At 39.0% G+C, this 144179-nt stretch overlaps 5 protein-coding genes and 1 pseudogene across 9 annotated transcripts; 2 read left to right on the top strand and 4 right to left on the bottom strand.

Moving 5' to 3' along the window:
• Positions 1–14899: 14899 nt before the first annotated feature.
• On the bottom strand, positions 14900–18994 carry scrt1a (scratch family zinc finger 1a). Its single transcript, XM_066715810.1, has 2 exons — positions 18244–18994; positions 14900–17194 (listed from the first exon to the last, which is right to left on the bottom strand). The coding sequence occupies exons 1-2, from the start codon at positions 18356–18358 to the stop codon at positions 16470–16472; spliced, it is 840 nt and encodes a 279-aa protein (XP_066571907.1). The 5' UTR covers positions 18359–18994; the 3' UTR covers positions 14900–16469.
• A 56886-nt stretch (positions 18995–75880) lies between these two features.
• On the top strand, positions 75881–85632 carry slc39a4 (solute carrier family 39 member 4). Its single transcript, XM_066715809.1, has 12 exons — positions 75881–76290; positions 77759–78031; positions 79458–79668; positions 79854–79975; positions 80089–80263; positions 80651–80823; positions 81301–81456; positions 81630–81725; positions 81999–82053; positions 82239–82391; positions 83567–83754; positions 84448–85632. The coding sequence occupies exons 1-12, from the start codon at positions 76072–76074 to the stop codon at positions 84574–84576; spliced, it is 1950 nt and encodes a 649-aa protein (XP_066571906.1). The 5' UTR covers positions 75881–76071; the 3' UTR covers positions 84577–85632.
• A 185-nt stretch (positions 85633–85817) lies between these two features.
• Positions 85818–113879, bottom strand: mroh1 (maestro heat-like repeat family member 1). 3 transcript variants are annotated; one of them, XM_066715806.1, is made up of 43 exons: positions 113625–113879; positions 112603–112707; positions 111182–111327; positions 109916–110047; positions 109267–109429; positions 109050–109148; positions 108285–108436; positions 107776–107916; positions 107363–107455; positions 107194–107272; positions 105019–105132; positions 104745–104821; positions 103881–104003; positions 103422–103529; positions 103152–103296; positions 102476–102516; positions 102242–102383; positions 102041–102093; positions 101562–101669; positions 101167–101286; positions 100551–100673; positions 100082–100228; positions 98827–98853; positions 97423–97545; positions 96986–97065; positions 96274–96409; positions 95839–95934; positions 95454–95558; positions 95032–95167; positions 94782–94894; positions 94522–94674; positions 93408–93562; positions 92998–93163; positions 92677–92879; positions 92226–92363; positions 91673–91787; positions 91138–91284; positions 90780–90968; positions 90382–90531; positions 90096–90230; positions 89894–89996; positions 89357–89422; positions 85818–89120 (listed from the first exon to the last, which is right to left on the bottom strand). In XM_066715806.1, the coding sequence occupies exons 2-43, from the start codon at positions 112622–112624 to the stop codon at positions 88999–89001; spliced, it is 4986 nt and encodes a 1661-aa protein (XP_066571903.1). In that variant the 5' UTR covers positions 112625–112707; positions 113625–113879; the 3' UTR covers positions 85818–88998. The 3 variants fall into 3 exon arrangements, with proteins under 3 accessions (XP_066571903.1, XP_066571905.1, XP_066571904.1); XM_066715808.1 differs by having other exon boundaries at positions 104745–104818; XM_066715807.1 differs by having other exon boundaries at positions 112603–112641.
• Positions 113880–114987: 1108 nt separating this feature from the next.
• On the bottom strand, positions 114988–130032 carry recql4 (RecQ helicase-like 4). 2 transcript variants are annotated; one of them, XM_066715804.1, is made up of 24 exons: positions 129508–130032; positions 129202–129235; positions 128798–128922; positions 128431–128577; positions 126674–127791; positions 126105–126204; positions 125736–125901; positions 125448–125567; positions 125008–125157; positions 124426–124518; positions 124178–124314; positions 123705–123788; positions 123232–123420; positions 122908–123090; positions 122513–122711; positions 122085–122362; positions 121520–121657; positions 120891–121143; positions 120414–120543; positions 119859–120025; positions 119505–119700; positions 117802–117973; positions 115853–115961; positions 114988–115599 (listed from the first exon to the last, which is right to left on the bottom strand). In XM_066715804.1, the coding sequence occupies exons 1-24, from the start codon at positions 129589–129591 to the stop codon at positions 115478–115480; spliced, it is 4494 nt and encodes a 1497-aa protein (XP_066571901.1). In that variant the 5' UTR covers positions 129592–130032; the 3' UTR covers positions 114988–115477. The 2 variants fall into 2 exon arrangements, with proteins under 2 accessions (XP_066571901.1, XP_066571902.1); XM_066715805.1 differs by having other exon boundaries at positions 120891–121137.
• Positions 130033–130516: 484 nt separating this feature from the next.
• Positions 130517–136004, top strand: hgh1 (HGH1 cochaperone). Of its 2 annotated transcripts, none has more exons than XM_066715802.1 (7): positions 130517–130610; positions 131850–132476; positions 132999–133099; positions 133433–133531; positions 134171–134262; positions 134364–134486; positions 135508–136004. In XM_066715802.1, the coding sequence occupies exons 2-7, from the start codon at positions 131935–131937 to the stop codon at positions 135706–135708; spliced, it is 1158 nt and encodes a 385-aa protein (XP_066571899.1). In that variant the 5' UTR covers positions 130517–130610; positions 131850–131934; the 3' UTR covers positions 135709–136004. The 2 variants fall into 2 exon arrangements, with proteins under 2 accessions (XP_066571899.1, XP_066571900.1); XM_066715803.1 differs by lacking the exon at positions 130517–130610 and adding an exon at positions 130651–130733.
• Positions 136005–136278: 274 nt separating this feature from the next.
• Positions 136279–140394, bottom strand: LOC136759562 (testis-specific serine/threonine-protein kinase 5-like; annotated as a pseudogene).
• Between the last annotated feature and the right edge of the window lie 3785 nt (positions 140395–144179).

Genomic DNA, 144179 nt, shown 5'->3' with positions numbered 1-144179 from the left:
TCTGTAAAAAGTAAAAATGATAGCTAGCAATGTTGGCAATAATTTCAGTCAATATATGGTCAGGTCAGTGCTATCTCACCCTGGGAAAAGGCAGCTGCTAATAAATATGTTTTAAAAATAATACTTCTTTTGTTTTCCCAAAGCAACTATTTCCACCTTTTCAGTGAATAGCTCATACAATGTAATTTCCTCAAGAACCATACTGATTAATTAGCCACTGCTGAATTTTCCATTGAAACTCCAATTTTATTTTTACCAAAATAACCACAAACGTTTGTTTGCCATATTTAAGCTCTGTGCCCAAATGAATCGTTTACTTCTGATTATGTGCTTGTTCTTTCATACATGTCTAAGACAAAGCTTGTTGTATGTGGATTGGATGGTGTAGTCATTTCTGTTAGTAAGTACATAGGAACATCAGAAAGTTTACAAACGAGAGGAGGCCATTCGACCCATCGTGCTCATTTGGAGTCCATTAATAACAAGTGATCCAAGGATCCTATCCAGCCTATTTTCCAGCCTTCAACCACATCGCTGGGGAGTTTGTTCCAGATTGTGACGACTCTCTGTGTGAAGAAGTGTCTCCTGTTTTCCATCTTGAATGCCTTGAAGCCCAATTTTCATTTGTGTCCCCTTGTGCGTGTGTCCCTGCTGATCTGGAAAAGCTCCTCTGGTTTGATGTGGTCGATGCCATTCATGATTTGAAGACTTGGATCAAGTCCCCACATAGTCTCCTCTGTTCCAGGGTGAAAAGGTTCAGTCCCTCAGTCTCTCAGTAGGACTTTCCCTTCAGACCTGGAATAAGTCTGGTTGCTCTCCTCTGAACTGCCTCTAGAGCAGCGATATTTTTCTTGAAGTGTGGAGCCCAGAACTGTACACAGTATCCAGATGAGGTCTAACTAGTGCATTGTACAGTCTGAACATCACTGCCCTTGTTCTCAGTTCTACACATTTGACAATATACCCTAACAAAAGTGTAGAATTTAGATCAAGGGAAGTAATGTAAGTACAAGTAGACAATGATTTGTGTTGTGGTAGTGAATAAAAGTCATTTACCATGTAGGTAAAATATAAATAGATCAATAGCCTTGCTTCTGTCATATAACTCCTTTACTTCAGACTGTTGTTCACACTACTTATCCTTGTCTACTGCTCTCATTATTAGCTTTAGCTCCTGTAACTTGTCTCTCCCCGTACCCTGTCTTGTCCTGTCCTGTGTTCTTGTTTTTTGCTTTACCTGATTTGATGTACCTTCCCCTCACTCTCTCATTTATATCATTTATAGCAATGCACCATTGCTGATAAGCATCTGACACTCCCCTCAAAACTCACTAATTCAGTCTGTGATCTGTCTATGATCCAACTCTCTGCTTTGCAATCCATGAACTGTTATCACCAGCACTGCACCACTTGACACCAACAAGGAAGATCAAATCGCAAGTGTCTTTTGCTATGATATTCTCACTATTCACTTGCATATTATTATCCTTCACCTCATTTACTGTATTTGCTAACTATTTCATTATTCTTATATTTACACAATTATTTTATTTGTGCACTATGTATCTTTTTTTGTTTTCTGTGATTTTATAATGCAATTGTTGTTGTGAATGTGAGTTCTCTTCCATAAAGGCATCAACCAAATAATTATATAGATAGTAGATGCAGTATGTGTATGTATGTATGCATGTATGTATGTATGTATGTATGTATGTATGTATATTTATATGTTTATTTATTTATTAAAAGAGTGAAAGCATTTGTGTGCTTGTTTTATACATTATTTTGTGAGTGAGCAATGTCCTTGATTCTGCAGCTTATCTTTCCTGTTGACATATCAAAGATTGACAGATAGGTAATAGCATCCCCTGCATGAAGAGGCTTGTATTGATATAATATCCCCAGCAAAAGGAAATTGCTGATGAGAATATAAAGTAGAATGATGAAGTTAATCACAGTGAGGCAAATCAGACACTATAATTAAAGTAGCTGTTTGTTATTCTGTTAAATTGTGCATTCCATGCATTGTTAAAACCGCTAATTCAATTAACAATTCACATAATAAAAAACAAAAAACAACAAACACAGGCAAAGAAGCATTCAGAAAAACAAACCGAATGCATGATCTGGCTCAACACAGTTTGTAAGGCACTCGGGCTGTTTTCTAAAGCTGAAAAGGTCAATTTTTATTAGATAAAATAACAAAAATGATACAAACAGATAGCCATACACTAGCTGATATATTTCCCCACACAATATCTTCTTTAAACAATTGATGGTGCACTCAGTGGTGAATTTTCACACTGGGAGCTTTACCCTCTCATCATTTTTCTCTGTGTGTCTGTTGGATAATTTCCTGTGCTTAAAAGCCAAAACAATTAGAGAAAATGCCTCTGTCTTATAAGGCAGCAAAATGAGTCAGAACTAAGTGTACTGGGCAAGGTTTATGAGAGCTTCGACCAACTATTTAGCATCAAACCCAGGCATGTAGCAGGATTTCATTTAACTCAGACAAAGATTCCTAAAGTGATCTTTACCACCGTATTAGACAAAACACTGCAGCAGAATTGTTTTCTTCTCCACAGATTTAAGATGTAATGAATGAGTAATGACTGGGACATTGGGCATGGGAAATAACTGTTCTGCTATACACATATGATTTGTACAAGTTTGCTTATATGAAACCTTTTAAGCAGCTGTCCTCCCGATATGCTAATTAGTAGACCACAGAGAAGGACAGCTGCTTGTACACTTTATTATAATTATTTATTGTGTGCAGTTTTCGAGTGTGGTAGAGATGTGTCTTTGAGGCTGTGAAATTTGGGATCATGCATTTGCTTGCTTGCTTTTTCTTGGAGTATTTAACTGTCATTTTAGGTCTGTAGCACATTTATATAAGGCCGACTCCTGTACCACCATTATATTTAAAGGCAAAAGTTTAGGTATATAATATAATGGTTAATAACATGTTAATTGATTGTTTATAGTTGTTTATAACATATACCTAAACTAATAGGTGTTACCTATTTAAAATGTGTATTGACTTAGAAAGTAGACAGAATTGTTCAACAATGCTTACATTACTCATATCATTCTGCTTGTGTGAAAAATAAAACAAATATTTATAGCGCTAACATAAGGTTCAGACTCCTACATAGAAATTGTCCATATTTTAAAATATCTACTCTACCATTCTCCCTTTGATCCATTCAGGAAGAGTTAAGATATAAATCACACTACACATTTAAACAGGACTGCATTACAAGAAAGCCAACTCAATTGTGAAAACAATACAACTAATTGAGACTGATTTTTACACCCAGAATCTTATTATTAGTGGTATTTTAATCTGTGTAGTAATTACAAACAGTATTTTTGAGTCCTTCCTATGAGAACTGATATTTGTTTTGTTTAACAGATGATGCATAAATAGTGTGTAGTAAACATCATGTGGCCTGAAACGAAATATTAAATCATAGGTTGACTTCAGAGAAAGATCACTCAGATGAGCCCTGAGCAATATCAACAGAACACCAGCTAAGAAAACAGTGTTTTACAAACAACACAAGAAAAAGGAAATCATTGAATCTGTGCATAAAAATAGAGACGGCTCCCAAGCAGCATGTCAACACAGAACAGCACCTAACCTGGGAAAAGAAGAAAAATCAGACCATATGATTTCTCACACTGCCTCATTTAAAAACTCAGCAAAGCCCTTTCCTTAACAGCAAACAATAGATTCTGATGAAACGGTACCACCAAATGCCAGACAAGCTGCAACAGCGAGACAATGTTATTCTTGCAGTGACAATTACTTTGAAATAGAAAACAAAATAAGCAAAGCAGCCCAAGAAAAACAGCTCAAAACAGCCTTTTAATTTCTTGTAACACCTCTTTTTTGTATTTTGAAAGGGACTCTTCACCATCCTGTACTTGACCATGCCCTCATTCATGCAGGGAGTTGAGATCATGCCATCCACTTTCACCAATGCATTCTGCACTGGCGCTATCTGTTCACATGCTGGTGAGGAGATCAACCTTGTCTTGATGTTCAGGTTGTCACAGCTGCAGGAGGTGTATCTGAAGTGATTTAGTGCAAAATCACTTTCTGCATCGTAATGAACAGTAAAGAACAGTTGACAGAGGAACACCCTCAAAGTTCTCAGCCTCCGCCAAAGATGCATGCTAATATGTCCTCCGGGCTGCTCTCTGGCACTGCATTGCAATATGTGCAACAGGAGTCATGTTGTGATTGACGTCACCCTGCAGCCCAGTACTTGGCAAGAATTGACTATTAACATCACTCTACTTTCTTGCAATTGGGCGGCAATGAATCAGTCTTCTAGTGGCACCCCCTGCCACTACATAGCTCTTGTGAAGGAAGCCAAGGACTGTACTCTGAATTTCGCGCACTCTCTTGCTTCTAATGCATGAGGATGTAAAACCAGGATTGGTATCTGGGAGGTCTTCAGATTAATTCACAAGTATTTTAGTTTAAAATTAAATTAACAAGGTTGGGGTCGATAGGTAAATGCCATCCTCAAGTGCGTAGTCCACTGTTTTGACTCTCAACTGTGTCGTCAGCGTTCCCAAAGACAACAATTTGCTAAGTGCGGCCAAGGTTGAGTTTCATTTGGCTATTGGTGTCTTTGGCTAGTCATGCAACAGCACCCCCTACAGCGGGCCACTGTCCTGGCAGCCTGCGTTGGCATCAGTGAAAGCTGATTGTTTTTTCTCAAATAGTGCTGGTGAGTGGAGTTCATTAACAAATCATTGATTGCCATATTGTGGGGTATCATAATAAATGCTTGTTCTGAATTGTGAAAAAAATGATGAAATCACAAAGGATCATGCTTTCCAAAGAAAAAATAAATCTTCTTCCAAATGCAAAACATAAATGCTCATATACTCCCTATTGAAACTGTGGATGAAACACACCTCAGTAATCTGTGTAATCCTGCAAAAAAAGGTTGCAATATCTTCTCAATGAATAACCATGATACCTACTGCCTTGAACCCATTGAAGCGCAAACCCACCAAATGATGAACACTTAATGATACCTATTTCCTCTGCAATGTTTACACTTTAAACATGTATTTAATTCAACACTGGCTGACTTTGTGTTGTGAATATGCATTTTCACACTTGCTGGCACTGTATTGCGGACATGCATTCATACAATTTATCATTTGGTGTATCCCAATTAGGCGAACCAAAAGCACCATTAAAATTAATTTGAACATTTTCAAGCTGAATAGGAAAGGGGGGAACATAAACATCCCTCAGTTGGGAATGTTTTCCTATCAGCCTGAGGTTAAAATAATAATAAAAGATATATCATATGTACTTGTATAATAAATGTACAGTCATTAGGAAATGTCTGTTTACATATTAGAAGGCAATGGCTGGTTTTCATTGCAGTATTGTGCAACATAATACATTCTTACCATGAGAAAAATAATGCTGAGCACTGAGACAGCTTCCAATTCCATGACAATTGTATATGAGCACAACCAAGGCAACACAATTTGATTTTCTAAGGGCTGCAACCCATGTTAGTTTGGCAATGATGAGCTATGCCACTTATACTGTTTATTAAATCTGTCCTAGGTAGGGTTTAATATATATAAAGTAATTGATAATTAAAATACTATATATATATATATATATATATATATATATATATATATATATATATATATAGTATTTTAATTATCAATTACTTTCCAAGTCATATTGCTACTACTGGTACTACCAGTACTACGTTTACTGTTAATAATAATAATAATAATAATAATAATTGCTAGCTACTTAACCGTGCATTTCATAATTAAAACTGTCATTCAAATTATTCACAAAATATATCTATATCAAGCAAATGCAAATTAAAACCAAATACGACCTGAACTCTGATTCATATGTGTACGTATTTCTATCACTGTTGAAATAGCATTTTTCCACTGATACTGCAGTGCAACTGTTTGCACTTAAGTTTAAGGTCATCTATACAGATTGTGTGTGGCAACTCCAGGCACAGAGATGCTCCCTTAAAGATTTTTGTAGTGCAAAAAAGCATACGGATTATGCAAACTCTGGGCTCCCGTTTGGCTGCTTGTGTCTTCTCTGTGAAAGGATAAATATAGTGTGTTAATTTTAGAAGCTGATAACTTTCCTGTGAGGCACCCTTTTGAGACCTTAAAATAAACATTTCATACAATTACCATTCTTGATTCTCTTCTTTCCCAACACAGCACAAATTGCACCTTGTTAAAGGTGTTTGATTAAACTGTGGCCTTGATGTCACCTACAGGGTTTGCTTATGACCTGTGGCATCTGGCCATTGGTTTGAGCTTCCCTTTTTGTCCAGATCCACTGCTCCACAATGCAGTCTTTCCGCAACAGTGGTTGCTCCAGAAGCACCCTGTAGATGTGAAGCCTTTGACAAAAGCTGTTGAGTCATCGTACTTCAGCTTTCGTCTGTAAAATCCTGACGTATCTGTATATCCAAAGGTCAGACCCTCACAATCTGTTTCTTCCAAAGTCCAGCTTTTAAAAGCGCTGGCAGATTTTGTAGCACAATTGACTTCCCAGGCATGACAAATGAAAATATTTGAATATGTGTGCTTTTATCCTTTTTTATCACCTCAAAGTGTGGCTAAGGACATCCTTAAAGTCAAGCACACAGCGTTCACCAGCTATATTTGAGGCAGCCCGTGTGTGAGTGTGTGTGTGTGTGTGTGTGTGTGTGTGTGTTTCTGTGTGTGTATCTCTGTAAAGTACATGATGTGCCTGATTTCCCCTTCAGGGATTGTTGAATCGATTGGAGTAGAAAGTGCTGAAATAGCATCACAGGATCTCCGACGCAGGCCTGTGAGTCACTGGAGCTGAAAACATGAACAAGAGTGCTGACTTCTGAAACAAGGCAAACACTTAGAGCGTTACTTGAGAACGCCAATTGTGAGATCAGACCCATTCTAGACTTTCCCGCATGCTGCATTCCTACTGTGCTGCTCAGCAACGTAGAGCCGTATCCCCTTCAGATTGGTCAGCCTTGTATAAAATTAATTGTTTTCAATAAATAGCATGTGCACACAGTCCAGCACTATTACTGAGAATAAATTCATCAAACAAAACATGTAGTGCTTGCATTTGGATTATATCCCGAGAGATTCCGCTGCTTAAAACATGCTTACAACATAGCATAGCTGAGAACAGTCAAATAAATATAACAGTGTAAGAAAATGTCAGGCAGTACCCAATATTATCGATAAAAGCTGAGGACTTGCAGTTTGTTCAGGGATTATACATTTCATGTATTTCTCTGCTGTGGACTGTGTTTATGACCTTGGGCAAGTCACATTGTTTCCCTGTGCCTCAGGTGGAAGCTATTTCCAAGAAATATGACATGCCATCTCTTCCAACTTCAATCCCCTAGAATTATTCCTGCATTTATATGGATGTATTCATAAAACATTGAAATTAGCTTAGCAATGCAATTAAATTGTTGGAAGCATTTTTGAATTAATAAACATTGCGCCAGTATGTGTAAACAGAGGAAATGAACAACATAATTAGAAAAGTCTCTAATAGTTCTGATATGTCATGTGAACCCACTGTGCCTTTGATCTGAAGCTAATTCAGTCATTCTAATCATTTACAATTGAAAGGTGAAAAAACAATGTCAGGTGTGCTTTCAATATTCAGTCTTCATGAAGAATGCTAAAAAGCCTGACACTAAGCTGATATATTTTTCACTGTAAACAATTTGACCGCACAGGGTTAACCTGCATAAATAGTTTATAAACCAATCCACAAACATCCTGAGGAAACACTGCTTCTCTCACTCCCATTTGGGGCTTAGCAGAGCTCAAATGCAGTTATAGTCGGACAGGGTGGGGTGCTGCATCAGTGAGGAGGCTGCAAAAAAACAGGGGAGAGTTATCTCTGTAGAGGAAATCTGGAGCACCTTCAAGAGAAGCCTGCAATAGAAACTGCAGAGTTAGCTTGATGAAGCCATTCCTCCACTTTTCTCTTAACCCTTTTGAATAACTGATTGCATAATGTATTTTTTATAAAGACTTAATTAAAAACAGAGGCAGGTATTCCACTGAGAAGAGATTCCAAGACACGTGCAATATAACCATTTCAGCAAAGCACAATAATTTACTCTGTCTGTCTCTCTGCCTCTGCCTTGTGCTATATAACAGGTGTCATCTTTCTGTATTGTGTTTCTATATTTCATTAAGTTGTGCTGCAAAGTAGCAAACGCTGACACAGGACAGTACAAGTTTGTGACTCTGCAGTTCTTCATGAAAATAATAACTGGGATTTGTTTTCTCCCTTCTGGTCATTTCAATATTATAAAATATTACCCCAGAATGAGTAAACCATACATCTAGCAAGAACTTAATATATTATTTATATTGACCTTTTGAATTTTTGTGTCTTTAGTTTGGGGAACAGCTCATGCACATTGCTTGACCATGAATTGAACTGGTTTATTTCTATCACACACGTTAGTACTTTGCTCTCCAACCTTGAACTCGTCACAGCCCTGGAGGACATGGACGTACGTCTATAACTGGACCTCTGGAGGACGCTAGCCTTCTGTCTGCAGGGTAGGTAAATTACTGTAGTTTGTTATATAACTGATTGTCAAGAGGATGTGAATTAGACTCTCAGCCCCAAATCCCTTTGCTGCAAGGGAGACAGGCGCAGTAAGTCCCACTGAGACAAAACGTGCGGTGCAACACAGTAGCAAACAGCAGAGGGAAATAACGACTGGAATCCCATTTTAAATACCGTTCAGAAGCTTCATCTCATTGAGGTATGAAGACAGTCACACTTCCCCAGAAACAAAGGAATACTTATCTCACTGGATCAATTAAGGAGTCAAGTAAAAAAGTGGTTTTGTTATTTGATGCAGCACAACAACATCAAAGAGTGTGATGATTTTGGGCTGATTTGTGGGACTCTGTGAAGTTTGATCTGAGAAGCCTTGATGTCCTGGTATAACCCACTTTACTAGAAACTGTGAAACCTAATTGATGAACATATTTTATTCCAAAACCTATGCTTTACACTTTCAAAATTAAACAGATATTAAGATTATGAGGTTTATATTAATAGTACATGTTCCTCATTCATTCAAATGCCTTAAATGACAAAGTACATTGCAACAGATGGCAGACATGGCATGGTGTACAGTTTTATCTGGTATATTTCATCCTCTTCTGAAAACAGAAACATCAGAATCAAGTATTTGTTTCTGTGGTGTCATCTAGCGCAAAAACATATCTTTCTACATACAAATATATCTGTTTTGGACTTTCCTTGAACTGACGTCAAAGCATGTCTGCAAATTTCACCGGCACTTCCATCAGCTCACATTGTGGACGAGGATTTTGTAATATCACTCTTATTTTCCTGTCTGCTTATGCTATTCATGTTTGTGCTGTGACAAGAGTGAGTAAACTCTGCTTTAAAAAGTCATTAGAACTTGTCTGGTACTGTCACTCCAGTCAGTTTCAGCTGCAAATCTGGTTTGCACTGACTCAGTTAGATCAAAGCCCATTGTACCAGCTTTCTGCTTTTTATTCTCATTGAATATGCATGATATTTTCATTCCCGGCGCATGGAAATCAGGATGGATGAAACAAAAGCACCAGCTATGCTCTAAACCTGAAACTGTAAGACAGGGGGCCTACCACTTATGACCTGCTGGTTAAAGGTTAAAAGCCCCATTCCTTCCCAGTGTCAACTAATTTGCAACATCTCAATATCTCAAAAAAAGTAAACAAATAAATATAAAAAGCACAGCAACAGGCTGAGGAGATGCATCTCTAAAGTATTGTGATTGTGCAGAGAGGCAGCCGAGAAGCCAACTCTGAAGAACCCCAAACAAATGGAAATGGTTTCAATTGTTTAAGTTCTGGTTCGTAATTTAGCAATGAAGGTTTGCCAGAGCAACAGGAATTCTACTTCCTGTTATGTGCAAACGTGCAAGAGACTGCTATTAAAAATGCACTCAGTGTGCTGCTTCACGAGCTGCTTCAGCTGCATGTCAACCAAACTGGGTCAGCAACCCCCCCCCCAACACACACACACACACACACACACACACACACCCCTGAAACATTTTTCGTTCGTTGGAAAATATTTGCCTAGCTACAGCACTTGCTGGAGGATACTTGCTGCTCCCTTCAAAAATTACCCAAAGACTAGATTGAAAAAAAGGACTGAAAGGGTTCCTGTATGTTTTTAGTCTGTTGCTGCTGCTGAGACCACAAGGTTACCACCCTCTCTCTTGTTTGATGATATATTCTGCAAATTCATAATTTCTTTCAAATAAAAACACTGGGAGATTTTCCTTCGCAGAAACACTTATTACACATGAATTATTATTATTATTATTAGTAGTAGTAGTAGTAGTAGTAGAAGCAGTAGTAATAGTACTAGATATAGTATTTATGTATTAATTGGGACCGTATGCATGCCTAGGCTGTGAAGAAAGTGCTTTTTAGGTCCCAGGTGTTAGAACTAATGGCTGGGATAACTTGATCCTAAACTGCTATGACTAGGTTGTAAAAGCAAACACATCAAGTAGTGTGCAAGCCCCCTTATATCTGCCTCCGACTAAGTAATGGATTCTGCTGATACAGTTTGTGCTACCGCAATTATCGAGAGCTCAAGAGACTGAACTAGCAGCCTTTTTTATATAATAGATAATGATTTTCAGCAAATTGTTGACTGTGGGATCAAGTCTGCATGGGGAACAGAAACCTTTCCCAAGCTTGAGTTTAAAGCCTATGGAGCAGATGACTCAGACATGGCATAAAGGTTGTACGTACCAGACACAGGTGACACCGTTAACCATCTCTTATTTTCTAGGTGGACTTCCTGCATAAGAGCTTGCCTTGTGATTCTACAAAATAATCAGTTCTATCTCATGCTTATAAAAAGTGACAACCCAAAAATTTCTGTTGGATCAATAATTTTAGTCTTCTAGAGATCTGTAGAAATATTGTGTGTACAAAAATGACTTTTATATGTCATAATATGAGAAATAAGATCCTTTAAGATTAAATAAGATTTTTTGAAACTTGAAAGCAAGGAACTGTACATTTTAAGAGCAACATGTATGCCAAATAATATGAAATTTGTTTTGTTCTGTTTCACCAAGAAATAAAACACATACCTGTATATCTTATTTTAACAGCTTTTACATTTCATTATTCCAAGTAAATGTTTTTTTTTTCATTCACTCTCTGGGTTACTTTTCTCATCATGGTGGGGAAATGTGCTTAAATATAGGGTAAACTGATTTCATCTCTTTCAAAAAAAATGTTTTCAAAGTAACGGATGGATTACAGTAGCATACATTGCAATCGTGAATACACGCTGCTCAGCATTTTCTAGGGATCAAGATTTTCAGAAAATATGATTCCCAAACTGTGGCAGGTATTGAATGGCGCATTGTGCTAATGACCAGTCGAAAAATATGCATACCACGCAGTACTGTCCCAACACTGTTAAAAAAGAATGAATGCATTTATTAACATCTCAGCGATCCTTGTCTGTGCACATTTAATCATATACATCTGGACACAATGAGATGTTGACCCTAATATTGCATTAGTAAATGTGGATCATGTTATTACGAGGTCATGGATCCATTCTTGCATAAAAGCATCCTGGAGCCATCTCCTTTGTACTGAGCATTGGGAGTAACAGACAACTTTTGATGACCTTCCCCTTCCTTATTCTACCCAATTGAGACGTAAGGGGGTTAGAAATTGGACACGGACTTTCCAGACATCCTCACGAGGTAGATTTGAAGACCAGAAGCATCTCAATCTTATGGAATCCTGGTACATGCTGAAAGAATCAGATGAGCTAGGGATTCCAGCAGAAAGAACAACAGAGAAATCAGGCCACCCTTTTGCAATAGCAAGTTCCAGATCTGCAGACAACCTGCTGAGAGTTTTCATGCTGCATCAAGTTGCTCAATACCATTGATCTAGATAGAGAGTTTTTGAGTTTTTGTCTATCTGATAGTGACAACCTTTATTAGTGCAGTCAGCTAAACATGATTTTGGTGATTGCTGTGCCCACCATCACAGAGCAAGGAATACGACTGCTTGTTTCAGACAGGAAGCAGCGAAATGCAGGATAATCTCCAGGAAAAGTCGATAGGCATGTTCACAGGTTGACTCCAAAGTTACCTCACATTGCTAATACTCAGCTGCTATGCTGGCACTGCTGCATTCAGTGAATCATCTGCATAATCATATAAAGCTTCATTCCCTGCTGCAGATGTGTTAGGGTGCTATTTTTACTGTATTGCCCATCCCAGTTAGCTTCCACATGATTCTAAAACACATAGCACTGTTTATTTATTTAAAAATACCAATGCCAAGTCGAAATTAAATTATCAATTTTCAATGAGGGTGTTTCTCAGCATCATTTTATCATTTTGTGCGCACTCAACTGACTTGTTGGAACTGTTGTGTACTTGAAGGACCTGTTGTCTTGAGTCAGGTCTTTTTTCCTGCAGTGCTTTAACTCTGCGAATGACAGTCCACCAATGATCTATCTGAAAGCAACAAAACTGATTTGCTGGAGCCACAATCCAGTTGGGGAATAGGACCTCTCAAGGTTAAAGTCATAGACTTCAAACCACTAAACCCTGCAGCCTTTAAAGCAGTCAATTAAATTTTAAGGGTATTCCATTAAGTAATAAAGAGCTCTTGACCCATTCACTGAGCTACAACGTCTTTTGTACCATATGCTTTGTGTTCTGCACCAAAGGCTTACTCTGCAGTGCCACAGCAATGGTTGACAAAAAAAACCTCATATTTTACATCACCCCCCCCCCCCCCCGAAAAAACCATACGCTACCATAACACCATACCCCTGTTTACTTTTCATAAAACATTTACAAAGGCACTCCGATGTTTTATTAATCTTCGAGCTGCCTTTAAATGTGTTTTTTTGGAGAACAATAACGGATTTTTACTGGAAATAAAATATTTACAAGAAGATAAAACGTCAAATGCTCGGTTGCCGGAGCTGATATTCAACAGGGCTCTTCTGCCCTATGCTGTAAGTAAAAAATAATACAATTTCTTAAATTTTTCAACATACTTGTCAAATTGTGTAATAATTAATTTAGTTTGTTTGTATGTATATTGAGAATTGTGAAAATCAGAAAATCATGAATATCACCAAATGTGTGTGTAATTCAGTATAATTAACTCATAAACATACAATTCAAATATTGTATAATAATAATTATAATAAAGTACAAACTAAAGTACTGTAAAACTAAGTAAACTATATGCCAAATTGTTCTTTGTATCAATACACATTTTGTCTAGTCTTAAATTGTTAACACCGCTAGCTAACACAAATTCAGCCCATGACCTATAACATGAATATTACAAGTCAGCTATAACATGCATGATATAAGTCAGCTACTTTTAGTCCCTTGGGCAATTCAGCAGTTGAGTACTTCTTGAAGGTTGCTTTATGCAGTTTAAAGACGTATGCCATGTAGTGATGATGCTATCTTTCTCACCGCAGTTCCTCTCTGAATGTGGAAGCAGGCTGGTATTTGTGCAGGAGTCGCATTTTAGCGGACGCCATCTGGGATAATGACAATTCCCAAAAGCCATGAATAAAAATCGTCATCTAGGATGTAAAATAAGGGGTAATAGAAAACCTTTCCAAAGATAAGGGACGTCGTGTTGTAGCTATATGCTATTAAATGTGATACAGTATTCAAATGCAGAATCACTAGAGGCTTTGTAAACGTCCTGTATTCGAAAAGACCATTATAAATAGACTGCAGGTGTTATTATATTTTAAATCAGTGGCCATACATTATTTATAACTTATCATTTTCTTTCCACCCATTTTGTACTAGCCATACTACTGCTACTACTAGGCTGCTACTACTACTATTAATAATTATGATATTGATAATAACTATCAATAAAAGTATCATGGTGAACTATTAAATCTGCAATTGTACCACTAATGTTTAGAGTTGCTGTAGGTGCTGAATTACTGGAAAGAGGGTCTCTTTGTTCTGGATGGGTATTTAATCATAGCTGGATGTGTCATAAGGATATTGGTAGGATTGGAAATGCATGCAAAAGCTGACAAAGTGAGAGAATTTGGGAATACTCTCCCCTCTGTGTGATCACAATGCAGATCAAGTCAGCAGCTTCCATACAATCCAGTGAATCAAAACCCAGATTCATCCTCCCATGTTACATTCATGATTTCTCCGAAACACGTGTTCCCATATGAACTCGTGGCACCTTGCACTCAATACCATATCGCCAAGGAATATCACTGCTTGTTTTAGATGGGAAGCAGCTAAAAGCATGGGGGTTTTCCATGTGATCTCATGAACTGCTCTCTATACTAAGCATACAATAAAGGATGATGGCAGGTCATCTAATGCAACCCATGACTCTTTAGAAACTTCTGGACCTAAATCATATATGGGAATGCTATTGTCATGCATTTTCAAAAGTGAAACATTGTGTAACAAAGAAATTCAGATATTGGTAATCTGTTCAAATCTGCCATGTCAGGATAATCCCAAGGAGCAATTCATAGGCATGTTCACAGGCTACCTACGAGTTAACGAAATCATGACAGAAACATTCAGCAGTGAGTCACTTGCAGCAGGCTAAATATTTTTCTTTCTTTCTTTCAAGGTATAAACTACTCTCCTGTTGCATTAACATCTAGTAATATTGACAGCTTTAACCATATTATTTGCATATACTCTAAGTCATGCAAATAAAGAACTTTAACTCCTGTTTGTACAGAAGATGACTTAAATTGTCAATTGCGAAGAACAGATAAAACACACATTGCTGATTATGTTGATTCTTTATTATGAAGTGCGACCAAATGCCTGGTGTCATTGTGCTTACATCATTCAAATACTGGCTGAAAAATTCCCAGGAAAAAAAAATATCCAGAAATAACGATAATTCGATTCTTTACAGTTTGTAAAAATCTTAAATTTCAAAGGATTATTTACAAGGCTTCTTGCAATAAACAGTTTTGTTCATTTTTATAGTACAAAAAACAGAGGTCTAGCTAATACAAGTTCCTTCTACCTGAATCTATAAGATTTTTGTGCTACTTATCTTTTTTTAAGTTGAAAATGTCTAAAATGAAGTGCTTTAAAGACAAATCTGTGGGACTTCCACGTGGCTAAAAATAAGGCGTTTCTTTTTCCTCTCAAGCAAGTTGAGTCTGAATACAGTGCAAATAGTCTTGAGTCGAGTTTGCATGGTGGAGGTCTCCTATAATGCATTGTCCCCCCTAAGTGAAATGGTGATGGTGCCAGTATCTTTTACCCCAGTGGTGTCCCCCAGATTTGAAGAAATGGTCTGAACTGCTTGGAGCTGATCATTCAGCACCTCAAGCCTACATCCTAAACTACATTAAATCAGAGGCAGGCAGTGCATAACCATATAAGAAAGAAAGATTTTTTTTTCTTTTTTTTTTTTTTTTTAATTAACCATTTATCCTCTAACACTACATTGGCATTTTCCCTGATATTGTTTTTTTTTTTTTCTGTATGACTAATAAGAATACTGGATTAAACCATACCTGATTTTTTTTCTTTAAAACTGTTATACTATTTCTTTATTTAAAAAATACCATGCATTACGTCATTATTGCTCTATAGTTCATTATGAGACTCCCAAGAAATATTGCCCTCGGATACTATCTAGATTTTGGCAAAAAAATGAAAAGCTTCTTAAAATTGGCATAGATTTCATATTTTTTTGCATGCAATCACTTTAAAAAGGTAGCAACAGAAAGATTAAAAAATATATAATTAAGAAAGTGGCAAATGCTTTGGCATATTAATGAAGAGGGATAGGCAAATCAAGAGTAAATTATAAAGTGCAAATTAAGACTACACGGTTTAAGGTCAAAATTAACAGTTGCAAATGGATGAATAAATAAATACATAAATAAATACATAAATACACACATACATACATAAATACATACATTAATTAATAAATAAATAGATAAATAAATAAGTAGTTTTACCTCGAAGGTGAACACTTTTGTGGTCACTGGCAGCAGTACAAGTTTATCCAATCATAGAAAGGTTTGACCTTTGAGACAAATAAAGAGACATTTTTAATGTCTTCACTGAGTTCCAGCAAAACAACGCGATATTTTAGCTTGATCGTTTTGATTTCGGGGAAGAAGATAAAACGAAACAAAAAAGAAACAAAAAAATAAAATAAAACGTTCTTTCTAAGGTACATGCGAAAATCCCAATGAGTTTTTTTTTTCTCTTCATTCCATTATTGAAGAAAATTGAGAAAAGTGTGCTATTATCAGGTCCCAGGAAGAAAAAGAGAACAAAAATAGGAAGATTTTTTTTTCATTTTTCAATGTCCTTTGAAAGCGGAAGTCATGCTTCAAGTGGACTCAGCGGGGAGAACGCGCCTTTAAAGCAGGCGGACTCGTAGTGCTTGTTCAGGTAGGACTTCAGGGCGAAGGTCTTGTTGCATCGTTTGCATTTGAAGTGCTTGAAAGCGGAGTGAGTCTGCATGTGTGCACGGAGATTGGAGCGATCCGCGAAGGCCTTTCCGCAGTGGGCACATCCAAAGGGCTTTTCGCCTGTGTGTGACCTCATGTGCCCCTGCAGTAGCCAAGGTCTGCTGAACGCTTTGCCACAGATGTCACACTTGTGCTTGAGGTCGTGGGTCAGCAAGTGCATGGCCATAGCCGGCATGGAGACGTAGACCTTCCCACAGGTCGGGCATTTCTTGGCCATCTTGCTGTCCAGACTCCTGTGGGTTTGCTTGTGCCTGCTTAAGTTGGAAGACGTGGCGTAGGTTTTTCCACACTCATTGCAAGTGTGGCGTTGTATGGTCCTGGGGCTGCTGATGACTTTCCTTCTTGACCTTCCGTCCGTGATGAAGAAGGCATCTACTGTGTAACCTTCACTCACGGCATTATCTCCATTGATGTAACCAGATGTGATCTCCGACTGGGGGCTGTCTGGCTGGTCTGAATCCGGTGCTCCGTAGTCCCCGTGCATGCCATCGTAGATGGGTTCAGGAGAGGGCACTTTAATGGCACTGTCGCTCTCACCATCGTACACAGACGGGGTGATGTAGTCTCTAATGTATCCTAGCGTTGAAAAGAACAATATATTTATTCAATTATTGATATGCACATGGGAATTACAGTGAGAACTATCAAATTATTAGATGCAACAAGCTATCTCTGGCAGTTTTCCACTTAATTTCCCAACTACAGCACAGAGCCTCTCATTATTTCAGTTATTTACAGAAAAATGGTGGGTGAAAATACATCTTTTAATTACGTTTGAAGCTGCTATTTTCGACAGAATCAATACTACTACATATCAATAAGCATGGTAACCCATTTCAGGATAAAAAGCATGTATAGCAATATTGACTCCATTAAATATCGTTCTTGCATTTCATGAAAACATTTCGCACAATGGAATTAGAGTTAATTAAAAAATTATAATAATATACCAAATTATTGTAGACGTTTGAAATAAATAAAAAAGATGATATAAATACATTTCCGGAAATAAATTAGTTATGCAAGTGTATGAAATGCTTGCATTATATAGAGCGTAAATAATAGTTAGATCAATTACTTAATAAATAAAACAATCAACTGTCTTATCTGTGTATGTAACTGGTATTTTTGTTTTACTTCTGGAATGTACGTATTTTGTAATAATAAATCACCGATCGTACTCGCATTTTGTATATATATATATATATATATATATATATATATATATATATATATATATATATATACACGTTGCACACTTGTAGGCTTCAAGAAATCTATATGTTGTAAGAACGTTTTAGTGCCCTTAATGTATTGTTGTTGTTTTGCTAATATTTAAGTTATGTATATGCATTCTTTAATAATAAAATAAATTAATAAAGTCCTGCGTGAAGAAATCTGCAGAGTCAACAAATATATGGCTCTGTTGAACACAACATGACCATGCGTCAATGATGCTTACCATGAAAAATACTTGTTATATATATAACTCACACCAACCTACAACCAGAAACAAGTGTAAAAGGGGCACAAAACGTGCATGTCCTAGTTTATGCAAGTATAACTATTATTGTATCAAATGCATCAAACTAACACGAGTGCAACAAAGTATTCGCTGCATTTACCTTTGTCGTGAAGCCGCACACTGAGGTCGGTCCTGGATGTGCCATAGGAGCTTTCGAGATCAGAGGATGAGAAATCGTCAAGCTTGACCTTTTTTACCAGGAAGGACCTTGGCATGTTTTTGAATACGGTACGAAAACAGTCGTTCAGCACCGAATGTCCTTCTGTCTTTTTGGCAGCGTCGATGCAGACTATCTCACAGCGGTATGGCCTGGCTGTGCAGTAATTCAAACACCAGTACAGGGCAAACACAAATCCCCTCTCTGGTGTTGCCTGGATGCTACTGCTGTTTCCGCTGTGCAGAAATGCAACTTCAGCACTGGACAGCTCCCTGTCTGTGACACACGCCTGCAATTCAGCACCGGACAGCGTCCCGCATCATGGGTCCCGTTTGCTTTCTTGTGTTGCTGCTGCAATACTGCAACTCAACTGAATAAATAAATAAATAAATAAATAAATAAATAAACCAAAAGAAAAAAAAAAGAAAACAGAAAATTAAAAAAAAAAGAATAGTGATGTATATATTGTAGTTGCCCACTTGTAAATAACTGGAAGCCCTCCACCTTTTGGCACCTTCACTGTGTTGTATTGCGGAAGATCGCAGTCCTGTTGATTGCTGAGGAATAAAAAAAAAAAAAGAATAGTACAAAAATATATCCTTGAACGAAACAGCTAGACAGCTCCCAGTCTCCCTCGCAACCTCTCCGTTTCAAGGTCTTGGATTTCTGAAGTCTGTTGCTCAGCTGTTGGGATTTATAGGGGCTGCGATCAGGTGGTGGATGGAAATGGAAGTGCTTAATTTAATCCATCACAAAAAATCTCCCGGGAACAACATTGGGCCGGAATGATTTATTGATGCTGTTCCTCGTCTCCCCCACTCTCATTTTTTTCATGCAATAAACCGCCATCTTCTTGTAAAATAAAGAAATATACATCTAGAGAAGTAAAACAGAGCGCATAGTTTCGATTGATACCGATTGATCATCGGGAGCTTTCCTGATAATGATAATAATCATAATTATAATATATGTATATGCATTTTGTATAAGATTTAATATTTAATTCGCATTACTCACTTCTCTTTTAATCAGCCATTAAATGAAAAATGCAGGTTCATGTTTGTGGGATAATAAAAAAATGCGATTGATTGAGCTGTAAGGTTTAACATGGGAGCTGAAATGGTTAAATATGTATTCAGTTATAGTCAGGAGGCACCAATTTGAACTTTGTTTTGCGTTGTTTAATTCCAAAATATATTTATAAATCATAAAGCTTAGATACATATTTATAAATGTATGCATGTTTAAATTTAAAATACATGTATATCAGTCATCAGCAGAGGATTACTTCACCTCTATCAACGGCATATGCTTATATGAAACTTTTCTATTATCCGCCCTCCCTCTTCACGGTTTTCAGGCACAATCGCACCGCAAACCACTAAACCAAGGATTGGATGTGGCCTAAAGTTTGCAGGTCACCCATCTACATCACACCCTGTAAACCAATGGTGTTCTCCATGTGCACATGATGGGAGCTGGGTACTAGAAGGTCCTTTTCCTCAATGATGCCTTTAGGAGCCATATGCCCGTAATTAACAGAGATCTAGGAGCAATAGGGTACTCTGTTGTCGGACATCAAGTACTTTTTTGTTCATTTCTACTTCCGAAATAAACCCAAGTGCCGCATCAGACCGTTCAAATGACCCCCCGCGTTGATCTTAAAGAAATTGTTGATATTTTTGTTGTTGCTACATTATTATTATTATTATTATTATTATTATTATTATTATTATTATTATTATTATTATTATTATTATTGCTAAATAGATTTTCAAAATCTGAAACAGTAAACGTCTTCAGGTCGTTGTGGTTCTTAAATAATTGGTCATAACAAATAAAATACTCATTCCATTAATCTTCGCAGACTCTGCAGAATCGACCCAAAGCCAAAGACATATTAACGTGATTAATTGACAGTGCTTATGACATTGTAATTTAAAGTAAAATGATTATTATTTAAGTACAATCAAGACGTGGTCAAGTATTAATCTGCTATTTCCATGAATGCTTTAGATTATTATTATTATTATTATTATTATTATTATTATTATTAGTAGTAGTAGTAGTAGTAGTAGTAGTAGTAGTAGTAGTATTACTAATAATAATAACGTTTATTTTTATTGTTAATTAATTGCACATTTCAGCTAATAAATAACATTATTCTTAAGACAGTCTTTTATATATTGTAGTAATGAGAGTTGTTAATGAATGTAATGTGAAACACTATCTTCAGCATTTTGACAGTGTCATCAGCAAAACTAAATATCGCCTTTAGTCCAACTTGCTCAGAGAATTGAAACTTGCTCATAATATATTTTGAAATATTTATATACTTCATTTTATATAATCTTATAATCTTATCATCCTTATTCTCAGGCCGTTGAAGCTATCTTTCCTATAATGGTGATGTTGATGAAAACTGCCTAACTTTGCAACACATGTAATTCATTTCAAACCATTTCAACAAATTGCATTTTTTTTTTTAGATGCATGTTTCTTGGCTCAACAGAAAATGTGGTTTCATTCCATACACACTTTCCATCTAAGCTTTTCATCACAGAAACAGTGTGTTCCTGTGCTGTTAAGAGCGTTGTTGTTGTACCATACGTCTCTTGCTGAGGTGACCTGATGTGTTTATTAAAGAGAAGTAAGAACGGCTCATTCATTGAATACCGAATATTTGCCCAGAACTGCTGAGTTCAGCTGAAAAGAGGGGAAAAAAAGAAGCTGTCCTAATTTGCATAATAATAGTCTGAGATATGCTGCAACACTGAAACGTCTTGTCAGACTTGAAATCAAAAAGGTTCATTAGCATTTAATTCTCACATTTGATTTTACATTAGTAACATCCCAAACCATGTTATACTATTACAAAAACAGAATAGTTCCCAGGAATATGAAATGACCCTTGGAAGGAGTGGTGTTTCATACAAAATAAATAAATAAATACATTTAAAATGAATTAAATAAGAAAAAAATACATATAAAAGCAGTATGTCTGTCATTTTGAACAGTTTGTAGATAGAGGCCAGTGGAGACATTATTGAATGTTTCCTGAATCTTTTTGCATTTCTGTTTACACTAACTCTTTGTTTAGTAAACAGTGAACTTGTTTTTTTTGTCCTTTCTATATTTCTTTCCTTTTTTCTTTCTCTCTCTCTTTCCTCCAATTATTTCAGTTCCTAATTGCTGAAAGTGCCTTCCCTGTTTAAATAATGGCTTGCCTTAACTGTAATTATTCATAAAATTAATAAAAAACACATTAAAATACCTTATGTCTGCATTCATAAAACTATGTCTACCTGTTGTCTAAATTATCAACAAGTTGTGAAATGTGTGATTCTCTCTTAGAATTCGACATTCCATGCAACATTGGATTTGTTTGACATTTATTGTTTGGAAATATACTGATTTGTGATTATGTAACACAGCATTCATGTAACTCTTACCACATGGATCTTATTGCCAAAATGCCTATAAGAAAATACATATCATGTTATAGAGAACAACACTTCCCGAAATCTAAGGCCTGGATCCATTACATATAATTGGTCTTATACAGTACTTACCTAGATTAAAAAACTAATCCTCTTATCTGTATACTCAGGACCTAAAGTAGATAAAGTACTTAAAAATGATTTGAGTAAACATTCACATGTGTAGGAAATATGCTCATAGTAATTAGGGAAGGCACAAACCTAACTGCAAAACATTGCCTCAAAACACATCTTTCAGAAAAAGATCAAATCTGCAGTACTATTACCCAACATTATATGTTTCATAGGTGCTGAAAGGAAAAGGAATTGCAGTGAATTCTCCTAGCACAGCAATAAAAGGATTTAATCACTCTACAGCGATTAACAAGAGCAAGCTTTGCCTCACATTTAACCTGTGTACATATAAGCAGTGTGCAGTTCTCGTTGAGTTAAACGAAATGGGTTAAAAATGAACTTGAAGCTGGATGCTTTACTGTAATCTAATAATCAGATTTTATTCTAATTGCTATTCCTGTTTGTATTACATTGTATGGTTAGTCATACTGTTAACCTCTGTTTCCTTATCAGTGTTGAAGTTTTTTTATTTTTTTGCTGCAATATTAATATTTTCAACATACAAATACACAATTAAAGAATTACCCGTGTAACTCTAACATACCTCATTGTTTTCAGTGTGATCAACAACTCGTATCTGTATTTACAGCTTGTGCAGACCGTAGGAAGCAGTCCTGTTAGATAGCTTTTGAAGAGCTGTTGTAGGGAGACTGTGGACAGCTGGCATTTACAGGGAAACTGAAGCATGTTTTCATCGACACAGATTTTAGGGTGGGAAGGGTTACAAAAATAAGGTGGACAGGCAGTCCAGAGATTCATCTCACAGTATTATACATTTAAAAATGAAAAATAACTACTGCACTCTTGTAGATGTATAAAGAAATGAGTTGCAGGTGGTACAGAATACATGCAAATATATGGAACAAATGAGAGACTGGTCAGGGAAGGAGTGTGTGTAGGTTAGATATTGTTCCTAACACTATTGTTGCAATAACAGAAAATACTGCTGAGTCCTTTTTCCATCAAGCATTTTAGCATATACAGACAGACAGATATGCTGGAGTAGTAATGCATAAACTCACACAAACCCATTTTTTGTTTCTGATGACTGCAAATAAAACACAAATCAGACCCGCGTACCAAACCACAGTGTCATAAGTGTGGCAGGTTTAGGGAGAGCCACACTGTGTCAGTGCAGTCTGTGAGGAATGTGCCTCAAGTATTCTTTAAAAATGTAGTCTGGGGCCATCTGTTTCTCTCTGTTGTCATAAAATCTATTAAGATCCCATAGAGTTTATGGGGTAGTACCAAATGTGTTTTTAGCTTGGATCAGACTAATGAATGGATTAAAATACATAAAATACCATCACCATCAGCCTTTGCTGGATGCACCCACTGCTGGATGAAGACCTCCCCAAGATATTTCCATGTGTTTTTGATGTGTATTATTTATTTACATTTACATCTGCAAAAAAATGTTATATGTACATTGTAATATGTAAAATTGTATATATCGGAAAGGTAATATGTGTAATAAATATATATAATAGAAATAAAGAAACAAGGGGTCTTGGTGGTAGAGGAAACCATTCTACTGAATATTACACAAACGAGAGTAAAGGAAGAGCATTATTTACTTGTGTTCGATGGTAACATTGTTATCTGCTTTGTTCTGCAGTTCTGAGGAGTTAGCATAGATGAGCACTGGGCTTCCAAAAATCATTAGCTCAGCCCTTTAATAGTATTGAGGCGATACTGGCTTCTCAGATCTAGGAGGCCAAATTGCACAGGCTGACCTTGGCAACTTTCCAGGGAACTGCAAACCTGGCCAGTGTCCATTACATCCTACTCTTTTCCGTACATGAGGTGCTGGCATGAATTCTTTGTTACATTATTGCGGTGGGTATACTACTAAACTCCCCACTCGGAGTTGTAATCATTTTTAAATTGGCAGGCAATTTGAGAGCTCAACAAAGCATTGATGTGAGAGCATCTGGTTTGGAAGAGAGGAGTGGAGAAGGCCGGGCGGTGTCAGGAAATGGCAGGGCAGGCCCCTTTCATCACAGATCTTCAGCCTCTTCCCTCCTCTACCTTGCAACAGGAGGTATCAATTCCTCTCTTTTGTGCTGAGTACCGTCTCATATCCTCGAAGACCTGGAATTGATTTCTCAGAATCAGTCTTTAACCATAGGTGCCATAACTAGCCATAGCATTGTATTCAGTTATTTTCTGTTAACTTTCTGAAACAAAGGTAAACACTATTCAATTTAGGTTCAACTCAGGTATGACAGCAACTGTCCCATCAATGCTACTGGATATTATTGTTGTTGTTTGTTTTGTTTGTTGTTGTTGCTGTTGTGCGTAGTGTGGTGCACTGTGGCAAGTGTACCATTGGGTACTGTTGTAAAAGAAAAGTGTAGTGTAGTGTATATAATTATATAACAGTCATATGATGTACATGATTGGGATATAGAGAAAGGGAGACATGAAAGATATAGAGACATGAAAGTGACAGAGAGCTATATGGCACTTGAAAGCTCTGTGTCTCTACTTTCTAATGAGCTATGAACCAGTAACTTGCAATTTCAAATGAATGCAGGTTTAAATCCAGCCCCGGGATCAATAGAGTTAATGGCTGATAGGTTAGTGCCACTGTCTGTGCCACTATGTAAATGTACATACATCGGTGACGTTACAGTGTGTAGTTTAGAATAGCAGTGTATGTAATCTACAATGTATTAGTGTATCAGTCACTAGTGTATATCTTTCATTAAAGTGTTGTAGAGTGTGTGGTAGAGAACAGAAGGCATTTGTAGAGGATGGGGGGGTGTTCGTAGGGCACAGAGTTCATGTTCAATGGGATGGGGGGATTGTCATATGGGACAAGAGTGCAGCCATTGGGACATATGATCTGTGTGTATACTATACAATATTTTACACCACACGACACTATTATATTGTACCATGTTTTAATCATGGTGTACTGTACTTTACCATGATTTTACCATGTTTCTTCAATGATTTTAATTTTGTTTACCTTTACCATGATTTTACCAAGTTTTTCCAATCATTTTACAGTGTTTTTACCATGCCTTTACCGTGTGTTTAGCATGGTACACTATATTTTACCATAATTTCACCATGATTTTTCAATCATTTTAGTGTTTTTACCATGCCTTTTACAGTGTTTTTAGCATAGTACACTGTACTTTACCATGATTTTACCATGTTTTTTCAGTGATTTTACAACATTTTAACCATGACTTTACCACATTTTTAACAGGGTTTTACAACATTTTACCATGATTTAACTATGTTTATACCAATACTTTACCACATTTGTACCATGATTTTACCATGTTATTCACATTTGACTATGATTGTACCACATTTAACATAAAAGGAGGCATGTCGTAGGGGCAAGAGCACAGTTTTTTGTCCCATATACTATACCTGCTTATTATGTAACAACCCCACCACTGCTGTGTGTGTATGTGATTGTGTGTATACTAATATGTACCATATTATACATGTCATACCATCAATAACACACTTCTAAGAACTAAGTATAGTATCCATGACTTTGTTGTCAAACACAATTACTACTGTAAATTCCATTCATTAACTAAGGCATCCATACATGGTATAATTTGTTTCAAATTTAATGCATCTTTTATCATAAATCAAATTATATTTAATCTTTACCAGTATAGTGGAAGGAAGATGAGTGTGTCTCTTCTGTATCACTAACACTGGGCCATAACTTAAAATCCTGCTCATACTTTATTTTTCAAGTACTTATTCTGTGGTGTTAACCATTCCTGAAATAACTGGTATTTATGACTCCAGCCATGATTTGTGATGTAAAGACCTAAAGACTGTAATGCACTTGCATCAGTATCTGTCAAAGGAAAGCTCTATCCAGTGCTAAACTAAATTGTGGTGAGACTCCAGAAGTGGAAAAATAATATACTGTGCCGGAGCTGCACACCGGTAGGCCAACATTAATCTCATCCCAAAAGGCACCTGAAGATTTTGAAGTCTAAATGCAGTTTCTGCCTGGCTCGGGCTCTTGGAATAATATCCGTGTCTATTGGTTTGTTTATTAGATTATTAAAACCAGAAGATTTGCAAAGTGCATGAGCAGTAGAGGGTAAATTGTAACACAGGGTGGTTTGAGTTTATAAAATTTGATAAGGTTTCAGTGACCTAGATGTCTTTGTGTAACTTTCATATTTTATGATAAATTTGTACATAATGGTATATAATGGGAAATACTTATCATCACATTTGTACAAACAAAGAGGAATTGTTTAGGTGGCACTATTGTTCTATTGTGGATTTACACAAACAAACCAACATTTGACTAATTTAACCCAGAATACAGTGAAAGTGAGCTGATACTGTGGAACTCATTGGTAAATCTGCAGTTTAACCTCCCATTCAGACATTTTTAATTATCCATCTATTGTGATCAAAAGGTTTATTAACTCACTAATGGAGTTAATTGAAAACAGTGATAAGAATCTCTGGCTACATGTGCTATCCGGGGAAACAGTGTAATTATACCATGTTCGCATGCGTTCTATATTGGTTTGTGTGCATATATTGGTTTTGGTCTCAAAGTTACATTAAAATTAATTTGAACTAATATGAAATCGTCAAATACTGGTACCTTGCACATTCACATATGGCCTCTTTACTCAATTCCCACAAATTCTGTATAAGCAACATTTTTCATTAAGGCCCGACATTCCCCAAATTAAGTCCAATTAATGAATAATCAATTAAACACAACGCATGTGATGTATAACATGTATACACAGTGAGCAATTACATTCTACCTTTCTTTCATATAGCAGAAAGAAAGAGTAAAACACGAGGTCTCAACTGTAGGTCACCTGAAGCAGGTTCTACAGTGGAAACAGTGTAATCCTACTGCTTTGTGGTGAGGAATCAACCCCAGTCTACTTGTTCCGTTGCAGCTCACACGCTGACGCAGCTTCCTATTACTAAACAGTGCAAGCTGCTATATTAATATCTACTATTGATCAAAGCATATATTAATTACGGAAATGTTTTAAGTTATACATTAATTAATAAAATACACCTGTAATGAACACTAAATTGTGTTTAATTGGTTTTAGTTGGCCCACGTACGCAATTAAAAGCATTGTACATTGTTTTTAATTAAGAAGGGGCAATGCAGGTTTAAGTGTATATATGGTAGTTAGGAGTTTAATTATTTTTTTCTTATGTGAAAAATGTAATTAAACTCAGCTGTTTACAACACAGTCAGGGATACAGAGCTATTAACATGTTAGTTTATGGATGTCATTCTCTGTAGTGTAGTTGTCTGCAGTTCATTGTTCTGAGATTAATTAAAAAACAGAGTTGACACAAAGCTTATTCATAAATTACTACCAAAATCACAGAACCTGTGTGATATAATATAATTATTAAATAACTACCTGTTTATCTAATTGTCTAAGTTCAGAATATCTACTAAGACACGTTATATGTTATTCATTACCATGTACTGCAATTCATGTAAATGCTTAGTATTTAATACACTACAAATGTAAGCAAACAGTATTTTCAACATTCTCTTATTATATAGTGTACAATATGCAAAAATACAATCGCCATAGAAATCTTGTGTACGTCTCTTCCCATTTTAAAATCCGAACAAAAGTCAGATAAAAATAACGTGTAAAAAGTCTGAGAACATGAATGGAGAACATGAATCTCCAGTTTTGACTCTGAGTGTAACAGATCAGCGTTGAGTGAAAAGCTTCCAGTTTAAAAAAAATGAAACGTAAGTTCATTATGCTCTGTATTATTAGAACAAAATGTCAGGGGTTTCAATTATAATTTACTTGCTTAGCCACAGCATACATAAAAGATCTGAAGCAGGCTTTGATTGTTGGAACAGTTAATGTGGTTATCCTTGTCAGGTCAGAGGCATGAATATTTCTGGTTGTTTTATTTTTCCTGCACTACAAGCCCTTTCTATGGGGCAAAAGCATGCATCTCGAAACAAGTGCAGTATTTAAACAGAGCTATACTAGTCAGCATGTTACCAATAATTCTTTTAACGTCTGCTGTCGCTACACTGGTCTTAATTTGGTGTCGTGCATTCAGTCCTGCTTGCGGCTTAGTATTCCTCAAGACATGCGGTTTGCAGAAACCTCCCACTGAGGCCAAGTAACCCCTGGCCTATTGGCCTTCAATGGTTGAGCGGCTCTGACCACTTTAACACAGGAGAATGAGCAAAAACCCATGTGTGCACCAGTGTGTGCGTGCACGCTGGGCTTCTCTTGTGAAAATCACCTATCAGTCTGATCTGTGAGAATCTGGGGACCGTGACTACATTAATCTTATTTGTCATAACCGGTCCCAGGGGAGTGCCTGGCCAGTCTGGGCCCTCAATTGGAGGATTTGCTGGACCCCCTTTATCTCATCCCTGCAGTCTGTGAACCTAATTAGATGTGAAAGTTAAAGAGGCTGAAATGGGGACAAAAGCGACATTATGCAAATTCTTTTTTGATTTTTGTCCATTCCCTTTTCTCTATCCTCTCCATTGCATTCTGCGTTGATCTAAAAAAAAAAAAAAAAAAAAAGAAAAGAACACAACAAAAAAACTAAGAGGAAAAGCTGTGAGCTGCCCCCCTACATACATCTTTGAGATGAATCAGCTGCTACGATGGAGATAATTGGACATTTTATGTAAAACCTTTTATAATTGAGTTTTTGTTGTTGTTGTGGTTGTTGCTGCTGCTTTTCTCTCCAAGACAAAAGCCAGTCAAACCAGACCTCAGTGCAAGGACGGGAGTATTGGCCACAGGTTATCAGGCAAGACAGCAAAAAAATGCAAATTAAGAAATTTCCAGAAAGTGGAGATTTCGAGCACAATTTCCACACAATTCATTCAGCGCAGCAGTACTATTGAAAACTGTTTATAAAATGAATGGCAAAGTTTTCTTAGATGATGTATTACTTAATAAAAGGCTTACTTACAAAATAATAAGAGGCCATAAGATTTACTTGTGTAGGAATACAGCCTAATTATATAATAATAATAATAATAATAATAATAATAATAATAATAATAATAATAATAATAATAATAATAATTGCATTAGTATTTATTTCCCATTTTCTTAACCATTTACTAGGATGTGCTATAGATAAATTAATTGATCATGTCTTCTCATGTTAGTTATTACTTTTACAATCCAATCACTGACCTGATATAATTATCTTCTAATGAAACATTTACACAAGAAGAACATTAAATATTGCCCACATTAACCAGCATAATGGCTTACTTCGTCCTTTTTTTAAATATAGATAGATTTGATAGATAGATAGATGGAAAGTGATACACATATAAACACACAGAGAGACACATGCAACATAACCTACATGTATACTCTTCCAGCTAGTACAGCAAATTGATACAGGAACAATGAAAAGTGGGTAAAGTGGTCATTAGAGGCAGACAGCCCCCTATTAAGGAGGAAGCTTTTAATCTCTGAAATCTTCTGACCTTTAATTATAATAATACAACAACACTTTCTTCAACACCAGAGCCAAATAAGGAGGGGGAAAGAAAGAAAGAACGAAAGAACGAACGAAAGAAAGCCATTGTCATTAGCGAAAAGAGGTGTAAAAACATCCCGGGCAGGATGTTTAATGAAGAATACATAAAGAGATTAAAATAAAAAAGGTTGCTGGTAAATTGAGAGTACACATGTGGAGCAGGGAACTCTAACCTGTTTTACATAGCCTGAGCTGCCTGGGGAATTGGGCAGATTAGCATTTTTATTGCAGAGCAGAGCCGCAGTATCCCAGCCTGTTCCAGAAGGCTGAGCTCGGCCCGGGCCCCACAATCACATCACCTGTGTTCCTCCGCACTGGTTTTTGGCTCAAAGTCATCTACATTGTGCGTGGAGCTCCAGGTTCTTTCAGAAGGAGCCAGGTACTGAGCCAGCAAATCCCCTCGAAACAAACGAAACAACAACCAGCACAACGGCAGCAAAACAAATAAAGACCGAAATCAAAAGACAAGAACAAATGCAGACATGGGTGAAAGATAGGAGGGTGGGGATGGCCACTTAAGAAAAGAGGGTTACAATAGATTTTTGGCAGTTTGTGTCTGTGACCCGGCACCTCAGCGTAATCTTGCCTACCGATGACTTTGGAAATGCAAACATCGCCCATCGGCTACAGTGAAATAGAAGTACAGCCATATCAGTGACTGCTCTGCTGGGCTTTTTTCAATTAGTCAGCTCTTTCCCGCAGCCTTATTGCATCTTTTACCACCTGAGGAAGACAGTATGTGGAATTCTATTAGAGCAGATCCTTCCCTACATCAGATATTCTCTCCTCGCCCACGTTGCCTTCACCCACATTTTTAATTTTAAATTCTTTGTGGGCAAATCATTTTGATGGGCTGCTATTTAGTTCAGTGCAAGAGAGCTGCAGCTAAGAATAAATAAATTAAAAAGCCTGTATTCCCTCTTTCTTTCTGTCTCACTCTTTCCCTCTCTCTCTCTCTCTCTCTCTCTCTCTCTCTCTCTCTCTCTCTCTCTCTCTCTGTGCCTCTCTCCTGAGAGTGCGGAGAGGCTGTGTGGGAAAACAATCTCATTATCCTATAAATGGGAGATACAGAGTCTATCAGTGTCAAGACCGAGACATCAGATACAGAAGAATGAGGTGTTTGTGGTCTGTTATAAAGATAACCCCTGTGAAAGATTGGTAAAGGGAGCGTTTCATAGTTTATCAGTGTAGTCTGCCCTACAGGTTTCCTTATGAGAGTATGTCAGCATATTATTGATAATGAGATGAACATCTTATGGGTCATAAGACAAGCAGATGACACGGTTAAGAGCAACCCTCTCTCTGTTTACTGTTAAGTTGTTATTTACTGCAATCTAAATGGGGCAAATCTCCCAGTCGACTTCAACCAAGGTTTTCCAGTTGCATTTTGCTTTACCATAAAGTGGACTTATATTGCTTTTTCAGGAACTCTGTTTGGTTTCAGAACTGCTGCTTTTAAGAAAGAGCGGAGAGATGTCTTAGTGTGATGAGGCACTATAGAAATCCAGCTTGCATTGTTTTGACTAGTATTGTGTGTTTGCATTGTGTTGTTTCACTGTCCCTGTAGAGTCATTAATCTGTGGTTTGGATTTCAAGACAAATCTTGAGGTATTCATGCCCCAAAAGAGCAGGCTTATTTGGTGGAATCCACTGACACCAGGACAGGTTGTACAACGATATGAGGAACTGTGTGGGGAATTTAAAAAAATCTCTTTATGGTATAACTGGAGTATATGATGAAAAGTTCAGGAAGCGTTCCTTTTTTACAAGACCTTGCGAGTATCTGAGCATTTAATCATACAGGAGATGTTAAAAGTAACACTGCATCCATTTAAGGTATGGTTTCTGGGACTCTGATTTTCAATGATGCTCAAACACTTCAGTTTGCATCTCACCCCATTTCCAGATGGTGTGGGTGACTCAGCCTGTCGTTTTGATTCCGAGCATGAAAGCAGAAAACATGTAGTGTTACAGACATATGTATGAAAATGTAAATATCTGCAGTAATATGACAGCCTTTGATTAATTACCCAAGACTGAGATGCGTAGACTGTCTCAATTTACTTGTGGTTTATTAAACACTCCTACCTTTAAAGATATCTCCCGACTCCCCCTCATCAGTTTTACTTGCATACTGCATTCATTAAATTCAACAGAACGGCTGCGCTTTTTGGTAGGTTTTTGTCTGTATCAGGACATGTCAGGGGAAATGTACAAAACAATTTACTTCACAATATCATTAGCATTTAATTTAAAAATGAGTCAAATCCTCGAGGTTACAAAACTCAAAATGAAAAACTGCGTAACTGAATTTAACCACCGTCAGGTACTTCTAATTTGCTTTAATTTGTTCTTTCTTTCCTTATATCTGTAACACTGGTATTGTGCTGTTGTGGAAGAAACACTCCTAGCATCATTTTAAAGTAACTGCTTTTAATATCCCCCCCTGTGAATAAAAGCGCAAATGACTAATTCTTCCCTATTTTACAATTCTTCTTGATATCTCTAATGTGTCTGTAATGTCTTGTGATTGTTTAGCAATAATTATACTTGTAATACATATATGTATGTATATCTATTTGTGGATCTATGCTAAAATATGAGGTTTAGAGAATGACCCCATTATTAGACCACAAAATAAAGTCACCAGCTTCACCACGTACTCGCACTTTTTCTGAAACCTCCGCCATCCTCTCTGCAGCTCTTTTACACCCTCACTTGGTTGACATGTTTGCTTATGTTTTGACTCTCTCTGCTGTCAGGAACAATAAAAGGTACATCACGCTGTTGCTCTCTGCTGCTGTCTCAGCTTCTCAGCTCCCCAAAGCATCTTAACCGAGCTTACTTCATTACTATGTTTATTAGTATTATGTTCACAGTAAAACATTTACAAGTTTAGTTGTTTTTTGTTTTTGGAGGGGAAGGGCGTGGGAATTCTGAATGGTTGCTTTATTTTTTGCATTAGTGTTGTGTAACTATCGACTGGTTTATGGAAAATATACGATTTGTTTAATATTTTGATTGGATTCCAATGGAGTCTCACCATTACATGTTACTGGTGACATAGGGTAGCATTTCTGTTTGGTTATACATGGATGTGAGTGTGGTTCAGTGTGTGTGTGTGTGTGTGTGTGTGTAGTAGATGGTTAAGCTCCTAATGCTAAAGCTAAATCGTATACATATGTGCTTTAATTTATGTGTGCCTTGCTCGCGTCATGTAATAATCATCATCATAAATTGAATTATTAAAAAAAAATACATATAATAAATCGCTCTGAGGTGAGAGCTGGATTTTTTTTTTCTCTTTTCTTTTTTTTTTAGCACTCTCACTTAAGTTCTGGTACAGTAAATCCTGAAAAAAAGGTCTGTATTTAAAGGCATACAATTCTTTACAAGAACTGTTTAAATCATGTGTAAACTCCTCTGTTCACACACTCTCTGTGATTCGGAGAGAAAATGAGAGGAACAGAACAAATGGTCTAATTTGTAGTAGTAGCTTTGCGGAGGCCAAGGTAAAACTATCAGAGCAACATATTTAACTGCATTGCCTTGAATGCTGATCGATATTTCCAGCCTTAACTCTCTCCCTCCGTGAGCCTGTGCTTTGTAGAGCCATGTTAGAAGAGGGTTTACTCCATTTTTCAGATGAATAGCCACCTTTCCGGCTGAATGGCTGCATTGTGCTTCGAGAAGTTGTGGAGACTTTTCTGAAAGCGGCTGCTGTAACTTCGCCATGCGTACCTGCCTTTCCAACCCAGTGACTGAATTGTGCTGAGAGGAGAGCTGAAGGCCTGTCAGGGAAGTTTACTCTTACACTCACAGGTAATCCCCTCTGTGCCGTTCAGTGACTGCTGAGCACACAGCGCCAGACTGGCAGAACCTGACAACCTCTTTATGCATCTCGTCTGCAAAGTAGGGACCTCCCAAGGAAGTGTGAGATTCCTTTCAGTCACTGGTATGTAGAATATCATTGAGGAAGCCAGTTGCATTTGTTAATATGGATGGGAAGGCTGTTTGAAGTATAAGCCAGAGCAGATTTAGCTTTAGATAGTATTAGGGTTCTGGATCCTTATACTTTAGTTTACCAAGTAGAAACACAAATGGAAATTCAAGATTTCTAGCCTAGCTAACCCTATAAACCTAGCCCAGTACAAACAAATCTTGGGCTTTCTAAATGTAGTCTATTCTGCTATCTGGTAAATTTGGAAACGTCACATCCTGAAACACTGAAGAGCTCTCTTTGGGATATTTTCAGCACTGTATATTTACTGATTGTGATGAAGGTTACACTTTTAAGTTTTTAAATTTACTGAAATTATAAAATGGAACAGAAAAATCATGGAAACTTGAGAAATACACGTGAGTACGTATAAACCAATTATTTTAGGAATTACAAGAGCTCCCCTTTAATTCTAATGTACAATTTTGCTGGGATTAGGGTTACAGAAATCTTGGACTTCAGTATTTATTAGGGTTGCATTTTTATTGGCCAAACTAAAATGGGATTACTGGTGGATTGGACATAACTTTACATATTGGTTATATTTTTACTTACTGCAGAATTGGATATAACCAGACAGAACTATGACTTGCACACATGGAACTGCTTATAACATTAAACTCTTTTAATTTAAAGTATGTGGAGATTTGTAATTGTATAATGTTACAATGTGATGTTAATTATATTTTAATGTTATACATATATTCTCCTGAGAAATACACAATTTACCACATTAGCTGATTTCATGTTTGTGTATAATAGTTCTTCTTGCTTTACAAATAATTGAAAATGAAACCTTAACGGCAGCCATACATGTAAATATACTTTTATTTGGAAGAATTTGGAAATCCTGCTTTTGTACACAGTTCAAAAAACCATTTTTTTTACTGCCCAAGGGCAGATGGGCATCAGCTGGAAGTGGTTTGTTAGTTCAAACTTGGTCCAATTTTTATCTAAAGCTGCCTTTGACACACAGCAACTTGATGGCAACCAAAGCCAGCCAAATCAGTCCGATGGGTATATATTTATATGTCCAACTTAGAGATCTATAAGACATCTACAGATCAAAGCCTTGCTTGTTTGTTTTCTGTGTCTGGGTGTATGTCAACACAGACATCCAGCGAAGGGACACTCCATCTTTCCAAAGGCTGCCAAAGGGCTAATTACAGAATAATAAACAGCGGAGACACATGTGGCAGACTACTGTGCTGTTTTATATACCCCATTCCCTTGTTAATTTCACACTCGTCCAGTCTATGCTGGGGGAATTTCTTCACCACAAATGATCCCCATAGCTTAGCCCGCCTCCTTGTCCCCCAGCCCCTCTGCACAGGTGCTGCCCAGGCAGGGAGACAATTTTCTGCAGATGATCCACCATCAAAAAGCCTGAGGTCCCCGCTGATCAATTGGGTGAGACTCATAATTGAGAAAGGGCCCCTGCCATCTATCACTTTTCACACAGGGTGGCGTGGAGCAGATGTGCGTGTGTGGACACCATCAGACCTTGACAGCGGTGAGCAAGGGTCCCACATGCGTGCACCCCCCTTTCCAATTTGCACTAATTAGCCCCTGGATGGAGCAGCCCCACTAATCCTAGGACCCAAGGCTGGGGTGGTTCGCTTCTGGTCCGGATCAGCTGTGTTAACCCTCCTGTGACATCTAAACTCCTAATTCATTGCTACATTAACAGTATTGATTAACATATGCGCCACTGGCTGTCTGCTGGGGAATCCCCCTGTGATCTCTAAACAGGCACCTTGATGAAACCAGTCAAAATGCTTGTAACAGACACTTCCCTCTTTCATTACAAGGCTCATTTATAATTTGGGAAGTGTCAGACTTTTTCAGGAAATGTTCCTCGATCTGCAGCCTGATGAATAGGAGAACCCAGCTGCATTCGAACGGAGTCTTGACTTGGTTCTTAATGCATTTCCTCTGAATTTCAATTCCTTCATTGCAATGGCAGTTTTTGCTAATCTAGAGATCAGCTTAAATACTAAAGGCTTGGGGACTTACCTCGACAGACACAACAGAGATCTTTTCAGGTCCTTTGTCAACATAAAGTGAACACATAGAGAAACTATAACAATTGGGAAACTGACGGCATCGGTTTTAATTCCAAAGCAATATTTATATCACTCTCATGATGTCTTCATGTCTCATTGTGAGCATTAGTGTTCATAATCTTATTTAATTTGACTTTAAGTGAGACGATGGCACCTGTACAGCTTTAAATGTGTATTAATGTGTATAATTGACTTCTGGTGTAACTTCGCTGGTATAATGTAAAGGAAAACAAAGGAAACCATTATGCCTGTAGTGGGATTCAGATTAAAAAAAAATCCTAAATTATTCTGTTTCCCGTTCAGGGTTCCCATAGGGTTTGCCCCATAGATCCATGTATTTCTCTCCACTTCTCTGGTTGAAGTACAGAGATGATATTTGGAATGTAACAGCAGATCCCTTTGTCTGCCATTTCAGACCAACAATTACCTACCATGGCTATAATACAGTTCATCTCTTCAAGTTCACCCTCTGTAACCTTTTGAAAGACTGATGAGAAGTGTGTCTCATAAAAAAAAGTCTAGGTAATTATATACAGACCCTCATCAGTCATTATTATCTGTTGAGAGGATGGAAGGATCAAATTAACCATTTCACATTTTCACAATCGTGCAGGTCTTAGCCTTCCAAGAAAACACAAACTCAACCACAGGTGTGTTGATCACACACCACTAGCAATGTGATGTGACATGTTTAACGCTCTGATATAAAAACACAACTATTATACCTCTTTGATTGAAAATTAAACATTCTCAAAATGGCAACAATGAGATTTCAGATTAATGATGCCTGATAATTTAGCCCACATGCTGTCCCTGCAGAGCATTGATGTAATGTGTCAATGCCAACTGGACAATAACAGTCCTAAATTATTGTACACCTTAAAGATTCAGTGATTTTTCTCTCTCTGTTTGTTCTACCAGACTAAAGACACAAGCAATTTTTTCCAGCTCAACTAAAAATCAAATTGCAGCCAATTTGCAGAGCAACAGGACATCCCGTCCCCAAAACACAAAGCACATCCCCACCGCAGCAGACATCTACGGACGTCCACAGATCTGATACTTTTGTCTGGGCTGAATCTTTCCCCCTGACTAGCACACAGACACCCAAGCCTGAGCATATAATGACACAACTTACGAGGGGCCTGTAACAGATGCTTAACTGCCTCATTCTGCTGTTATTGAGTTCATTGCCCGCTGTGCAGAGCCAGGTGCTGCTGGAAGAGGAAGGATGGAGGGAGGCAACGCAAGAGGGGGGATGGGGAGGGCCAAAAAAAAGAAGAAATCCCTTTCAATAGGCAGCTGATTTGAGATAAGTGATCCTCTTGTAAGAGGAAATGTGTTCCTTTTGCTAGTGCTGCATGAAAGGAATATCCACCTGCTCTGGGGCTCAATTGGCCCTTGTGTGGCTTTTCACTGCTGCCTTTTCTCCCTTTCAGTTCCCCTCCATTTTTTTTAAAGTTATTTCGCTGTGTATTATGAATGTGACTCCTGCATGGTGTATTAAGGTTGGTTTGGGGAAATCAGAGTTGTTAGCATCATTACAAATGAATGATGGGTACACTTCAAGAGGTTCGTGTTTATTTGGCCTGGATTTAGCAGCATCCTGTTTTTTGTTTTTGTTTCTTTTTTCCCCCCAAAAGCTGCTGCTTAAAGGAGAATTTCATGTAAGGCAGTTTTGCTCTTTGTCCCGTGCATAATTATTGGCCTCTTCCTTTATTTTTATTATTCTAAATCTAACAATTAGTACGGCTGGGAGTCTTCTATGTTATTGCTATTTTGCATACATGACTTTTCACAACTGCAGATTTTTTTCCCCAGTGTGGCCCAGGAAAAACCTCCTTTTCTTCTTGTTTGATTCCCAAAATCGAACAAAAATAGAAATCTTTTTAATATATTTGATATTACAACTTTCTAGCCTGTACATTTGGCAGGGTGGTCCCTCTAATGTCTAATGTCCCTCTACACTGAAATTACTGGAAGGATGAAATCATATTTAATAGATCTCCCATCTTGCAAGCGGCCAATAACACATCTTGTAACTTCTTGTAATCTAAGCAACAGGTAATTCCAGTCCAAACAAGAAGTAAGGCTACTGAGCAAGACTAAGGCTGCAGTTTCATACCACTTTTGCAATCATACAAAGGGCATCATGGATTATACTAATGGATTCAAACACCCACTGAATGTTGGGTCACCTTGCACAGATTTGCATTAAAGCTTTCAACTGTTGAGACTCAAGTCACCAGAGCTTTTATTATAAGCATTCACGGTTCACTGATAAGCCATTAGTATGCATAATAAGAGGAGGGCGTGACACACAAGAACACAAGCATCACACTATTATTGCAGTGGGTGGAAAGAACAAGGTAAAGTCTATGCTTCTCAGCTAATATACACTAATATGACACTTGTGTACATTACTTAAGTTCAGGTGCTTTCGCCCAACCCTAATAAGACTTTGATGGATGGAGTGTAATAAAGCATTTAGATTAGATTTGAACTTGCTTGGCTGAGGGAACGATGGCCTGGCCATGTGGACAAACCCCCACCCAACAGTGTGGAATAGCCAGAGTTTGCTGCAAAGGCAGAGTTTGAGGAGGATGGAGGGATGTGAAGCAACAAATGGTGGGAGAGAAGTGTTTGAATTTGTATATGTGCTGTGGGTGGGATTAGGGTCCGAGCCCTCTGCTGAAATTCATTTTACAACTTCAGTGGGGTGCAGTAGAATCATAGTGTTCATATGAAAGTAGAATAGCTGAAGAAAAACCTTCTCCTAATCAGCTGATAAGATGTAAGTGTAGTGTACTGGTAAAAGTTCAGTTCCATGCATCATTGTAGAATGAACTATGGTCCTCCTCCTCAGTCTATAAATATCCCTAAAATACTTGGCCCTGAACTACACAACCAAACTTGATGGCTGCTTGCTAGTTGAGCTCTTGATGGCCAGATGCTGTTTGAGTGTATAACTGAACAGCTTACTCCACCCCCCTTTCTTTTGTGTGTTTTTGTTTTCAGGTTTTGTTTTGCCTACGTCCTCAATGGTTGCTTCACGCTCAGGTGTTTCCGCTCAGTCCACACCGGATGGGAAGCAAATGCAAAAATCTCCCAGCCCCAATGATTGAGATCTGCGCCTGGCTGAGGACGTACTCACTTTTCGGGGAAGCGATTTTTGATAGTTAGCCCCCTCATGACATCATGATATAGTTTGGTTCACGTTCCTTCTAGTATGGGCCGGGGTGGGAGGAGAATTCAACAAGAGGGTAAGGAGCTGTTAGTAAGGAGGAGTGTTGTTGTCGCCCATTGGGTGCTATTTTATTTTTACAATTGTTTCTTTTCTGCTTCTGAACGTTGACATCCTGGAATTTGTGGGGCCCAAGCAACATTTTCTCATGGCAAACATGGTATTGATATTTATGATACTGATTATCATGTTTTTTATTTAATTTTTAATATTAAAAGCATCTGTTACAGGCCCCTCGCAAGTTGCGTCATTATATTTTAATTTAATATAGCTACATTTGGAGGAATCCACTCTTTAACCTGAGTATTATACTGGTAACATTCATTGCAATTGGTACTAAATTGATTTGGTTCTGTTTGTACAAATCCTGGGATCATCTGCATTATAATTTATTCTTAGTATACTGTTGACATTATGTTTGGGCAATGCTATCTTAGTGGTTAGATGATTTGGGGATTACAGTGCAAGGGCAAAAAATGATATAATTATATATATATAAACACTAAATATATATGTATGTATGAATTATTCATAAACTTTATTTCATTCAGGGTATAAAATAGTAGATAAAAATGGTGGAAGACGATAAAAAACATACCACAGTGAATCTGCAGCACTTAAATCCCCCTGGATTTAAATTTCTTCCCATCATTAAAGCTAATTGACTGTACTTCACAATAGTAACTTGAAGCAGGCATTACACCGCAGCTGTAATATTTGAAAATATGGTATTCAGTGCCAAAACGTCAACCCTTCACTAACAACTGAGCCAAAACAATTCTGTATGTCTTGCTACAAATATGTCCCAATTTAAACTAAGTGGTCAAGAGAGCAATTTACACCTGCTTATTACAACTTTGGCCAACTCTCTCAATACCTGCCTAGAGCAGGTATAGTAATGAGCATTGACCAGTGTGCTCACAGAGTAAAAAGACCTATGGGAATCTGAAAATGCATTTTTGATGCTTTCCTCATTTTGCTGAAGCAATACAACAGAGCTTATTGAACTTTGAATGGTATATGATAGCTTTTTTGCTCTGCTGTGAGTTGCAAAATTGGGTTGATTCTTCATTTATTTATCCTTTTCTGCTGATGACACTGTATTGTCTGTTTAAATCTCTTGGCACCTCTGGCAGCTTTAAATGCTGATGAATCTGGTAGTCGTTCAAGGTGCCAGATTGACAGTAAAAGACGCGGTAGGTTTTCTTTTTAAGGGAGGAGGAAGCATGTCTAGTTAAAGAAAATTCATTCCAGCCAGCCAAACTATTGAACAAATGAAAAAGCCCTTAAACATCTTCTTTGACTGTTGCATATTTCCTAAGTAGTATTATCAACTGCATTCTAAATGAGTTACAAAATAAGTAACACATGGACTGAATTAGAAATCTTCTTTCTCTAAATTTAAGATAGGTAGGTGGATACAAGATAAAGAAAAGACTGAAATACTTCCTACAGCTGTCTTTCACCCTATTTTGTAATAATGACTACCTTTTTGGGAACCTCTGGCTACAAGCTGTCACACCTCCAGTATGATTGTTTTCTGTAACAACAGAAGACGACTCATAATGCCCTTTACATGCCATGATCATGTCCTTATAAGGCTGTCTGAACCTGACAAATCACGTTGTAACTGACACGTAGGTTTCTGCCAAATGGCAACCAAGCCTCCTCATAATTGTTCCATTGGCATGCACCTTTTCCTCAATGCCAGGGTTGTTATCTGTGTGTCTTCCTGCAATTTGGGTCCATTCTTTCATTTTATTCAAGATGGGTTGAAAATCATTGTAATCCAAAGCAATTTCACCACATGTTGGGAGCTGGGCATCGTGTTCTACTAAGTCAACTGTCGTTTCTTTGCCATTGTATGAAGATTGAACCTTATTGTCTTCCTTGTTCGATCTTTTCCAAGTTGCCTTACAAACTGCCAAGATGAAGTAGAAATGTAATAAAGTTAAAAGAGAAAAAAATGAATGAGAACAGGTATCTTTTTCAAAACCTTGGGTGTTTGAATAATCAGAACTGATCCTGAACTGCCCCTTTACCACAGCCCTTTCCCATGGTGAAGTACGCCGATTGTATAACATCAAAGAAAAGCTTTGGCTGATTTTAAGATTGTGATGTTCACAGTTGTGATATACGAAAGAAGAGAGAATTGCCTGTGAAAGATTCCCTGTTTGCCCTATACATTTATTTTAACATTTTACACCAATTTGGAGTTAGCCTAGCCAATTAATGTAATTACTATAACATTTAATTAGGTTGTGTTTTGATGCCAAATCTCTGCAGGAATGTTTACTTTAATCCTGACATGAATGCATCCAGCAACCCAAGATACATAATACAAACGAAAATTATGAATAAAGTCAAAAGTAAAGCTATGTTTTCCCACTTGAATTACACTGTCTAATTGACTCACACCTTCATGTGAGTAATCTGCAGCTGCAACAGTCCTGTATATCACACTTTTCAGGAATCCCTGGTTAAGCTGGAAACAGCTATATTAGCCCAGCGGGAAAATGTAGTTCTCTATAAACATGACCCCATGCCGCACAATTCCTTGTATGTTCATTCTCTACATATGAAACCTTGCTGTTGAACTCTTTGGAGTACCATTCACAATTGATTTACAGTTCAGAGTTTGTCTACAGGACATAGGGTTGGCCATCCATCCTGATTGTGACATTTTCTTCATCATTAGAAACTGCTTTAAATGTCTTAAATGCTGTTGCTTGTAGTTTATCTCCTTTGCTTAGCATGTCTATTCTGAACCTCAAGCCACCAATGAAAAAGAGCTTGCCTTCTTACTATTAGGGAAAACCCATCAAGGAAGCTGGAATGTCTTGGTTCACCTGACCCACATTTCTTGAATAAGATTGTACACATGTAACAGGTGTTAGTGAAAATGGTCTCATTGTCTTGACATGTTACGATTTGTTACTATAGTAAATGCATCACGCGTGGACCTGTGACCTTGACACAACTGTTCAAAGCCTATGAGTAGATTACAGATATTGAAAGGTAAAGCTGCAGTAAAACAACAGAAAAGGCTTGTGATGGATAACTGGTATTATACAATTCAGTTTCTGATATCGGGCTTATACAGATTATTGTTTTCTTAGTTTTTTGTTTTGTTTAATTTTTTTGCTTGTCAAAAGCATCTACACCTTTTGTACTTTTTCTTACTCTTTACCTATGTCCTTATGTTTCATTCTTCTATGAGTGAAGTTAAAGTCAGGCAACGAAAATGAACTGACCATCAATTTGGAAATGTTATTTCTGATTTAAAATGAACAGTGTATTGTCAGGCAGTTTGTTAAGTGTAATTATCTTGCTAAAGACCAAACCCCGCACTGACAAGTTGGCCTCCTAAGGGTGTCACATGAGGTGTCTTTCCTATGTGTTCTGTTCTTTACAACAGCAAAACAACTGCAGACCTTCACATTTGTCCGCACAGACTGCACGTCATTTTGACAAACTCTCGCGTGTTTCTCTTCTCAAACAGCTTTTCCCCGTGTAGTGTGTGTCTGTAACTCTTTTCCAGTACTCACATGACATATGTTTCCTGTGCATTCAATCTCACAAGGTGCTGCTTGTAACTCCCTCTTGCTATGCTTCTGCTTTAGGATGTGCCCTTTTCGCAGGTGCGTAGAAATGCCGATTTTTCCATAGGCACAATGCTGCTAGCCTTTCTGGCCAGTAGGGGTCTCTGTTACAATTTCCAACATTGCAACAAAGTGCATTCCTGAGCTGCACTACTGAACCTGTTGGAATTCCTTTCATCTCAGTTTTAATAAGGAGTTATACTGCACTGATTTACACACCAAGTTAGCTAATATATATATCAGAGCTAAGACAAGATATAGATTGGGTGCCAATATGAAAATGAATTATGGGTTAAGGGCTCAATCTCACAATCTCCTCTTATGGTTCTCCATAATTGCTCATAAGCAGACTTGCAGACCTTGTTTACTCCTGGTTGTGGAACAAAAGAAGACTGTAACTTCTTGACCAAAACAAACAGCACAACCGGTTGAGCCTAAAATGTCTCCTCTCTTCTTTGCAACCTATTAACTGTTGTCACCAATACACTGTTGCTTCACACTACAGTTGATATGACCACAAGCAGCTCGGTTTAATTTAAACTTCTACATGCTTTGCTATTTAAGTCTAATAGATGTGCCCCTGCAGCTAATTTTCTACATGCAGTATCTTATGCATTTTTGTTCCACTGCATAATTTGAATTAATTTGCACTTATTGAATTTCTATAATGTTTTTCTCATAGAACTCTATAATATGCAAGATTTTGCATTATGTGCCAATTCTAATAAGAAGAAGATACTGTTTCTACCAGAAATATTGTAATCTTAGGGCTTATAATGAACTTTTGTTTTCACACTTCCCTTAAAAATACTGCAGATAAAAAAGTGTTAAAGATGGGTAAGAGGTAAGGTTAAATTTCTATTTCAGAATAACACAAAGAAAGGGTCTTTAGGTTTTCAATTGCTAAGTAACTAATGGGATGAAGTCTGGATTTGCAGCTTTCTGATTCTTAAGCGGGTAAGAGGAGCAACAGCTAAAAAACAAAAATCACATCTGAGTGTTGCATGTAAATGTTCTTTAATCATTTCCTGCTTATTTATCCTTCTATTCATTCCCCATACACTGCGTTCGGTTCTTTATCCCGGCGTTCCACTACTACTTATATTCAAGTGCTCTCAGCTTAAATTGCACTGAAGCACTCATTCACCGTCTCAATGGGTGTCTACCATACCTACACAAAGACAAACCCTGCACATGTAAAATCACAATGAGGCAGCATTCAGTTTAGAGGGAGGACAGCCTTATATCAACAAATAGGCAGTTTATCACTTTATAGACAAGAGTCTCTTTTCCTTTTTCTTCCTCTCGCCTTGTTGCTTTCTGTTTTTTTTTTTTTTTTTTTAATTTTTGAGTTAAAGGCAAATATAAATAAAACCTCTATCTGACAGAAGATGAGTTTTAATGAGCTTTTCGTGAGGTCGAGTCTGGTCTTGATAATGTGTCTCTAGTTTGAGATCTTTTATTTCCAAGCCTTAACAGGGGGGCAATTATTCTCGCCATAAGGGGAACATTTTGTTTGGAATCTAGATTTAATTTAGTTGCTGAGGTCCCTATCAGTCCTAAACAAGCTGGCAGCCCCCGAGGCCTGCAACTCCTAGATAAGGCCTCTGCTCCCAGCTAAGCCTGATTAGTAGCCCCCTAAAAAGCTTTGTTATGAGGAGTAAATAGACTCTGGAATAGCTGCCTGGGACAAAGCTGATATCAGAAATCACAGACTCCACTGCCTTTTGTGTGCTGTTGTCAGAGGAAGAGCCCATATGTGTTTTTTTTTTAATTATTATTCGTGGGGAGGGAGTTGAAAGGGGGTAGGTTGGAGAAGGAGTAGGAGTAGGAAGCCCCCATAAACCATAAAAAAAAGGAAAACTCCGGACATGTTACTATGGGCAACATGTACACCTTTTATGATGTCCTTTATTTCTCCTGTTAACAATGATATGAGAGAGAGGGAGAGAAATCTGGAGTCTATTCCTAATTATCCCAGTCTGTGAATTATAATGTATTCTGAAAGCCATTTTGAGCCACCCAGTACTTAGTGCGCTCCACAGGTTCCCATTGTCCCTGGAGACAGTGATGAATGAGTACCCCCTATACATAAAGGCCCGGGTGTCAGTAAAAATAATTGTGCGCCTTGCCTATTATAGGTGCCATTCCAAAGAGCTTTGATTAAATGGCTTCAAAACTGATACTCACAAAGATAAAAGGAAGATGCTAAGAAAAAACAACTACTACAAAAAAAATCTCCAGCTTCCCTTTTGCAGTTGGATTCAAACTTAAGGTGGAGTTTCCTGTGTGGGGTGCATGGCTCAGGAGGCACTGCATTTATCTTGATGTTTGAAGTTAACAGGTTTACGTTCTACATGGGTGAAGGAGAATACCGGAGCTAGGGAATGCAAATGCATGTGTATTACACTTCATAGCCTTTCGTTCTGCAAAATTTACATAATGGCTTTTCCTCATACCTACCTGTATTCCTCTGCGTTTACTTTTTCTATTAGAGAAGCTAGTGTTATGTTTTATTCTATTTTAAAGGTCCCTATTTAATTAACTGAAATGTATGTCTTGTTGCCTCTATCTAAATATACACTCTTTGCATCAATAATACATAGATCCCTTATTTTTTCTTGTTTTTTTAAATAAAACACTTATCTGAAGATCTTGATAACATCGTCCTTCTACACCCGTTGACAACATTACTATGACCTTTAGTTAGGGACAAAATATATTGTATTTTAATAGATTTCAGTAATGAAATGTAGTATTGATGTTAGAACTTGAATGCACTTGGTCCCTGCAGATAATCCAGTGTGGCAATGTCTTTAGTGTGTGTTAACAAAACCTACTATCATAACACCAGTTCAAATGCAGCAGCAAGATATTTTTAACAACCCATTTTTATGAACACTGTTGCACAAATACCTACAGGGAATATAAAGAGGAAGCTCTATCATTTAAAATGTGCTCCTGTGTATTAATGGGCTTCTCAAGGTAGGAAGTATTGCCTTTGTTCAGTGGTACACACCAGAGAAAGCAAAAGGTAAAGTCAAGACAGTACTGGGAAGATTGGACACAAGCACAGCTTACAAATACAAACATAACGCAATTAGCCACAGCTTTACACTTTAACTCTGGTACCCTCAAAATCTCAATGGGAAAAGCTATTTGTCCCAATTTATGTTTTCACTGAATCTTTTCTTTGGATGTTTTGCATTAAGATGAACAATCAAGCGCAATCTCTAATATCCCAGGTGCCATATGCTGAAGAATAGCATAATCTGGACCACCAAATTACTTAACAGTGCGGAAAGATTTGAACTTTTGTTTTGTCAAAATTATGTATTTTTTACCGCGTGTCAGCACGGGCTGTCAGACCTCGTTGGTGAGCTGCCGGGCTACCGACCACAATAACAGCTATCATTTTAATTAGCTTCTGTGCTACAGTAGTGCAATTAGTGGTGGTGTTTGTCTGCCGGAGGTATCTGAACAGATACACAGGTTTGCCAGCAGGGGTTCCTGGGGCCCAACATCTGGCTCTAGGCTCATCCGTTTCACAGACTTCACCTGTTCAAGCTGTCGCTGAATCTCCACATTATTTCTTAAATGTGTTTGTTTATGAGAAATGCTCCTTATATTTTTTCTACACCTACTGTGATCCCAGCCTCGTTCTCCTCTGTCGTTCAGCAGAGCATTTCTTCCCATGGTAGGATGCTGTTGCCTTTTGTGGTTGTCGGAGGTGATGTTGATTTATATCTCTCTGGACAATGCAGAGCGAGTCTGGTGTCTGTGTATGCTTGTGCAGAAACAGGCACACTCTACAGCCAGGAAGAAAAAATGAATTGCAGAATAACATTTGTAGTGAATGAATATATTTTACAACTTCTCTGCATTAGCAATGAGCACTGTACCTTGTCCATAAGAACCACAGCAAGTGATAAAGAAATATATATATATATATATATATATATATATATATATATATATATATATATATATATATATATATGTATATACACACACATGTAGACTAGAATGACCAGGTTATATACAGGCCTAACTTACTATTGTTCTCAGTTATCTTGTTTGTTTGTTGCTTTGTTTAGTTAACCATGTGCAGTGAATACACATCAAAGAGAAATAAAATGATTGTGAAGTCTTTAGGAGATGATGTAGTCTCTTAAACTCTCCCCAATACTTGACACATATGTGCTGAATGAAGAAGGAAGAGTTACAATGGAGAACCAGGCAGCACAGCAGGAAGACAGAAATGGCCGAGGAACTTGTAAATTCTTAATAATCCTGACAAACTCCCCATTCTCAGGATTTCTTTTCATCCTCGTTTCAGAACTGTGTGAGTTATGGCTGCTTTGCCGGAATTTGCATCTTTTCCTCCGCCTGCAGGCTGTCTCCCGAGATGAGGCTTGTGCACTGCACTCGTCAAATCTTTTCACCACCACACTGACTCATTAAAAAAAAAAAACTGGTGCATATCAAGTATAAAGGGAAAAGGCAATGCAAAAGTTGCTTATACGGGGAAAAAGGGATAACATATTGCCAAGTCACAAATCCTACTGGCTGTCTGCCACAGAGCTCTGATCACTTTAAGGTCACTAGTTTAAGTTCTGCCAAGAACTTAACACAGAATCTGCAAGCATATTCAGTTTCAAAGATGTTTTTTTTGTTTTTGTTTTTATGGACTAGTCGTCATTCTGAGCACTGTTTTCCTTTTTTTCCCCTCCCCTGTTCTTCAATCCATTTTGTATTTGAAGTGTTCACTTGCAAAGTCTATTTGAAAAGATTACAGAGCCAGAGATTTGGGTCACAGCTTGTTTTCTCTCAGCTCTGTAGATATGGTAAGATGGTACAAGTGCATACACCATTTCTAAAATCTTTGTAATGGCCTTTTATTGTCTGCATCGGGGTGACTCCCCAAGGCCTGATAAAGTTATTCATTTCCATCAATTTAGTTGACAACTAGTTCAATTATGTAACAAAAAGCTCAGCTGGAAAGTCAAGTTGAACACCCTGTAGTCATGATTTGAAGTACTCTGGTATAAATAGTCTTTTCAGTAGATACCTAGAGTGCAAATTCTGAAAAGATATCTAACGATCCGAAATGAGTGAAAATATCCTGAATAGTATGAGGATTGTACTTGCAAAGTTTCTCACAGTATCTACTTAGCTTGTTGTATTATTATAAACCTCCATTTGCCTGTTTGATCCCTTAATTAGTAATATCATTGGTTAATTCTGTCCTTTAATACTCAAACATTTCAGTGGCCACACAATGTTTGTTTCCAAAGCATAAATGGCGGTTAATCCCTTTGATCCAGAGAGAGCTGCTGTCTGTGCCCTCAGGAAAATGAAGACATTGAAAACTTTCATTCCTTTCTTTCCTTTCAAGCCCATTCCATATGAAACTACTTTTGGATGTTTTTTTTTTTTTTTTTTTTTGGCTATCGGCAAATTTTAAGTTCACCTTACAGTGGGTGATATATTTCTTTGATTGCTCTTCATCTTTTAATGCTTTTATTTATTTATTTTTCTTTAGGCATGAAACATGAAGTGTACACCTTTGAAAGAATCACTGGTGAATACTTTCCTGTCATCTCAGGGGTATTCCTGAATCCCAAAGTACTGTATTAAATCTCATGCTAACATAATAAAGACAATTACTTGTGTGTGTGTGTGTGTGTGCGTGTGTGTGGTTGAGGGTGGGGGGGTTAAGGATTCTGTACAGGTTGCATTAGGAACTTTTATCTTCTGTTTTCCAGCAGAGCAAATATAACTCAAGCAACAGGAATGAGATGTATCTTGTTCCAAATTATCTGTTTTAAAACTATTTTTCAGACACTTGTTCAGTCTTCAATCTTGTGAGGTTTGTCTGCAGCTTTTGAGGCAGCGGACCATCGAATGTCGTTAGATCTCCAATCCTTTGTTTTTGGCATGACTTTCAACTAATTTTGGTACTATCTTTTCTTTCCTATTAATACATTTCAAATTGCCAATTATCTTTTCCTTTATACCTTCACAATGAGGAATGATAATTGTTACCACTATGGCTGTGGTGTTAGGGCAGAAAACATGTAGGCAGATTACACGTATCCTCCGAAATATGCACTGTTAAGCTGTCCATTTCTTTTCACACCATGAGTCCACGGTGAGAACAGCAGAGTTATAGCATCGTAGGGGTGACTAATGCATTTCTCTGTGATAGCACTGCAGACTCACAGGTGCTCAAGAAGACACAGCAGTTGCTGTTGCATGACAAGCTGAGAAAACCATGGCATGCCTCAAGCTTATCCAACCCCAGCAGCAATCGTCCAATTGCACGCCACCCCATGAGAAATCCCTGTCAGAGTCTGCATTGCCATGGCTAAGATACAAAACCAGGGATAGTTTGACTATAGGGTTCAACCTACGCTCCAAATATGAAGTTTTACAGCCTAACCCATCGAGGGACCCTCAATCTTACTGCCCATGGCATTAATGTTTAAATCTGTTGTTGTCTGGTATTGCTAATCTCATTCTGGAATGCAAGTATTTTAGGTCCTGTCACTTTTACACACAAACACATGTCTATATATACATATGTATTCCCACTTGAGGAATTTAATACAGAATACATTGTTTAGCTGTCATATGTATGCTGACAACAGCCAACTCTACAGTTCTATAATATCTTGTATATCTGGAGCAGTCTCAGTAATGTAACTCTTTAATGGATATCATGTGTATCAAAATCCTTAATATCTCTAACAACACTGTGACACTGGGCTGATACTGTCCCTTTGTTATGCTGACACAGACCTACTTACTGTACCTCCTTCTCACAGGCGACCTGTGCTGCCTCTTATTAGTGTTTATTGACTTCACAATTCTCTTTAGAGACATCCAAAGTATTTCCACTTTGCCTACATTTAAACCATGAATCAATACTTTAGTTTTTGCCAAGGCCTATAAGGTTTTAGTTTATTTATATATTTCAGATTGATTGAATGAGAGTGTGAGTTTCACTACACTCTATTCACAAAATATTTCAGAGTAGATGGTTAGGACCTCAATACTCCTCCATCTTTGCTCTTCAAGTGGCATTGTTGACTGCTTTTGTTTCTGTTTTGATTTTTAATGCATCATTGACATTAATGCATTTTATCACCTTGAATCAAGCCTCTTCCATATCATTCCTTTGGTGCTTGAAATTATAATTTATAATACTGTTTTTATGCATACCTGTTACATTTATTCCTTGAAATAAACGTGCTAGTGATTCTTCACTTACTCAGTGAATGTTAACCCATTCTCGACTAAACTGAAGCCATCCCCCTAACAAAATGGCATGAGTCATTTTACTGCATCACAACCCAGACCACCAAGCAAATCATGGGATTAACTCCAACAACATTATCAATGCTGAACAGTGAAAAATAATTTTTAAGTTTATTTCCAATTTTTCACTTGGGTGATCTAATATGTAAAAGAAAAAATAACCAACCAATAAAACGAGGTTATTATGGATTTCTTTTAATGCAAATTTAAATCACACTTCTCATCAGCATTCTGACCATAGCCAGGCTTAAAAGTTTCCCATCGTTAAGATTCAAATTCCACTCAAATAAATAATTAGCACTCAGCTGAAGATGTTCAGTCTATTCAAATCATCCAAACAGCTGCACATACATTTAAAAGCAGGTTCTTATTTGCATCTTTTAAATGGTTTTGTGCTTCTGTCACTTTTTACATTATTTTAAAAGGAGTCTAGGAAAACAGTACAGCATTCTTCCCCCGGCTTCCTTTAGTTCTATAAGGAATATAAATGTGACAGAGCCAGGGACCAGTTTGACTTTCAAGATCATAAAACTGCTGAGGCCTGTTTGAACCTCGCTGTCGACCTTTCCAATATCCCAGGTATCTGGTAATTAACTAGCAGTCGTTTATATTTATTAGAAGTTGAAACATCTGTGAACAGCTTCTCGAAGATCACAGTCAAGCGTGGAGCACATGATGCATGCTGTTAATACTCTACTAAATACCACTGATTTGCTAAGCATCAGACACAATTCTGCATGCCGGGAATGGCAGGAAAATTCACCTTTTAATGATCCTGCTCTATGAGTAACTATATTTTAGTTTAAAGGGAAAACAATATATTATGTGTAACCACCTGTTTAGTTTGTTAAACTATATCAATTAATGCGTTGAAAATGGGTGACCGAGGGGTCTATCTAGACACCGCATTGGCCCTCAGTGTGAGCTGTGTGTATTGCTGTGACTTATAACCATCTTGTGGTATTGCCCCAATAACCCAAAGGCAGTGCTCATTTGTCTGGGCAAATTCAGCTAGAGGTATTTTCATGTCACTACACAGCATTGCAGACTGTGTTGTACACTCTATTAAATAAAGCATTGATTTTCCTTGCAATTCCCACCACTTTTGTATGAGAGCAGGAATTATGGATCTCCTTCTTTGGATCCACTGTAACTCACCATATAAGCAACAACCACTTCCTGGAAGTAACTGATGTAAAATGGCAATACAATGAATGTACATTCTCTTCAAATTAATCATGTTTATTTCTTATGTATATTTATCTTTCTTTATATTCTAGTGACTCTATAATTCTCTCTGTCAGTATATTTATATATACATTTCCAAACAGGATAAGACAGGTACTATAGACTTTAGCATCCTGTGTTGTGCAGACATAGCCTGGCTCTATGTTGGTCAGTCATGCAAAAATGTAAAAAGTGCTTGGGGTTGTTATGTTCCTGGAACGCTAATCCTGCACCAATTAGTTTCAGCCCAGGAGGGCTTGCATAATGGTACAATATGGAATGATTATTCTTTCTCTTTCTGACTTTCGTCTTTCATAAAATTAAATAAGAGGACCCATGAACGATGTCTTATTAAAATGAACATTTGATCTTGGGGGGAAAAAGAACCTCAATATGCACTGCTATTTCCACTCTGTTCATTAAAATATGTTTGATTCAGACATGATCATAGCAACATTGTTTCAGATTAATGTTTAACTGATATGTTATTTTGAAGATTCATGTAAATGATTTAATCATGAATATGAAATGCTTTTTTTAAATATTCTCAGTAATGTCCACAGTTACACTTTAAATTAAAGCAATCATCTTGATCTTAAAGGTATTGCTAATATGTCTCGGGTCCTTTGATATGTTTCTATGATTCATTTTAATTAGTGTGCTTGATCATCTTCTGCATTCCTGTAGCTCAGCAGGGTCTTCTATCCCAAATGGTTCCTCCAAGCTCGTTCACTTTGGATATGGTCTCAGCACATAGCAGGGTGGGGTGATAAAAATCTCACCCATCCATCTAGGAATTAGAAAGTCAAACTCGTATTGAGTTAATGCATGATGTCAGAAGTTTGTTTAAGGTGAATGTTATTGGATTGAACACAGAATTATTTTTAATTAAACTGTAATTTGGGGACAAGAAAGTGTTTGTAATTTTTGTTTGTTTGTTTGTTTAGTTTAGCAGCCATTTAAAATAAATAACCTACTGTAAAAGACAGACCACTAGACCAGTAAAGTAAAATATACCTGGCGAGGGGCAGAAGGGTAGAACCCAGGTGCGGAGAGACACAGAGTAGTCGTAGAGGCATGGGTCGAGGGCCAGCAAAAGGAATCCACAGGGCAAGGCAAGAAGAAAGGTTAAGGGGGCAGGCAGGAAGTCAGGTGATCGGGCAAACAAGGCAGTAAAAGGCAATCAGAGAGGTGATGGTCAAAAGGAGGCAAAAGAGATCACAAAACAGTAGTAATACAAAGAGATGGGGAATACTTAGAAATGACTCTAGGGAGAGATCAAGACTTAGCACTGAGTGCTGGGAACAGGGGGTTTAAATACTGAACAGAGGGAAGCTGGGGACAGGGATGTGTAGTGTTGGGCCAATGGGAGCAGAGTGCTAATGGTGAAAGTGCACATGGTGCTGAGGAATGTTAATGGCATGATTGCTCGTTGTGCTGGGGTAATGTGAGTGTCAGGGTCAGTATTCTGGAGATGATGACCTCTGGTGGCAAACAGGGGAAGTGTGGCACACAGATGTAACAGAAACCACTCTCCACTGGCAGCTCCTGACACCACTGGGGGTCAGCGGCATGTACGTCTGCGAGGATGAGGAGCAGGAGCAGCCGGGTGGTCCTTCTGGGAGTGCGACCGAAGGGAAGGGTCGAGAATGTCAGATGGAACCCAGGATCTCTCCTCCTCCACAAGGTACTGGAGATGACCCCGCAGACGCCGGGACTGCAGGAGAAACCAAACTGCATAGGCAGGACCATCTTCAAGTCCAATGGGAGGAGGACGAAGAGAATCCACAGGATCGATGTCTGGATGGCAGGGGTCAGTAACTGCAGGCTTGAGAAGAGAGACATGGAACGTGGGAGAGATGCGCATATGAAGAGGGAGTTGAAGCCGGTAAGACACAGGATTGATCTGTCAGAGGACCTTATAGCGTCCAATAAAGCGGGAACTCAATTTCTTGGAGGGCCGGCGAAACCGAATGACCCATGTTGAAAGCCATACCTCCTTGCCAGGTTGAAACTGGGGGGCCGGTCTGCGGTGACAATCAGCCTGTATCTTCTGGCGCCAAACTACACATTGAAGATGAACGTGGGCAGCTTGCCAAACCTCCTCACTGTGATGATACCATTTGTCAACCGCTGGAACATCCGTACAATCGTCCATGCCAGGAAACAAGGGGCGTTGATGACCAACCACACATTGGAAGGGTGTGAGACCTGTAGAAGAGTGAATGAGAGAGTTTTGTGCATACTCCGCCCAGGGAAGAAACCTGCTCCATTCAATTTGGTGATGGCTGCAGTAGGTGTGGAGGAAATGTCCGATCTCCTAGTTGAGGTGCTCCGTTTGTCCATTGGTCTGTGGGTGGTAACCTGATGAGAGACTGACATTGACATTCAGTAATCGGAAGAAAGCACAGCACACCCGAGAAATGAACTGGTGACCAACGGTCCGAGACAGTGTCTTCAGGCAACCCATAAAACCGAAAGACCTGGGAGAAAAGACATTCAGCAGTAGCAAGAGCAGTGGGGAGTCCCTTAAGGGGGGTGAGTCCACAGCCATGAGGATGGTGGTGTAGTCACTAGAGTTGGGGAGATCAGTGAGGAAATTGATTGCTATGTGGGACCTGGGTCTGTGTGGAATGGGGAGAGGTACCAGAAGGCCGGCAACTTGGCTTGGGCACATGAGGGGCATGCAGCAACAAAACGTGTGACATCCTGAGGTAAGGAAGGCCACCAGAACTTTTGTTGAACTAGGGTGAGAGTGCGGCGTACACTGGGATGTCCCGAGGCGGTGGAGGAATGGAGCCAGTGAAGAATGTGGTGAATGTGGTACAGAAGAGGGGACATTGATGGGAAGCAGGACACGTGGATGGAGCGGGTTCCATAACGAGGGCTTGCTGTATGTAGTCCAATATGTCCCATCGAATGGGTGCTACAATGCACAATGGAGGTAAAATAGGATCTGTGGAGCCAGGGATGTAGTGCAAATCATATAGTCAGGAAAGAGCATCCGCCTTGATATTCTTTGAGCCTGGAAGATAGGTGAGTGTGAAAAACAAAGCCCAGCGTGCCTGACAGGGGTTTAATTGCTTTGCGGAACGAATGTACTCGAGGTTGAAGTGGTCAGTGAGAACCAGGAAACGATGCTGGGAACCCTCCAACCAATGCCTCCAAGTTTAATGGCAAGAAGCTCCTGGTGCCAATGTCATAGATATGTTCTGCAGAAGAGAGTTTCCTAGAGAAGGCGCAGGGGTGGAGTTTAGGTGGAGAGCCATGACATTGAGATAACAAGGCCCCTATGCCGCTTTCAGATGCATCAACTTCCACTGCAAAGGGGATAGTGGGATCTGGATGCTTTAAGATGCGGTAGTAAAGAGTGCTTTGAGTCGGACAAAGGCATCAGTAGCCGCTGCTGTCCAGGTCAGAGTGTGAGTGGATCCCTTGAGCAACGTTGTTAAGGGAGAAGCCATGGAACTGAAGTCTCGGATAAATCGCCTGTAGAAATTGGCAAATCACAGGAATCTTTGTAATTCCTTGACGGTCGGTGGTTGTGGCCAATTCGCGAAAGCTCCCACTTTATCCTTGTTCATATGGACACCATCAGCGTCGAGGATGTATTTCACAGTGTTTGGATTCAGTCCACAGTAATCAATACAAGGCCCCCATCCTTCTTGGCCTGCGGGTGACGTGGAGGTGCAGATGATCCCCTGTTCTAATGCCTCCTTGATATAATCCTCCATGGTGTGAGATTCTGGGAGGGACAGTGGAAAAATGCGCCTTCTGGGTGGAGAGGTGCCTGGAAGGAGGTCTATGGCACAATCCCATGAACAATGAGGAGGCAGCTTGGTGGCTTGTGTCTTGTTCAAAACGGGAGCCAGGTCCTGATATTCTGTTGGAATGTCTGTTGGTGTGAAAAGCAGGGGACTTTCAATGTGAGTGACACGGCAAGGTAAAGACAGGCAGTGAGAGAAACACTTATGTCCCCAGAACAGTACGTCTTCCTTAGGCCAGGAAATTACTGGGTCATGGAAGGAAAGCCATGGAAGTCCCAGAATAATGTCAGTCCCAGGGGAGTCAATGGCAAGCACAGAGAGTGTTTCCAAATGCATGCAGCCGATCTGGAGGGTGACGGGAATGGTCATCTGGTTTACCATGCCAGCTCCAATAGGTTGGTTGTTAATAGCCTTGATCGGAAGTGACAGCACACAGGAGAGCAGGGGAATTTCCAGTTTAATCACCGTCATCCAGTGAATGAAGTTGCCGGCAGACCAGAATCAAGAAACACAGATACAAGGGCATCAGAATCTTCCCACATGATACTGAGAAGAGACATTGCTTGCGAGTAAAGAATGGACACCGTCCAGAGCTCATGTGTGCTTCGGGAAGAGGTCTAGGACGCACGGAAGTGTCCAGCCTGGCCGCAGTATAGGCATAGGTGCTACTGCATCCTCCTCTGTCTTTCTTTGGCTGGAAGACAGGTGTGCCCTAACTGTATGGGTTCTGGGTTAGGACTGGAATGCTGTGGTTGAGGGACTTTGGCTGGCTGATGTGGGAAGTTGATTATGGGGCATCGTCTTCTGGCCCTGAGGAGATTGTCCAAGCGAACCACCAGTTTTATGATCTACTCTAATCCCAGATCCTCGTCTTGACATCAACAGTTCAGATTGCAGATCAGCATGTAATCCTTATCTGAATACAGTCAACAGAGCTAGTTCGTCCCATCCACTGCATGCCACCAAAACACAGTGCATAATCAGCTGTGGAGGAAGTGCCCTGACGAAGAGTGAGAAGCTGCTCCCCAGCCCCCCTTCCCTCTGCAGGGTGGTAAAACACGTCCTTGAAGTGTGCCCAGACAACCCTGAAGCAACTTGTGATAGGACCTCATTGAGACCAAACCGCCGCAGCCCACTGCAAGGCTTTCCCTGTCAGAAGGATGATCATGAAGGCGATTCTGGCAGCGTCATCAGGGAAGGTGGTGGGTTGGTTGGTGAAGTACAGGGAACACTGACACAAAAATCCTTTGCATCTTTCCAGAGTGCCATCAAATTTATCCAGGACTGTGAGATTGACTTCCCGCGTATCAGCTGTGGTCACTGCGAGATTAAGGGTGTCTGCAATCTGCTGGAGGTCTGAGTCGTGCTCATCTAGTTTGGCATCCTGGGCAGCCATAGCTGAACTAAGTTGAGTACTCTCCACTGGGTCCATAGTTTGACTGTCTTCTGTAATACCTGGCGAGGGGCAGAAGGGTAGAACCCAGGTGCAGAGAGACACAGAGTAGTCGTACAGGCATGGGTCGAGGGCCAGCAAACAGAATCCACAGGGCAAGACAGGAAGTCAGGCTATCGGGCAAACAAGTCAGTAGAGGGCAATCTGTGAGGCGATGGTCAAAAGGAGGCAAAAGAGCCAGTAGCAATACAAAGCGATGGGGAATACTTAGAAATGACAATAGGGAGAGATCAAGACTTAGCATTGAGTGCTGGGAACAGGGGGTTTAAATACTGAACAGAGGGAAGCTGGGGACAGGGATGTGTAGTGTTGGGCCAATGGGAGCGGAGTGCTAATGGTGAAAGTGCACATGGTGCTGAGGAATGTTAATGGCATGATTGCTCGTTGTGCTGGGGTAATGTGAGTGTCAGGGTCAGTATTCTGGAGATGATGACCTCTGGTGGCAAACAGGGGAAGTGTGAGGAGCAGGAGCAGCCGGGTGGTCCCTGTTTCCAGCCATTATCACTACAGTCTATACATGAAAGTTGGCAAAATGTGATCTCTTGTTATCTGTAAGATAAATGTTTTGCAAGTATCATTTCCAGCCAATCTGTATAACAGTCTAACAGTCTAACTGATCCTCATATTATCATCTCAATAAGATTCCCTTCTGAGGGAAGACATGGTCAAGTCACAGGTGTGCAATAATCATTTATTTGTGACAGAATTAATGTGAAACTAATATCATTTGATTGAGTTACAGAAAAGAAACAGAAAATATTGATTTCTCTCACTGTTCCTCGTGGTCAGACTCTGTCAGCAGTCAACAGCCTGGTGGGTCATCTCCCTCTCTTCTTCTTCTTCTTCTTCTTCTTTATTTGAATATTCAAGCACTTCTATACCATGAGCTCCATATACAGTGAGATCATGTGTTGCCATGACTAGTTGAATGGTAGAGAAATATGTTGAACCATAGCAGATCTTACAAAAATGTGCTGTTGAGTATTAAGAACCTGTTAGAGTTATGTAATTACCCTAGGTTGTCATATGTGGGTTTTACACAGTTTGTTTGTTGCTTTGTTGGGCTGTGCAGAATGGGTCAGGAAAGACCAGTTCATACTAAGCAAATTGCGAAACAATCACAGATATCAATTTCACCACAAACAGTCTGTGTTCTGTATACTTTGTATACGCTGTCACAAATCAGCCTCTTTCCTTTCCTCTCAAATCTAAAGCTCCCATTCAAAGTGACATAAGATAACATACAGTGTGTTAAACCACCTGAGGATTGCACGGCAAATTCCTTTTGACAGAGGGAATAACAGAGAGGCTTCAGTTGACTGAGATATATGCAATCAATGCAGTGAAAAGGTGTAATGAGATAATACTGCCCATGTAGGGACTCTGTCAGATGTGTTTAACACTGTAATTAGGATCTCCTGGTACCCCTTTAGTACTGTTTTGCCCATTTCCTCCTTTGGAATATGACATTTATAAAGTAAATCAACTCCTCTTTTCTTTCTTTTAAGTTGTTATTTGCAGAACATTCTGGAAGTCATTCTTAGACTTGCTGCATGTGTGAGTTAATATTTTTATTTGCTAGCTCAAATCAAACTCTTGATGACACCTGACAGCTAATGTGTAACCTTTCTACTGGATGCATGACAGGTGATTGTCAGAACCCTTTGGAGAGACACAAAATCGGGCAGAATAACACCTTACTGCTTTCTGATCAGGCTCAGCCTTGTCTAAGGTCATATACCATTTCATTATTTTTAATATCAATACAGATTTAAACAGGGAGGCGAAGCTCTTGTTTCGTCATGGATCTCCACCTTGTTAAGAGTCACAAATCATGCCATCTTTTGTGTAGGCTCCTTTTTGCTTTTGACTTCATCTGCAGAGTGTTTTGAATATCACCAGAGTATACTGTTGCAGTATGAAAGGTTGATCAGGGTGTACCAAGTCTCCCCTTAGAGAGGACTCTGGGGTGAACTGTTCCAGAAGCACATATGTCTCTCCCTCTCACTGGGATAGAGGCCTTGGGGCCTGACAGGAACCTGGGCTTTGAAAATGAGACACAACAGCAGTGCTGCAGAGACCCGGGGGCTGTCAAGCTTCCCTGACTGTACAGCTGCATTTGGCTCTGTCGATCTCTGGGAATTAAACTTTCTAAACAGCAGTGAAAGCTGTAAACAGAATCCACAGAGGGCCAAGCACCCTGGTCTCACTTCATTGCCATGACGGCTCCAGAGCACCTGGACAATATAACATTCCACAGGGGATTTAGCCCAATTTCACCTTAGCAAGACTGAGATTTGGGAAGGAAAGTGAACTCCACTCTAGTGGCTCTGTCACTCATCTGGGAATCTCTGGGAAAGAAAGCAAACCCTTTTCTTACTGAGCCGTGGAGGGCTGTGTGATAGGTGGTCATGGTGGGGGTGGCAGTTGATTTTTGCAACCATAGTGTGGCAACTTAGACAATTTCATTCATGCTGACAAACCCTGAGCAGAGGGTGTTATGGGATCTGCCAGTTCCCAGGCAGAAGGGCTGCGATGGGACCCCGCGCCAAACTGCTCCACACACAGTATGGGGTCACTGTTGTTTATCAGAGTCACAAAGGACTTACTCTACCCTACAGATGTTTTCAGAGGGTGAATAATAACTGTTTGCTTTTCAGTTCCCAGGAATTTGTTAGTGTGCTGTTCAAATAATGCAACAGCAGGAGAAAACAAAGGAGAATAACAAGTCGTCACTTCTGCTTTTAAATATAATTCACTGACTCAGAAAATGGCTAAATGTTTTCTGCAGAGAGTCATGTATAGTATGATATGCTCAGTGTAATGATGGGTATGGTCGGCTCCTCTTAAAGGAAATTCTCCCAGACGTTACTTTTCCTACCTGTCGCATATCCTGTGATGCTTATTTGTTGTTGTGTTGTGCATGAATAGATTCTTCTATGGCTTGTGAAATGATTCAATCACATTCCAGTTGAAATTAACTATGCAAATGAGTCATTAATAGATCACATTGGATGGGTCCAATATATTGCCCAACAAGCATTGCTTGTATCTCAGCATGCATTGAACTGCGAAGTACGTGTTGCAAAAGACAAGACTTTTACTTTCTCGAAACTGTCAGCTGAACAAATGACTATTCCAACAATCTATTGATTAACTCCTGTAGTCATGGCCGTGCATTGAAACATTATTCTTGATGAGGAGAAATTGGCTCTATATGTTACACACAGACATACAGCTCTTAATTTTTTCCAGAGCTGTAAGAAGGTAGTGGGGTTATATACTGATGCAGAGTGACATTACTGAATACCCAGGTGAAATCACAACCACATCCAGAACAGCTTTTTCCTGTCATAGGAAAGTTTTGTTGCAACCTGACTGTATTGTTTCATTTTTTTCCCCTCTCAGAGTTCATCCTGCCTCAGGATTTTCTCCAATTCCTTTTTTCCAGCAGCAAGTAATTATTTTAATTAGTGTGGGGGTGAAATGATAAGACATATGTAGCCATCGCTGAAGGAAGTTTTTGCCAGGTGGTCCCTTCTTCAATTCAGCTAGTTTTGGGGACAAGAGCTACAGTTTCAGAAATGCCTTTTGTCAGTTTCCATCTTTCAGTTCCAGGGAAAAGCAGATGCTTCCACAAGTAATTATTTCCTGCACTGCAACCGCAAGCTGACAAGTTTAATGTACATCACCCTGAATTGCCTCACTTCATCCTCTGGACAATCACAGATACCGGCAAACACAGAGGTGCTGGTAAAGTCTTGACAAACTAACAAGCGGTCATGAACTTGACTAGCTGCCAGTGAACTAATTCAAACTTCTTTGCCAGGTGAAACATCGAGTAGGAGAAGAAGGGCTAAATGAAAGGGTCTCCTGATGCAGGTTGCGGTGAGGAGAAGTCCTAAGACAATATGATCGTGTTTGTTAAGGGTCAAGGTTTTTATACTGTTCACTTATTGCTCATAGGAGATAGGAGGGCAAAAGGTCACGTAACAATGGAAAAAGTGCTATAGGATTACTGGATTTGCAAAGATTAAACTAACTATTTGGGACAACTGCTGAAGTAAAAAAATAATAGGACAGAAATGTTAACAAGGAGTCATTTTAACTTTATACACGCCTACTAACACATGAGTATATATTAACCAATCCATTACAATAGTTCCCATTTAATTCTCACTACAATTTAACACAGGTGGAGGCCACTTAACTTTTTGTGTGATTTTGAAGGGGATTGCTTACACCTGAGCTAATATTGGCTTGCTATTACAAGGGTGGTGGACACTTATCCAACCAAGCAAATTCAGTTTTATTTTTAATACATTCTCTACACATTTCTAGAATATTGTTTTCACTTGGAAGTTGTGGGGTAAGATGTGTAGATAAATGAAAGACAAAAATATATATTTTATTGCATTTTATGTCTAGGCTGTAAAATGAATTAATATGTAAATTAGCTCTACGTGCGTACGCTGTTTTAGCAGGAACATCACAGAACAGGTTTACATGTGCGAGAACAGTACTCAAGACACTGGCTGTATTCAAAACCGCATAATACACATACTACATAGGAGCATTTCAACATTACTGAAGTGTTGTTATGTAGTACGTATAGTATGCAGTTTCAAATAAAGAATATAGGTGTAAATTGTGAAAGGGGATGTAGACTTTCTATAGGCACTGTATTTATATATATATATATATATATATATATATATTTTTTTTTTTATTATTATTATTTTCTACTGTCCTTGGAACAATGCAGCAGCAGAAGACTAATATCATAAAAAGGAACACATGGAGTCAAAAGATATATGCCAGTCCTTGACCTAGTGACATTTCCAAATATGCCTTGTAATGTAATTATACTTCCTGAGACATTGGAAAGATGTGCCAGCGATATGTGCACGCTCATCTCTGCATGTTGATTGTTAATGGAGTTTTTCCCCAGGCAGGATTTGTTGGTCTTCAAACAGAAGCAGTGGGGCTGTTCCGCCCGATCATTTGAATTTCATTTAAGAAATCATGTCTGGGCCATCAGTAATGGGAAGCCTGTATCATGCCTGCCTTAATTAACATGCAAGATCATCAAAAGCAAAACATGATTATTATGCATGCATGAATGTACAAAGCAAGGTTTTAAAAAAAGTTAAAAACCTGTCTAGTATATTGTAAATATCCAGTATTTTCATAGAAACATCTTACAATACTCAGTATTCGTTCTGTGAAAACCTTATTTCTAACCTCAGCATTAACCTGCTGCCTGATCTTGTAGGACTCACTTCAGAAAAAAAAGTATTCCTGAATGTGGGATAAATATTAATTTTGTCCCTAAAATGTAAAAAAATGAAGCCTGGAAATTCTTTACAGTCTTACTTGGTTACTTTCCCAGTCCTGGCTCATTTACTTTGCAGAAGAAGAAGAATTAGAAAATAGCTTCTCTTTAAGAATAATTAATTTTGATTTCCACTTTTGTGTATGTATATATTTCTTTACCCTCTGTTCCACATTGTAATTTGTCTGTCCCAGAGGGATGTTTCTAGGCTTACTCCACTAAAAACAATTTGAGAACACACCCGATTAAATGGTTCAAGTAGCGTTTAATTATATATAAGAAGGGGGCGATTTCAAGTTAATTAAAAGTCCATTAACGCTTGGTGAATCCCAATTAACATTGAATACATATTTAACAGATAAGATGCTATGTAAATCTTTCAAACATATTTTTTTTATCTAATACTTATGAAGTGGTTATTACCTATCATAACAGCTATAATTAACTTAGCTGACCTATCTGAAGGCACATAAGGCAGATGCTCATATTTATTTAGCAATTAATGTAGGTTGATCTGTGTTCCATAGAGGTTTCAATCAGATGGCCTTTTATCACTGTTATACTTTGTACACAGTATGATATTAGATTAAGATATATGTTGTGTACAGTACAGTTAGAAGGGCTTAGTTGTGAATTATGGTGTATGTACAGTCAAATTCCTCTATATCGACTTATCTCTTGGTGCATTAGTTGTCTTAAAATATTTTGGCATTGAGCCACAACAATTTAAAAGATACTTTGGAAACTAATTTTCCAACTTATTAACCTATTTTAAAAAGTAATTAATGTGTTTACGAATACAAATCTATTAGCTTCCTTATACAAGTCAGATGTATCCAATTTACACATTAGCTGACCAATTAACCTGTTATCTAAGCAAACAGCTCAGTTCAATTAGCCGTAAGATCGTCTGGCTCCTCAGTTACATGGGAAATAAAATTAGAGACAAAAACATTTGTGCTTTCCACACCGAAATTCAAGTGGACCTTTCTTTCAGATTCAATTACAGGTGGTGGCGACCTCATTATTTTACACTTTCCCTGTACTCTCTGAATGTGGAGCTTGTTTGATTTAATCTGTGCTTTGAGAGAAGCGTAATATATCAGTTCAGGGTTTCAACACCTTCTGCTTTATAGATTACAGTTCGTCATAGCCTTTCTGTTTCCATCACAAATGTTAAGGAAGGCATTAGAAGCAGAAAAACTGCCGGGTTTATTTAATCAATTTAATTCACTGTTAAAGGAAAATCCTGAAATGTATATATTCCATATTTATCTGCCACTGTATCTACACTGTTATTATTATTAGTGGTAGTTGAAAACATAGTAATGTATTATTGGGAGTGATAAAACATTGAACACAATTAAAAATACATTGATGGAACTAATCCCAGGAATTAGCAGTCTGAAAAGTATGCAAAATACAGTGTTATGTCTGAGTTTTGTCTCTTCAAACACATGAAGATACTGTAATTGAGATTTCAGAGTCTTCTCTAAGGCGATGGGTGAAGCTGACATCAGTATAGGGGCCTGGAAGACTGACAGGACGGCAGACTGGGTATGGCGCAGACCAGCCTGTTTTGCATAGAGGGACAGGCAACCATACAAACCCGGACACCCTCAAACACAGTCACACACCCACTGGCGCATACGGGCACACACACACACGTGCAATCACTGAGCAGGCATCACCTCCCATCTGGGTGACAGACCCGAGGTGGGAAGGAGTGAGTCGGGTGGGCGGACAGGGTCATTGAGAGGAATTTGGTTCACTTTGCGCAGAGAGGGTAAGCGGCAACCCTGCAGTCTCATTACCCCGATTCCAGCCGAGGCGGGGGGGAGAGGAGATTTCCTCCGCCTGGCTGTCCTCCCAGCTGGAGGTGCGTTGTTCCAATTGTGTCAACCCCCACACCGCCCCAACCCTCTTCATTCAGCACCACCTCTTCTTTCGCCACTGACATGACAGACAGTGCCGCTGTTAATTAACTTAATTATCTTCTCTTGCTACTTTCTCCCTGTCCCATATGCACAACCAACAGCTGATTAGCTCTTAAAACAAAGACAAAATGAAAAAAAAAAAAAAATCGAATCAAATAATAAGAGGAGCGGCCCACTGATTGATACAATCTCAACTTACTTTTCTGCCGCCTTTAATTCCCTCTCCCCTTTTATACATTGTCTGGAAGGAAACTCATTGAGAGTCATCAGCAGAGATTATTAATATGTTGTATTATTATTTCTGGAGGTAGCGGTGGCATGTGAAAGCACAGCAGGGAGCCTTGCCTCAATCAGCACACTTGCAGAATAGGGAACGTGCTTTCATTTTGGCCTTTCTAAAAAAAGAATGAATGGATTCAGGTTTATGCTTTATTTTGGTAAGATGTGACTCAGGAAATAAAAAGAGTAAGAGGCATTTACAGGTAGCTGCCACTGCCCTGTAGACACTGCTGGGAACCAGGACCCCAGTTTGTGTTGAAATTGATTAATTTGGTTTCTTTTCAATTCGTTTTTTGCCCATGAACAAGCAACAATGCTTTCCGATGTAATATAGAAGCTGTATACCAATATATAATCTGTGTACCAATATGACATTTGCTTGTAATATGGGTCCACTTTGGATGGCCAGATATGTAGTGTCCACTGAATGGCTTCCAGGGGCCACAGGTTTATGGCACACAAGAGGAACGGGGAGGAAACAAGGTCACCCAGCAGCATGGGGTCCTGTGTCTCTGTAATAATGGGGGTGCCCGGCTCCCAATGAGGACACGTGTGCAGATGTCAAGGATCTCACAGCACCCAAGAGACGTGAAGACACAGCCCCGGCCAGCCATCAGCAGGGAGGCCGTGTCTCTGAGGCAACAAGCAAGTTATCTTATCAACTTAGAGTAGGACGTCCTGTTAGAGGGGTCCTCTAGGGAGAGCAATAATATATTTCAAAGACCAAAGTATAAAGTGCCAGCTCAATCAATAAAAGTATGGTTTGGACTGTTATTGAGGTTTTGTTGAAAGTATTCCTGCAATTAATGAACAATAGGTGGTGCAACCTGCCCCAGACATTTACACAGAAAGGCTGAAATACAATTTGTCTTGACTAAAATACAACCTGTAAAATCTTAATCTTCAAACGTGAAATAACATGTCAAACATGAAAGAAAAACAGATTGGGAGCTGGAAAAGAAGAAAAAAAAAACTTTGGGGCAGCTTTATGTTTGTAGTTTCAGATATATATAGCCCAAGATATCTAATATTACTGGGACACTCACCAGCAGTATCACAACAACAACAAAAGTCCACACCCCCTTTAAAAAACAAACAAACAAACCAAAAAAATCTCTTGTTGCCTTATAATTTGGAATTCAAATGCAGTAAAATAGTCTTAAAATAGTCCTGAAATGAAGATTATTTTTGTTTGTAGATTGTTCTCAAATTCTAGAACCAAAATTCGGATGCGTCACTTCATAAAAAAGGAAAACTACAATTGGAAATGTAAAGGGTGTAATTGTAGCTGGGTGAGAAAAGAGAATAATACAAGCCTCTTAAATGAAAAGCGTACATGTTGAGGATGGTGGTAGGGAAGAATACAGCACAGGTAATTAAGGTGAGGAATAACAAGGAAGTTCACGAAACAGATTCAAGAAGACACCCTTTCCCAAACTAATAATGATGATGCACTCAGCTGTGTCTGACACATTAAACTAGTATAAAAAAGAGGTAGCTGCATTATTCACTATGCCGTGGCTTCTTGAATAGTTGTTAAAACTAAAATGTTTCATAAGAAAGAATATGTTCGAGAAAGATATATATTTTTTTCAGGGCTTTTTCAAAAGAAGGATTATTACCTCCCAATCTCCATTCCAGATTGTTGCACAATCTACAAATATTACAATTACTCTATCAATATCATTTGGGAATTGGGGTATGCATCTATACCATACATGTGTATCTGTCTCTCTCTCTGTGTGTACTGGACTTTAGCTTTAGACCCCTGCTGTACTCTATTGTAGCTCTACAGGCCCTGGGCTATATGGTTATCATTCTGAATATGTTTAAATGAAGAAGCATTCAATATATCGATGTTTATTCATGCATGTATTAATTTATTCATTTCATTTTTAGATTCTTAAAATATTCCCTCACTGAGATGGGGCTCAGATTCACAACTGCATGATGAAAAGTCTGGCTATCTACAGACTGGGCTAGCCAGCCACTTCGACATGTAAATGAGTTTGGGCTGGCCCCTTGTACATCTGCCATCCTATAATACCGTGTCTAAATATGTGGAAATGCGCTGTTACAATAGGGTAGTTACAGTCTGAATTTTATTTTGCTGTTTTAGTTTTGTTAACAGATGGACAGGAAAGGAATTTGAACTTGCCCTGCACTGAAATAAATCATTAATTAAATAATGAATGATTAATTCAGACATTGATTTATTTCAGGTCAATGCGACTTCTAAAAAAGCATTGCTAATCAATACAATTGCAAAATGAAGCTGCAGATACTTGCATTAAGCTTTCATTAAGAATGCCTTTTCGAGAACTTTCATTTATTTCAACGGGTGTTTAAATTTTGTTGATAACAAGATTGAACACACAATACAGTCTATATTATGATATGATCATCATTACACTTCATCCCAACACTTGCTGGTTTGTGTGTGTATATGATATATATACACAGAGAGAGACCGCTGAAATTTGAAAGTGTCTTGTTATTTGAAAAGGTTCAGTTAGGTGTATGTGGTTGGTCTCTATTTATGTCATCTAAAGACCTCGAACTTAATAACATTGGTGCTGTGAGATAGAATCACATCCTAATGATTGAGATACTATATATCCTCCTTGAACACTTTTTCTCTCCCTCGCGAAGGACTTCCAACAGCTCTACAGCTATGAGACAACTTGTTGTGAGCCGTACAAACGGGCTGCTGTAGTCAGACTGGCAGTCAGTCAGTCACACCCTACAGGAAGAGTCAGCCACTGGGCATCCCTGGTGATGTTCTCAATTTCAACATGATATTCAAATTGGGAACACAAATATTTCCCAACTCTCGATTGGTTAATTCACCCTGAGCGGGTAACCAAGGAAATAGTGAAGAAGTTGACCTGCTCAATGTGAGCTGCTACACAATATGTTTTAGTTGACTTGAAAGTAAAGTAATAACATGTATTTCCTAATTCTGTCGAAAAGAAGGGGAACTGTAACTGCCTCATAGGGAATAATCCTATATGTCACCGAATCTCCAGTCCCCACTATAGTCATTGACGGCTGAGCATTAATCTTTATGAGACGGTGTAATCGTCAGCCTCGCAGTCGTCATGAGACACACTGCTTTCACAGCCGAGATATCCATCATCTATTGAAATGATTAGGACGACAATCCTTGTCATCCTATAACATTTTCCACGGTAAAGTTACAAATCATAAATCTCATTTTGGGGAGATGGAGCACCAAGGAGGAGGAAATCATCTTTTCTTTTTAATTATTGGAATGAAAAAAAAAAAAAGAATCCGCATCAGGGTATGATTTTTATTTTGTTGTAAAAGCATGTACACATCATTTTTCCTACAGAGCAATGTTCCTTCTCACAGTGATTTAAATTACATACAGACGGGAAATTGTACTTTGTTTAATATCTCTTCTCTGATTCGTATGTAATATTTTAGGAAGCTGTGCAGAATGAGTGAAAACTATCTAAGAAAAGTACTATCCATTCTTCTTCTTCTTCTTCTTCTTCTTCTTCTTCTTCTTCTTCTTCTTCTTCTTCTTCTTCTTATTGTTATTATTATTATTATTATTATTATTATTATTATTATTATTGATATTATTATTGATTTTATCCCTAACAAATCACAATGTAGTATTAATCTGTTTCAGCTCACCCAGACATACTGACACCCATGCCTGGTCAGAGTATGGTTTCAGATAAGGTTTGAAGCTGTTTGTCAGTCTGGCTGACAAAAACGTATCTCACCCAGCCAACTGAAACTGAAACATATTGTCGGTCGCAGGAATCTGTTTACTTGTCGGTGGAATAATTAGCTGACAGTTCATTCTACAGTAATAATCAGCATAGGGATATTTGGAAAGGGAACGTTATGTTTCTGTAAAGTCTCCTTAAATCAAAATCATTTCCAGGCCGCAGTAGGTGAGGAAAGTTTGATTGGTCATTTGCCTCTTAAAGGCCAGGGAGAGGTATTGCATTGTTTCCTGGGTACCAACCTGCTGGATACTGCATAACGTGTTTTCAGACTCCTTCCACTTTCAATATCCTACTAGATTACTCTCTCCCCTTTCTGTACCTTTTAACTTCTCATTAAAAACAAAACAAAGGAATCCACCACTGGCCTTAATGGTGTGAATCTTTTTTTTTTTCTTCTTCTTATCCCAGAGAAGGTGACAGTGTATGTTTTTGTATGTGTGTGCTATCCACACCTGGTTTTGAGGCAGCCCAGCACCAAGGTGTTGAGGCAGATTAGGCAGGCCCCGTCCTCGCCTCGCCTCGCCCCTTTGATGGATCATTGCTGTGAGGAGTGTAACCCTCTAATTGCCTTATGAAGTGGGGAGGTAGAAACTGACTCTTTCTGAAGCTAATGATTCCCTTTGCCACAGCCGCTCTGTCCCTTTGTGTGGGAATCCCCCTGAGAGACTACGCTATCTGTTTCTTAATTTAACGCTTCATTTGTGATCGCTGTCGAATAAACGGAGTGGGGAGGGGTGGTGGGGGGGTTGGGGGTGTGAGGGACTCCAGCCTGTATCATCTCTACCCAGACACAAAGAATGTTCCCATGTGGAACACAGCCTCGCCACTGCAGGGTCCTAGAAGCCACTTAATTTGAAGATCAATATTGAGGGAGCTACCTATATATTCCTGTTCAAAAGTGATAGCCATCATCCCTTAATCAGAAGTCTTGTTAAATGTTTATAAAATTGGCACTATGTCAACGGAAAACAGAGTGCTGGAGATTGTTCACTAAAATTGTCCCTTTGAAGCAACAAGGACTTGCAGTGTTTTTATATATTTGTTAAGTCCTCTAGTTCTGAAAATCTGAGATGCTGCTATTGTGTTTTTTAGTATTTGCTCCTGATTTGTATTTTTTTGTAGGTTGTGGTCAAATACTATGTATTTCCAACAAAACGTTTTAGAAGTAAAAATGGTCTAATTCATTACAATATCAAATCTACCTATCCCCAACACAACTGTAATCTTGCTATGATGGAGTCAAGACTGAGTTTACATTTGACCAGTTCTAAGCACTCAACATTCACTTGCCGAGAAGCAGATTTTCTTAATTTTTTGGACAGCTGCGGATGCTGGCACCAAGGTTTGTCTGAAATATCCATTGTAACTTGAAGGCAAAAAGGAATGTCTTCTCTGTGTATCTCATCGCAGTCACATGGACAGGGAGAGCCAAAATAAAGTGACTCAGAAAACATGGCCTTATAATAAGGGGGAGCTCTTATGGAATAGTTTCATATGTGTTTCTTAAGTCTTTGTGACATACATTACACAATACATCTGTCCACAGAACTGTCTGCCTAAAAGTTCTGGAATCCCTCTACTACAGACATTCACTTCAGAATATATTCTATTCTATATTCTATAAAGTTTGAGACGTCCTAACTGCATTAACATTATGTGTTGCTCAGTTCCCTGCACTTGATATAAATCACTCAGAAGTTATATTTAAAGTTCAGTGCTCGGACTTGAAAGTCACAGCATCAGCGTGCCAGCTGTGTGCGTGAACGCCGCGCGATTAAGAAAACCAAAACACCTTCCCGTTGCCTGAAGGGCTTGTCTCATTTCATCAGCTATATTTGCACGGAGAATGGCTGTTTCATAATAAACATTATCAACTGTCCAAAAGTGGACTCTAATCCCTTTTAAATGGGCTTTGGTGGAAAAACCAATTGAAGTCAATAGGAAACAATATGAGGGCTGCCTGGGAGGAGATGCACTTCATTATAATGAAGGACACCATCTTCAGGAGAGAAAATTAAGCCATAGAGGAGAATATCTGAAAGCGTACATCTCACATAAAAAAAAGCCTGTGATGTGGTATTTTCTGAAAGCAATAAACACCTGAATTTGTATTTTCCAATCAAACATTTTTTAATACAATATAAGTTACTTCTCAATTCTTAATTTACATCTTTACAACATTAGCAGCCTTTTCTTTTCATTCATTCATTTTTAATAATTATATACACTCACCTAAAGGATTATTAGGAACACCTGTTCAATTTCTCATTAATGCAATTATCTAAACAACCAATCACATGGCAGTTGCTTCAATGCATTTAGGGGTGTGGTCCTGGTCAAGACAATCTCCTGAACTCCAAACTGAATGTCTGAATGGGAAAGAAAGGTGATTTAAGCAATTTTGAGCGTGGCATGGTTGTTGGTGCCAGACGGGCCGGTCTGAGTATTTCACAATCTGCTCAGTTACTGGGATTTTCACGCACAACCATTTCTAGGGTTTACAAAGAATGGTGTGAAAAGGGAAAAACATCCAGTATGCGGCAGTCCTGTGGGCGAAAATGCCTTGTTGATGCTAGAGGTCAGAGGAGAATGGGCCGACTGATTCAAGCTGATAGAAGAGCAACTTTGACTGAAATAACCACTCGTTACAACCGAGGTATGCAGCAAAGCATTTGTGAAGCCACAACACGTACAACCTTGAGGCGGATGGGCTACAACAGCAGAAGACCCCACCGGGTACCACTCATCTCCACTACAAATAGGAAAAAGAGGCTACAATTTGCACAAGCTCACCAAAATTGGACAGTTGAAGACTGGAAAAATGTTGCTTGGTCTGATGAGTCTCGATTTCTGTTGAGACATTCAGATGTTAGAGTCCGAATTTGGCGTAAACAGAATGAGAACATGGATCCATCATGCCTTGTTACCACTGTGCAGGCTGCTGGTGGTGGTGTAATGGTGTGGGGGATGTTTTCTTGGCACACTTTAGGCCCCTTAGTGCCAATTGGGCACCGTTTAAATGCCACGGCCTACCTGAGCATTGTTTCTGACCATGTCCATCCCTTTATGACCACCATGTACCCATCCTCTGATGGCTACTTCCAGCAGGATAATGCACCATGTCACAAAGGTGGAATCATTTCAAATTGGTTTCTTGAACATGACAATGAGTTCACTGTACTAAACTGGCCCCCACAGTCACCAGATATCGACCCAATAGAGCATCTTTGGGATGTGGTGGAACGGGAGCTTCGTGCCCTGGATGTGCATCCCACAAATCTCCATCGACTGCAAGATGCTATCCTATCAATATGGGCCAACATTTCTAAAGAATGCTTTCAGCACCTTGTTGAATCAATGCCACGTAGAATTAAGGCAGTTCTGAAGGCGAAAGGGGGTCAAACACAGTATTAGTATGGTGTTCCTAATAATCCTTTAGGTGAGTGTATATATATATATATATATATATATATATATATATATTGATCAGGACAAGTATTCTGAACAGGAAATAACTTTTCTGAAGGCACAAAGAGGCCAGTTGCATTACAATATTAGGTTTTGTTTTAGTTTGGCTGTTGTTGGGCAAGATGAACCTCACAGAATGACATCATGCACCCCAAGAATATCTTATGATGTAATAAGGTTCTATACAGCAAGATATCTATGAATCGATGATGGATTTTCCAGAAGGAAATCAAAGCTGGAAAGGAACTACCTCATTCAGTTGTACAGCTGTGTCATCAAAGGATATGAAGAGGGAGCTTCTTCAACACTGAAGTGTTTTTCAGTAGAGGGGATGGTGACCATTCAAATCTGTCCTGCTGAAGGAGTTTCTCTTTAAAGACAGTACCGAGGATAGAGGATGTTAGGCAGTGTAGTTTTGATAAGGCAAAGAGTATAACCAAAAGCTTTAGTTAAGATGTCCATACTTTTCGAAAGATCCCTTTTCCCAGACCAGGTGTTGATACAGGATGTCAGATCATTTCCTGAGAATGCTTAAAAAAGAATGTGCAATTCCCTGTCACTCCTTCAAACTCCGAACATGTACCAGCACATGATATAATACATTTTGCTGGCTCACACAGACACTTCTCTTTTTAACCTGATGTTAACCTCACAAACGTTACCAAGGCAGCAAAACAAAGTTGTCCCAGGCCAACCAATCACCATGCTATCTATACAACACATGTAATTGTGCAGCAGTCAGATAATGCACTCCCTGTATGTGTAACGCAATGCCCAAGAGTGGATAGGAAAGCTTAAGTACGGCTTCATATTTCCAGTGAAGGTCTTCTGCCATAAATATTGCGCCACAGAATTGACTGAATAAGAAGGGCTGTAGCTCCCTCCTCTGGCCATTACTGGAAGCAGGCATTGTGCATGTGCAGGCCCAGTAATACATGCAGAATAAGAGAAGGAAAAACACAGCATTGAATGTAAATACCTTTGATGGAAAGTGCACTCAAAAGATGATTTCACAAATGCAGGAGTATATTTAGTACAGTGGGATAATTTCTACTGTTACTAAAGAAGATTGCACCAGTGTGGTCAGAAAAGAGCTACTGGAACCTAATTCAAACTCAGAAGCAACTACTAAATACAATTCCTCCAAGATTTCCATTCAGCCACATTCCCCGATGTTCAGGGCAGAGATCCAAGAAACATGGGACAATGTAGAAAAGGAGAGACTGAAAGACTGCCAAGTTGACCCTCGGAGTCGGATGAAACTAAATTGAGCCTTTTGGACTCGCGCCAGCCGTGTGTTTGATGCAGTAAAGGTTAAGTTCATGTCGAGAAGAATGTCCCCCTCTGTGTGAAGCATGGAGGCAGATCTGTTTGCTTTGGGCCTTGTTCCACATTGCCGCGCTCCAGGTGTCCTTGTTAGAGCCGGAGGAGTGGGTGGAGAGATTCCAAAGTAAACAGGGATATTTTTGCCAAAAAACCCTGGTGACCTCTGTCTAGAAGATCAAGGTTAGTCACAAATAAGCTTTCCAACAGGATAACAATTCTGTTTAATTGATGGAAGGTCGAAATATGGAGCTCACAATAATTGCAAGTGCATCACACCATAAGCCAACCTGATTGCACAATTCCCTATTACCCTCTTCTGAGATCTCGAGAACAACAACAGGTCATTCTCAACTTGCTTCCCAAAACAGTTAAAAAGTCACTAAAGTAAATTGAGCACTTTTGTTTAGAAGGCTGTGACCTTTTTGAAAGAATAGCTTAATGGCAATTGTACAAAAACTCAATTATCTGGTTAAAATGGATTCCATTTGCTAGTCTGTAATAGGAATAAGGTTGGCTTGCCATTTTGAAGGTTAGTTTCAAATCCAGCTCTGAATCCAGCTCGAATTGAACTGATGACTTTAAGTTATCTCCTAGTAGTTACCAGTCCCCTTCGCCAAATTAGAAAAATGTGTTTGGACACCTGTTAGGCTAACCAGCTATAATATACTTGTTTTTCTTTTGTGTTATTTCTACATTTGTTTTTCAATCCGTGAAGGTTTAAAATAGAATACGTTTAAAGCATATTCTGGTCTTGTTCCTTATTAATTGGAACAGTTAACAGTTCTCCACTGTTTCATTAAGTTCTAGATCTTTGTATTTCATCACTACACTCCTAAAACTGTGAAATCTAAGTGACAGCATGTGCCAATATTTTTCAAAAAGACTCACAGGTCCCTCTCACAGTCATTCCCCCTAGAATACTTACAAGGTGTTCTCATTTCACACAGCAAGACGGATAAATACATAAACAACATTCAGATAATTTGGAAAAATAAAATAAAAGGAAAATGGAACATATTATCTAAAATGACATCCAGCGCTACCCAGCAGCATTTCCTATGAATGAGCAGACAGTCAAGTTTTATGAGTACTCACATCACGCCATCGTCATGAGAAGTTAAGAACAAATATTATGCGACTATAGTTTGGAAATAAAAGCAGACTAAAACTTTGGTCTACACGTTTTAACAAAGTTGCATTGATGTATTTAAATTAGTTTGATGTCACTCAGAGGTTGCAGAAGAGAACATCAAATCATATTGTTCTAGAAAATGAATCAGTCATTTAAATTATGATAAATCAATGTTTAATTGATTCAGTTTCTAAAGATAGTTGCAGTCATGGGCTTGTGACTAGGAAGTACACTACTGTGATTGACTGCATATTTTGCAGACATGTACAATTGATATTTATGTTTGTAGGTTATAATATATACTATTTTGTTACAAACTTTAATTGCTATAGTGCAAAAGGAAAAAAATGTGTTATTCCTATAGTGTTTAATGTATGTTGCAACGAAAATAATAATTTCAAATATTTTTCTTAGAACTTGTAATTTTGTTATAAAATGTCATTATGTCTAAACTGATCAATAGTCTATAATCAAAGCAGCTTTCATTCAAGCTGTGTTCAAATGGTGCAGCAATACTTTTCAAGGTTTCCATGGTTGTGAATTGATTTTGAATTTAATTGAATTGACTTTATAAACCCAAGAACTTGGGTAACAGTCTGAAATTGTATTGCTTTTCATATTGCAAATATTTTCCAAAGGTAGACTATTTCGAAGGGGCGAACAACAATTCCAGCAACAAGAAAAACAACAAGATGCAGCCTGTTTGGTTTGAAATTGGTATTTTTATCTGCAAAAGAATGGATTCATGGTCACAATTTATATATAATTGATGGAGATCTCTAAGTTGGGAGTAATCTGGGAACTATACTTGTCAGCTTCGTCAGCAGACAATAATCAGGTCTTGCACTAGAAGCAAACCTTGCCAACACATGACTGAACAGATCGGATGATTGATGCTTAAGCATGCATATTAAATCTGGACACCCCAGCCCTGATCTGATCAACCACCATCCATTGAACAATTCCTACATTTCTTTTGATCAGCATTAAATAGGTATATATTGCACAGAGGGACTCAACGTAAGGTAAAATGCTACACTTTGGTATAGTTTGCTTTGTCCCTACTACAAAATATGGGTTCTTCATGTCTAAGAATATTAATCTACCTAAAAGTAATGTTTCATTTAGCTCATCAGATATTCTACACTTTGACATTCATAAAGTGTATTTTATTTAGGAAGAAAAACTTTTCTGCAGTTCTCAAAAAAACAACCAACCTTTTGTTTTAATCTCTGCCAGCAAAACTAGCAGTCTGCGTTTGGATAATATATTTTCATCCAGACACAGATAATTTATCATAAGGCCTAGTATATGTGCAAAAAAATGAATCAATTGTCCCTATCTACTGGTGCCCATTGTGAGAAAACAATACATTATACAATTTCCATTATATTAACTCCTGGACCCTACATACCAGGGCTATGTAAATTGTAAATTCCCAATGTCTGAAATTAATTCACACACTCTTGTGACTGTTAAAGAACTGAAAGGCATATATATATATATATATATATATATATATATATATATATATATATATATATATATATATACAGCTTTCAGACTGGTGTTATAGCCAAAGCACTTGATTTGTTTTCTTCTGATTTTCATAATGTCTCAACATCAGTAGAAATAAAATGTCTAAATAAAAGGAAAGACAAGCAACTGTGTGAGTCTGTGGGAAAACTTTTCTTCTAAGATGTTGGGCTTCTTCTCATTGTATGCAGAAGAACAATGATGTCTTTACAATTTGTTAACTCTTAAGTAAACATTCATTATTCTGTGCTGTGCTGTCATCTCCTTCTAGGGATTTTGCAGAAAATATGGGAATGGGAAGACAAAGATACCCAGTGGGCCACTTTTCAAGATGACTATACTGAAAATATTAAAACCATTAGTCAGCTGGACAGCCAAAACAAAAACGTGAATCAAGACCATGTAAGTTTAATCCCTGTGTTCATACCAATTTCTGACTGAGATCCACCAGTGCCACCCACAATATAAGAGCTTCTTAATTAACTTTGCATTCCATCCTCCAAGTTTAAGCTGTGTTTTATTAATGCAATTTAACATGTTCATTGTATGTGTAAATGTGTATTGCTAATTAATAATAATGAATATGAATAAATTACATTATCTTACTTTAATATTTAAATTATATGATTTTATCGTTTTTATTGTAATCAAAATGATTATAAATTATACTTTAACAGGTGTCCTGGATATACGTATGAGCCTAGACCTCATACTTCCTTGAACTGCACTATTGCCATTGACCTGGTTAAGCAAATTCAATGGGTATTGTATTTTAAAACACTAGAGAGGGAAAAGGGAATCATTCTCAACAGGAAACCTTTATTTGGCTATGATTAAGCTGTGAATAGGGCTGGAATGTCATCTGTGACAGAAAATCATTGATGACAACACAGGATATTGGAAAGGTGAGCTTTGCAGATCTTTCAGTTTTATGGAAGGGTGAAAATGCATAAAGCGTCCTCTGAGCCAATCAAATGAGCCTGGAGTAGAGAAGGAGAGAGAATAGTCAGCCGTAGATTAGATATTCACAAGTATAAGCTGCTGTATAGGAACCAAAATCGGCTCTGAAGTGCCCAGAATCCAATCATAAATACAGTGGAAGACCTTTCTTCAAACCATCACTTTTTCTCAACTTTTGTCTGCTGCACATATGAAATCAATGGCATCCCTGCGGGTGCTTTGGCCAGGCTTCCTTCTGTGTCAAATTCTGGACATGTCCAATGGAGCGCCATCCTCCAGAGACGAGGTTTTTGGGAAGGTCGTGGGCATGGTGTCACCTGGAGCAGCCTTCCTCAGTGAGAATGCTGTTCACTCCTTTTTGAATATGTTGGAGAAACGTGTGCAATGTCTCGATGTGTCGTGTGGAAAGGTAAACTATTTTCACTCGTTTCTACTTGTGCAGACGAGCCGCAAAGAGGTCGAGGTCCACAGTGCGCCAAACTGCCTTGTGCAAAACACAGGCAGCGCGTCCGCTTTCATGTGAGTGCGTGATAGTTTTCAGCAACATTAAATTCACAAGATGCATTTATTGTATTGCATTTTCTTTGCCGGATATTCATATTGTGTAATGTGAACTGCAATATATGAAGTATTGCAAGTCATACGAAAAGAGTCCAGCTAGGGATTTACATGCATTTAATAGAAACTACATATGTAGTTGTTTTAATATATTAAAAACGTTATATACAGTCATGCTTTCGTTTAATAGTCATGCATATAACTAAAGTATGTAGTTATATAGCATAAAAACTAACAGCAACTGAACAATCGTTTATTACCTGTTTGCAAAAGTCATTGAAGCTTTTATGTTCCTTATTTTGTCACATTCTGTGTCCCAATTTCAAATGTAGCTGTTTTGTACTACAATTATTATGTAAGTATATAACTTCAGGTGTTGAGAAGAGGGTTTGGATATGTACAGTTTGAACACTGTAATTGTTGAGCTTTGCACTCAAAATAATGATTGACTACCTATGTGTGAGTCATTTTGCAAACTCATCACAGTCAATATGGAACCACAGGTCATCATGTTGCAGAAGGGTGTTATGGGTTTATCCTGTGGCAAGGTGATATTATGTCCCGTCAGTATTTTTTCTAGATGCAATACTCAAGACAGACTAAAACACTGCTAACATTTTACTAAGACTGCTAAAACATTTATAAAATACTAAAACATGACTTTTGCTACTTTACTTAAGGTATTCCATGAGTCCACTGTTTTATTTTATTTTATTGTATGAAAATGACTGTCACCAGCATTCAAAACTTCCCAAGTATTTGTGTACCTACCTGCTCATGTGATATATCAAATCCGTATAAATAGAGAAAGTGGTTTAGTTTCAAACAAAGCAATTGGGATGGTCTTAAAAGTGAACACTGATGGGGAATGTATACTTCCATTTCTTTAATTCCCATGTGGGATTAATGTCAGAGTAGATTCAGGCAGTTTATGTATCAAATAGGATGTTATATGAATCTCTGTTGTATTGTATAGCAAGTAATATGGTTAGTAGCACGATGATATATGTTTGGTTTTCCAGATCAATATTCTTGCTTTCTGGGCTGTCTTTCTAACATAATACCACATGTATAGCTGATTTTAAATTAAATAATTGACCAATTTTGTTGCTGTTGTTTATTCAAAGCAGAAACATTTAAAATTAAAAATATACACCCCCCCCCCCCAAAAAAAAAACATAATGAAACATACAGTACAATTCCTTGTTTTGTTTTTTAATTATTTTCATAAAATGCTATAAACTTTAAGATGCTAAATAAGTGCATTTAAAACTGATGCCCCAGGTTCCTTTATGCTTTGTTTGTTTGTTTGTTTCCAGTGTCTCTCTCCTGAGAGTTTGTCTCAGCTCTCCAGCAGTTTCCCGGTAGACAGTGTTCGCAGTGAAGACTTTTTCGCGGTCGCGGCTGGATTGTGTTTCTACCTGAGCAGTCCTCTCGAAGCCTGTCTTGCTGTGAAGGAAAGCAGGTGGCAGAGGGAGACAAACGCTTTTGTTGAGCGTGTCAAAGACATCGAAGGAGAGGGCCTCAGCCACGTGGTAGATCACTTGCTCGACAAAATTCAAAGGCATTACCTAGCAACAGGCAGAGATCAGGTATGCACGCTGCTTTAGCACACTGTATCAAATGCAAACAAGCTAAAGACCTTGAACTGCCAGCTACACTCCACCAAGCACTCCCCTTGTTTCTAGTACTGCACATCCCATGTGGTTTGTTTTTGTCCTTGTACAACAAAGGCTTCCATTAATCGATTCAGTTATATCTTATCAGACGCCTACAAAATGCTATGCAGCAGTGGTGGAAAGCTTTGACATTTCAAGTCCATTCCTTTTGAAGAACTTGAGCTTGAATATAGACAGTGATATGGGGGGGCAAACAGGCCATAATTCATCAGATTGAGTGATATAATTTGTATCTGAATACTTTCTACAAGTGGATTACACTGCTGTATGCATTATAATGTAGAATGCAAACATTTCTTGTTCTGTGTAATACAGGACGCCTTTAATGCTGATTATGTAATGGAGTGTTTATACAATTCATTTTCCAAGGCAATTATTTATATTAATATTTGATTTCAAAAAATAATGTTCACCTAGGTTTTGTTATTGTCATGGAAGATAAGATAGCAATGCAGTACACTTATTTTATTGTAATGTTGTTTGATGTTTTAGTGTATTCTGGGCTCCAGTTGATTTGTTCAAAGTGTTTATTGTGCAATTTGTTTGTGAGTCTGTGAGGTTTCATTTTAATTAAGTTAAAAAAAAAACAATTTTGGTTTGTTTGTGAGAACCCAGGAAGCAGTACAATTTTCTTTCAGCTAACATGAATAAATCAACTAGTTATTTACTTATGAGTTCTGTTTACAATAGTTTAACAAGCTGGGAATGCATCAAATACACACAGGATTGCAGTCTCCTTCTGTATCTCTCAGCAACTCCTCCCTCTGCTTCAAAGTGTACAGTTGGCTTGCTTTGAAAGTTAATTGGCTTTCTTTTTCTTATCTGACCTAGAAAAAGATTGGTGTATCATTTTTTTCCAACACAAGTGGCATTGATAAGGAAACATCACAAAGCAAAACAATAAAATGTAATTAACAAGAGAATAGATCTCTGTCTGAAAATAGGACATTGGTCCAGCCAAAAGGGTTAACTTGACCCAGGTCAGCTGGTATTATGTCAGACACCTCAAGATGTCTGCCAAGCCTCTCTGTTTACAATGATCTGAAGACTAATTAGGTTATCAACACATGACTAGGTAGCTATAGCAAATTCCACTGGGTGGCAGCTTTATTATTGGTGCAGGTTTCTTTTATCTGTTAAATGGAAAGTGATCAAGTGGTGGATTTGATTCAATTTAGACACAAGTCTTTAATTCCACATCTTTATTTTCTTGATATGGAGGGGGGGGGGTCAGGAAACTGTATTGTATGGACAGGGGTGACAAATGGGATTGTATTGATTGTGCATAACAAAGTCGGATACAAAATAATGTCATCTAATCTATTGATAATTTCTGTAGCCTTGTCTCACAGGAAGTCACATTCTTGAAGAAAGCAACATTTCCTCAAGTGATGAATTCACACAGAGCATTGACGTTGTCTTCGGCAACATCATTTACCATGTGCTCAGAGGGGATTGTATGAGTGTGCGAGTTCTGCCAGCAGGAGAATATTTTCTGGATTATATTTTTGATCATGTTCAGAATGGATCTGATAACATGTCATTAGAAGGTAGGATATGTCTCATAAGCTTCATGACTCATGATGAAGTATCAGAATTATGTTTTAACCAGTGATGCTCTATCTGTATATCTTACCTATCTTTTACACATCTGTCAATGTGTGCTGATGTCCTGTAAGCGCTCCCATCCATAATACCAGTTTCTGTTGGCAAATGCTGCATCATCTCCCCATAGGTTTAGCACATATCATGCTTCATCTGGATTTGGGAAGCATCAAGGATCATGAGGCAGAGCATGACCACAAGCAGCACAGCCAAAGACACGGACAAGAGCATCATACCAATAACGGGGACTCGGTAATTACTGCACGATTGTGAAGTTATGAATAATGACTGAATTGGACTAGTTTGCACTGAGGAATGATACAGGGAAATTGTCTGCTAACATTTTTACTTTGTGTCACTTTCAGAGGTGTTTCTCTGCCCAGGAGATGTTGGAGGTTTATCATTTTAACAGCAGCTCTGGACTGTCACGGGCCCAGTTCACAGAGCTAAGTCCAGCACTCATCCAACAGCTACTCAGCAAAGCATGTGTACAGACTCCTAGCCAGCCAGAAACCATCCAACAACTCACCACCACGGAGCGTAAGTACATGTTCTTATTGCAGTTTATTTACACCTTCAAAGGAAATCACCAATTAGTCTATCCAGTTATATTCATGAGAAATAATGATCAGGACTGAAGAGCATTCAAATGTGTGATAGATGGCATTCCTTAAACTCTGTGTTTCCCAAAACAGTGACTTATGCAAAACTTATTGAATGCAAAAGGTATTATAAAACATACATTTGTACGTATCTGTAGTGTCCCAAGGCTGAGCGAATGAGAGGTACAAAAACATTTTAAATGAAATAAAACCAGGTAATCTAGTGAAAGATGTAGCCTTTCATTCTGAAAATCAAACAAAGTGCTCAGATGCAGTTCTAAGTACCATTTAGGCTCGTGACACCATTCGTTTACTTGTCTTCCAGTGTATGTTTATGCATCTGTTGCTAACCTGGTGATCTGCCTGTTCGCACCACTTGGGATTGTGATAATGCTGTGCAGCTCCTGCAGTGGCGTCTTTCAGTACATCATTCAGTTCTGCATCAGCCTGGCCGTGGGCTCGCTCAGCGGGGACGCCATTCTGCATCTCCTGCCACAGGTAGAGAAACAGTCTGGGGCTGCAGTAATTATTTCAAATGATAGACAGAATGATAGATAGATAAAATAAACTTTATTTAACAGATCCAAAAAACTATGAACACATTATAAACTTAAACACCAAACCATATTAAACCAGCAACTCAACAAGAAATCCTAACAATGAAACATTTCTAAACCCTCCCATCCCCCACCCTCCCCACAGACTGCTGACTATTTACAAGCAAAGAATAGATAAATAGATAGATAGATTTGCTTCCTATTAGAAATTAGACAGTATTACTTTTATGTCCAGGAGATGCGTCAGGTCCAGGATGAGATTTGAAAGTTATCTTTGAAAATAGAAACGAGTAATTCAGCTATTCAATGTATTGCTGATGTATCAGTGATTTCATGCTGCTCCCTGACTTCTTCTGGTTATTAGTGGTCAAATGTCTGTGCTGCGCTGTGACCCGTGTGTTTGTGTGTTTGTGTGCAGTTTCTCGGTCTCCATGTGCACTCGACTGAGCCCCATGGATCTGGAGAAAGCATGGATTACATCTGGAAGCTGTTGGTGCTCCTGGTGGGAATCTACGTGTTCTTCCTGATGGAGACCATTTTCTCCATCATAATGCACCCACATCCACATCAGAATGTACGTATGGGGAAAGGGGTGCTACCATTTATGTCAAAATATACCTGTCTATCAGTTTTATATTAGTCACATTATATTGCAATAGCAGATATGATACCTGGTCATTCAATATTTACAGAATTCATGGTTTCATCTCTATAAACAACCTATATGTGTGTATTTCTGTTGATCAGGAGTCAGAGGATACCCACCACTGTGACCATGGTACAGTTTTGCAGATCTACCAGGAGGGACAAAAGAGCAGCCAGTCCGCCTCACAGGCTGACCTGGTGAGAATGAGAGATACTAACTCATCCTAATGTGGCAACAGATGACTTCCTAGCACAGGTTTACCTCTCTGACAAAATAAATATGAAAGCCACAAAATTGTGTAAATGGTTACTTGCTTTGCGAATTACATGTCCTGCAAATCACAACTAATCAAATATTTAGCAGGAACACAAATTTCTCACACAAAGTGCATTCACTCCGCTTGATTGTCTGCTCAGTTCGGAATAAAATTTATTTAACTGTGACCTTAAATAAATGTTTCCTTTAATTAGGTTAAACAAGAGGAGGCTGATAAATCCTTTCCTGTCTCTGAGTGTTTGACCAGAGGTGAGATTATTGAGTTTGGAGCTTAAATGTCCTTATTCCCTACAGTCATACATAAAGCCTATAGGACGATAGCAAGTGGTTTTTCTTAGTATGGATTTTAGCATCCCAGCACAAAAAATTAGAGCTTTGGTCTCACATATATATATATATATATCATTTGAGTGTGTTTGTTGTTGCACATCCAGAGCAGCGCATGCTTCCCTACATGATCACAATAGGCGACGGGATCCATAACTTCGCGGATGGCCTGGCTGTGGGAGCTGCCTTTTCAATCTCGTGGAATTCAGGGCTGGCCACCTCACTAGCGGTGCTCTGTCACGAGATCCCTCATGAACTTGGTGAGTGTCTACATTTATACAACTATACCCAGTCATCCTGATACTCAACTTCAGGGTCTCTTTCTTATTGCTTTTAAACAGAAACATCTTTTGTTGCCACTGTGACATTTTTCAGAGGGACTTCAGGGTAATGTAAGTAGAAGGATTATGAACTGGTTGATGTATAGGAAGCAGAGGTGTCGATTAGAGGAGTCACTTCTAACTGGAGTGAGGTTGTTAGTGGAGTTCCACAGGGATCAGTACTAGGGCCTTTGCTTTTTCTAATCTATATTAATGATCTGGACTCTGGGATAGTTAGCAAACTGGTCAAATTTGCAGATGATACTAAAATAGGTGGCTCAGCAGATACAATCTCGGCAGCACAGGCTATTCAAAGGGACTTAGATAATATTCAGTTGTGGGCTGATACCTGGCAGATGAAATTCAATGTGGACAAGTGCAAGGTATTACAAGCAGGTAACAAAAATGTCCACTATAATAAGGACGTCACGCATGAGAAAGGAGTTTATGTGGACTCCTCACTTTCTCCATCCAAACAATGTGGGGAAGCAATAAAAAAGGCAAACAGAATGTTAGGGTATTTTGTCAAAAGTGTAGAATTGAGAACAAGGGCAGTGATGTTCAGACTGTACAATGCACTAGTTAGAGCTCATCTGGATACTGTGTGCAGTTCTGGGCTCCACACTTCAAGAAAGATATCGCTGCTCTAGAGGCAGTTCAGAGGAGAGCAACCAGACTTATTCCAGGTCTGAAGGGAAAGTCCTATTGAGAGACTGAGGAACTGAACCTTTTCACCCTGGAACAGAGGAGACTACGTGGGGACTTGATCCAAGTCATCAAAATCATGAAGGGCATCGACCACATCAAACCAGAGGAGCTTTTCCAGATCAGCAGGGACACACGCAGCCGGGGACACAAATGGAAATTGGGCTTCAAGGCATTCAGGACAGAAAACGGGAGACACCTTTTTACACAGAGAGGCGTCACAAACAAACTCCCCAGTGGTGTGGTTGAAGCTGACAATTGGGGACATTCAAAAATAAACTGAACGTGATCCTTGGATTACTTAAGTTATTAATAGACACCAAACGAGCACGATGGGTCGAATGGCCTACCCTCGTTTGTAAACTTTATTTTTCTTATGTTCTTATTTGTTATGGTAATTTATTTCCTAGGTGATTTTGCGGTTCTACTACATTCTGGAATCACAGTGAAGAACGCTGTCCTGTTGAACTTGGGCAGTGCTCTGACATCCTTCATTGGTCTCTACATCGCCCTCTCGGTATCCACCAATCAGATAGCCAAGGAATGGATCTCTGCAATTACAGCTGGCTTATTTCTATATGTGGCTCTAGTGGACATGGTAGGACTACCACTTCTTCTGTCATTGAAGTCTATCATTTGAAAGCATAACATTTAGCTCTATTTATTGTACATGGTTTTGAAACTTTCAATGGAAGATATATAAAGATAGATAATTTGCATTTACTGTAAATACAGAGACTGTATATGTGTAGAAGTATGAAAAGAACGTGAGTCCATTCTGAAGCCATACATAGCATAAAAAACTATGAATGGGGTTAATATCTGTGGAGCCACCATTTGGCTGAGCTGTGAGACTCCTTGTTGTGAGGTGTGGTTTGATACCACTGGTGGTTTGCAAAGGAACTGTAACATCTGCCTGAAACATCAAGATTCTGTAATAGGCACTTCTCTCTGGGTGCACCAATTCTCATATTTACTGCAAAATGTAGTATTTCTATAGAAGATACATGCCAGGAAGAGTCGCGACTTCTCGTGTGCGTCATCATGTCTGGGCCAATGCCTAGATAGCAACCCCATCGATCACATGTGACCTCTCCCCTGGCTCCACACTGTATATTTCTCATTGACAGTCCTTTACAAGTAACAGCCTAAAATTTGCACCGGCAATTTATGAAGTGCATTAATACAGGAACATTTCAAATTATAACCAGGGTATCATTACTTTATCAGTTGTTTTACTTGTGTTGTCCTTCAGAGTCTAACATTTGCTTCTCTTGGTTTTCTTTCCCAGCTCCCTTCCATGACGCATGTGAAAAGTAACAGGCCGTTGTTATTTTTTTTCCTTCATAATTTGGGGCTTCTGGTTGGCTGGGCAATATTACTGCTCCTCTCTTTGTATGAAGATGATATTGGTTTCTAAAGCTGGGCTCCAGCAAGATGAAAGATTTCACAAATATTCAAGAATTATACTAAAGTTGTATCAGAGTTCAGTGTGAAATGTCAATTTTTTTTGTATTTCTTTCTTTATGGCAGATATTAAGTCACACAGTGGTTGTATAGATTAAGTCAAAAGGCTAATGCATAATGCTTTTCTGTCTTTTAGACATTGTCAGTTAAAGTGCTTTTGGGGAAATAAAGTTTCTGATGACAAAATGAAGGTCCTCAGATTAAAAACAGATGTGCAATATACTTAAAAATCTATTTTTCTAATGAAATCTTTTACTTTTGAGAGTTGTTTTCCTTGTATAAAGTGCTGTATTTTGGCATTTGTTTAAATATACATTATTTTTTAAGGAAAAAGAAAGGGCAGGCCAAGATGAATAAAATATTTATTTTACAAAGTAACCTTTCTATTTATAATGATGAGCAACTTGAGTGCATGAATTATCCATTATAGTTCACTGGTTTTCCTTGCCTGTGTCTTTCCAAAGATAATGTTATCATGTTCCCAGATGGCACATGCTTTAGTGTGTGCAAGGCAGGGGAATATATGAGCCAAACATCTATTAAAGGTCCTGTAAAGATAAAACTGCATCAAAGGTGAATGAATAAACCCACAAGCACTGACTAGGCAACATTATTTATCTCCAGAATGTTCAGCTGCAACAGTTGTCAACCCAGAAGTCTTCTGCACAAGCTGCTCTGTGTTTACTCCAGTTAGTTTATGCTGTTTTCCACAAGGAAGGCCGTCTTCATTTGTAACAACATTTGTGACATGAAAACAATTATTAAGACTTGTGGCATTTTAAAATTATATGAGCTCTGTATTAAGTCCAGGTTGTAGGGTCATTAAGTCTTTAGTTGATTAGTCAAAGTTCAAAATATCCGAAGTAATCTTGATCCAAGACCAATTAATACTATTGTGTATCTTTCAAAGGTTTGGTAAGCATAATACTTGTAATACAGATTCTGGTAAAGTATTGTAGACATGCTAGTTACTGATTTGTGCAACAAAAATAAAAATGTTTTATTATTTTGCCTTTGTTTTTTATTCATAATTGACTTGATGGTAAGGTGTTGATGGTAAGAACTTAATCCGTGACCATTAATTTCACAATAAAACATAGGTCATGGGTACTATGAAGATTAGTTCTGAATCTTTCATGAATCATAAAATATATGAAATGGGGCAACAAACGGGTCAAATGGAAAGAGATGACATGTTTTGCACTGCACTAGACTTTAATGCATGTATTTATTTACTCACATTTTGTATGGTATGCAGTTCAAGGTCTTAAATACAAGTAACATACATACATACACCCAAGTGAAGAACACGGTGCACACAGGCAATAGAATGACATTATATTGCACACATCTCTGAACATATACAACTGTATGTCACCCCAACAGTTTATCAAAATATTTAAAGGAAGCCTGATATACTTTATTCTTTTCTTTTAAAATATAATTTAAGATCAAATTATTTTAATTATCCTGGTCTCAGACACAGTATTTTAAAGAAATTACAAAAGTCGAAACTGGGACAGTCCAACCAAAGACAAATATTTAGCTAATGTCTTAGTGAAAACAAGTTTAACTTGTAAATACTTACAGCATCTCTAATGAATTGTTATCAATGCTGAGGAATGGGTAAAAAACTAAAATGTATTGCACTTCCTATCTACTGATTTCCACTAAACATCTGACAGGCAGTAGAGAGACAAGTTAAAGACTGAACAAAGAAATAAAGGAAAACATGTTTGACTAGTTGAACAGATTTATAGGTACAAAGATCGATGAAAACACAGATAGATGGGTATTCTAACAGCTAGTGGGCGATGATTGATAGCTATACGTATGGATAGACAGGTAGACAGACATGTACATAGAAAGGCAGATAGATATAGATTGATAAAAGGTAGGGTTTTGACAATTCCAATGGCACCAGTTCACCAAGTGTGATCCGGGATCCTCTGTCCCCAGGCAGTGCTGGCAGACAGGGTTTAATTGGTATATTTATATCACAAACAAAACCGTGAACTAGGGTTCATTTATGCACTGGCATTTAATTCTAGATTTATGAGAAGCCTCCAGCTGCCACATGCAGAAACTTGTTCTGGAGAGAAAAAACTAAATATGTCTGCCAAATGAAACAAACATGTTAGTGGAAAATAAAGTAGGCCTCGAATAAGGCATATGAAACAAGTGTTGTCCTTTACTTGCTCTTTAAGTGATTTTCAAGTTGGTGTTTTGTGATTAATGTACAATTTTTCGAGGTCTTGCTTTGCGTTTAGTTTCTCTCCACATTTACTGTCAAAATGGGTCTACTTTTAGTATATTTTGCATATCTTCAGTTATTTCTGCTTGTAAATATAAGAACATCACACATTTCTACTCATGTAATCCTGCAGACTACTACAAGATGGAGAGCAATTTGTGACAGTGATTAAGACTAATTTTCTATTAGATTGTGATACAGAAGCCTTAATATGGCATACAACAAATACATGACATTCACCTTCAGTAGAACCAAGCAATGGAGGGGGAATCTGCAATACTTGAATACTTAATTTATAATCACCATCTAAAAATAACTGAATTACTCATGTATTTATTATAACAAACTCAGCTGCAGCCATCCTGTATATCAAAGCCAATAGCAGGTGGCAGATTAAACCAAGCACCTTTCAAATGCAACAGCTAAACCTGAAATATGTTAAAAAAGGAATATGTATTTTTATTCTCTTCTAAGACGCATTTTAATGCTAATTAAATAGAGCTAGGCTGTACCCCTGATATCTATCAATATTTGAATGTGGGTTGTCATGCAACTGTGAGTGGAACTAAGCTTGAGAAATCAGTGACAGTGGAGTTTGTAATTCCCTTGTGAATGTAACAATTTGATGTTTGTTTGCTTGCTTGCTTTTCTCCAGAGGATAGAACCACTGCTTATTTTTTGACATCATAGTGAGATTTTAATGGAAATAACATTGTTTAGAGGACCATGGTTTCTACAATTGAAGGAATCGACACTTTCATAGAGGACATTTCTGGGGGCATCCTTCTCGCCTGACCAGGAGGGCCAGAGAAGGTGATGCAGTCTAAGACACAGCCCCACCAAAACAGAATGCAAAAAACAAAACTGCTGCACTTTTCCAGAAAAATGATCAGTCCTATTCTCATATGACCAAGGTAACATATATCCTAGTCTGAATCAAGTTCATAAACTTTAAGCCTCCAAAGGCAAAGCTTCTACTTCAAAATGCTCCCCGGACTAGTGCACTTGAACTTCCTCTCCAAAAATCTGCCAAAAAATGCTCCAACGTGCTACATACAGATTGTCCACCTCTCCAGAATAATGATTAACAATGAACACAATGTACAGTTATTATAATATTTCTGACACCATTTTGATCGTGTGGCAGGACAGTACCATACAGGATTGTACCTACAGTAACGGCAAAGATGGAATGTCTAATTGGATTAAAAGGAGAAGGCTGGGGCCACACTAAAAACATTGGCTAGGATACCAGCCATTAATGACAGTCAAGCTACCACCTTACAATAAGTGCACAAGAAAGCACTGGAAAATAATGGGAGGTGGGGGGTGGGAAGTTGTTAATGAGGAGTAAATTATTATTGCACCTCCTCTGCTACATCTCTTCAGCGTTTGCATCATGTTTACCTCATGTGGGTTTGACCCACTGGCGACTCGGTACATATGGAAGCATGAGAAAGCAACCGAGAAAAAAGTCAGATCACAGTAACCACAGCAAAACAGTCAAAACTCCCAGTACCACCAATGCTCACAGTGTTTGGAGGGCTACCCATTGAGGTTTTGATAAAAAAAAAGGCATTTAACTCTACATTTCCTAAAACCTCTCTCTGCAGTCACGAACTTCCATACATTCTCGATCAGTCTCAATCACTTTCTTTACATGCTGGTTATTGCAACGACTCCAGTCACTCAGTGATTGCAACAACATCATTCAGTCATCAGAGGTTTCCCGCAGTGGAAGATGAAATGAGGAGCGTAACAGAAATGGGGAGGGGGGTGGGGGGTAAACATAACAAAGAAAACATCCAGCGTAGCGCAAACTGCTTTAGAAATCACAACTAACAAAAAAATACAAGCCAAACTCATTGGAAGATGAAACAAAGACATTCATATGGCCCACTCTTCTCAGACATTCAGCTTCCCCTTCTACCCATGAACAAGAAAAGAAAAGGTGTACAAATACAGGTTACACACAGGTCCAAGGGGGTGGAATGCAGATGCTTGTGTGTGAAGACAACACAGTCTTTGGTCACTAAATCAACTGATAATTCAAGTACAATGTGGACATTTTTTCATTTCAATTTGTTTTCTTTTTTTGTGATCTGTTGGAGATCCAGTTCTTTAAGAAGTAATGGGGGGGACTGGAGCTCCTGCTGGCTTACATGGCTGATGGAAGTGGCCCATAGCTTCGGCGGCCTTCGCACGGACCAGTGGCTCAGGATCCTGAAGTAACTGAACAAGACCTGAGAGGGGAGGACACAGAACACAGTCAACGACAACCAAAATAGGCACATGACCTTGGTAATCATGCCCTGGAACACACACAAGTCTATTCCATGTTACAGGTGATCAAAGCCAAGAACCGTTTTATGTTCTCTGTTCACTCCTGACGTGGGCAAGTTATGATGTACGTTATCAGCTTGGAACAGCGAAGGTAGGAATGATGCCAATAAGTGCTTCAACAAACAAGAAAACACACCTTTTGTAACATTGCCCATGTTCATCTGAGAGAATAATTCTTCTGGAAGATTTCCCAAAAGAAACCCTAGAGTTCACAATAAACAGAGAAAGTAAATGAATACACCATCTTACGATCTCGACATTGAGCTTCTGTACTGCAAGAAGCAATGTACAAGGAAGAATGCTGAAAGGGTGAATTCATGGAGTCTATTATATAATAATATAATTAGTTTGGCAGTGCCACATCAGCGCTGCCTTGAGACTGGAAAAGATTAACATTAAATAAGATCAGCACTGTGCTGGCTGGGTCTCTTAACAAAGTCCACTGGGATATCTAGTGCAGTAAAACAACATGACATGTCATAAAGACCTATTGGTACAAAGCAGGTATAAAAAGTATTCTACTTAATAGATAATATATTTAAATATGTTCTCTCTATTATATGTCATACTTAGGACGGCTTAGAAAGTTACAGCAGGGACCTCTCCTAAAAAGAAGTCCAGTTAGAAAATATTTTGTGAAGAATCAGATTGTTTGCCGTTTTGATTTCCTTACCTATAAACATGGCTGCGCCGGCTCGTACCTCAGACCAGTTACTTTTGAAGAACTGGACAACCGTGATATGATAAAAGTTCAGCATGCTGGGGAAGTCCTGAATCTACAGACGTACATTTAGAAAATGAACAACCAACAAGTTAAATGCAGAAAGGAGAATCGACACAGAAACAAGTAAAAAAGGCATAGTAATGCGACCTACAATGTGTTTGGTTAGGTCGTTGATGAACTCCCCATAGTGCAGGCCTTTGTCCTCGAGCAGATGGTTCTGGAACATGGCCGTGATCTGCTCTGACCCCACGACTGGAGCGCACACACGCATGGCGAATTTACAAGCCTGGGGATGGACGAGAGCAGGTTCAGTTTGAAACCAAGTGTAAACCCTTTTCGGAGTCAACACCCTTGTCCTACTTTTAGACTAACGGTCTACCAGTACCTTGCATTAGTGAGGGTAGGGTAGCCCTCTCACGTTCAGAATGTATCCTCACCTTGACTACCTCTGGACTGGGGTCATTAAGGTGCAGGAGGAGGCTGACCAACACATTGTGAAGCTGGTCTTTAAAGACGGGTTCTCCAGCTCCAAACTTGGAGAGGTTTCCTAAAAGAGTGATGGCGGCACAGCGGATTTCATCATTCTCCTGTGGAATCAAGGAGGCATTAGGCTGGGCAAGTCTAAGAGCTGTTATAATGTTTGGAAAGAAAGTACAAAAAGACAATAGGCTGTGTGAAAAAATAAATAAAAGGGAAATGCTTAAAAAGGCACATATCTATGTCAAGAGGGTTGAGCGGGCTTGAGTAAAGGATAAGATAAGATAATTTACATAATTTACACTTGTTAACATGTCAAATAATACCAACCAACCAAGAAAATCTGAAAAGAACGTACATTTTCTAAGAAAGGTTTAATCTTCATGAAGATGTAAACGACTAAGAGCTGAACGTTCTTCCTGTCCAGGTAGACCAGGACTTTGGAGAGGCCAGACATGGCTTCCAGGGTGATGTGTTTGCCGGGGTCATCCTTCTCTTCCATCCCGGAGCTCATGGCGGCCAGCAGCTCTTTGGCATACTTGTTCACCTGGTGATGCAGGAGGAGGAAAAGACGTGTTGGTCTCTAGATCGTCTAATTGGTTATGCGCCCTCACTTGGCTCCACACTGCCCTATCATGCATGCAGAAGCCACAACGTAACGGGAAGAAGTCACAGTGTGTCTAACGGTCCGATACATTTCTATAGAGGTCCCGTACCTTCTCCGGAGATCCAACAGCGATGTTGCCCAGCCCCCGCACCGCCAGCATGCGCACAGTGCTGCACGGGTCGGAGATCCTCTCCATCATATTGTTCATCAGCATGTCCATCATCATCAGCTCGGTCACAACGTGGTGGTTCAGCAACTTTCACATGGATTTGAACAGAACAGAACGTAAATATTCTCTATACACACCTTCACAATGGGTGATCACATTTGTTTTCTACATACGTTTGTGATGTTGACTCTACATTCATTAAAAAAGGGGAAAACAATATCTACTATCACATATCTTGGGATATTTAAAAAACGTTTGTTGCAAAACATGTCAACGCCATTTCACCTAAAAGTAATTTCTTAAATCATTACCAATCTAGAGTGAAAAATGCATTAATTTAGCTTGTTTCAATAGCTTATAAAACCAACATAGTTCAAATTGACAGACAGTAAGAACTGGATGTTTGGTCACTGGGTGAGGATACTGCAGCCAAGGGTTAAGTTCATTGCTGTGGTGTTCCCATTTCTTCACTCACCTCTGAAAAGAAAGCTGTGATTGTAATCCTCTGACACTCGTAAATGTTACTCAGGCTTGGGCACAAGTTCTCCACAATCCCTGGAAGGCGTGGACCAGCATGCTTTGCCATGGCTCTAGGGTGGAATAAAAAACACTCGACAAATGAATAAACACATTGCAAAAAACAGGCTCTCTGCAAACCGATAACATGCTATGAACTTCTGTTTCATTTGAAGATTTGTATAGGATACTAAACTCATATGACTTCCTGTGCTTTAAGTGGAAGAATTTAGCCTGTAGAGATAGCAAACGAAGTCTGACACCCATCATTTGAAAAGTAAATGGTACCAGTTGGGATGGGAATTTTATTCAAATACAGGGCGGGGAGCGAGAGATCTCTGAAAGATTTTTGTTACATAATTACATATTAACCAATTCACAATGTACAAAGTTTGTACTTCCTTGTAGAGTTCATTGCTCACACAGCCTTTGATTTTTGTTTTTCTTTATTTATCTATAAATACATGAACTGTAATGAAATGTGTGCGTTTATATCACAGGAGCCCCTTTACCTGGCCAGGAGACTGACCCCAGTCGTGTGCTGCTGAGTGTCCTTCATCTTCTCCCAGGCTCCTTCCAGGTCCAGGGGCTTCACCACCTCCTCCAGCTGAGCTCGGGCCAGCAGGATTCGGAGCGCCTCCACTGACACACTGCAGCAAAGGGCAAATAAAGCCAGATCACCATGAATCACACGGTCAACTATGACTGGAAAACCATTAAAAACTACTCTGATGTACTGTTGTGTGTACTAGGTCCGATTACAGCCCTTGTGTAGATGTTGGTGGATGTTAGCTCCAAGTTTAAGGAAAGAAAAGCTTTCAATTCAGCATTAGAGTGTAGTTCTGAGGACCACAAATAGAACAAAACCTCTGCTGTGAGGTTGGATGAGAGGTGAGCAGGTCTTCTCTAGATAAGAAGTTGTAGTTGGAGAGACCTCATGACCGGAAATGGAGCCCAGCTCACCCACACACGTCGAAGTTCGCTGGGTGCATGCCGGATGACCGCCGATCCTGGCTGAGGCTGTTGCTGTTGATGTCCTTGGGGAGCTGCACCCCAACGCTTGACCCCAGACGCACCAGTAGGGCGCTGAAGAGCTGGGGAAAGAGCCCCACCACCGCGTCCAGAGTCTGGCCGTTCAGCATCATCTCACGCAAGGCACACGTCATCTGCCGCCAGCAAAGGAAAGGACAGGGAAATCGAACATTGACGTTTTGGGATCGATGTAAAAAAACAAAATGAAGAAACGTTTAAAGAGATTTTGGTCAGCAATTTGCTGTAACTTACCGCTAGGGGGTGACTTGTCGCTACTTTTGTTATGTTGGATCTCAACATGGATTCCTTCTTGTCCATAAAAGGCACCATCACGTTTAGCTTCTCGATGATCAGTTCGATAATTTGGGACGCTATAGTGCTATCGGCACCGAGGGCTATCCACATCTCACAGCACCAGCTTAAACAGCAAGTTAAAAACATTGATACCTTTGAAAAACGTCTTTAAAACAACAACAACTACCGAACAACACAATGCAGATTTCTATCAGTGATTAGACTTGACTTGGCATGTTGACTTTTGAACTCCTAGGTTACTAACACTCACACCGAGTCAAAAATGAATGCAGAAAAACTTTCAGATTCAAAAGGAAATCACAAACCAAAAATTCAGTATCTGGCTTTTGAATGTGAGTTTTCCTTACTTGTCGAAAGGCAGGGGGTAGGAGATGAGGGTGTTGACAACGGTCTGCAGGTGCTGTGTGGCCAGAATGAGAATGGACTGCGCTACGGCCACTTTCACCTGCTCCTCTGCAATCACCTGCAGGCGGATGTGAAGGACCTCCAGGATCTCAGGAACCTGCAACACAGGGGGGTGGAGACTGAGCCGGGAGGCTGTGTGCACAACACTGCGAGAGTCTCAACCAAACAAAGTCGGACAGGTTTTCTACTGATTTGTTGCTGAGGACATCTCCTGTATCTCCCACATACAAATAAAATAACAAATACCCGGAGGACACCAATATTCCATATTACAAAATATGATTAAAAAGCACTACATTTCCGTATTTGCTTATACTGTTCTTTTCTTGCATGTTTTTTCATTTGGAAGGACAAGAAAATCAGGAAGCAATTTCTGTAAAAAATTATCTTACAGCCATACAGTAGTAGACAATTTAAAAAAGATATAATGTCTCATGGGAAAATGCGTTTTTCTGTGAAAGAAGTTCACACATAAGGTGTTTTCAGTCCAGTAATTATTTATTTCTATGATGTATTTAAACAATGTCTATGATGTCTACAGTTAGCAGATGCAAGCCTTTAAAAGACCACAAGCTATATTTTATGCTTAAGCACTTTCCCAGACAACTGACTATTCTCTTTCAAGCATCTATAATTTTTCATTGTGCAATGGCGCCTCCTAGTGAGATCCAGGAAAAAAGCAACACATAATCAAACTGTTACCAAGAAATCAAAGAACCTTATATCCCTTTTAAACTGTAGCTGTGGGGTGCTTTATAAGGACAGCAAACATATCAATGAGGCACACATTTTGTCAAAGTTATTATAGGGATTTTAGGATTATTTGTGACTACATACATCCAACCTGGAATATACTGTGTACCTGCCTATCTTTTGGCCAAAATGGCTTGGGATTTATAAACATTTTTTACATATCACTATACATTCGTTCTGTCTGGGACAGCAATCTTAGATTTGGATAGATAATTCTAACAGCAAACACAGAGGCACAAAGTGTTGGTTCAATATGAAACCAAAAAACTGTTCAATATTAAAAGAGGGGAGGAGAATCTTTACCAGATCTTGCAATCCAGCTCCTCGGGTTTTGAGGATAGTGTTTAAAACAACACTGGAAGCACGAGAACAGTTTGATTGTGAATCGACCAGGCCTTCGAACAGCATGAAGATCAGGGTGTTGAGCTGCTGCTGGGGCAGCCGTTTACTGATGATCTGAGGGGGGAGAAGAGATCATGTTGGAAGGACAAAACAATGACCTGCAGCTTTCTTCTGAAACAATGACCCGCACAGGTGCCTTGAGGTTAACATGTCATTATTACCTTAGTGAGCTCTGAGCAGGTTCTGTAGAGGACGGAATGGTCAGGGTTGTCCAGCTTATCTCTGAGGGTTATCAAGCTCTCAACCGATTCATCCTTGTGGTTCACGGCAAACCCTGAAAAAAATTAGCAGAATTGTGTTTGAACTCTACAGCCATCAGTTTAGAGACTAGACTTCATGATTGCAGAAGACAAATTAGTGAACCTCGGAATAACGTAACGTAAATCAATGTCATCAGATTGAATCCCTCACCTTCGTAACGCAGCTGGATGTAGAGCAGAGTGTAGATGCAGTCCATGGCTGCCTTCCGCACCTTAGGATGTGGGTCGGTGCATCTCGGAGCCAAGCGCCCCAGCAGAGCACCCAGGTTGTGAAACGCTATCATGTTCTGTTGATGGAAACAAAATTGCACAAGAACGGCCAAGAAGAGGGCAGCATTACCAAGAGCATTCCATGATGCAAACGTGACACAACGCGTACCCCTGCCACCTAAACATCAAGAAGCCACTACTCAAAGCTCTCATGTGTACAATTTCCAGGGGTCTGGTTAATCTAAAGAACATCAAAGTACTTCTTGCTTTGTGCAGTCTGAGACCATTAGTGACCAGGTTTGGGTTTGGTCCGTCACACTATATGCAGTGTATTCCCAGGATTCTCCATTCCACAGCTCTCACCTTGACATTTAGATTCTCCAGGTAGAAGTCCAGCACCTCGGCCGTGGTCTGCACTGCCCTTTCCCGTTCAAAGTCCTGAGGAGAGCTCAGCCACCCTTCAATGTGCTGAGGGAACAACACAACAGTGGGCCTTCAATCACAGTAACAGACTCCTATTCACACACTGTTAAAGACCATCCCACTGGGACTACTTCCACAGCCTAACAGGAACACAGAGTGGCAGGAAGGACTGCTCGATTACCTTGCAAGAGATGCAAGAGCATTTACTCCAACTAGAAAAACAACGCTGCCTACTAGTAATGATTGAAACATTCAGAGATCGCAATCTACAAGCAAAAATATCTCCGTCTTTCTTTTTTCCTCCATGTGCCCCAGTACAGCTTACCTTGAATATGCTCTGGAGTCCATCTGGGCTCAAATCGCGAGCCAGCACATTCTTCAGCAAATCCTGAAGGGCACTGAATGTGTCTGCATACAGGACCTTTAGGGAAATAAACACAATTAAAGAAGGCCTTGTAATGGTCTCGTAAAACGTCCCTAGTTTATTCTTAATATTACGGATAAAAAATACACTCTTCTCAAAGGATTTAGGAGGATCGTTCACAAGCGTGGGTTGAGATGTGGCTACACGGAGGATTATGTATTAAAGCACTGTCTGGGTTTATGTCTCTCAGATTGAAGGCAAGCATGCTCAGAGGTGTCATTAACTCAGGTCTGATTTCTTGCTACCTCTATTAAACTCTGAGCAACGTGTTAATGTGTGTCCAGGGGATTAAGAGCAATCACTTCCTATGTTTTCCTGAGCACCCGCAGACGTCACCTCTCTCTGCTGAATGTCAGGGACGTCCTCATCCTTCCCCCTGTCAGCATCCACCGGGGGGAGCCCAAACGTACTGTTTAGACAGGTGCGCAACATGTCGAAGTTTTCGTTCTCCGTCAGCACCGGGTCTAAGTTACTGTGCCACAAGTCAAAGATAAACACCTGCGTCACAGATTCTCAAGGAACAAGAAAACATCTGGCATCGGAAGCTCCCGTCAAAACACGTCTGTTTTCAAATGTCTGATGCAACAACTTGAGCTTCACTATCATCTGTTTAAGAACATTGACTTAAATACTTGCATTTTTTATGTGGCCTTCTTATGTAATAATCTGGTTAGGCAATCAGTGCTGTTATTGTCATTGAATCATTAAATTTGGGAGTAACCGCTGAATCACAGAAGCTCTTAGTGATCTCCAAACAGGAAATATTTGTTTAGTATCCATGTTGGTGTGAATTAACAGAGGAGAGTCTCAATATCTGCATGTTTCTCAGAGTAATGTCTTCATCCCTTGCAATTGTATACAAACTAGGCAGAAGAGAGCGCAAATGCAACAAAAGCCCTCTGTGTCCTGTAACACTATATCAAAAGCCAGACTTGCTTTTCTGCTTGAGAGAACAATGGGTTTGGACACCTCACACAAATAAAGCATGCCTTTGAAAGGGCTGCCAAGTTCTTTACATTTACACACAAGGGTTTCCATGCAAGGATACATTAGATTGGCACAGGTGGTCATAGCTTGCTGGCGAATTGGAGTCTTCAGCACCTCCACGGGCTCACTTTTGATGAAATCCTTTGACGAGACAAAAAAACACAGGCAAATTGAGCAACAGAAAGGCATATTTGGATTTATTTCTTGGCAAACACACAATAAACTGCTCCTTGTTTAAACAGAATATAGAAAATCATTCACAGTTCATCACTTGTCTTTTTTGGAAACACAAATCACTGGCAAACGCTTATGAATTTAGATATTCTGGTAAACGCTGCACAAACACAGACTTGCTTTACATGCCTTACATATCACTGCCAATTCAATAAAAAAACTGGATTAGAGTATCTGAAGGAATACAACAATGTCTCATCTCATCCACTTGAGCTACAGCCTCTGAAATGAGGTTGTTGAGGAATTCATGAGGAACACACTGACCATCATGACGCCCATCAACTCCTGCTTTCGGGAAAACATGTAGCTCTGTCTCCGCACACAGGTGCTGATGGCCTGAGCGATCAGCCCCACGCTCTTCATCAGACTCAGTTTCATGGTCAGGTCCTGTGCATTGGAAAACACATATGAGCACACACAATCTTAGCGTGACACCACTTCTTCAAAGCACCAGAAGCAAGGACACCAGTGGCCCTCATAATGCGGAAATCCTACCGGCAGGAGGAGATTAGAGAAGCAGAAATGGACAGTATAGAAGGAAGAAAAAAATAAATCAATTAAGATCAGACAGATCAGTCTTTGAAACGTGCCACTCTGAAAGCGATGCAGGACTGCCGTCTGCTGTACAAAGCTATAGTGGTCAGAGGATTTCATCTGCTTTCTGCTGAATCTTACATTTTAAATCTTTGATTTATGGTGGTAATTAACCTCTCCCAACTCTTCCCGGATTATAAAAATGTCTGTACATAGTGGACCTGGGGCTTCAGAAGAAGCAGAAGCAATACAAACTAACATTTCAAGGATACTCATGTCTGTTAAAAGTGCTCTCAGATGAGACTTTGAGCTTGTTACTTGAGGAAAAATATAATTTTGCCATAAGATATTGCTGAAAGACCTTACTTATTTACTTACTTACTTACCTTACTTACTTATTTCAAATCTGCAAGTAAAAGGTCTTAAAGTAACCACAATTTTCATTTTAAAAGCCAATATTTAGAAGAGAAAGAACACTATTGAGAGCAAGCATCGCTGTGATAAAGCTCAACTAAAAACTAAAAAATGCAAATCATTCAGATTTAGTAGTTAGTAGGAAACAGTGAAATTTGGATTTCATCCAGTTAGTAAGACGCTGAGAGAATATGTCGTTCAAAAAAAATATATAAGCACCCCCTTCTGAACTTCTCAAAAGTTATTTCTTTCCCAAATGTTTAAAGTTATTTGCATGATTAGGTTCAATAAAAATAGCTGGAATTCTATAGTATGGAGCCATCCAATCAACTGCCATTAAATTGGGGGTGTTCCCCAACATAATGGGTGGTAAATTAGAGGAGTTTTGTCGCCCAGGTTATGCTATGATCAATTTGTTGGATGCTGACAGGGATTTGTATTATGCTCTACCTGATATATTAGCTTTTCACATGCTATTGTTCTCTTCCAATAATTACAAAGCTTCTAGTACATCATCATGTACTTTTGCATTTTCTTTCCTTGCAGCCTGCCCAGGGTAAACGTGGGAAAATTCCAACAGGAAAGTTATTTTAGGAAGCTCAGAAAGTAGATTCTTCAAAGTCTTGCTACCCTCACACCAAGATTTTCAAAGCAATTTAGAGACAGTTAAGATTTTAATGAGGAAAAAGAGGTTCTTGAATGCATTTCCTCTCACTGTACCTTGGTCTCTACTTTTATTCCCAGAACCTGCATAATATAAAAGTAACAAGCAGTTTACAAGTCACATTTGCTTCTGGTTTGTTTTGTCTGTACTATAAAAGGAGCTGCTAAGATTCAGGAAAATATTGGCAGAATGACACTTCATTACAGAGTAAGGGTTTGAACTGTTCTAAATATCCGGCCCAAAACAGGAGATTATCCAACTGGATAGGCAAACAGGCCAACCAGAAAATAAATTTATTGTTTTTCCTTAAGCTCAGAAGAACAGATGTAGTCAATACTATGGTTGGGAAGGGTCCATGGTATATACAATTCTGCATGCCAAATCTTTGGAACAACCCATTTAATATGGTCTTACATACTTAATTATTAAAACAGAAATACAAAAGTACAACAAAATATGCAAAACCTATTCCAGTTAGGAGACATATAAAGTAATGATTGAATTACTTTACATGTCCACAATGTTTTAAGGAGACAAATAAAGTATTTAAAATATAGTTATGAGCATAATTGTGTGGGAACTTAACCACAGAGGATAAAAAGGCATTTTCTTTAAGTTCAGAAATGTCCACCTGTTGTATTATGAAGTAGGAGTTAGTAATGGTTTAGTATCACATGCATAAAATATAGTTTAAAAAATATATCTATTAAATTTGCTGCAGTGCTTTCTTCCTACACAGCTGAGGAATGTCTTTCTTCAAAAACTTCCTGCAACACTATTTCTAATTATTGACTCTACCTGTGTACATCAGTAATATTACATACACATACGTGCGTGTATATATGCACATATGTACACACACATTTCTATTTATGAATGTAACCAACTATGTGATCTGCATATATTTAAGCTCCATGGCTTCAGTTACTTCAAATGAAGTCACCCAGTGGAAAGCCAACCAAAGCATGCCTAGTGTTCCAGTGACATTCAAAAATGATTTTCAAGCAATACACTAAACCACAGACATTTCTACTATTTTCCTTAGCATTTCGGAAAATGTTACAGCTTCACAGCAAAAGGTATTTGCTGGCCATATTATGCACGGTTGGATTTATGTTATTTATGCATGTATATCCATTTGTATACAGGCAGCAAAATATCAGCTGATTTTTCCCCCTTTCCTTGCAATAACCAGTCGTCTAATGGTAAAACAGTATTTATTTAAGCACATATTTAATTCAGCATCATGTAATTAAACCTTGCTCTGCTGTCCACTAAGTTTTTTTCTATGCACAAACATATTCTGCCTACCTTGGTGTTAAAGTGCTTGCTGATGTTGCGCAAGATGTCTGAATCGATCCTGCTCAGAATCTTATCTTCTGGAGCATGCAGAGCTACATAGCCATAGCATAAAATAAGGGTGCTTTTCATCTTCTCGATATCCACATCATTTTTGTCCTAGGAAAAGCACAAATGTTTTATGTAACAGTGCCTCATATTGCAGTTATACCACCAAGGTTCAAGGGATTGGCATGCAAAAGTAATCCATAAATGCCGACAGGGTAAAAGAACACTGATTTGTTTACCAGCTAGCGCTTGGAATTATGGGAACCGTGCCACTCACAGACACCCACTCTGAATGTCTTCATGTCTGAGCAGATAAGGTGTCTGAGGTGCTTAAAGTGAAGTTCAGCATTACAGTTTTTCATTTGGACACACATGCCTGGCAAAAAAGAAACAAAAAACGATTTATATCTGTATATATTTGCATAAAATCTACCTTCAGAAGACCAAATATCCCGGAGGCTTTCTTAAATGCATCAGATTTCCCGAAATCTTCCAGCTTTGCCAAAGTATCATCAAGATGATTGCTAGCACAGAGTCCAACTCCCATTGCAACACCCTGGAAAACAAGTTATTGAAAATATTCCATTAGTGGATTTGTTTTTTTAAATTAGTATTTTACTGTGAGCCAAGATAGAGCAAATACCCTCGCTATAACCTTTTCACTTCAGATTGGCAAAACATAAAACATCATCTATCACTTACTAGCCCGAAAAAAATGTAAATAATTTAGTTCAGCAAAACAGACCGTAAAAGAAGCTGTGCACAATTATCTTATCTAAGCAATATAAACACAAAGACATGCAAAGCAAAGTTTGAAAATAAATCCAGCAATAAAGGCACATGGTGAAGAATAAAGCACAGACTTGGGCTTGGACCAAACCAAAATTCTACTGCCAAATTATGATCCCAATACCTGCAGGCAGCCTTCTGTTGGAAAGAGGATGCTTCTATAGAAGGCACAGTTGCCATCAAGCAATTGATTTTTAATTTGTCACTCTTCTGATTTGGGCTCATTCAAAAGATTACGTGCAATGGAGATTATACTTCACCTCTCTTTCGATGACATCATTGTGACGCGAGGTTATCAGGATGTCCTGCAGCTGTTTTCTGACCACATCTTTATTATAGCACTGTCTGAGAGCCACTCCAGTACATTTGTATAGAAAATTCTGTGGGTAATGATCAAATGTTTATTCATGAGTGTATATTGGATATTCATTCAAATAATTTCACTAAAACACAATGTTACAAATATGACAATATAATAGTCTGCTTATAATGAATGTCGCAAATCAATCTCAATAAGAATTTACATCACTCAAGTCTATTTGCAAGTTGTTTTAACATTTCAATATGAAACTAAAATAAAAACAAGATTGTATATATGTTCTGTGCTATCTTTTAAAGCTTATTTTATAGAGGAACATGCTTGACACTGACTGACCTTCTCCTGTAGGAAGTTGTTGTAGTTGGTGTGACAGTGGGTCATCTCCATAACCAGTTGGGAGGTCCATTTGTCATCAGCAATGGCCACCAGAGATTTTGATAAGAACTACAATGACACAAGAAAGACATCAGCTGACTCCAGCATCATTTTATTACTCTCACTGTTCTACAGTTAAAGCATTAAAACCACTTTCGCAAACATGATGATTAAATTCAATACACTATTTTTTTGGTTTTCTACTTCGGAGGGCAGAACCTACACTTTGGGAAATGGGTTTTGGGATCTGTAACAAAAGAAAACCCAAATGTAGATGGAATGCAATATGGTGACACCTTGTTTTTTTCATTCTATATTTAAACCTACCTAAGTTCCATTGGGGAAACAAACTTTGAAAAACAGTCTTACAAACACCATGATAGTGGACAAAATTGAACAAGAACAAGCAAATGTAATAACATTTATAAACAATGGCCTACCTCAAGTAAACTGTCCTCCCATGTCTTCCGGTTTATGGTGTCCTCGCTAGATTCTTGAACAAAGAACACAAATAAGCTTTTTCAGATGCATACAGAATCAAAACACAGAACTCTGAACACAGAACTTGATCCAATTTACTCAAACGACTGAATATATTCCAAGGCTTCTTGTTGTGCGTTTCCCAGATAAAATGCCTTTACCTTCCAGATACTGCACTAGCTGAGGGATTTCTGCCTCCCACAGCTTCTCTGTCTGGGGGTGGATATTGGGGCTCAACACACCGAGCAGGGTCAGGGAGGGGATGCCACGACCTCTGCCCCGAAAAGGGAACGAGGCGTTGACCTGAAATCCAGATTAAACAGCATCATTGTTGACAATTTAAACACTTATTTTCAGCTGTACCTTTTACATTTTAGGGATGCTCTTTCACTTACCAATAGAACAGTCATTAACACATATGGAGAAGGGAGATTAGCTGAAATAAAATAAATCAAGGTCAGAGTCACTACAATAAGATATACAATTTACAGTAATGGGAAAAAATATATAACATTTACATATAAAAAGCAAGAATATGTTCTCATAAAATACATTTATGGGTTCTAAAAAAGTGTGAATTATACAATGATTTATTCTTTTGTGTTTTTTTTTTTTTAGTACAATACAGTAAAACTGAAAGCATGCTATTTTTATGCCATTGTGTAGAATACAGTCTGAAAAAGCATGCAGTAAAGAGACCTCTGGTAAAATGGACAGTTTTAATTTAGTGACAGATTTGTCCTTTAATAAAACCAATTAAATAGAAAATGCAAATTGGTTAAGGCAATCACAATTAATTATAACTACTGTATGCCTCTTGCATGACTTGAGGAAACACCACCGAAGCTGCTGATTTGCTGCTGACAAGCCAGGCTGTGCATGAATACATTTTGTCTAGACTAAGAAATTCTCAACAGTGGCTGTTGCTTAATTTTCCAAAAGCAATCAAATTGCAAAACCTTTAAATATTAAAAAAGTATTAATCTTTGAAAACACATTTGGGATTCATGGTGAAATAAAAATACATTCTCCCTCGAACAATGATATACAATAAAAAATAAAAATAAAAACCTTGCTCATTGAAGTCAATCATGAAATTAGGCTCTTGCGCCGCTTTCTTCTTGTTCCCCAGCAAAATGAGGCTCTTGCACAGAGGAGTCATTGCATTGGTGTACTGCGCTGGGGTCATGTAACTGAGCAGGCTGGGCCACAGAACCTGAGGAGAGACAAAGCAATAGTGTTACAAAGTTACAAGTGTATTAAGGACGTCGCTTCTGGCTCGTGAGGAAAAATAACCCTGTCAGAATACCCCTGCTGGAAATTAGATGAAGCAAAACTCACATCAGTCATCCTGCCCACAGTGGTAATGAAGAGGTGGAGAGTGTTTTCACACATGGCTCGGAGGGCCTCATTGGTCACGTCCTCTGGGTCAGTAGGTCGATGACTGCGCTACAATACGCACAGAAATAACAACAGCGGCATTAAACACATCAAGCTCAATACAAAAAAAAAAAAAATTGAAGTAAATGCCAAAATGTTTTAAAATGGGTATATGACCCCAATAAAGGTACATTTGATTTGTACATTTCAGCTTTAATATTTTATACTGCAGTTAACCAGCGTTTATAATCTAATGTCATTTCTGCCTCAACTTGCCTGGTCCCGGAGAAACAAGGAGCGTTGCCACATGTACTAGTGAAATTTAATGCATAGGCTAAGTTCCAAGGCTGTCTGTACTTGAACACTGGTTAAACCTGTTGTGCACATACTTTGTCAACACTGAGAAAACAGCATGCTTACTTCTGTAATGTCTGGGAGAGCACAGTGCTGTACGATGAACTTCACCAGCACATCTCCACCGTCCAGCTCAAGGTATCCATGGTGGGCCATCGCACTGATGACTTGAACAACCATCTTCTTCACCTGTAAGAGACCACGAAAACACCAATAGTGAATGTCATGTCTAAAACTGACAAGGTAGAACAAATGGTAATTTGTTACTATTTCATGCCATCTATTTCCTGTTTCTACATAAAACAAGTACCCTGCAGGTACAGTAACAACCGCAGCTATTATTTTTTTAAAACTTTAATTCTAAATGCAGTATTGGTCAGGTTTATTTGTTTAGCTTCCTCCTCCCCTCCCAAATATGACCATTATTTTCAAGAAAATGTCATAATTTATCATTGCAGGTTGTTGGTTATCACATGTTCCCCATTTTTGCACTGCCTTAGTCACACACAAAACTTTGGTCATACAGGAAATGAGAGAAAGAAATGCGCTAATCACACCAGAAAAAAGCAACAGTAAGCAAAAAGCAACATTAATACAACTTTTTCAGTTCTTCGCTAAAAAGGTGTGAGGACTCTACTAAGCCACTAAATAAAACAAGGCAAAAGGGAGGCGATTTTCCATTTTATGGTTCTCTTCTATTTTCCACAAAGTCAAGAACACAAACAGCAGATGTAAAAGGTCATATTCTAATTTACCATCATTTTCATATCTTTGTCTTTAGACCTAAAACTAATCCTCTCTACCATACATTCATGTACAGCTCTGAACAATTGGAGGACTATGACCTTTCATATAACCGATAGCAATGTGCAGTCTTTTTTTTAATCTTATGCCAACAAACATATCATTGATCCCATAGTTGAATCCTACCTTATTGTTGTTATCCTGCAGCGGTTGCTTAATACTGGCCAGGATAAAAGGTTTTTTGATCTCCATAACAGATGCTGCTAGAATACAAAAAATAAGACAAAAATCACATTAAAGACAAGCCTTTCAGAAGATAGCAGTTGTAATGCACTTCCAAATATACAGCCAGAGTAGAGCTATTTTATAATGAAACATTTTCTTTGTCACATTCTATTTTTGTACCTTAAATTAATTCAATCAAAGCAAAGAAAATGTATGTACTGCCTTAGAAACTTACTAGCAGAGTTGATGAGATGTCTCAGTACCGACAGGGACCCGATTCGATTTCGCTCGTTACTATTCTCAAGTTTTTGGAGGACATATCCTATCAGGCGGTCAGGAAAGGTGTTGGCTGTTTAAAAAATAAAACAAATCAAAATAAAGATAACATGGGTAGCATTACAATTTGCCATTCATTCGCAGTGTGTGTTACCTTATTATGAAACAAATAAATGTCCAATTGTTTCAAAAACAACCTGGAACATTTTAAGCACACAAATTAAACTGACTTTGGGATGGGATTGCATTTATAAGACATTGCTTGTAAAAAGCCTTCCTTACTTGCCATTCTTTCTTTTTCTTTTTTAATATAAATATGAAAGGTAAATAACAAAATGTATTCAAATAATGTGTAGCCTCCTCTTTAATAAAACATTTTCAACATTCAGTTTTGGTTTAAACACATTTTATGTTGATATTAAATTACTAAAGAGAATAATAAAATAAAAGAATGTAAAAATAAGTTTGGAAGTAGATTATTTGAAGAGCTGCTCCATTACACTTAACATCCAATTTAGCATATGTCTGCTGAAGAAAACAGGGATCAGCTAACTATGAGTAAGCACTTAAGCCTCCACACTGTTTACTGGCCAGCACACACAACTCAAGGTTTGACCTTCTAGTGCAGGGGTTTTCAAACCGGTCCTGGAGAACCCCTGCCCTGCTGGTTTTTGTTCCAACCTAGGTCTTAATTACTTAATCGAATGGTATATTGCTTTGTTAGTTCAATTAAGGATTCAAGTAAGCAATTAAGACCTCAGTTGGAGCAAAAACCAGCAGGGCAGGGGGTTCTCCAGGACCGGTTTGAAAACCACTGTTCTAGTGTAATCTGTCAGTCAAACTTTTTCCATGTTTTGCTTTTTGTTTTAAATAAGAGGCTTACACTCACCTAAAGGATTATTAGGAACACCATACTAATACTGTGTTTGACCCCCTTTCGCCTTCAGAACTGCCTTAATTCTACATGGCATTGATTCAACAAGGTGCTGAAAGCATTCTTTAGAAATGTTGGCCCATATTGATAGGATAGCATCTTGCAGTTGATGGAGATTTGTGGGATGCACATCCAGGGCACGAAGCTCCCGTTCCACCACATCCCAAAGATGCTCTATTGGGTTGAGATCTGTTGACTGTGGGGGCCAGTTTAGTACAGTGAACTCATTGTCATGTTCAAGAAACCAATTTGAAATGATTCGACCTTTGTGACATGGTGCATTATCCTGCTGGAAGTAGCCATCAGAGGATGGGTACATGGTGGTCATAAAGGGATGGACATGGTCAGAAACAATGCTCAGGTAGGCCGTGGCATTTAAACGATGCCCAATTGGCACTAAGGGGCCTAAAGTGTGCCAAGAAAACACCCCCTACACCATTACACCACCACCACCAGCCTGCACAGTGGTAACAAGGCATGATGGATCCATGTTCTCATTCTGTTTACGCCAAATTCCGACTCTACCATCTGAATGTCTCAACAGAAATCCAGACTCATCAGACCAGGCAACATTTTTCCAGTCTTCAACTGTCCAATTTTGGTGAGCTTGTGCAAATTGTAGCCTCTTTTTCCTATTTGTAGTGGAGATGAGTGGTACCCGGTGGGGTCTTCTGCTGTTGTAGCCCATCCGCCTCAAGGTTGTACGTGTTGTGGCTTCACAAATGCTTTGCTGCATACCTCGGTTGTAACGAGTGGTTATTTCAGTCAAAGTTGCTCTTCTATCAGCTTGAATCAGTCGGCCCATTCTCCTCTGACCTCTAGCATCAACAAGGCATTTTCGCCCACAGGACTGCCGCATACTGGATGTTTTTCCCTTTTCACACCATTCTTTGTAAACCCTAGAAATGGTTGTGCGTGAAAATCCCAGTAACTGAGCAGATTGTGAAATACTCAGACCGGCCCGTCTGGCACCAACAACCATGCCACGCTCAAAATTGCTTAAATCACCTTTCTTTCCCATTCAGACATTCAGTTTGGAGTTCAGGAGATTGTCTTGACCAGGACCACACCCCTAAATGCATTGAAGCAACTGCCATGTGATTGGTTGATTAGATAATTGCATTAATGAGAAATTGAACAGGTGTTCCTAATAATCCTTTAGGTGAGTGTATATCAAACCATTAAATATACAAAACCTACCTAAAATGCTGAAACATCTCAAAACCTCATTATGGTTTTTCACAGTTGGTGGGTTGCTGTAATCAACAGGGACACATACCTATAGTAAAAAGACAGTAATATTAGCATTTTTGATATGCAAAAATATGAATCATTGTGAACCGTGGTGCACATGTTGAAACGAAGTTACCTGCTGGTGTAAGATGACAAGCAAGCTATCGATCTGTGTCTCCAGAACACGACTACCCATGTTCACAGAGGCATCCAGAATCTGACACAAGCTCTGGAGAGAAAAACAAATCGTGTTGGTTCATTAGACCAAGATCTGATAACTAATATTGAATACTTGGGACCTCAGCACCACAAAACTTACGCATTCACGTAATAACAACAAAAAATGTATACACAAATGACAGTCAACTCAGACCTAACACTTGTCACCTACTTGCATTTACAATGTAAAGACACAGAAACAAATCAAAATGTGGTTGTTCGCTCTCACCCCCTTGACACAAAACACTGACTATGAAAGGCTGCTGGTATTTCCACAGGCCACAGTAAGCAATCCGATTCAAACCCCATTTCAAGGTCTCAGGAGCCCACCTTGCTTATGATGTAATGCTCTGGGTTCTTCTTGTACAGGGAGAGCACCGCAGGGAGCAGCTTGGGGAGTTGCTCTTCTAGTTTGTCATGGGCCATCAGGTGGCTCATAGGTCCAAGAGCTTCGACAACACTCAGTCTCAGCTGCAGGAAGGATTACATAAAACAGCAAAACCTGTAAGGCCTCATCAACATACAAACATGTTTGGCTTCCCAACTTGACTAGAGTCCGTATTAAGGAGTACAGAGGGTTTCAAAGTATTGAATTAATCAGGATCGCCTAGTTGAATATAAAACAAGGTCGAAAACAGGGTAGAATTTCACCTCTGCAATCTAAACTTGAAGATTAAATTCTGGCTCCAGTGTGGTTTTTGTCTACAATTGCTTCTTCAAAACCAGAAAAGACCAACAACAGAACATTGAAAATGGTCAGCTCAGTAACAGAAGAGTTGTTGAAAAAGACTGATTCAATTACTACAAATTGGTGCCGTGACATTTCTAATTCCACATACCTTAGCCTCCCTGCTCTGCAGCCAGTTACAGAACAGGATGTCATAAGCAGCATAGATCTCGCTGGAGAAAGTATCTTTCCTCACTGTGGGGTCGGGGGCCTTATCTAGGTTGGCCAGGTATTCCAGGATGCTCTCACTGAACCGGGATAGACCTAGGATATGCAAAGAGAGAGGGGGGAAATAGGCATGGTCAGTTCAGTGATGCACACCTGCAGTCCCAGACTACTGCAGACCAGCACTCAAGAGATATACTGTAATCATCATCTTCCAAATTGCAAAATATATAGATGTTTTTCTAAAAAGAAAACAAATATTCCCCCACTACAGATATGACGTATAGCCATTTACTTTCCTATTACATGTTTATTCATTTAAGTATTCAAGTATTCTACATGTTCAACATGCAGTCTGTTTGCAACAAAATAACTATTTTATATAATTACTTCAGCTTTTTTGGTCTTATCTGGCCATTTGGGCCTTCCTCTTTATGGGCTTTAATGTATATTAGTTCCTCAAAGCCACCAGATTGGGTTTCCTAACATGTCTTAATCAAATAGGTCATTTGTAAACATTCGCTGTCTCACCAGGACATTTGCAGATCTGAAGCGAGATAAAATACTGAACATGGTTGAGTCAAGAACAAAGTCTTTACTATGCTAAACAAAGCCTGCCTGGGTTTTATGATGAGGTGTTATGATTAAATGTGTCTAGTAAACATACCAGGCAAAACAATCGTTTTCAATATTTTCCTTGTTTTGGTTTTACCTGAAGAGAATACCCACTTCATGTTGTCTTGCTTTGCCATGCCCAGCATAGGTAGCATGGTTCCCAGGATAGCATTCAGAAAAGGCACCATGCCATAAACTGGAATGACAAAAGGAAAGAAAAAAACAGGTCCACCTTACATTAAAATGGCAACCAACCTGGCAATGAGAAATTCAGAGCCACAAAAAATTGATAACATAAGAAAAAAACTGTATACCATTTGAATCAGAAAGACTTGCTAGTGTTTGGACCACGAAGAAATGAGGCAGGACGCCTGGCTGGAATTTGCTCAGAATCTCCTCCATGATATCATTGATGTGTTTGCTGCCGATAGCAACCAGAATATTGCTAGCTGCCTGCTGCCAATCAGGAACCACGTCCTGGGTTTAAAAAAGAAAAAAGTTAGTTTTAATTAATGATTATTAAAATGGTATTTTGGGATTCAAACCGATTTAAATATTCTTTCCGAGTTGGGTCATAATTTGTACAAAAGGTAATTTCAGGTGACTTTACAGGGTAGGTCAATTCAATAACACTATGGATTAAAGTACTATACTACAATGTACAATCTGCAGTTTCTGACAGAATTGCCTCAGTAACATCTGCCTTATATGATGACAATGAATGGGATGCCTTTAAATGGTTATATTCTCCTTTAGAAAAGTAGTTATATTGTTTCAAACATTTTAAGACTGAATGCCCTTCACGGCAGAGAGATAAAGTACTGAACACGAGACAGGTTGGGTCCAAGAATTAACTCTTAATCACTGTGTTAGACAAGCCTGCCTAGGTGTCATGATCAAATGAGCAAAAATAATAGACTATGTCAATATTTGCATTAGAAACCTGTATGGTGAGAGACTTACCTTTGACCTAGTCATTTCATCAGAGGCCAAAGAAATAACACTCTTGATTTTTGGATAACTGACGTCATTGATCTTGCATTTTAGTACCAACTCAATGGTCTGCAGAATTATAACTCTATGTCCTATGATAAGCTGTAGGAGTGGAGTAAAAAAAAAAGAGCAATTAGGCTTGAAATATATCAATAAATACACACCTGTTGAATGTGGCATTGTTAGATATTCATACAGACACAAACACATACTTATTTGCTAAACTTTAGTCAATCCAAAAATGGAAACTTGAATGACTTCAAATGTAATACTATAAATATACATGTGAAAGCTTGTTTTAGATAACCGTGTTTCACATTTCAAATGAATCCAAAATGCAAAAGCACTCTGCTGGTTTTAGGATTACAATCTAGTGTAGACCAGCACTCCCTATGAAACGTAACTTTATGTAAAATGCATGAATCACCTTTTGACAAAGCAGATATCAAACTAACATTTATTCGGGGGGGAGTGAGGTCAGCCATTGTTTACATATTACAGACTGCCCAGGGAAATTGAGTTCTGCTTGACCTGATCGTGTCAAACAGATTTTAAACAGAACTAAATTTCTTCGGAGGCAACCAGCAAAGAAGGCAGAGGAGAGGAAGTGGGGAGAAATTAAATTATGCAAAAAGTGATTTCTACACCATTTGACACTAATGTATTGTTGACCATACTCAATAACTTTGTTGTTCCCCTTTCTGAAGCCGTGCCGATCACAAGAATGTCATGCAAGTTGCAACATGCAACAGTCAGCATGACAAAAGTCATGACTGACGGACGAACACTGCGTAACCAAATTGATGCTCTACAGACTAGACAAGATTATAGCACTGGCACCTTATAGTAATTAAACTTGCAATCCATCCATCCTTAAGAAAGTAAAAATGAACATACAACTTGAATGAAGAAATGAAGAAATGAAGAAAGAAAGAGAAAATAATAAAAAGATGTCGTGTTCAAAAGAGGACATTTACATTATTAAGTACTGGATGTTCTGTCTTAGATTTAGATTTTAAATAAAGAGTTGGTGAAACATGTTTTTGATTATTATGATTATGAAGCATATTTTTGATTATTGCTTTCGAAAATACCTTCTTAAATCAATAAGTACAAATTCTATCAAACTATAACTTATTGTTTAACAGTTACAAGCAAGCATAAACCTGTATGTCTGGTTCAACATTTTTCTCATGGAGGATAATTTAATTAAATTAATTAATAGTACAGTCTCACCTTAGGATGTTTGACAAGGTAGCCTTGGCACATGCTTAGGATCTTGTCCGGCTGGTGTTTCCCCAGCGTAAGCAGGGATTTCCTTACTTGATCCTGCACTAGTGGGTCTTTGTCATTTGCTGCATCCATCAGAGCAAGAGACGCTTCTGCAGAAGCAACAGCCAACAATGACACAAATGTAAAGGAAGTATTTTACTTCTGAAGAGACTGCAGATATTGCTCCAAAACAGAAACATATCAGTAAGAGATGGAGCGCATAAGAGAAATCTACAATAAACAACGGGAGCAAAATGAGAGGCAGAGCCGAATAATACAGGAGAAATCTCCCACGCAACAAAATAAAAATAAACCAGACACAAAGAGAGGAGGGTAACTCTCAATGTCTGTGTCTTTATACATGGAATTGGGCCGAAGGGAATTTGCACAGTCTTGTAATAATACACAACTAGCCTATGCTGTGTGAATTCTGATCAGTCCTGTCTGCTGTGGTATCACTGGAGTGTTGTTCCAAGATCTTACGGATTTTCTTTTAATAAAATAAAACACTTTCTATTAGCTCTGAAAGCAAAACGTCTCACTTCCTCCTGGCAATCATCAAACTGCACTGCAAATGCTTTGGTGGTAATATTTAGTTAGCCACTGTAACTTAAATGTTTTAAAGTGCAGATCACCCCAACAATGCATATTATTGTATTTAGACACCACGCCCCTTGTGAACCACGCCCCCTGCCTAACCTGTTACAATCCTGATTACAATATGGAAATAAAGAGATCAACTTTCCCTTTAAAATGATATTGCCTCAGGTTTGAAATGTTTACTTCATAAAGCTATCATCAAATTATATTTTGTATAAAGTGATATACTACTTTCAGATAAAAATACCAAGTGCAATGCAGTTCAACACTTGAGAATAAAATGGTCTTTTCTTGCTAAATATATAACAAGGGTAGGCCTATATATCATTGTATACATATACAAATGATTACACATATATATGTTGTTTTATAGATGTTAAATAGCCTAAAGCTAAACCCATAGTATGCATTTATTTCTCATTAAAAAATATATTAAAAGATATTACATTAAAACCAAAAGCTTGTAGACAGAACCCTGAACACACTTAATTTGTTAACTCAATACAAGCATTGTGCTCCAAGGTTTATAGGCTGAAGGCTAAGATAACAATTCACAGATAATAAAACGAGGTAGAATTTTCACTAAGAAGTTGTAACAGACGGGTTTAAACAACTGTTAAAAGACAACCTGAAAAGTACAATTCTGTAAAAGTCATTTGTGTATTTGTTAATATCTGAGTGCTAAAGACACAGAAGCTAGTCCCAACTAATTCCTAAAATGATTAACTTCCATTGTCCTCATCAGTGTTACGTTTCACCTGAAAAACAACAAGAATTATACTCACGCTCAACGTCAGAATCCTCCATTTTGCCTGTGGGGAGGCCTGAGGGAGATATTTAGGAAAACATGTGGTACGCCTAATAAAAGTACAATTCTCTTTTGTCCAAGCCTTGATGGAGTAGGGGGGATGCATAACACAAAAATCAAGAGAAAACACATATTATTGAATTAAATATGAATAAACAAAGTGAATACACATAACCAGAAAGTGTACTGATATATTACAGGAACATGCAATCAGCTTAACTTGTATTGCAATTGATTAGTATTGGTATGCTCCTCTCCATTGGTCCCTACATTGTAATAGTATTACTACTAATAAAGACACTGTTAATGGGTCCTTTTCAACTCTTTCATTGCCATACCATTAACAATTAAGTTTTTGTACATCCACACATCTTACCACATTATGTTCCCTCTTGAGGAGGTCCATAAATGATTGTGGGGTGAAATAAATTAAGAGCAATGATTTTATAGTCTGAGAAAAGACAATACAGTCGTTTCTGCATATCACCTTGTGTCACAATACAATCATATTTGAAAGTAGCATTGCTAAATATTTCAATACTATTGAGTAATAATAGGTCTTTGTACAAGTGTTACAGAAGAAAAGAAAGGCGTGATTAATAAAGATTAATAAAATGTAGGATTTAACAGTGTAAGTAATATTTACAATGCTTTTACAGCTGAGGGTTGAAATCTGCTATAAATCTACGTAACTGGGACGCCTTTCCATTCTTTTTTTTTACTCATTATTTTTGTGAACACCTCTAACACTAATGTAATGTAGTCTGCAGAGGCTGCCTGTCCAAATATTTGCAGTGCGCCCTGTGCTTTGTGTGGTCAGAAATGTGCAATCAACAAGCAGGGTTAATACAAGGCTTTGACAACACACCAGCAAGTTGCCCTTGTTTAAATTAAAGCATTGCCCTTTACCAGGAAGCCAACTTATCAGCTGTCTTTAGCCCACTATGATGCATTATTTAGGCGATCGGTTGATGCAATGCAGCAGAATCGCTTTCCTACCTTACACAAAGTATGCACAACACCCACCAAATCCTCCTCCCCTTTTAAAGATCCGGAATGAGGAAATGAAGAAAGCCTGTGTGATAGCAAGATCGAAAAACGCACTCTTCATGAAGATGTGTATGTCGTATTTCTCCCAAGGGTCTTTTATTTCTTTAAATGCACTTCACTTCCCTGACATCTACCAATCACCACAGCAGGGTGCATCGCTGTGTATGGCAGGTAAACACGCCTAATCATGTGCCTCTAGTCAGCAGGGACGCACACAGGGGGCGTGTCAGCACCACGGTCCTCCGGGCAGGCACAGTCGAGTTGGAGGCGCTTAATGATGACGTCAAAACGTCTTCCCTGCTGCTTTTGATATACCCGTTCCAGTAAACGTCACTAGAGCGACCAAATGCATACCTGATGGGGTGAAAGGATGATTGTCGGAGAGAAGTGGTGCGATTATTCCGGTTAGCTGTAAAATAAATCAATAAATAACCTTGTCCAGTGAACGAGCTATAAATTATATACTACATATTTAACTTGAAACCAATGACACTAGCCTATGTTGTGATTTGTTTAAAAACGACAATGACTAATCGTAATTAAAACTTCTGGTTGGTTTTGGTGGATTAAAAAGAAATCACAGGTAACACGCAGTGTATGGTTAAAGACGGTTGTAAACTAGGAGAAAGTAAGTGGGGTTATAGGACAAGGAAAATGAAGGTACTGTTGTGTATCCGATGTTGCAACAGTTGCCACAAGCTGCTTTGCGATTTTCAAGGAGACACGTCACCGTTTTTTGAAGCAGAAAAAAAATGAAAACCAGACTGTAATATTTACAGAAGCACCGGGATCTCTTAGAATGGTGCATACATACAAAAAGAAAAATACAACCTACTGTTTGTAAAGCAATCACTGTATCTAGTAACTTTACAATATACTTAACTGAATACTCCCAATGAAAGTAAACTCGAGCAGCATGTACTTAAATAAAACTAATGATTAACTAGAGGATAGATTGGCGTTCATAGCCAAGACAAACAAAATACAATAGTCTCAGTGAAAGATCTGTTCTGTTCCTAACGTTGAACTACATTTAACTTTACTTCATGTTCCTAGCCAAACTTCCAGTTCAACAGCATTCCTGTTTTTCTTAATTTATGGAAGTAAACTAAATTATAGAAGTAGTTACTTAAGTGCATTTAAATAACTGGCACCATATCCAGCAATTTAAGTAAAATGCACAAACTGGCTAGTTTCTATTGTGAACCACTTAACGATCACATGTATTTCCTATTAGTAAAATGTAAAAAACAAGTATTTACAAAAAAACAAAAACAATGTGGTACTCAGGGATATAGAAAATAGTTTTTTTTTTTATTATACACATGAATACAAAATTGTATTATAAAGAGAAAATTAAACTATTTGTATTTATAAATCAATTCATGCATGTAAATATAATCCAAAACAAACAAAAAATAGCTGTATTTACCAATATAAATAATTGTATAGTACTAAATTAAAAACTATCTACAATCACATCACACATAATATGCATTCACTGCCTACATAATGTAAATAATACTACAGTATCAGTGAAACAAATACTATTTTATTTTTGCAAAACAACTCATAATTATTCACAAGGGGGTAGAAAGTAATTAATCTAAAACTAGGGACAAAATTCCTCAATCATATTTAGAGAAACACTTCTCATATTTCTCAAACTTTATATTTTTGGATGAAATACAAATCCTGGATTCAGAATGGACAATCTTAAAGAGATGTAACAATAGTTGTCGTTTGAAACTCAGTATGAACTCAAGCTCATTTTGTCTTCTCTCAGCAGCAGTCTGATGTTTTCACTTTGTTCGTATAATTTCTTCTGTGGCCATACGGATGATTTCATTGAAATCAAATTGAATATATTTCCTCCAGTATCTTCGATCCCTGCCGTATATTTGAGCTGGATAACATGGGCTTCCTGAAGATGACATTTGAAGAAGAGGAAGGAAAAACAATATGAAAGCATTTATTCCAAAAAATCAACATGACCATTTGCTTTATTAATTACAGAAATATTTCAGACCTCAGCTATTTACGAATAAAAAGGTTGATAATGTCTCATTCATATATGCTGAAAAATGTCTGATTCATATAGGTAATTAGTGAGTTGAATCAAACCAAATAGATGAAATATTCAATATTGCAGCCAGTGATTTAACTTGCAGCCTCACCAATTCCATGGAAAATTCTTGCTACAGCTCTTCCAGAAAACTTTTCATCCATGTGGCAGGACAGGAAGCTACGGATATCAGCACGGATCTGGTTCTCCCAGTCTTGGAGCTGGAATAGCAGACAACATTGAATAATGCATTTTATCCTTTAATTTGTGTACACCTTAAACCTTGAATAAAATATACAATGTAAACTAGACAAGACGGAACCTAATTTACCTAGTTTTGTATGTATGTATGTGTAGAAGTATATATACAGTGGGGGAAAAAAGTATTTGATCCCCTGCTGATTTTGTATGTTTGCCCACTGACAAAGAAATGATCAGTCTATAATTTTAATGGTAGGTGTATTTTAACAGTGAGAGACAGAATAACAACAAAAAATCCAGAAAAATGCATTTAAAAAAAAGTTATACATTGATTTGCATGTTAATGAGGGAAATAAGTATTTGACCCCTTCGACTTAGTACTTGGTGGCAAAACCCTTGTTGGCAATCACAGAGGTCAGACGTTTCTTGTAGTTGGCCACCAGGTTTGCACACATCTCAGGAGGGATTTTGTCCCACTCCTCTTTGCAGATCCTCTCCAAGTCATTAAGGTTTCAAGGCTGACGTTTGGCAACTCGAACCTTCAGCTCCCTCCACGGATTTTCTATGGGATTAAGGTCTGGAGACTGGCTAGGCCACTCCAGGACCTTAATGTGCTTCTTCTTGAGCCACTCCTTTGTTGTCTTGGCTGTGTGTTTTGGGTCATTGTCATGCTGGAATTCCAATCCACGACCCATTTTCAATGCCCTGGCTGAGGGAAGGAGGTTCTCACCCAAGATTTGACAGTACATGGCCCCGTCCATCGTCCCTTTGATGCGGTGCAGTTGTCCTGTCCCCTTAGCAGAAAAACACCCCCAAAGCATAATGTTTCCACCTCCATGTTTGACGGTGGGGATGGTGTTCTTGGGGTCATTCCTCCTCCTCCAAACACGGCGAGTTGAGTTGATGCCAAAGAGCTCGATTTTGGTCTCATCTGACCACAACACTTTCACCTAGTTCTCCTCTGAATCATTCAGATGTTGGCAAACTTCAGACGGGCCTGTACATGTGCTTTCTTGAGCAGGGGGACCTTGCGGGCGCTGCAGGATTTCAGTCCTTCACGGCGTAGTGTGTTACCAGTTGTTTTCTTGGTGACTATGGTCCCAGCTGCCTTGAGATCATTAACAAGATCCTCCCGTGTAGTTCTGGGCTGATTCCTCACCGTTCTCATGATCATTGAAACTCCACGAGGTGAGATCTTGCATGGAAACCCAGACCGAGGGAGACTGACAGTTATTTAGTGTTTCTTCAATTTGCGAATAATCGCACCAACTGTTGTCACCTTCTCACCAAGCTGCTTGGCGATGGTCTTGTAGCCCATTCCAGCCTTGTGTAGGTCTACAATCTTGTCCCTGACATCCTTGGACAGCTCTTTGGTCTTGGCCATGGTGGAGAGTTTGGAATCTGACTGATTGATTGCTTCTGTGGACAGGTGTCTTTTATACAGGTAACGAGCTGAGTTTAGGAGCACTCCCTTTAAGAGAGTGCTCCTAATCTCAGCTCGTTACCTGTATAAAAGACACCTGGGAGCCAGAAATCTTGCTGATTGATAGGGGATCAAATACTTATTTCCCTCATTAACATGCAAATCAATGTATAACTTTTTTGAAATGTGTTTTTCTGGATTTTTTTGTTGTTATTCTGTCTCTCACTGTTAAAATAAACCTACCATTAAAATTATAGACTGATCATTTCTTTGTCAGTGGGCAAACGTACAAAATCAGCAGGGGATCTAATACTTTTTTCCCCTCACTGTACATAGGGAGGCAGAGAGAGATGTTTGATGCATTACTATATATATATATATATATATCTGTATGGAAATTTATATTAGGGAATACAACCATACAACACAAGTCTAACCTTAGATGTAGTGAGCTCATCTTCCTCATCATTCTCTTTATCTTCCTGATACTTCTTGCTCAGATCTAGATCCAACTTTTTATCAAAATAGTCTTTCAGTAACTCCTTTAGCTTGAGGCTCCTCTCCTCGTCCATCTCGTCTGTGCAGGAGGTGCAATTTCGATACGCCACACTGGACCAAAGAAAGCAGAGAAACATCTTTGTAATTTTTTCAGAATCCCATTAAGAAATAATCCACAATTACTGACCTCAACCATTCACTACAGACAGAAATACTGTTTCTGTTACTGTACCAACACTAGTTATCATGTGATCTGACGTGTAAGCAGGTTTTTTATTTTTTGATAAACACATATTCGGAGCAGGATTGGTGGATCAACGTTTTATCCTTTTCTCACCACGATCACAGTGTTCTTCTTATGACTGATCAAATGCACTATCCTAATAGCCTAAAAGAAACATGTCGATGAAAACCGCGCCCGGTGTGTTCTGTGAGCGATGTGGTCCTGGTTCCATAAAGACTGTGAATATCTGTGTCACAGTTTATAACATTAGGTGCAAACCCATGTCTCTGGATCAATGCTTTTGATCACAAATGGTAATTATTTTGTATAAATGTAGGTCACTTTTAGTGCTGACAAGCGCATTTTCTGCATTCATACGCAGCTGTAATAGACGGAGTCATTTCAAAGCACTTTCACGTTGCATAATGTAAAAATAGCATAAAACTGAAATGACAACTGGTTATTTATGTTTTATAACTGTACAAGTCTGCTAAGACATCTGCATACCGATTTATACACCAGCTTACACAGTTTATTACATGAAGTTTGTTTTATTGTTTTTTTCATTTTTATGCCCTAGTTTTAATAATAATAATAGAAAAACACTATAATTTCCAATGTAAATGCAGTGTTTCTGCCCTGAAAATGTGTTATGTTTACATGTACGACTATTACGTTTTATCCAACTTTTCGTCACAAAGCTGTTTTATAAAAGTCACACATTTTGCGGGTGCGGTGGTTCTATGCAGTACAAAATGTCGGCGGTTCTAGTGTTAATAGAGATAAATCTATTGTCTTTATAATCCTGTGTTGTGTTGGTGCATCTGTTGTGATGTGTTTGTCTAAAGCATGAAATTGCCGATGATCATTTTGATAGGCTATTGTTAGTGATGCTGCAAACTGGCCTGTATGTCAGTATGGATTTACAGACAAAAGATACGGACTGTTTATCTACCGGGCTATGGAAGGCATTTCAGGATTTTCTTGAGCATCTGTGAGTGGACCATGACCAGCAGTGTAGTAAAGGGGGGAAAGGTGATGACGATTCAGGGGGCCCTGAGAGGGCAGGGGGGGGTGCATGCAGCAGGGATGTGCCCATTTGTCGCAATCTCCCCTCCCCCTATCCATGCCGCGATCTGCAGCTTTGTACTTGGACCGCACCTCGGCAGCTATCCTACCCCCGGACTGCACTTCGTCAGCACCCCCCACCCACCACCACCACACTTTTTTCTTTCAGGAGGCCCTGAAATCCTGGCTACACTCCTGACCATGACATATTGGATATTACTAACTAGGTGATTGTTGTACCTATACAGATTAAAGCTGTTAAATATACCAAAAGGAGTGGCCATGGAAGAAAACTGCAAAAAAATAATTTAGATTATTCTTTAAGTAAAATTAGTAAATTGCACCCCTTACCTCTGAAAGGCATTGAAGCAAGCTTTCAGCTGGTAGAGCTGGGTCCGCTCTTGAGCCAGCACTCTCTGGTGCAGGAACTCACAGACACCGTCCAGCTCATCGGGGGTCAGGTCACCATACGAACGGAAGTGGAATGAAAGGTCCGAGAATTCCACCAGGACTCCACTCTTTCCTGTACCCCTGTATCCAAGGGGGGCTAGGCAGAGAATAAAACCACAGTAGGCCAAGAAGGTATGACATGGCTTGCTTATTACCAGGCACTACCATCGTTAGCTCATAGATTGTCTAATTGATGTTGTAACTGGAACATCTGATTTAAGAACAAAAGGCAGACTAAAGAATAAAAACATTTACCACTCTGTGTGTACCACTGGAGTTGCCTCAGGCCTCTCTTGACAGGAAGCAGTTCCCAGCCCATGGCGTCAGCTAACTCCACCACGTCAAAATCCACAGAGCTGCAGTGCTCCAGACTGACTCCTGCCATCCGCATCCTGGCCAGGGCCACAGCCACCGGGGGGCAACTGCCAACACAGCCCATAGCAAAGGTCACTCGGCACCTTACACCTCAGCAACCTTACAACCACAACATCTCCAAGAGACCAAACTGGAGAGAGGGGTGGAACCATGGGCACACTGTTTCGCTCGTTTGTTTTGGTTTCAAACTAAAGACACTGACACATGGTTTTGTGAGGGAAAGATAAATTGTCAACACAAGGCAAGCAGAATAAAAAAAATAGACCTGGGTACGTTACATTCAATGTCACTATTAAGACTTGGCAGTATTTCACGTTGATAGGTGAAAGCGTGCATACAGGAAGTCATTCACTGTAGAATAACTGCAATACTATCTAACCTGATTTGCATTGAGATTAAAGTGCTGCCTTTCCTAGTAAAAAGTGACTTGCTTACATTTTGGCGAGGCCGCGGAGTTGCTGGGGCCCGTTGTAACAGACCAGACGGCAAGTAGACAGGGTGGGGTGCAGGAGCTCGACCCACTGCTGGGGATGAAGCTCCAGGTAGCACAGCAAGGTCTCTATACCTGAGGGCACAGACACAAAACACACGCTCCACCGTTTACTGTGCGTTTCAACCATCGCACTGCTGTTCCACTTTGACCTCGGATTCGTCACTGAACTTGCAGACAGAGTGGATTAGAGAGAACTCCTGCCTCAAAGCATTTTATTCCTAATCATACACAACTTCCAAAACCACACACAAGCTGGAAAAGAAAGACAGACATAACCGAAATATCCAAAAACCATTCATGAAGGTAAAAAGAAATGCCTAAGAGAATTAAACCCTCCAAATTCTAGCTTCTTGACTGGAAACAGACACTTAACTGGGTTATTTCACCAGACTGAAAGGTTTCGTAATGAAGCCGCCCACCTTCCTCTGTGATGTCGAGGGCCTCCACGGTTTCCTGAATGGGAATGGCCCGTTCGTGTGTATGGCACACTCGGGAGACTACTTCTCTTTCCTTGCTTTGTGTCGTTGGCTGCTCCTCCTGCCGCTGCTCTTCCGGCTGTTGCTGCTCCTCCTGCCGCTGCTCTTCTGGCTGTTGCTGCTCTGGCTGTTGCTCCTTTTCAGAGGCGTCCATGGCTTCCATCATCTCAATATCATCTACTTCCCCCATCTGAAACTAAACCACACTCTCTCAACAGTCTTAACAGGCTGGGCTGGTCTCACTCACCCTGCTAAACTCAAGTTATAAGCGACGTTTTGTTTTTTCAATTAAGCAGATTTTATTGATCTCCAATTTAAATATCGGTTGCACTTTTTGTACCTATTGACAACCAAATGACTGGATCTCCAAACCAAACTATTTGCAAGGAAAGTTGCTGAAGACTAGTCAGTGTCAGAACACATAATAAGAAATACAAATGAAAGCAGTGAGATTGTGAGAACTGGGGGAATAAAATGCAAAGGCAGCAGAGAACATACCAAGCTACTCGAAATCAATAAAGCTTCCATTACTGTGTCATCAGTACATATTGCCAGATATCTGTCAGTCATACCATTAGGAGGTCCTGCTGCTTCTGGTGGATCTGTCTGCATTTGCACGGAGGAAAGGCCTTCTTGACCAGCCTTTTTACTGTGAAGTAGTCCACAGTGTCAGCGAAGATGTGCCTACGGAGTTCATGGAGGTCTCCACCCTGGTGAGAAAAGCAGTTTGTGGTTTTATGCACACTTGCAGAACTGTGAACTTGCTAAAATCACAATATTTTAATAGACTGCAGTATTACCACAATGTAACTACCATTAAATATTGCAAATGGCTTTAATGTGAATGAATTTGGAATATTCCACAAATAAAATTACAATGTGGTTGTTTCAGACACAATCTGCTTTTCTTTCACATATACCTGTCATATTGTGTGTTCAACCTTTGGTAATTCAAAGCAGTCCTTTAATAAATTAAAAATAATAGATATAGGTATATAAAAATATATATATACACATTTAAGTGGGGCAACATATTGTTGCACTTAAGTTAGTTAAGTTTTCCAGTTTAATTGCCAATTTAACCATACAAAAGGTTGCCGACAGCCTTGGTGTTGTGACCCTGATGTTTTAACTCACCTCTGGATTCAAGAACAGGTGACAGTGGGCCGGCTCTCCATCTCTGCCAGCCCTGCCGATCTCCTGCACGTAGCTCTCGAAGCTCTTGGGCATGTTGTAGTGGATGATGCCGCGCACATCTGACTTGTCCAGCCCCATCCCGAAGGCCACTGTGGCCACCACAATGCGCAGCTCTCCGCACATGAAGTTGTTCTGGACCCTACGGCGCTGGGAAGCTGACAGGCCGGCGTGGTACGACTCGGCGATCCATTTCAAGGGCTTCCGGATCTTTTTTTTCGCTAAAGAGCAATTCAACAAATCAAACCAATAAACGACTAAGTTTTGACCTGGATTAGGCCATTTTATCTGTTCAAGTACAAATTCCTCATTTAAATTGCCTCATGGTTACGTCTCTCGGTCCACTAACGGCATCCGTTACAGAAGCATACCCAGGGCCTTCTTTCTCTTCCCATGCGTGTTCTCCTCCGTCTCCAAGCTGGGCGGCTTGGCCGACTCCCGCAGCATCACCCCCTGCATGCAGGTGCGCAGAAGAGCAGCAATCCGGGTGGTCTCCTCTCTGCGGGTGCAGTACACAATGACCGAGTCCAGAGAGCCGAACCTCTCCCCCTTCAGCAGATTCACCAGAGCCTGAGATGAAATTTTAATGAGGTAAATAAAGCCCAAACATTTAAAAAGACTTGAAACCTATATTAACATTTTAACATTTAAAGGTCCACTTAGGCTTCTAAAGCTGAAACATCTATGTTCGAAATGTCCAACTGAAAAACTGTCAGATTGATGTAAAAATTCCTAGCTGCTTTGGCCCCGGGTGCATATGAAATACCTGATCCTTCTCTCGATCCAAGGACACAGAGAGCTGCAGGTTATGGGGGACAGCGGCCGAGCGCACAGCGATGCCCTCCGCATCACTGATGTCCAGGTGGTTGGCGATGTCCAGGGCTGTGGCCATGGTGGCTGTGGCAGTCAGACCCAGCAGACAACGCACACCCAGCCGATCTCTCAGGACCTGCAACGCAACCACAACTCAGAATCCAGAAAGGCAAACAGCTCGGAATTTAAAGTGAAGTTAGCGGAACACAAATTTTTCTAACGGAGTAGTGTGGTCCTGGCTTCTAGACCATCAGAGCAATGGTAACCCTGCACTCACCTTGCACAGTCTCAGGTAGCAAGGTCGGAAGTTATGAGACCACTCAGACACGCAGTGGGCTTCGTCGATACATGCAAATGCCACCGGGGGAAGCTGGTCGGCCGGGGGCAGGCAGCCAGACCCCGCATGCCCACCCCCAACCAGGGCCTCGGGAGAGAGGAGAAGAACGTGGACCTCTCCTGCTTTCACCTGAGCAGAGGAGAGTGTAACAAAATAGTAACAGTGGCTGCTCACTCTGGGCCTTGAAAACGGGTTAATTAAATGTATATATAAAACTAAAACGTCCGACCTCAAAACTAGTATAATTTCACACGTAAAAATAAACAAAAACAAAAAACAAACAAAAAAAACAAATCTGAAGCTGGCTGTTTTTGGTAAATACAGTTCAAGTCCTGCTGATTGTAGTTTGGAAAATTAGGCCACTACAGTCTTTTTACAGTTATTAAATTATACACATAAAGAATATCTTTTACCTTTTCAATGGCTGCCTCCCTCTGTTTCTTTGACATGTTGGAATGGATACAGGCAGCTTTAAGCTTGGGAGGGAGTCCAGACAACTTTGGGAGAGAGAAAAAGGAAAAGGAAGACACATTTATAAGCCTTTAATACTGATTGGTTTGGGTCTGTAAATCAACCCCTGCATCCACCCACTATGAAACTCAAAGACCAGGCTAAATATAGGAACTCAAACTGTGCAGCTGACTACAAATAAGCTATCAAATATAGAGTTATTATTGTTTTGTTTTTTTTAAGGATCAAATTAAAAACCTCTTGCGTGGGTCAACCACACATTCACAATGAATACCCCTGCAAACTTTCCTTGTGATTCAGAGGTTATTAAGTGCTATTTTGACTCTGACGACACCTCTTAGCATGCTCAATTATTCTGGAAAGAGAACAGTTAGTCACCATCACCACATAAAAGCACACCAAGCAAGACTGGTACCTGATCATCCATCAAGGACACTAAGGGCGACACCACCAAGGCAATGCTGTTTGACCTCTGCGCATACAAGTAAGCTGGGAGCTGGTAGCACAGAGACTTCCCCATCCCAGTGGAGAGCACTACTAACGTGGATAAACCTATGAATAGAAAAACACTTATTTAAATATTTCCATGCAGATGTCTGAAATTGCATTGCCCATTTTCATATTGATTTCATTATTTCAAAAAAAGTTGTTTTCAGTTCCCACCTGAGAGAATCCTCATGATCGCCACCTCCTGTCCCGGACGGAAGGACTTGTAGCCAAAGTCATTCAGAGCCTCGTACACTTCTGGGGGCACATCTGAAGCGCATACAAAAGAGGATAAAACTAGCTTAGTGGAGACCCAAGAACTACTATCCAACACAAGCCTTCAAAAGGACTTTTCTTTAAAAAAAACATTGGTGCATTTCATGGTAGCCTCAATGCACTTGAACCTCCTCAAAACACATTAGTCACTGCAAGTTAATTAAAAAGAGACTATAAATAAACAGCATACAATTGCACATTTAAAGAAAAAGTGCCGTTTAACATAAACCGCACAAACGGAAATAGTTCCCAGAGATGTTACTCCATTACACATATCATCTCAGACATATATAGAGGAGTTCTGGTCAACATACAAGCTCATAATCCATTACAGTGCAGGTAAAACACCACCAAATTCAAACAGGACTGTTACGTGAGTTGCAGCCATAAAGTTATTAACTTGTAGGAGTGCACAAAACTTAAGATGGTCAAGTTGTTACGCTTGTTAAATGTGAACTATGCATGAAAACCCTCTGGCAGTACCTTTTACTTTGCCATCCTCAGTAAGACTGTAGAGGGGCTCCATGGGGGAGGGAGGGGCGGGCTTCTCGTAGTCAGGCCGGATCACATTCATCAGTATGTCGTCCTCCTCCTTGGCTGGAGCTTCTCCCTCCTGACTGCAGCTGGAGGGGACTGGGGAGGAGCAGGGCAGGGAGTAAGCAGACTACAGCGCTGAAAAACACTCAAGCACCGCTGCACTGATGGAGTGGACGTCAAACTTACTGCCACCAGATGTCCCAGTCTTTTGAGAGATTTGATCAAATTATGAATTGAAGATGAATCTAAACTGTCATAATGAATATACATACACATGAAGTGAATGGTCATTGAATTCTATAATTCCTTTGCTTCTGTTAACCCTATGTGTTTATTTATATCTAGCAGTCAATGAGGAGTGCCTCGGTGGAGCTGTGGGAACTCACCGATGGGGTCTGAGCGCAGCGTGCTGGTAGCCCGGGCCACCTCCTCCAGCGTCGGAAGTTCAAAGGCCTCCTCTTGGCCGTCCTCCTCTCCAGACTCCCTCTCCACCACAGGGGCAGGAGCTGCTGGGACACAGTGGGCACATGAACAGGCCACCATCACACATTCAGAGCAAAGGTTCAACAAAATCCACTAGCAGATGGAAATGACTTCACAAACTCTGAATCAATACCAGTGAGAGTGCCAGATCATCTTCTAGGTGCCTGTATTAACAGGAGATAGCTCCTCACCTCTGCCCTTGCAGTCCCGGGCCCAGTGTCCAGTTCCCCCACACTTGAAGCAGGTGTCGCCACTGTGTCCCGGTCTCCCCCACCTTCCTCCTCCTCCTCCTCCTCCTCCTCCTCTCCCTGCCCCTCCAAAACGTTCTCCCTTCAGTTGGAACTTCTTCATATACAGCTTGGACACACAAACAGAGAAACCCACGTTATTTTGTTCTGGTCTATTCAATAAACATCACTGGAAATGTCCCACTCTAGTCATTTAAATTGAATAGTTGGGGGAGTTCATTGTTTTGTAGATTAGCTTATAACAACCTCTTAAAGTTCTACTTCTTCAGCCCTAGCTTCATCCTTAATATTTTAGTCTTCAGTTCGGTTTACCTCTTTACGAAGAGAAGCTCCTTTCAATGCATAGCCTTTCACATGGGATTTCTTCTTGAGATTAATTTTCACAAAGTTTCCATCTTTGTTCTTTGAAGGTCTGATTAAGAAAAAGATAATTACTATTTCATTCATTCCTACATTTGAAAATAAGGAACAGTTTACAAACAAGAGGAGGCCATTCAACCCATCGTGCTTGTTTGGTGTCCATTAATAAATTAGCCATCCAAGGAATCACATCCAGTCTATTTTTGAATGTTCCCAAATTGTCGGCTTCAACCACATTGCTGGGGAGTTTGTTCCAGATTGTAGCAACTCCACATCACATCAATTGCAATTCACATCAATTGCATTATTTGCAGTTTGAATATAACCTCACTTTGAGAGACTCTGAAGTCACAAACAAAAGTCCAGATAAACCCACTTAATTATAATGCCTTCTCATATAACCCAGAAGCAGAAATAAAAGTATCAATGACCAAACACAGCAATTTAACTGTACTGCTCTGAACATATGCTGATGAGAAATACAGCTTTAGCACAAAATATATTTCTGATTTTAACCTTACCTCACTTTACCAGTGCCCTGAACCCTTGCAGAAATAGCCTTGATATCTTCTAAGTCAACGTCTCCCAAAAGGTTCTCCGTCTGAATCTTTGGCTTTGGTTTCTTCTCTTCCAGGCCACCGATTTCCTCTGTAGAGTTGTTACCCCCCTCAGACAGCTTAGCTTTCTTCTTCACTCGTGAGGCCTTGGGTTTCTCTGAAGACACCTTTTTGGTCTTTCTTCTTTTCTTGGCTGCTCCTTCCTCAAGACTTTCTGCAGGTTCGTCACCTTCAGCGTCAGACTCCCTCTGCCTCTTTCTGACCCTTTTTCTAGTATTTTTCCTATTAGACAATGTTTCACTATTTCCATCTTGGTTTGAACTCAGGTCAGCCACTTCTTTCTCTGAAACATGTCTCTCTTTGGCCTTGGTGGACGATTTTGATGCCATAGTAACAGGAACAGATCCTCTTTCAGCACCTCCTTTCTCTGTTGACCTGATTGTTTCATTCTTTCCATTAACACTGTTCATTGATGTGGAAACCTGTCCATCTGGAGCAGAACCTGCCTTTTCTACTGCAGATATTCCATTAGTGATCTGTAGCCTTTCCTCTAAGGGTAATCTACTCTGTGTGACCATAGAAATACTCTCTCCCATGAGTGCAGTGTTCTGGTTAGCTGGTTTGACCAAAGGGTTGGTGTGGACCATGTTTTTGTTGGCTCCATGCAAAAGAAGAGGTCCTTCCCTATCTGCCAAAGACAAATTGCCCGTCGCCGGCTTCTCTGTGTTTTGCAGTTCATCAAACACTTGGCATCGCTCTAACCATCCCTTGTCCACTGAAGACAATCTTTTGACTACGGATTTCTGTAAGTGCTGTGCTTTTTTAGTGAATCGCTCTGGTGTACAAGCTACCGGTGAGAACATCTTGGATGGAGTAAAGCCTGGTATAGTTTCAAATGGTTCTTGCCCTTCCTCAAGATCCATAGCTTGTGCTGAGGTGTTGCAGGCATTTGGACTGGTGTTGGCTGGCTTAGGTAGAGGAGACATTGTGTCTGTTGGAACTGTTGGGCCCAGGCCTTCTTTCCATGATTTTAAAGGCTGTCTCTTTGGAGTAAACGACTTCTTTAAAGAAACTGGACGGTCCTGTAAGTACACACTTAACAATTATGAACAGATACAAACAGACAATAATTAAATATTCCCCTTTTTTTTTTTGTACTATCGAAAATAGATTTGAGTTATAACAGATCACACATTCAAGCTGCCTTAGAAATTATATATTTAAATGCCAGAAGTTTTCACTAGAGTACTTTGGAAGAAAAAAGCAAAGCCAAAAAACAAATAGAAGACATTTTCTCAAGTAACATTTAAAATGCAATACTTTCACACTGGAATAGCACAATACAGTATCTATAATGTTTTTATGTGTGACAAAAATAAACATATTTGAAAATTATATAAATTATACAAAATTATATCCTCCAATGAGCCTAGACTGCAGTTTTTCCTAGCCAACAGTCTCACTGCCAGTACTACAGTGCCCACTGCCCAGGCTTGTATATTACATTTTTAGAAAACTAAAGCGAGCGTCATCCTTCAATACCAGACATTAACATGAAGGATAGTAATGAGAATCTGTGATCAAAACCACATATGGAAAGCCTTTAGGAATGGTTAACAAAATAGTCTTCATCTAATTTTCGGTGCTCTTCATTGTAATTTTCACAGAGTTTTAAAACTAAGCAATTCTCACAAATCAAAGATCAAGATAAAGCTCCACACCTTTATAGATCCTCCAAGGTTTGACTTCAGCTTCATCCCAAAATACTGGGCTGAAGCCTGGAGGGCCTCATTGTCCTTGGGTGTCAGTTTTGGGACAGACACAGGCATGTTTTTGCGGTTCAGATGAGCTCCCCAACAATCTGCCTCCTTTACAAAAACACAAATGTTGTAAATGTGAAATCTCAACACTGTACTGACTGAGGTAATAAATGCGGTTAGCAAATCACATTCCATTCCATTCCAGAATAAAGTCTACACATATTTGATAATACCCATGTCAGTTTTTGAGGGCAGCATCATAAAAAAATAGTAACACAAATTATGAACATGTTCCCTTACATAGGCGTTCTATAAGACTATGTATTACCTTTTCAGCTGTTTGGACCTTCGTGGACTGATCTTGGCACTCTTTCCCGGAGTTTTCATTGCCGGTTCTGTCAACAGTTGCATTCTCTCTTTCTTGTTTGAGAACTCTGTATTCTTTGTACAGTTCTACAAAAAAAATGCATTAAATGAAGCCTGATACTACGAAGACAATTTCAGCTGCATGGTTTAACACCTTAAATGTTTTTGTTGCTTTTGAATTTACATTTTTGGAAAAGCACCTCACACATGAATGCAAAGAGATACAGGAGAAGAACATATCATAAAAATGTGTAACACCTGAATAGAATAAGAGTACAGTGGAACATTAACACATGAACACACTACCCTCTACTAAACACAGAAGAAATTGTGCAAGGAATGTAAAACATCATACAAGGCACTTACTTTTGGTCTCCTCTGGGGCATTTTCAATGTCATCCTGAAAAAAAATTAAAGGAAAATATGAAATCTTGGGCAAGCTAAGCAATATTAGAGAGATCTCCCATCTGGCCATTGAGAATGGTTCTCTCAATTCTAAAACAAGCAAAATAATCAGAATCATTGCATTTGTCTGTCACTTGTTCCGGGCGTGCACATTTGCATTTGGGTTACAGAGCTGTTTTAGCAATAGTAAGCTAACTAAGGGGTTACAACAAGCTATGATGTAATACATAAACACAGATCAGAGTTTTGTGCTTTCAAATGTCTTACCTTATTCGGCTTCCTTTTGTTTTCCTGGACGAAGGAATACTCCCAGCTCTTCAACAACACTTTCAAATCATTGTACCGATCCATCTCAGGTTGTGATGTAGCAGAAGGAATAATAATGAAAGCTGAATAACTGAAACTGTATGTTGATGGCAAGAAGATTTGATCCGTCGCGACACTGAACAGTCAGTACATCATGTTTGGACAAGTAACATAGTAACTATATCTAATGGGTGAATGAAAACCAGTTCATCCCCTGAATGACGACAAACACATTCATTCAAGAGTAAATATACCTGATCCGCGAACACAAGTAGTGCAGAATTTCGCTGATGGGACACATCCTCTCTGGTGTCACCGTTTAGTAGCATATATGAATATAAGAAAAGGCGTTTTATTTTTATTGTGAAGTAAAAATGTCGCGCTAATAAGTTACATATTGTAGTTTCCTCGTCCCAGATCTAGCCCCATTATGAAACGCTACAGTCTTTGAAATTTTACCGCGTCCTGTAAGTGACTTCCCAAACCCCACCCATACGATTTGTGTCTGCTAATCCACGCAGGGCCAACCGGACACTTCACATAAGACTGCCACTGCATCTACCCAATCACTGGTCGCGTTATTTTAGCGCAGATTCCCGCAGGTCTGCAAATATCTGCAGAATTGCCCCGCTCCCATTGGTGGAGCAGCGCAGACCTACGGAAATCCACACTACCCAAACATAACCATTAATCTTCCGCACGTTTTGCGTTTTTTGGTCCCAGCTTTCGATTTTCTTGTTCTTCACAACGCTGCTTAAAATAAGATGGAAATAACGTAACATAACTCCCGTTCTCAGTGGAATCATTAAATACACTGTATTGCAGCCTTCAGTGCAGTCAACCAAATAAGTTTACATACTGTTATAAACTCAATTTCCCAGAAGGCTTTTCGGCAAAATGGTAACCTCGCACATAACCCATTAGTTACCAATAACCAATAGTGTACAGGGTTACATGCAACGGGAAAAAAACATGATTTGATTGGACAAAAGTGTCACGCTGTAGTTAGCCGGAAGAGCGTGTAGCTGTGTCAAGACATGTGGACATTGAAAGCAATGCGGTTGGTGAGTTGTTCATGTGAAGAAAAAAACGTAATATGTATAGAATTACATATTAGTTAGTGAAAGCGTTTTGGAATTATACATCTGTTGAAATTACATGTAAATGTTTGAGATATTGTTTCTGAGGTGTGTTTTATATTCAGCTACTCCGATCAAATAAGTCAAAACTCTGTCTATCAAAACCACTGTGTTACTATTATTATTAACTTTAAGTGTATTTTGTTTAAATTGAACCTTAATATTTGATATATTAGTCTTGTATACATTCAGTCCGTTTAATGCTGGATCGTATTCTGCCACGAAACGGATTATGTGCACAATGGTGTAGTGGTAAAATAAGCCTGTATTATATGGGTGAAAATCAGGATGCACTTTTTTTGTGTATGGTTAAGTCATTGTGTGATATGGTCACATTATGGAATTTGAGAGTTCTGAGAGGCTTTTAGGTCATTCTCTGTATTGTGATGTGTATCCACAGATTTAAAATTCACTGAAGGCATTATATTGAATTCTAGCACTTCTGAATATGTGGCTTCCACAGCTCTGGAAAAAATACAAACATTGCAGTAGGTAATATTGCAATGTAACCTCCACAAGCAAACTCAATATCAACTCAATACCAATCAAAATAAATATGTTTAATATTGTGATCAATAACTGATATAGGTACGTATTCCAAGAGTAAAATATTTATTTAGGGTAAACATGGCCACATACCTACTTCACAGCATCCTTGTTTATTTAGGCTACTAAGAAAAGTAACATTCAATCTATTGTATTGTGTGTAAGTAACCTAAAATATTGTTTATAAATACATTGGTACATGTATAGGATAAAAATACCTTTAAAAGTATGCTATGTATGTAATCATATTTGTTTTCTGCATCTGTACATTTATGGTAAAGAATACAGTACCAAAATTAAATGTACTCCAAACAAGAGAGTGAGGAGGTGAAACAGATTAACTATACACACATGTACACCTCTGTAGTATGTACCTTCACAACCCCTTCCAAAATTATCAGTTTCTCTGGTTGTACTATTTATAGGTATGTGTTTGGGTAAAATGAACATTTTTGTTTTATTCTATAAACTACTGACAACATTTCTCCCAAATTCCAAATACAAATATGAATTGAATGGAATGGCTGCCATACAGAAATTTGCGGTGGTCTCTTAATTTTTTCCAGAGCTGTATATGAGTCATAATGATTTAACCTTTATTTTATGTTTTGTTTCCAGATAGTTGGAATGCTGTGATTCGTCGTTTAGAATCCAGAAGAAACTTTTGTTTGAAAGTCAATAAAGAAAAGAAAAAAGGAGGAAGATGTTAAATGACACAGAGACCAAGGAGCTCCTGAACTTTCTTACACTGGAAACAAGAGCCGATCTGAAAGGTCAGGCCACCGGGTATATTCTTGGTCTCACGGGCACAAAAGATGGCTGCAGATATTTGAGAGACAAGCCGGACTTTCTCAGAGCCTTGTACACCCTCACTAATGACTCCTCCGTAGCCATCGTAAAGGACTGCTACCACGCCATGGTCAACCTATCGGCGGATGAGACCCTACACAAACCCTTGGTGAAAGACACCAATATTTTGCCTGGCTTGTTTCGCAATCTCTTGGATCCCAACTATGTCTTTGCTGACCGCATTGGCACCATTCTGACTAACCTCTCGCGGCATGATAAGACCTGCAAGGAGGTGTTCAGAGTGATCCAGGAGGAAGAGATTGGTTTGGTGAAGATCGTGGAGATTTTCTGCACAGAAGGATACAACAAAAAGGCTTCTCTGCATTACCTGGGCCCTCTTCTCTCCAACCTGACCCAACTGCCAGAGACCAGGCAATTCATTCTGGATAAAGACAGGTAAAGGAGGTAGTAGGAGAAAGACCTTAGGAGATGTTGGAACACAAATACGCAATCATTATTTGTGGATTTCAAAATATGTTTGTATATGTATGAAAGTTGGACTGCATTGAGCTATTTATTAGTCCTGGTTACAGTTGCTTATAAAAAAAAATAATTTCTCAGGATAAGGAAACCAAGATATAAACAAATATGTAGATGCCCTTTTGAGAGAAAAACGAACGCAGTCCAGATGCTGCCATTTAGACTTATTCAGAACTTGCTGCAACATAAAACCTATTTTGTGTTTGAATACTAAAAAATAACATAATGTCATCAACCTTTGTAATAAACAATATTTATATTTCTAATTATGCTGTATGTATTGCAGTTTAAGCATCCATAAACAGATTAATTTAAAGGAAAATAATAATGAAAATGTCCACAGATGAGCTTCCAATTAAAGTGTACAACCTGATCTGTTTGCAACTGGTATTATCTCGCTACTCATCCCCTGCTGTTTGGTGATTTGTCTTAATTCAGATGTGTGGTTCAACGGCTCCTACCCTTCACCCAATACGAAGCTTCAGCAGTCAGACGCGGAGGGGTAGTAGGCACTTTGAGAAACTGCTGCTTTGACTACGGTAATCAATACAATCGCAGATTCTTGGATCCTTGAGCAGAAGCTGGATGCTGCCGTGAACATCGATGTAGAACACTTATCCATGTTCACTATCAGACCTTCAACAACCAGTCAAGCCATAGTATACCCATTGCCCCCCTTTAATCACCAGTTATATTTGTCCTGCTAACAGGTCAGGCTATTGGCTAGCATCAAAAGGAAAAAGGACTGTGGCATTTCTTTAAAAAAGTAAGCCATGACAGAAAACAGAGTTTGATTCTGAGAAGGAAATGAAGCAATAATAAACCGCCCTTGACAAATAAGTGAATTTATGAAGGGTTTGTGTGTTTTGCAGCCCAGCACGAATGGTTGCTAAGTGAGGCTGTGGATATCCTCCCATTTCTGCTGTTGCCCCTGGCTGGTCCCGAAGAGCTTTCAGAGGAGGAGAATGAAGGTAACAGCCCATTGGTCTTCAGCGAAATATCCATCCCATTTTCAAGCCTTGGTAACTAACCCAAAGAAGGACATTTCCATATATTTTAAAGATTTGCTCTTGCCTTATCCCACTAGGGGGCAGTATATATGTGTGGGGGTGTAGGTGTAGAATTGGAGTCAAGTTGGTACTTTGGATCTGTCCGTGCTGTGTATGAGTGCTATCAAATTTCCTAGCTGCATTTCTAGGAAACTAAACTAGAAATGTCATCATGCAAGAAATTCATTATTTTGTGTATGCAGCTCGAGTCCTTCAGGTCAGTAGGCTACATTTTATGGGCTCCAGGGTCTGTTTCCTGGAGGGACCCTGATCTTTTAGGTTTTATTGTAGTCTTAAGTAAGTGTCTAAAATCTACAGTTGATTCAAATAAGTAATTGAAGAGAGCTTGGTGGGAACTTAAACCAAAAATGCCCAAGGTGATTCAGAAGTCCTCAATAGAGTTTTAAAGGCAAGTAGATGGCGGAGGAAATTAATGTCAAGAGATGACAGCTGAGACATTTGTGTAGGAACACCCATATTATTTTGAGAGGGGGCTTCTTAAGTAGACCTTTGCACAGACTTAAACTGTGATATGTTGTAAATTGCTGAATTGACACCTAGGACTGCCTGTGGACCTGCAGTATCTACCAGAAGATAAGAAGAGAGAGGAGGACCCAGATATTCGCAAGATGCTCATCGAAACCATGATCTTGGTGAGTGTGACTCAAAAAAACACAGAGAAACCGGATGGCCTAGAAAGCTATCTTTCTTTCAATATTAGGCGCTGAATACAAACTTTATTTATTTCCCCCAGCTTACAGCTACAAAGACAGGCCGTCAAACTTTGAAGACTAAAAATGTTTACCCCATCATGAGAGAGTATCACCAATGGGAGAAGGAGCCACACGTGGCAGCTTCCTGTGAGAAATTAATTCAGGTAAGCACTCGAGTCCGAGGATTATCTCTGCAAGGACTCGGTTTCCAACCTTTTAGCCTTTTAAATACATTCGAGATGTTTGAAAGGTTGCCATTTGAGTCACAAGAGGTTTGTAGAGACACCCGCTGTCTGCATTGCAGTTACACTGGGCTTATTTGAATGTTCTTAAGTGTCCATTGTTTTACTTGGTAAGGCACCAAACACTTAAATAAATTAAAAACAGTATTCTCTGCAGCAATTTATGAGTTTGGCTGTAAGAAAAGATACTCTAATTTGCTGGAAAAACTTAGATCCCCCTCTGTGGTGCTGTGGCAGTTCGCTAAGTGGGAAATACTGAATGGAAAAGATGTCACATTGTCTTGCATTAAATCTTGATAGACTTAATAACATCTGGGGTCCTTTTGAACTGTGGTCCCAAATGCAGAGCAAAGTTGTTCCATCTTACCCAGCCCCTTTCATCAGTTTCATAAAACATAAAATAGGAAAGTCTAAACTTAGTTTGATATTTCCTATAAGAATTAATTACCAGAAAGTGTGATTTTCATTCCGAGCTTTCTGATTGCTCTTCCTTAGTGTCTACACCAGCAAAATGAAAAACAGAGCTATAACTAACAAAATGTAATGTTAAATATTGGGCCAAATGACACTTAGCTTTTAACATTTTAACAAATATTCCATGTTAATTTTGGCTAATGTGGAGTTATATTTGATGTGCTAATGGTTATTTTTAACAACATTTTGCTAATTACTGAAAGATGTAGAAGTTTTTTTTGTTTAATTTCCAGTTTCATGTTCCCTTGTAATGCTTGTTTGAATTAGCGATCATAGGACTAGGAAAAGAAAGGTCCTGTTTCCATCCAATTAGTTTCAGCAGGTCTTTAACTGTAAGATTACATAAATAGAAGGTATGCGAACATATCCGCACAACACGCGCTTGTCCCTGAAGCATATAGTTTTATATAACTGAAATATTTTTCTATTCCCTTTTGTTATTTCACTTGTGTGTTTGCCAATCTTCCAGGTCTTGATTGGTGATGAACCAGAGCCAGGAATGGAGAATCTGATGGAGCTTAGCATCCCAGAGGACATTGAGGTAAAGCTCCGTGATTGGGAAGCAAAGGAACGGGAGCAGATTGAGAGAGAGACGGAGGAGCTCTTGAAGAAGGAATCGGAGGCGAGGGCAGAGATGGAGAGCAGTGATCCTAAAGGACTGCAGCCATGACTTAAAGAAGGCAGTGCATCTTCCTACAGAAACATTTCACGGTTGTAACATGCAATGAACATTTCTGTTACGGTCTTTTCACAAAGTACAGAATGTACAGTACAGAATTGTGTTCATTCATTCTTTGTGAAAACTGGAATCAATCAAATTGTGCCTAAATCAGTGGATGGCATCTTAAAATACAAACTGCATTGCAAGTCCATTAACATCTGTGTTTCTTTAATCACTAGACATTATAAATAAAACTTAAATCTTAAATACATACTTCCAAGAATTAAATGAACTTTTTTATAAAATTTCTGTGTTTTAGTGTTTCCTTCAAAATCTTAGTTTGTATACAGTGTGTGCAATCAAGGTTAATTTTTAGGATGAGTTGGAATAAAACTAAAATTGAACTAGTTCGATAAGCAGTAGGTGCCATTATTGGTTGTTACGAGAGGGAAAAACATCTCTGTGAGTGTGTGTGCAATTGTGAGTCTCGGTTTAGACACGTGTGCTGGTTTTCCAAGGTTGCCTGATGCTGGCAGGGGGATTGGGTGATTTACTGGGAGGACTGTGTGTTTGTCGTGATCAGGACTCCGGGCCGGCGGAGCCAGGCTTGTAGAAGCTGGGCAGAGCATGAAAGGTTTTGGGCACAGAGGGAGGCCTTGGCCTGCTGACAAAAAGCCTGTCAGTCTGGTGAGTGGGCCACAGGAACAGGCGATTTTGGGTCTGAGTTTTCTCCCCTGGTTTCTTCAGGACCCTCTCGTGGGGCGTCATTCCTCTGTACTTATCACTGCATACTGTGACCTCAAGAGCACACTGCCTCGGCTGTCTGTCCCGGAGGGCCGGGTTGGACTGGCAGTAGTGTGAGCTCCTAGCAGTTTTAGTTCTGCAACCTAACAGATCCATATGAGGTAACTATGAAGTTACCTGTGTAGATAAAAAAAACATTAGCCTGTTGTTTTTTTAAATCCTGTCAGGACATAGTACCCGTATAAGCAAAACAGAATGCAAATATTGGACGTAGAGTTTATTCTGGACTGCATGAGAAATGTTACAGATCTGCAGAGCTCATCTGAACATGCTGAATTCTCCACATAACATCCAACATGAAACACTGTGTATATCCTATCCTATCCTATTCTTAGCAAGCACAGATTCATTATGTTAATTTGGAGTTTTATACTAAAGTTCACAAGGAGAGCAACCCCCAATCTGGCATCACCCTTACTCCAAGCACACCCAATCAGATACACCCTCACGTATTAAATACACTATCATAAAGTCCACGTAACAAGGCAACAAATGTAGACCGACCTTCTGCTGCTTTTGTCGCGGGGGCCTTGGTGTTGACAGTGATGTCACTCCTGGATACCCTGTGGAATATGCTGGAGGTGAATGGTACCATCCAGGAGGGGTGGGTGCGGATCTGCCCCAGGGCCAGCCGAGCGGAGGGGTCCAACGCAGCAGCTTCCTGATCAGATCCTGGCACTCTGAATGGGGGAAACGATTATGATGCAGATGCTTTGCTTCAGGCAAAGAGACGACGCTCCATGTGGACTCTGACCGTGACTGTCTGTGGTCACAATCATGGGGCCGAGCGTTCATGAATGTGAGCTTCGGACTGCAGCTACGGAAGGAAACCAGCATTTAAAAGCAGTAACTAGGCACCTGTACGTGACTAATGATCTTTTACTGTTGATTTCTGTATTTTGTCAGTTACTTCAAATCATGTGCTGACTACATAAATTATCATATTGTTCATCATGAACTGGGTCAATTGGCTGAACGTGTGCATTCCTACTCCAGCAAGTGTTGAGCTGTAACCCGCTGAATCCCTGAAGTGAGACTTTGTAATTTCAAACCTAACTGTCGCTGGCAAAGAAAATGTTTCCTGTAGGTGCACATATTATAGAGCTTATAATTATACTGATGCAGTGATCATAGTAAGGTGCAGACCATTAAGGTCGTAGCACCTTTCTCCAGGCTAAGCATTTGCATAGGGATTATTCTGCAGTTTGAATACCAATGTTAATGAAAGTGGGCAGCAACTTCAGCTGGGGGAATAGGAGTCCTCAGTATTCAGCAGTCTCCAGAACATACAAGCATTGAGCTATCAATTTTCCGTAACAGTGGAAGTGGTCTCTTCCTTTTCTTATGTGCTGGCAATCCTAGTAAGCATGCTAGTGAATGCATTGCTTAGCATAGTATACTAATGTTTTCCAGCTTGTATAAAGTGGAGCAGTGTGTGGTACCTGGAGAGACAGGCTGAGGAAATTGCAGACCCTTCCTAATGAGGTGGACCAGCTTCCGGGAGTGTTGTTCATGATAAGGAAGCTTTCCGGGAGCCATGGCATACAGTACCACTCCCCTGGGAAGACAGACAACTAGGTCACAAGACTGCAATGCTAACCTAAGAACTAAAGCACAACAACCAGGGTTATTTGTAAAAAGATAATAAATATTTATTTTTAGATTCAGCAGGTACTATCCTCTCTTGAAGATAATGTGATGTTGTGAGCCTAGCAAGTACTTACAAGCTCCACAGGTCTGCCTGCTCTCCTCTATACAGCCAAGCAAGTAGGATTTCAGGTGCAGTGTAGGCCACAGAGCCACAGAACGTGTTCATTAGGGCACGTTTGTCTGTATATGTGTTAGCAAAGCCAAAGTCTGTTGAAGAAAATTAATCATGTCATTACTGTTAGGAATATTTTCTGATAATGGGTTTCATAGTTTTGCCTGAAGGGAAGGACCGTAGTAATTCCATCGCAGGTTGCATTTTAATGATGTTAATAATTATACTTAGGTATATTAGTAACGTATGATACTAATGTAAACAAGGAATTGTATTTGTCACAGGGAAATTAATGTTCTCTCTCTTTTTAAAGGTCTGGGAATTTGGGCTTACTCCCAATGGAAACATATCTCAAAACACACACACACACACACACACACACACACACACACACACACACACACACACAGACCATTTACCTGTAAATTTTACAAATCCCTGTGCATCCAAAAGCATGTTTTCACATTTGAGGTCTCTAGGACACAAAAAGGCAATAGATAGAATGCATTACATTATGCAGAAGGTGAAAGTGTGCCTATTCCTATTATGCACTGGGGTTGATAATATAAAAATTAAATAAAGCTCCTAATCTCTCTAAATTGTACATTACTTCAGCCTGGAATAAGAGCTTGAGATTAACTCTAATACGCATTTTTATTTTATTGTTTATGTATTTTTATGAGTGGTACATTTTAATTATAAGAATTATATACATTGCTTTGTGGTTTTGTTAAATTCTTGTTTATGTACACACTTAAGTTATAAACACAAAGTCTCTGGTTTCCCATGGTACAAATTGAATTCCTATAAACAAGAACAGATGAAATGTCGCTACAGGATACATGTAGATAAACATATCCCACCATTGTGTACCTGTGAGCGATGTGATTGTGGTGGCAGTGCGCCAGAGCACTGACTATCTGCCCGAAGAGCCGGCGGGCATCCTTCTCGACCAGGCCCGGGCTACCTTTGGTCCATGACACAGTGTTGACATGCTCCCGCAAATTCCCACGCAAGGCCAGCTCAAGCACCAAGTACACGTGCTCAGGCGATCGGAAGACTTCGTACAACTGAATCTGTGTAGTGACCACACCATTGAGGACATTTTGAAAAGAAAAGAAAAACAAAAACATTAAAGAGTATTTGCTTTTTTGTTTTTTTGTTTTTGTTTTTTGGTGTTAGACGTACAGAAAACACAGAGTGGACTGCATGGTGCATATTTGTTTAAAATTTTAATATATAGCAAGAGCCAACACTTGATCCATTCAATCATGCAATACATTTTTTACTTGATCGTTTCTGCAAGGTTGAGCTTTGAGTCAATTAAATATGATTTTTTGCTGCAATAGATCGAGCTACTGTATTTTAAAATACATGCGTGTGTAGCAGCAATTAATTAGCTAACTTCCATTATTACCCTAGCTACTGTAATTTAGTACTGTTTAATCAAATATGCTATGTAATTTTCATTTTACCCTAAAGTCATTTCAGAGTTTTCCAGCTGTAGTCCAGTGTGACTTGTATGCATTTAGCCTTCATTGTTGTGAATTATGAAGTACTTTGCAAATGCTCAGTTTCTTAATCATTAGCTGAGTCTACTGATCTTACCATGCTGGGATGCTTGTATGTTGCATTTAAGGCATGGATTTCTCTGTGCAGGATTTTTTTTGCAATACTCAGGGGAGGCTTTGTGCAGAGATATTATTTTGATTGTGACCTAGGAGATACAAACCAAGTGTTAATTCCATAAAGAAATGCAACCTCCCAAAATCTATGATACATGAACATAAAATAAATACTATAGGTACACTTCATTGAAATTGAAAATATGTGTTATATATTTATGAAAATGCAGTGTATTGCACAATGATTTCAATTTTTCCCATGACCAATTACTGTAAGTAACTGCAATTGGGTGCATCATCACCATATTGTGATTCTTGCCTCCTGAGGTCTGTGGCCAACTTGTAATCATGGTAGATCTTGTCTGGAGTTGCATATCCAAGGTAGACTCTGGAGAAGTCCCCTGTTCCAATCTTCTTGGCTGTCAGAAGGTACCCTTGCTTCCGGCATTCAATTACTTTTTCTTACAGAGTCTTCCTACGTTCCTTTGTTTTAGAGTTGCCCATACTGAAAAGCTTAACTTCAGCTTAGTTTTTGATGTGACCACGTTTCTTTTATATATATATTTTACTGTGTTTCCATATGAGTGACTTAAATCGTTTTTGTTTTATTATTTCTAGATAGTGTGCTCACATTTTAATTAATTCTGTTCACCATATTTCCTCATATACTTTAGCACATAGCATTAGTTATTAAGTCCTATGCCAAGTGACGTAAAATAGACTTTTAAATCCATTCAAGCCTAGAAGAATTTTTGGAATGGTTACCATGGAGATACAGAAAATAATGGAAAAGTACATTCTAAAACAGCATTGTTAAAAAGTTCCTGCACGATTTGAAAGTCTAATCTAACATTATTATTTATGATATAACATTAAAAGTGGGATTATGTTATTAGCCATTATATATCCTTTTTATTTGTAGATCTCGTTTTGTAAGTCCAAGGATACATCTTTCCATGCTCCTTCATGTTGTCCACAGTTTCTGCAACATTTGTGCATTATGTGACCAGGTTTCACAGCCACAGTTGAGCACTAGGAGTATGCATTGATCAAATATTTTTCTATTCAGGCAAGTGGGCAGATTTCCTTCTGTGCTTATTTGTTGTCCGAAGTAGACAACTTTTGACTTTTGTTTTGTCATTTTAAATCATGTTTTCTTACTTGCATCTGAGAGTTCTTGAAATTTGAGAAGCAGGTCTTCAGGTGTTTTTGCAAATTATAACAATGTCATCGCAACTCGTAAGTTGTTCAAATAAGCTCTGTGTAACTTGATTCTGTTTTCTTCCCAGTCCAAAGTATTGATTTGGGATTTTGAGTATTTTATTTCTCAATTTCTTTATAAGTTATTTTGTTTCTTGAGAGATCTTTTTATCTTCTTGTGGTGTGCTAGTTCCTCCAAATTCTCTTGCAATTCCCATGGTGTCACACACAATTTCATCATATAACTGTGATGCAGCTAGGTCTCCTAGTTGGTCATAAAGTACACCAAATTGGTTCTTCAATTCTAATTTGAATTCTGCTTGACAGTTTCTGAGGTTCATGATGTCGATTGGCTTGTTTGGTTTCTTCATTAGTTTTCTTCTTTCCACTCTGGCATTGAGATTAATTCTGCAACAAACCATTCTGTGGTCACTTCCAGTATTGAATCTCTTTAGGACCGTGCAGTCTTCTATTATATGTTTATGGTTCATTAAGATGTGATCTATTTCACTCTTTCCTCCATTACGACTTCTCCATGTCCATTTTCTCATTGGTTTTTTCTTGAAAAAGATTTGAGCTTTCTGTAAATCATCATGTTGTTGTTTCCAGTTCTTGCATTGACGTCTCCCACGATGATTGTATTCATTGTTTTACATTTTGTGACCGAAATAGTAGATTTGCAAGGCCTGCTGTTTATGAAATGCTATATTTTTACAGCTCCAACACAGTCTCAAAGCAGAACTTGAACCGACTCACTTTGCTGCCCACTCTATCCTCCAGAGTTCACCAGAACTTATAATGAAAGGTTTAAGGAGGCAAGTGAGACAAAGAGAAGGTGTAAAGTTTTATTAATCAACATTAAAAAACAGCCAACAGCCATACTGATTCAGAAAGACCAATTTTAATTAGGAATGCACAACACTGAGACAATTTGGCCTTGATTCTCTTTACAAGGAGGACTCAGGGCAATTTAAGTCAATCAACTATTTCCCAAAAGGAAAGAACATTTTTTAAAGGGAAACGCTTACTTTGCAATATATATACCTCTCTGCAGGGAAGGTATTCATCAGCTTGTCTCCATAACCTATGTCTTGTATTATTCAGACTCTGGCTGACGAACACATTTACCACCTAGGGAATGAAACCATGGAAGCCAATTAGGGAATGTGTGTGTATAGTTTGTGTTATTATTTTTCCATGTGTTTGCAGCTCAGTAGTGAATGTTCAAACAAACACAAACCAGCACAGCAAAGCGCAGAGAATACGTTTTATACAGGGAGGTGTAGTGTATTGACCACTATTATTAAAGAAAGACATCTCTTTGAATGGCTGTAAATCCTTCCTGCTGATTGGCTATCAAATATGATTCAATGCTGATTGGCTATCAACCTTTCAACGACATGGAGGCAGGTGTTTATTTGTAACTCATTTAAAATCTGTTCTTAAAAGTCAATCTCAATACTTCCATTGCTTTTTTTAGATCGAATTTTATTTTTACAATTATTCTAGAAAAACAACAACATATCAAGTGAAACATACCCCCGAGCTAGGAAAGGCCTGTATTTTGAGGAGTCTATTTCCTAGAAGAGTGAAGTGCTTGGGGTGTTTACTTAGCTGAACACACTGAGCTGAACTAACCACTGAAAAACTACCTCATATTGAGAGCCAAGGAATTATTGGTTTTGGCAACCTCAACAAATTCTTAATTTTTAAGTCGTCATTTTTTCTGAAGAGAGGTTTTTTTGACTCTATAATAAAATGGGCAAGTGATGTTGTTTCATTGTGATGCCCATGTACCTGTAAATACAGTAGCTGTTGCAATCAGCCCAGTGTAAGATGTTGTTCTCAATGTAATCCATGACATGCCAGGAGTTAATTAGTTCACTAAACATTATACTAAAGAACACTATTTCTGTCATAGAAAACTGATAGCAGAGATGACTTGCCAAAGTAAAAAAAATAATGTAAACAGATACATCTGCCTGTCAAAAGCTCTAAAGCCTCTAATGACCTGGTAGACCAAGAGGGTTTTGATCTCAAACACATTATGTATGAAATATAAAATGTGCTGTAAAATGATCTGTTAATATTCAACTACTCAGTGCACAATGGCTGAGTTTCCCTCACTTGTAAGATTGAAGCTCTCCAACAGTAAAATAAGTGATCTAAAATGGATCAATGACAAATATATCCAGGCAGGTTGTAGTATTTTGATTGATGAAAAAACAAAACCTACTGGAGTCTATAGTGAAGTTCGGTAGATTGTGTTCTAAAGTGTTTTTGTCTCCCTCCTGTGGAAGTTGATAAAATACATTCACTTAATACATCCAACAATAATAGTAATAATCATATTTCATTATTAACAACCTATTTTGAAATACTCTTCCTTCAATACTGTAACATTTAATCTAATTTATATTATAGTATATAGTGTTACAAGTAAAGGCTCTACACTCAATATCCTTAAGATAAAATATATGCAATCTGTCCCATAAGGTATAAATGTAAACAAATATACATTGCTTTGCACCGTACAAATATGACACAGATGCCACATATCTCAGTGTAAGACATGGAAGAATCCCATACAGGCTCATCTCATTACGCTGCTGTATTGTACTGGCAGGATAGGGTCTGTATTCATTCCACATACTAATGGTCCCGATTTACACATTGACAAGACTCCTAGGAGTTGGCATGTTGTGGTGAGTCTAGGAGGAAGTTTGGGTAGAGCAACCTCTACTGAGGAGACGAGGAAATGCACCTAATTGACAGATAGGGAACATAATAAAATTCTCAGCTTACAATAGGTTCTCTCTCCTTTGTGTAGAGGCTCTGTGCTTGTCTGCTGTGCTTTTCTTAGGACCGGTTCATGGACCTCACAGCAACCTCAACTGAAGCTTCTAAAGCAGTAGCCCAGCTCTGTGAACTATGGTTTGTTCTGCAGAATTAACAAAACAAAGTTGAGCTCATTTGAAAAAGTCCTTTGTGAACGGTCCAGTTTTGTCAGCTGAGTGTGTCGAGTCACCTGAGGTTAATTTGAAGACAAATTTGAAAAAAGTCCAGTGAACCTAAGTGTGAAAGCTTTT

Source organism: Amia ocellicauda, chromosome 10 (genome assembly GCF_036373705.1).
Source record: "Amia ocellicauda isolate fAmiCal2 chromosome 10, fAmiCal2.hap1, whole genome shotgun sequence".
In the NCBI taxonomy this organism is placed as follows: Eukaryota; Metazoa; Chordata; class Actinopteri; order Amiiformes; family Amiidae; genus Amia; species Amia ocellicauda.
This window is presented reverse-complemented; position numbering and strand designations above follow the sequence as displayed.

Coding starts and splice junctions, on each gene's coding strand:
- scrt1a (XM_066715810.1), bottom strand. CDS start 18,358: ATGCCAAGGTCCTTCCTGGTAAAAAAGGTCAAGCTTGACGATTTCTCA. Junction 17,195..18,243: donor TGTGCGGCTTCACGACAAAG/GTAAATGCAGCG, acceptor TTTCAACGCTAG/GATACATTAGAGACTACATC.
- slc39a4 (XM_066715809.1), top strand. CDS start 76,072: ATGAAATCAATGGCATCCCTGCGGGTGCTTTGGCCAGGCTTCCTTCTG. Junction 78,032..79,457: donor TAGCAACAGGCAGAGATCAG/GTATGCACGCTG, acceptor TAATTTCTGTAG/CCTTGTCTCACAGGAAGTCA. Junction 81,457..81,629: donor ACCCACATCCACATCAGAAT/GTACGTATGGGG, acceptor TCTGTTGATCAG/GAGTCAGAGGATACCCACCA.
- mroh1 (XM_066715806.1), bottom strand. CDS start 112,624: ATGGAGGATTCTGACGTTGAGC. Junction 104,822..105,018: donor ACATCTCATCAACTCTGCTA/GTAAGTTTCTAA, acceptor TTTGTATTCTAG/CAGCATCTGTTATGGAGATC. Junction 98,854..100,081: donor GCAAGCACTTTAACACCAAG/GTAGGCAGAATA, acceptor TATATTATGCAG/GTTCTGGGAATAAAAGTAGA.
- recql4 (XM_066715804.1), bottom strand. CDS start 129,591: ATGGATCGGTACAATGATTTGAAAGTGTTGTTGAAGAGCTGGGAGTAT. Junction 128,578..128,797: donor AGGTCCAAACAGCTGAAAAG/GTAATACATAGT, acceptor GTTTTTGTAAAG/GAGGCAGATTGTTGGGGAGC. Junction 124,519..125,007: donor TGAGGATGGCAAAGTAAAAG/GTACTGCCAGAG, acceptor TATGCGCTTCAG/ATGTGCCCCCAGAAGTGTAC.
- hgh1 (XM_066715802.1), top strand. CDS start 131,935: ATGTTAAATGACACAGAGACCAAGGAGCTCCTGAACTTTCTTACACTG. Junction 133,100..133,432: donor AAACTGCTGCTTTGACTACG/GTAATCAATACA, acceptor TGTGTTTTGCAG/CCCAGCACGAATGGTTGCTA. Junction 134,487..135,507: donor CCTGTGAGAAATTAATTCAG/GTAAGCACTCGA, acceptor CCAATCTTCCAG/GTCTTGATTGGTGATGAACC.